This window comes from Heterodontus francisci, chromosome 9, assembly GCF_036365525.1.
Source record: "Heterodontus francisci isolate sHetFra1 chromosome 9, sHetFra1.hap1, whole genome shotgun sequence".
Lineage (NCBI taxonomy): Eukaryota > Metazoa > Chordata > Chondrichthyes > Heterodontiformes > Heterodontidae > Heterodontus > Heterodontus francisci.
The window spans coordinates 121,818,197-121,962,375 of NC_090379.1; the positions used below are offsets into that span (position 1 = coordinate 121,818,197).

Genomic DNA, 144,179 nt, shown 5'->3' on the forward strand with positions numbered 1-144,179 from the left:
TTGATGATGGACTCTGGAATTTTGCCCACTACCGACGTCAAGCTGACTGATCCAATGTAGATGTCGGATTGTCCTGCAGGGCACACGCCTTCTGGCTTGCTGGCAAACATGCTTCTGGATGTTGCTTCTATCTCTTTATCTCTGGTTCTCTCTCCTTAGGCCCTTTTTTAAGGTAATCTGGGTTACTTCTCACCTCCTGGTAGGAGACGTTCTGATATTTTCCCGATAGTGATCGCACAATGTCTCAGGCCGTGAGTCGGGCTTGTGAAGCAATTTTTTCCCTGTTATAAAAAGAACGTTCATCCAATTATGAACAAACTAAAACAGCAATTCTAAATGCATATGAACAGGTGCAGGAAGAATATAGACAGTGCTTCAGATACACCTGAAAAAGACCCACACAGGCCTACACTGAATTCAAAAGAATTAAACAGATAGCTTTTGATGGCTGGATGCCATCTCTCAAGCTGGAACATGAAAATCTGAGAGAAGTGATGTTGCTGGACGAGTTAAAAATCGCATCCCAAGTATAATTGAAGAACAAATAGTGACAAGCTTAAGGGAAGCAGCTAAAATGGCCGACAACTGAATTACTGCACAAATCCCTAATTCCAAATAAATTTGGGTCTTGTAACTTTTACGAGCGTGGGAAAGATAACAGGGATGCAGCGGAAGCAGAAATAGGCTTGAGAGAAAAGGAGGGTAGGGAAGGAAAGCCAGATTGAGGTCCAACTTTTAAAAGAAGGAAGCCAGGTGATAAACCAGTATAGTCCCATCCGACATGTTTCCAGTCTGGATGCCAAAAAAAAACAAGTGCTTTCAGCAATGATGTGTCTGAAGCACTGTCTATATTCTTCAAATCACTTGTGAAAATCATCACGTGCTGATTCACGAAATGCTGTTCACTGATCAACCAGACGGCAAGTTGACAACTGCCCTGGAATGCACGGTTCATCCAGACAATTCACTCCAGATGTTTGGAGGATATTGTCTGTCACGGACAGGCTGATGATGGCGTGTCTGGTTTCCACTGTTCGCCTCCCAACTGACCACAGTGTTTTTATGTTTAAATTATTGTTTCACACCTCGCGTTTCTTTTTGCCAAATAAACAGATAGTGATGGGTCTTCTCGTAGGTTTAAAACAGAAGGTTAAATACGTGTTGAACAATATTTAATAACCCAAAATGATCGCACACCAGCCATGCACACATTTACTCTCACAAGAGCATTCAAGAAGAGATACATAGAAGGTAAAGAGTAAGAGGTGTTAAGAGTTCCAGTGACCCAGGTTCAATGCTGGGTACTGCCTGTGTGGAGTTTGCAAGTTCTCCCTGTGTCTGTGTGGGTTTCCTCCGGGTGCTCCGGTTTCCTCCCACATGCCAAAGACTTGCAGGTTGATAGGTAAATTGGCCATTATAAATTGCCCCTAGTATAGGTAGGTGGTAGGGAAATATAGGGGACAGGTGGGGATGTGGTAGGAATATGGAATTAGTGTTGGATTAGTATAAATGGGTGGTTGATGTTCGGCACAGACTCGGTGGGCCGAAGGGCCTGTTTCAGTGCTGTATCTCTAAACTAAACTAAAGTTCAAGGTTTAAAAGTTGGTTCTTTCAGGGAAATCTGTGGGATCCTCTTGGATGGTGAGTTTTAAAGTTGCAGGCCTGTCTGCTTCTAGTCTTGTACTTGCTGGGTTGTTGAGTGTTTCTTGTGGTTCAGTTCAGTTTGAGGATGTTCTTGTTCTTCGTTCAGTTTACACAGTGGGAGGACTGGTTTTGAAAATGCATTCTCTTTTCTCTGCTACAGTTGGATTTCAACTTGTCTCAGCAGGTTTCAAATGTTAGCTGGAACTGGTCTCTCTCTATCTTGCACTTAAGAACGATTACCTTTAAAGGTAAACTCATTGTGTGTTAGTTTTGCCCATGTGACTTTGGGTCTCAGTTTTTGACGGGCTGGTACAATGGCTGTTGGGTCAGTACTGAGGGAGGGCGTCACTGCCAGAGGTGCCGCCTTTCAGGAACAGACTTTAAACACAAGCCCCTGTCTGCCTTCCTGTTGGATGTAAAAATCCCTATGACACTATTGGAAAAGAGCAGGGGAGGTGTTCTCCCCGATGACGTGGGTCCAATATCTACCTCTCAATCAACATCACTAAAACAGACCTTTTGGTCATTATCGCATTGATATCTGTGGGCTCTTGCTGTGCACAAATTGGCTTCACATTTTCTTAAACAGTGCTTCAATAGTACCTCATTAGCTGTAAAGCGCTTTGAAATGTCCTGATGTTGGTGAAAGGAACTGTATAAATGGGAGTTCTTTCTTTTAGGCACTTGACCAGGAAGCCCCCAGGATTTCCAAGAGTCAGGGACAATGGGATCACCGAACGAGAGGGTCAAGCGGTATTTGACCTTTGCCACCGGGCTATTCGAGTGTATCGGCTTCACAGGTGTGATATTTGGCTGGGCCTCACTCGTCTTTGTGCTGAAGAAGGGGGGATATTTCTCCGAATTATGTATCCCACTGAACAACACCAGCGACCCCGGAACGAGGAATGGCACCAGTAAGTGTATGGGGAGCGAGGGACTGGGAGTGTTGGGGAGAGGAATGAGGGGTAGGGAGAGGGAGAGGTGGGAGGATTTGGAGAGGGAGACAGAGGATGACAAAAGACATCAGTAAATCTCCTGGGGGGCAGAGATGAGAGGGAGAGGGGGTGGGGAATGGGTGGAGATGGATAGAGGAGAGATAGAGAGGGGAAGATGGAAGGTGTGAGAGCGAGTGGGAGACAGAGAGAGATGGAGAGGGAAGGATAGGAAGGGTTCAAAAGAGAGTGGGGAACAAAGAGAGATATGGAAAGGGAGTGAGAGGAACGGAAAGAAGGGGTAGTTAGAAAGGACAGGTCGAAAGAACGAAAATACAGACTTGCATTTATATAGCATCTTTAACGGTATGTCCCAAAGTGCTATAAAGCCAATTAAGTGCTTTTTTGAAGTGTAGTCAGTGTTGGAATGTCGGAAATGTGGCAATGAATTTGGGCACAGCAAGATCTCTCATACAGCAATATGATAATGACCAGATTAGCTGCTTTTATGATGCTGATTGAGCAATAAATATTGGTGAGGACACCTGGGATAACTCCTCTGCCCTTCTTCGAAATGGTGCCTTGGGATCTTTCAAATCTACCTGAGAGGATAGAAGGCCTCTCGTTTAATGTCTCATCTCAAAAACGGCACCTCAAACAATGCAGCACTCCTCCAGTACTGCCTGTCCAAAAGTGCTGTACTCTCTCAGTACTGTCCCTCCAACTGTACCGCACTCGCGAGGGAGAGAGACAGTTAGTGAGAGAGGGAGAGAGAGATTGAGTAAGGGAAGAAGAGTGAGCATGAGACAAGGCACTGAGTGGAAACCATTCTGCTGAGACGTGGTGGCTCTAACAAGTGCCAACGTTGAAATATCAGAGTGAAGACTCCATTGGCGTGACCTATGTTTAACAAACAGTCTTGATTTAGGGGGTCTCATTCCTCTCAATCCAGAAGTCGTGGGTTTGAATCCCACTCCAGAAGCTTGAGCCCATAATCCAGGGCGGGCATTCCCTGCTGCCAGTACTGAGGAACTGCTGCACAGTCAGAGGAGCAGTTCCAAGGGAGCACTGCACTGTTGGAGGGGCAGTGCTGTGGGAGTGCTGAATTATTGAAGGAGCAGTACTGAGGGAGAACTACACTATTGATGGGGCATTATTGAGGTAGTTCTACACCTTTGGAGTCATTGTCTTTTGGATGAGATGTTAATTTGAAGACCCATCAGCCCTCTCAGGTTGATGTAAATAATCCCACTGATACCATGAGAAGAAGCACTGGGGGGAGTTCTCGTTGGTGTACTGGGCCCCAGTATTTATCCTTCAAGGAACATCACTAAAGACAGGTTATCTGGTCATTTATCTCATTTGATTATTGTGGGTCAAATGGCTGCTGTATTTCTCATGTTACAACCAGTTTCTACTCTTCAGATAGTACTTCAATCATTGTGAAGCGCTTAGCTGTTCGGAGGTGTAGAAGTTGCTGTTCTTTCTCACTCCTCTTTTTCTCTCTCTCTCTCTTTCTGCTTCACTCACACACTTTCTCTTTTCCTCTCCCTCTCCCTGCCTTTCTCTCTTAGTGGATTGTGATCTGCAGGATGAACGATTTGCCCTCATCTTCACCGTCGCCTCCTTTATGAACAGCTTCATGATTCTCCCCAGCGGCTTCCTGTTCGACTACTTGGGTACCAGGATAACCCGACTTCTGGCCATGTAAGTCCTTGAACTTTTCTGGGTCATTGGGGTTAGATATCATTGGTGCAAGGGTGGTGGAAGGGCGGAAGGAGTAGGGGCTGGTGGAATAGGGTTGGTAAAGGGAAGGTCAGGACGGATGGAGTGCGAGGGGCGAAAGGGAGCTGGAATGTTGGGAGGGGAAGAACGTGACGGGTGAGGGAGGGACAGCAAGTCATGGGGTAGGAGGGGCAGTTGGAAGAAAGGCAGAGGCAGAAGAATGGGATGGGGAGGGGCAGGAGCTGGCAGGAGGGGTAGAGGCAGGAGGGGGCGTGAAGTGGAGTGTCGGGAGGAGACTGGATGAGAGGGGGCGGGGCAACAGAGGAATAGTCATTTATCAGCACCCCTGTGTAAGGGTGACTAGACTTTGGAGCACTCGTCTTAGCTACAGCCTGTGATCCCACTGTCATTATTCACCAGCTCGGGGCCATTTCATTCCAAATCTGAATGAGTGTTAATGCCTTGAAAATGGGGCAGGAATGAGAACAAAGCCATGCTGGCGACAATGAATTCAGGAGGGACAGGATTGAGAAAAAAAGCAACAAGGTTGTGGGTATCACATTTCAACAAAGGCATGATGCACTAGAGGGTTCTTATTTTATTTATTCATTGATAGGATGTGAGCATCACTGACATGACCAGTGTTTATTGCCAGTCACTAATTGCTGGTGGTGAGCCACATACTTGAAACACTGCAGTCCATCTGGTGTAGGTACACCCACAGTGCAGTGAGGCAGGGTGCTCTAGGATTTTGATCAAAGGTGATGAAGAAACGGCAATATATTTCCAAGTCAACATAGTGCATGACTCAGAGGAGAAATTGAAGGTGGTGGTATTCCAATCTGTCTACTGCCCTTGCCCTTCTAGGTGGTAGAAATCACGGGTTTGGAAAATACTGTTCAAGAAACCTTGGAGGGTAGCTGCAGCGCATTTTGTAGACAGTAAACACTGCTGCCTTTGTGCAGAAGTGGTGGAGGGAGTGAATTTTTAAGATGCTGGATCTGGTGCCAATCAAGTGGGCTGCTTTCTCCTGCAGAATCACTTGCAATGACTTATCTTTCTGCTCCCGCATTGTTACCTCTGATGTCCCCCAAGGATCTATCCTTGGCTCTCTCCTATTTCTCATCTACATGCTGCCCCGAGGTGACATCATCCCAAAGCACAATGTTAGTTTTCACAAGGCAGCTGAGGACACACAGCTCTATCTCATCGCCGCTTCTCTCGACTCCTCCCCTTTTGCTCAATTATCAGACTACTTATCTGACATCCAGTACTGTATAAGCAGAAAGTGTCCCCAATTAAATATTGGGGAGACTAAAATCATTACTTATGGCTCCAGCTCCAGATTCCGTTCGCTCACTTTTGACTCCGTCCCTCTCTCTGGCAGTAGTTTGAGATTAAGCCAGTCTGGTTGCAACCTTAGTGGCACATTTGATTACGACATGAGCTTCTGATTTCAGATTTGTATGGTGATTAAGACAGCCTTTTCACTCCTCCGCAACATCACCCAATTTTGCCACTTCCTCAGTTCATCGGCTGCTGAAACCCTCACTCATACCTTCGTTAACTCAAGACTTGATTAATCCAATTCGCTCCTGGCCACTATTCCATATCCTACCCTCCAGAATGCTGCTGCCCGTGTCTTAACTCACAGCAGGTCCCGTTCCCATATTACCCCTGTGCTTGCTGACTAACCTTGGCTCCCAGTCAAACAATTGATTATAAAATTCTCATCCTTGTTTTCAAATCCCTCCATGGCCTCGCCCTTCCCTATCTCTGTAATTTCTTCCAATCCACAATGCTCCGAAATATCTGTAATTGTATAATTCTGGTCTCTTGAGTATCCCCAATTTTAATTGCCCTACCTTTGTTGGACATGTCTTCAGTTACCTTGGCCCTAAGTGCTGGAATTCTCCCCCTACATCTCTCCGTCTTTCCACTTTGCTCCTTTAAGAAACTCCTGAAAGCCTTTCCCTTTTATCAAGCTTTTGGTCATCTGACCTAATGTCTCCTTATGTGACTCGCTGTCCTGTTTTGTTTTGAAGTGGTCCTGTGAAGTACCTTGTGTTTTATGATGTTCTAGGGCTCTATAAATATAAGTAGTGGTGGTAGTTGTTATTGGATGGTGTCGCGCTCCTTGAGTGTTGTTGGAGCTGCACCCATTTAAGCAAGTGAACTTCTGACTTGTGCCTGGAAGATGTTGGGCAAGCTTTGTGGAGTCAGGAGGTGAATTATTCACTGCATAATTCCCAGCCTCTGACCTGCTCACAATATTTATGTAGCTGATCCAGTTAAGTTTCTCGTCAATAGTGATGCCCAGCATCTTGCTTGAGAATACAGCAATGGCCATGCCGTTGAATGACAAGGGGCAATAGATACATTCCCTCTTCTTGGAGATGGTCATTGCCTGCCACTTGATGGTACGAACGTTACCTGCCACTTACCAGCATGAGACTCAGTCTTGTCGAGCTCTTGCTGCATGTGGTAATGGACTGCTTTGGTATGAGGATTTGCAAATAGAACTGGCACTGTGCAATCATCGTTGAACATTGGACTTCTGACCTTGTGTTCGAGGGAAGATCATTGATGAAGCAGTTGAAGATAATTAAGCCTAGAACTTCCTGTAGCAATGTCCCGGGGCTGAGCTGATTGGCCTCCAACAAGCAGAGCCATTTTCCTTTGTGCTAGGTGTGATTCCAACCAGTGGAGAATTTACCCTGATTCACTTCGACTTGATGTCACACTCTGTGAAATTCTGTCTTGAGGTCGAGGGTATCTCACATCACTTCTGGAATTCAGCTCTTTTGTCCATATTAGGACCAATTCTGTAATGAGGTCTGCAATCAAGTGTGTATATGGACTTTCGATGAAATATAACAGAATCACAGAATTGTTACAGCGCAGAAGAAATCCATTCGGCCCATCGTACCTGCACTGGCTCTCCGAAAGAGCAATTCACCTAGTGCCAGTCTCCCATCTTCTCCCTGTAACCTTGAACATTCTTCCTTTTCACGTAACAGTCTAATTTCCTCCTGAATGCTTCAATTGAACCTGCTTCCACCACACTCTCAGACAGCACATTCCAGACTGTAACCACTCGCTGTTTGAAAAAGATTTTCCTCATGTCACTATTGCTTCCCTTACCAATTACTTTAAATCAATTTCCTCAACTGAGGATTCCACCAGCCTCCACATCCAACAGATCATCCTCCACCATTTCCGCCACGTCCAGTGTGATGCCACTATCAAATGCATCTTCCCCTCCCCTCCCCTGTCAGCATTCCGAAGGGATCGTTCCCTCCGTGACACCCTGGTTCACTCCTCTATTAGCCCCAACACATTGTGCCCTTCCCACGCCATCTTCCCCTGCAATCACAGGAAGTGTCATACCTGCCCTTTTACCTCTTCTCTCCTCAGTATCCAAGGCCCCAAATACTCCTTTCAGGTGTAGCAGCAATTTACTTGCACTTCTTTAAATTTAGCATACTGTATTCTCTGCTCACAATGTGGTCTCCTCTACATTGAGAAAACCAAGCACCTCCGCTCAGTCGGAAAGCAGGACCCCGAGCTTCCTGTCACTTGCCATTACAACACTCCCCCCTGCTCTCAGACACACATATCTGTCCTGGGATTGCTGCAGTGTTCCAGTGAACAACAACGCAAGCTCGAGGAACAGCATCTCATTTACCGATTAGGCACACTACAGCCTGCCGGACTGAACATTGAGTTCAATAATTTCAGAACATGACTGGCCCCCCTTTTTTATTTATAATTTTGTTTTTTATTTTTATTTCATTTTATTTTAGTTTGTTTCATCATTTTTTTTACCATGTGCCTGCCCACTGTTTTTTTCTCATGTTTGTGCTTTTGGCTAGGGCTGTTCATTATTCTGTCATTTAACACCCTCTCTGCACTAACGCTTTGTCTTTCCGCACACCATGAACACAACCTTTGCTCCATAACCTTCTGGTCAGTTATTCTCCATGACCCTGTCCTATCCCTTATGTTATTTCTTGCCCAGGCCCCGCTTTATTTGCTTAAAACCTGTTACATTTCTAACCTTTGCCAGTTCCGATGAAAGGTCACTGACTTCAAGCATTAAAGCTGCTCTCTCTCCACAGATGCTGCCAGACCTGCTGAGTATTTCCAGAACTTTTGGTTTTTATGTCAGATTTCCAGCATCTGCAGTATTTTGTTTTCACTTTAAATCTGTGACCTCTCGTTCGCTATCCTTTCACGAGTCGGAACAAATTCTCCCTATCTACTCTGTCCAGATCCCCTTATGATTTTGAATGCTTCTATCAAATCACCTCTCAGCCTTCTCTTCTCCAGAAAAAACAGCCCTAACTTCTCCATAAAATATATATTTAGCAAAGGAAGCACATGTTAGTAAATGTGCAGTGGTAACATGTCGAAGAGATAGGAGTCAGAGGGTTGTGGTGAACTGACACTTTTCTGACTGGAGCTAAGGATGCAGCGTGGTTCCACAGGGATTGTTATTAGGAACATTGTTTTCCTTGTTAGATATGTGGTCTGCATGTAGGGAGGACACTTTTGAAGTTTGCGAATGATAGAAAACATACTTGGCAATGTAGGAAATTTTGAGCAGAAGAGGTGCAGACTTCATGGACACATAAACATACTGGTGAAATGGGAAGACTATGACAGTTGTAATTTAATGTGAATATGTGTGAAGTGATGCACTTTGAAAGGAATAACATGGAGAGGCAATATAACCTTATACAGACTATTTTGAAAAGGGCAACAACAGAGGGACCTGAGGGTGCACTTTCACAAATCTTTGAAGGTGACAGGGCAAGTTATAAGGCAGTTAAGCAACTGTATGGGATTCATGACTTTTTAAACAGGGGAATGGAAAACAATGATTCATGCTAAAGATTTAGAAAACACTGATTAATTCCCATCTGGAGCATTGTGTACTTTTAGTTGGAGGGCTGGATGCTGACACTGGCCATAAACTGAGGGACGCACTTTTAGGGTAATGCAGAGGGGGCTCTACCCTGGGAGAAGTCGATGTTGTCACTGGGTAGAAAGTTGGAACACACTGCAGGGTAATGTGAAGAGAGTTCAGAAATTTTCAGAGCAAAACCACATATTCTACAGGAAATTTGTCTTAATGGAAAAGCCTTCAAATCATAGAATCTTACAGCACGGGGGAGGCCATTGAACCCGTTGTACCTGGACAGCTTTTTTAAAGAGCTTTCTGACTTAGTCCCACTGCTGTGCTTTGCCCCATAATCCTGAAGATTTGTCCTCTTCAATACATGTCCAATTTCCTTTAGAGAGTCTCTATGGAATCTGCTTCCACTATCCTTTCTGGTCGTGTGTTCCAGATTACAACAACCCTCTGTGTGAAGACATTTCTCCTCATTTTCCCTCTAGTTGTTCTGCAAATTATTTTAAATTTTATAACCTCTGGTTACCAAGCCACTTGCCAGAGGAAACATTTTCTCCCGCCTGGATCTATCAAAATGTCAACAGTTTGAACAACTACATAATGTCGCCCCTTAAACTTCTCTGCTCTGAGGAGAACAATCCCAGTTTCTCCTGTCTCTCCACATAAACTGAAGGGCTTCATCTCTGGTATCATTGTGCTAAATATCCTCTCACATCCTCTCCAAGCCTTGACATCATTCCTTGAGTGTGGTGCGCAGAATTGAACGCAATTCACTACCTGAGGGCTAACCCAAAGCTCTATAAAGGGCTTATCAATAATTTCTTTGATTTTGCACTCTATGCTCCTGTTTAGAGTGACTTCAAGTGCCTTGCGACGTCCTGAGGTTGTGAAAGGCACTGGAAAACTGGGAGTTCATTCCTTTCAGGTAATGGGGAATGGTGGGAGGAGAATGTGGGGACAAGCAAGGCCAGGTTTTAAATAAGCTTTTGTTTCAATCTCCCCAGATTACTTTTCACCACAGCTACCCTGATGATCGCCTTCTCCACTGCTGGTAAGTCTAGCCCCCACTGCGATCTCCCATGATGCGACTGGGAGCAGGAGGGCAAATCCCATGCATCTGAGAGAGAGAGAGAGAGGGAGAGCATCGCTCCAGGTTGAAGAAATGAGTACCAATTGGAAAATGAACAGGGAACCCTTCCCTGCCTCACATATATAATATGCAGTGTAGAAACAGGCCATTCGGCCCAGCCAGTTCATTCTGGCATTTATGATCCAATCGAGCCTGCTCCCATCATTCCTCACCTCTCTCTCTGCCAGCACAATCCTCTGTTCCTTTTTCCTGCATGTGTTTATACAGCTTCCCCTTAAATGCATCAGCACTATTCACCTTAATCATAGCCCTTATGACAGCGAGTTCTACATTCTCACTACTTTCGGGGGGAAAAAGTTTCTCTGAATCTCCTCTGTGATTTCTTGGTGACTGTCTTCTTTGATGGCCTTTAGTTTTTCATAAATGGAATCAGTCTCTCTTCGTTTACTCTGTCAAAACATTCCATAATTTTAAAGGCTGTTTTAAGTTGCCTCTCAGCTTTCTCTTTTTTTCTGGAGAAAAAAGCTCCAGCCTATTCATCATTTCCTGATAGGTGTAATCTCGCAGTTCTGGTAAAGTGTTTTTTTTTAAACTCTCTCCAGCACCTCTATAATATAGTGACTAGAACTGTGCAAAGTTCTCCATGTATTGTCTAACCTAAGTTCAATATCATTTAGGATAACTTCTGTACGATTCAATTTTATCTCTTTAGAAATAAATCCCAGTGCTTGGCTTAGTTTTTATGACTTTGCTGAACTGTGTCCCTACTTTTAGTGAGTTGTGTATTTGTACTTAGATTCCTTTGCTCCTCTATTGCATTTAGCTTGTTATTTTCAAAGGATGTAAACTCCTTATAGTTCCTACCGAAATGTAGCACTTCACATTTGCCCATGTTGAAATTCATTTGTCAATTAAATACCAATTCTGAAGGCTTGCTAATGTCTTATAACCTGTTTCAGCCTCCTCAGTATTAACTATTCATTCCCAATTTCATGTCATATGCAAATTTAGAGGTCGCATTTTGTCTCTGCTCAGGTCAGCTGTCCCTATCCCCTGCCCCATCTCTCTCTCTCTCACACACGCACGCACACTAAATAATTCAATGAGATTGGGAAACCAAGGTTTTTCCTTTTGACATCCTTGCTGAGGATGCATTATTATATTTTTCATTTCTAGATGTTCTTCGATTCTCTCCTTCCTTGGGATTCTGCTATCTTTTTCTACCATGGAGTTAAGCTAACTGTCGATAGCTTCATGGACATGTTCTATCTCCCTTCCAAAATAGTTATCCATCTGCCTCCTGGGACTACACTTTTCTCTAATGAATTGTTAAAAATGTGGAGTAATTACGCTGCTATCTACTCCCTAGATTCCTTTAAAAAGCAGGAATGCAAATCACCCGAATCAGTGGTAATATCCGATTTGAGTTTGATTAAATTATTGAATAATAGGGTATCCAAAAGTCTCCTAAATGCATATGAATAGGAAAATTGGGTTAAAAGGAGGAGTGGGACTGATTAGGGACCAAAAGGAGATTTATGCTTGGAGATGGTGGGCACGGCTAAGGTGCTAAATGAGTACTTTGCATCTAACTTTACAAAGGAACAATATGCTGCCAAAGTCATAGTGAAAGAGAATGTAGTTGATAACCTGGATGGGATAAAGTTTGATAAAGAAGAATTAGTAGTAATGCTGAAATAACTCAAAAGTTCATAAATCACCAGGGCCGAATGGGATGCATCCGATAATACTGAGGGTAGTAAGGGTGGAATTACAGAGGCATGGGCCATAATCTTCCAATCCTCCATAGATGGTGCCAGAGAAAGAAAGCCTTTGATTTCTACAGCGCTTTTCCCGACCAGCAGACATCTCAAAGCTCTTTACAGCCACTGAAATACTATTGCAGTGTAATCCCTCTTGTAATGTAGGAACACAGCAGCCAATTTGCACGTAGCAAACGCAGACAAACAGCAATATGATACGGACCAGATGATCTGTTCTTGTGATGTTGACTGAGGGTTTTTAGGTCCATCTGGGAGGGTAGACAGGGCCTGTTCAGAAAAGGGTGTCAGGATAAACCCAGTCAATTTCATCTCAGTGGTGGGAAAGCTTTTAAGGACTGTAATCTAGGACAACATTAACAATCACTTGGACAAGTGGGATTTAACTCAGACAAGCCAGCAAATGTTTACTAAAGAGAAAATGTGTTTCACTAACTTGATTGAGCTTTTGGATGAAGTAATAGGGAGCGTTAATAGGACGGTGTAGTTGATGTGATAGACATGATCTTCCAAAAAGCCTTAGCTAAAATACCACGCAATCGACTCGAGAGCAAAGTTGAAGCTCATGGAATAAAAGTGACAATGGCAGTGTGGCTATGAAGTTGGCTAAGTGACAGAAAACAGAGCGAAGTAGCGAACACTTCTTTTATTTCAGAATTGAAGAAGGTATATAATGGGGATCCCCTGGGGCCACTGTTATGATAATTGTTCTTTTTGACATATATTAATGACCTGGACTTTGGTGTACAGGGTACAAATTCAAAATTTGCAGGTGACAAAACTTGGAAGTATGACGGTGAGGAGGAAAATGATAGACTTCAAGAGGGCATAGACAGGTTGATGGAATGGGCAAACACGCGGCGGCTGAAATTTATTGCAGATAAATGTGAGACGATGCATTTTGGTAGGAAGAACAAGGAGAGGCAAAATAAAACAAAATCCACATTTCTAAAGTGGGTGCAGGGGCAGAGGGACCTGCGAATATATGTGCACATATCATTGAAGGTGGCAGGGCAGGTTGCGAAATTGGTTAAAAAGGCAAATGGTCATATAGGCTTTGTGGACAGAGGCATAGAGTTCAAAATCAAGAAGTTACGGTCAACATTTATAAAACACTGGCCTCAACTGGCGTATTGTGTTCAATTCTAGGCATCACACTTTGGGAAGCATGTGAATGCTTTTGAGAGGGTGCAGAAAGTATTTACGAAAATAGTTCCAGGGAAGTTACGAAACTAATAATCCAAGGTAAAGTAATGAAGGATTTATGTTGCTGGACTAATAATCCAAGGAACAGTACTGGAGGATGCAGGCGTGTAGGGGGTCAGTTGCTGCACTAATAATCCAGAATACAGTAGTGTATGGGGTTATGTCACTAGACGAATAATCCAAGGCACAGTAGTGTAGTGGTTGTTACTGGATTGTTAATGCAAGGTACATTAGTGCAGTGGTTATGTTACTGGACTAATAAACCAGGGCTTGGTAGTGCAGGTGTTACTTTTTCTGGACTAATGCTGCAGGGTTCAGTAGAGTGAGGGTTATGTAACTGAGCGAATAATCCAAGGTTCAGTAGTGTAGAGGTTATGCTACTGGACTAATAATCCAGGCTAAGGTAGTGTAATGGTTACTTCACTGGATAAATAATCCAAGTACCGTCATGTTGTCGTTATGTTACTGAACTAATAATTGAGTGTACTGTCGTGTCGGGGTGATGTTTCTGGACTAATACACCAGGGCACAGAACTGTAGGGGTTATGTTACTAGACTAATAATCCAGGGTTCAGTAGAGTAGGTGTTATATTCCTTGGTTAATAGTAATGGTTAAGGTTGTGTAGGTGTTATGGTCCTGAACTAATAATTCAGGGTGTGTTAGTGTGGTGGTTATGTTACTGAATTAAGAATCCAGGCTACAGTACTGTAGTGGTTATTTTTCTGCACTAATAATACAGGGTACTGTATCAAGCCCCTAATTCAGGCAGGCACTCACTGGGCCAGTACCGAGGGAACACAGCACACTTGGAGGGCATTACTGGGGGAACCTGCACTGTCGGAGGGGCAGTACTGAGGGAGCGACTGCAGTGTCGAAGGGGTAGCATTGAAGGAGTGCTGCATTGTCAGATGGACAACATTGAGGGAGTTATGCACATTTAGAGGATCAGTACTGAGGGAGCACTGCACTGTTGGAGTGGCAGTGCCGAGGGAGCATTGTTCTGTCAGAGGATTGGTACTGAGTGAACGCTGCACTGTCAGAGAAACAGTACTGAGGGAAAGCTGCACTGTTCAAGGTGCTGTGCTTCAAAGGAGATGTTAAAACTAGACGACAATCTGCCCTCTCAGGTGGACATTGATATCACACAGCCCCTGCTGCAAGAAGAGCAAGGGAGTGTATTCCCCCCAGTTACCTGTCACCCCATATTTATCATTCAACTAATGCTGAAAATGGATTATCTGGTACTTTATTGGAGTAGGAGGTGGAGCAGGTGTTCCTCAGGGTAGTGTCCGAGCACCAACCATCCTCAGCTGCTTCATCAATGACTTTCCTTCATTCATAAGGTCAGAAGTGAGGATGTTCGCTGATGATTGCACAATGTTCAGCACCATTCACGACCCCTCAGATATTGAAGCAGTCCGTGTAGAAATGCAACAAGACCTGGACAATATGCTGGCCTGGGCTGAGAAGTGGCAAGTAACATACATACCACACAAGTGCCAGGCAATGACCATCTCAAACAAAAGAGAATCTAACCATCTCCCCTTGATATTCAATGGCATTACCATCGCTGAATCCCCCACTATCAACATCCTGGGACTTACCATTGACAAGAAACTGAACTGGATTAGTCCTATAAATACAGTGGCTACAAGGGCAGGTCAGAGGTTAGGAATCCTGTGGCGAGTAACTCACCTCCTGACTCACAAAGCCTGTCCACCATCTACAAGGCACAAGTCAGGAGTATGGTGGAATACTCTCCACTTGCCTGGATGGGTGCAGCTCCAACAACACTCAAGAAGCTTGACACCATCCGGGACAAAGCAGCCCGCTTGATTGGCACCCCATCCATAAACATTCATTCCCTCCTGCAGTGGCAGCAGTGTGTACCATCTGCAAGATGCACTGCAGCAACGCACCAATGCTTCTTAGACAGCACCTTCCAAACCCGTGCACTCTACCAACTAGAAGGACAAGGGGAGCAGATGCATGGGAACATCACCACCTGCATGTTCCCTTCCAAGCCACACACCATACTGTGTTGGAATTATTGCACCATTCTTTCACTTTCGCCGGGTCTAAATCCTGGAACTCCCTTCTTAACATCACTGTAGGTGTACCTATCCCACATAGACTGCAGCACTTCAAAAGGCAGCTCACCACCACAATTTCAAATAAGGGGGAAGTCATTTAGGACAGAGATGAGGAGAAATTTCTTTACTCAGAGCATTGTGAATCTTTGGAATTCTCTACCCCAGAGGGCTATGGAAGCTCAGTCATTAGATTGACAGATTTCTAAATACAAATGACATCAGGGATATGAGGATAGTGTGGGAAAAAGGCATTGAAGTGGATGATCAGCCATGGTTGCATTGAATGGCGGCAAAGGCTCGATGGGCTGAATGGCTTACTCCTGCTGCTATGTTCCTATGTTCTCAAGGGAATATTGGGATGGGCAATAAATGCTGGCCTAGCCAGCCAAGCCCACATCCCACGAACGAATAAAAAATATTTCCTCTTTTTGGGAGGTAACTGTGTGAAAGTTGGCTCCCTTGATTCCTACATTAATAACATGACTATGCTTCAAATAAAGTGTGCATTGGCTGTAAAGCGTTTTCTGATGACCTGTGGTGGCAAATTTTTCTGTCAACGTGCAAGTTCATTCTTTCTTTACCTCACTCATTCTCTCCCTGTATTGCAGCTTCAGCAGCACTGGTGTTCCCTGCAGCCTGCATGATTGCCGTAGGAGGAAGCATCCTTTCAACAACAAACGTACAGGTAATGCAAAATCATGTGTGATAAAGCAGGAAGTGGATTGGGCATGTGCTGCATTGTCAGAGGCTTAGTATTGAACCAGTGTCTCACTGTCAGAGGAGCAGTAATGAGGGAATGCTGCACTGTCAGAGTGGCTGCACTGAGGGGCCACTGCACTTTTGAAGGGACAGTACTGAAGGACTGTGAATTGTCAGAGTCTGTATTGAGGGACCACACTGGTTTTGATCTGGCTAACTCAGCACAGACTGGGATTGGCTCCTGGGCCTTTCCTGTTAGCAATTGATGGAGTGGTTTAGCAACATAGGATCTCAAGCACATAGGAGCAGAAGTAGGACATTCAGACAGAGGAGCCTGCTCTGCCATTCAGTTAGATTATGGCTGATCATCTACCTCAAAGCTACTTTCCCATGCTATCCCAATATCCCTTGATGTCATTGGTATCCAGATATCTATCGACTTCTGTCTTCAACGGGCTCAATAATTAAGCTTCCACTGCCTTCTCGGGTAGAGAATACCAAGTAATCATCACCCTCTGAGTAAATAAATTCCTCCTTTTCTTAGTTTTTAATGGCCTACCTATTATTCTGAGGATATGTCCCCTGTTTCTAGACTTACCAGTCAGGGGAAATATCCTATCTACATTCACCCTGTCACGTCCTGTAAGAATTCTGTAAGTTTCAATGAGATCACCTCTCATTCTTCGAAACTCTTGAGAATACAGGCCCAGTTTCCTCAATCTCTCCTCATAAAACAATCCCGCCATTCCCAGGGATTAGTCTGGTAAACATCCATTGTACTCCCTCTATGATAAGTATATCCTACCCTAGATGAGGAGACCAAAACTGTTCATAAAAGTCCAGGTGCGGTCTCACCAAGGCTGTATACAATTGCAGCAAGATTTCTTTACTCCTCTATTCAAATTCCCTTGTGATGAAGGTCAACATACCATTTGCCTTCCTTAGCGCTTGCTGCACCTGCATACTAGCTTTTAGTGACTCATGAACAAGGACACCCAGGTCCCTTTGGACATCAACACTTCCCAATCACTCACCATTTAACAAATACTGTGCCTTTCCGCTTTTTCTACCAAAGTGGATAACTTCACACTTAGTCACAATATATTCAATCTGCCATGTTCTTGCCCATTCACTTAGACTGTCCATGTCCCCTTGAAACCGCCTTACACCCTCCTCACAACTTACATTCCCACCTAGTTTTGTGTCATCAGCAAATGTGGAAATATTACATTTGGTCCCAACACTCAAATCATTTATTGAGATTGTGAACAGCTTTGACCCCATCACTTATCCTTGCGGTACCCCACCAATAACAGTCTGCCATCCTGAGAAGACCCATTTATTCCTACTCTTTGTTTTCTGTCTGTTCATCAATTCTTGATCCATACCAGTATATTATCCCCAAACCCTCTTTCTCTAATTTTGTTTAGTAACCTCCTGTGTGGGACCTTATTAAACACCTTCGGATAATGTAAATACACCACATCCACTAGTTTCCCTTTATGTATGCTACAAGTAACATCCTCAAACAACTCCAACAGGTTTGTCAAACATGATTTGCCTTTCATAAATCATATCATTATTGTCTAAGTGTCAAGTTATCATATACTTTATAATAGATTCTAACATTCTCCCTTCTACTGACATCAAACTAGCAGGTCTGCAGTGCCCCGTTCTCTCTCTTGCCCTCCTTTCCTAAATAGCGGGGTTACATTTGCTACTTTCCAGTCTGCAGGAACCTTTCCAGAGTCTATAGAATTTTGAAAGATGCATCCACTATGTCTATAACAACCTCTTTCAGCACTCTGGGAGCTCATCTGCTCCAGAGGATTTATAAACCTTCAATCCAGTTTTTTTTTGTGTACTAATTTCTTTAGATTAGATTAGAGATACAGCACTGAAACAGGCCCTTCAGCCCACCGAGTCTGTGCCGAACATCAACCACCCATTTATACTAATCCTACATTAATCCCATGTTCCTACCAAACATCCCCACCTATCCCTATATTTCCCTACCACCTACCTATACTAGTGACAATTTATAATGGCCAATTTACCTATCAACCTGCAAGTCTTTTGGCTTGTGGGAGGAAACCAGAGCACCCGGGGAAAACCCACGCAGACACAGGGAGAACTTGCAAACTCCACACAGGCAGTACCCGGAATCGAACCCGGGTCCCTGGAGCTGTGAGGCTGCGGTGCTAACCACTGCGCCACTGTGCCGCCCTTTCTGTTCCTCATTTTCACAACTCCCTTGGTTCGCTAGTATTTCTGGGAGATTTTCTGTATCTTCCTCCATGAAGATAGACACAAAGTAATTGTTTAGTTTCTGCACCATTTCTCTGTTCTCCATTATAAATGCTCCCATCCTCGGGCTGACCACTTTTTTGGCTACCTTATTTGCCATTTCTTTTGATTTAAATCAACCTTTAACTTCTTTCATTACCCACTTGTGATTCATCTTTCCGTTGTGGTTTTGCATCTTAGAGGAATGTATATTTACTGTGGACCATGTAATACATCTTGAAATACTAGCCATTGCCTGTCCACCGTTAGATCTTGTCGTCTATTTTCCCCATCCATCATAGCCAACATGCCCCTCAGACCTTCATAATTTCCTTTGCTCAGATTTAAAACCCAGCTTTCAGAATGAACTATATCACTTTCAGACTTAATGTAAAATTCTATGATATTATACTGACTATTTCTCAAATGATCGATTCCATTATGAATTAGCCCTTTCTCGTTACATAATACTAAATCTAAAATAACCTGACCCCGAGTTGGTTCTTCAATGTACTGCTGCAGAAACAATCCTGTACATATCCTCCACAGCATTAATGCCGATTAGGTTCACACAGTAAATATCCAATTTGAAGTCAACCATTCTTACTCTATTACTCATTTTACATGCACATCTAATTTCGTGATATATATTGCGCCCAGCATTACCACTACTGTTTGGTGGCCGAATTGTTGTTATTCAATCATGGGATGTGGGCGTCGCTGGCAAGGCCAGCATTTATTGCCCATCTCTAATTGCCCGAGAGAATGTGGTGGTGAGCTGCCTTACTGAACCATTGCAATCCATGTGGGGTAGGTACACCCACAGTGGTGTTTGGAAGGGAGTTCCAGGATTTTGACCCAGTGAGAGTGAAGGAATGGCGATATAGTTCCAAGTCAGGATGGTGTGTGACTTGGAGCGGAACGTGTGGGTGGTGGTGTTCCCATGCATTTGCTGCCCTTGTCATTCTAGACAGTAGAGGTCGTGGGTTTGGAAGGTGCTGTCCACGGAGCCTTGGTGCGTTGCTGCAGTGCATCTTGTAGATGGTACACACTGCTGCCACTGTGTTTTGGTGGTGGAGGGAGTGAATGCTTGTAGATGGGGTGCCAATCAAGTGGGCTGCTTTGTCCTGGATGATGTTGAGCTTCTTGAGTGTTGTTGGAGCTGCACCCATCCAGGCAAGTGGAGAGTATTCCATCACACTCCTGACTTGTGCCTTGTAGATGGTGGACAGGCTTTGGGGAGTCAGGAGGTGAGTTACTCGCCGCAGGATTCCTGGCCTCTGACCTGCTCTTGTAGCCACGGTATTGATATCCAGTTCAGTTTCTGGTCAATGCTAAGCTCCAGGATGTTGATAGCAGGGGATTCAGTGATGGTAATACCATTGAATGTCAAGGGGAGATGGTTAGATTCTCTCTTGTTGGAGATGGTCATTGCCTGGCAATTGTGTGGCGTGAATCTTACTTGCCACTTATCAGCTCAAGCCCGGATATTGTCCAGGTCTTGCTTCATTTCTACATGGACTGCTTCAGTATCTGATGAATTGCGAATGGTGCTGAACATTTTGTAATCATCAGTGAACAACCCCGCTTCTGACCTTATGATTGAAGGAAGGTCATTGATGAAGCAGCTGAAGATGGTTGGGCCTAGGACACTACCCTGAGGAACTCCTGCAGTGATGTCGTGCAGCTGAGGGGATTGACCTCCAACAACCACAACCATCTTCCTTTGCACTAGGTATGACTTCAAACAGCGGAGAATTTTCCCCCTGATTCCCATTGACTTCAGTTTTGCTCGGGCTCCTTGATGCCATACTTGGTCAAGTTCTGCCTTGATGTCAACTCTCACCTCACCTCTTGAGTTCAGCTCTTTTGTCTGTAATGAGGTCAGGAGCTGAGTGGCCCTGGCGGAACCCAAACTGAGCGTAACTGCGCAGGTTATTGCCAAGCAAGTGCCGCTTGATGACACTGTTGATGACACCTTCCATCACTTTACTGATGATTGAGAGTAGACTGGGGCGGTAATTGGCCAAGTTGGTTATGTCCTGCTTTTTGTATACAGGACATACCTGTCAATTTTCCACATTTCCAGGTAGATGCCAGTGATGTAGACGTACTGGAACAGCTTGACTAGGGGCATGGCAAGTTCTAGATCACAGGTCTTCAGTACCCTTTCGTAAATGTTGTCAAGGCCCATAGCCTTTGCAGTATCCAGTATCTTCAGTCATTTCTTTATATCACACGGAATGAATAAAAATTGGCTGAAAACTGGCATTGATGATGCTGGGGACTTCAGGAGGAGGCCGAGATGCATCATTCACTCGGCACTTTTGGCTGAAGTTATTGGCAATGCTTCTGCCTTATCTTTCGCACTGATGTGCTGGGCTCCCCCATCATTGAGGATGGGGATATTTGTGGAGCCACCTCCTCCTGTTAATTGTTTCGTTATTCACAACTGTTCACGACTTGCTGTGACAGGACTGCAGAGCTTAGACCTTCGTCGTGGGATCGCTTAGCTCTGTAGATCACATGCTGCTTACACCATTCGGCACCCAAGTAGTCCCGGATTGTAGCTTCACCAGGTTGACACCTCATTTTTAGGTATGCATGCTGTGGCTCCTGTCATGCCCTCCTGCACTCCTCATTGAACCAGGGTTGATGTCCTGGCTTGATGATAATGGTAGAGTGGGGGATATGCCTGGCCGCTGATGGCCTACAACGCCAAATGGATGTCCAGTTTTGCATTGCTCTCTGTTCGAAATCCATCCCATTTGGCACAATGGTAGTGCCACACAACACAAAGGAGGGTACCCTCAATGTGAGGATGGGACTTTGTCTCCACAAGGTCTGTGCGCTGGTCACTCCTACCAATACTCATAAAATTATAGAATCATCGAAAGCTTAATGCACAGAAAGAGGCCACTTGGCCCATTGTGTCTGTGCAGCCGAAAAACGATCCACCTTTTCCAATCCCACCTTCCAGCATTTGGTCCGTAGCCCTGCAGAATACAGAATATGAGGTGCATATCCAGACTCCTTTTGAATGAGTTGAGAATTTCTGCCTCAACTCCCCTTTCAGGCAGTGAATTCCAAACCATCACCACCCTCTGGGTGAAAAATAAACCTCAACTACCCTTTAACTTTTCTACCAATTACTTTAAATCGATGCCCCCTCGTCACTGACCTCTCTGCTAAGGTAAATAGGCCCTTCACCTCCACTCTATCCAGGCCCCTCAAAATATTGTACATTTCAATCAGATCTCCCCTCAGCCTGTTCCAAGGAGAACAACCCCAGCCTATCCAATCTTTCCTCAGAGCTGCATTTTTCCAGTCCTGGCAACATCCTCGTAAATCTCCTCTGTACCCTCTCTAGTGCAATTACCTCCTTTCTGTAATGAGGTGACCAGAACTGCACACAGTACTCAAGTTGTGGCCTAACCAATGAGTTATACAGTTCCAGCATAACCTCCCTGCTCTTATATTTTATATCTCGGCTAATAAAGGAAAGGATTCCATATGCCTTCTTAACTACCTTATTGACCTCTCCTGCTACCTTCAGGGATCTGTGGACATTCAGTCCAAGGTCCCTCACTTCCTCTACACGGCTCAGTATTTTCCCATTTATCGTGTATTCCTTTGCCTTGTTTGACCTCCCCAAATGCATCACCTCACACTAAAGCCTGGGTACCTGACCTGAGCCTGACAAGACCTGACTGTATGTGTCGGGTTTGAGCCGGGTCAGGTCTATACTCCGAGTTCAGCATTCAGGCTCTGGTCGGGTCGGGCCGGACAGTGCTGCTTCCGGGAAGTCACGGAATCAGGCTGACCCATGATTCCCACAACTCCATCTGCAGGAATGGCCTGCTGCTGGAATGGATGAACGATATTTGTGTCGGGTCAGGTCGGGTTGGGGACAAAAAAAATTAAAGGACTCGGGCCCGGGTTGGGTTCGGGTTGGCTGTGGTCCATTCAGGCCTGGGTCGGGTTTCAATTTTATACCCGAGCCAAGCTTTATCTCACACTTCCCTGGGTTGAATTACATTTTCCACTTTTCTGCCCATCTGACCAGACCATCAATATCTTCCTGCAGTCTACTGCTATCCTCCTCGCTATCTACCACATGGCCAATCTTTGTGTCATCTGCAAACTTCTTGATCATGCCTCCCTACATTTATGTCCAAATCGTTGATACATATCACAAAAAGCAGAGGACCCAGTGCTGAGCCCTGCAGAACGCCACTGGAAACAGCCCTGCAGTCGCTAAAACACCATCAACAATTACCCTTTGTTTCCTGCCACTGAGCCAATTTTGTATCCACCTTGCTGCATTCCCCTGGATCGCATGGGATTTTTTTTTAACCAGTCTGTCATGTGGGACCTTGTCAAAAGCCTTGCTAAGACCACATCGACTGCACTACCCTCATCTAACATCCTTGTTACCTCTTCAAAAAATTTGATCAAATTGGTGAGACTAGACCTTCCCTTAATAAATCCATGCTGACTATCCTTGATTAACCTGTGCCTTTCTAAGTGACACTTTATCCTGTCTCTCAGAATAGATTCCAATAATTTGCCCACTATTGAGGTTAGACTGACTGGCCTGTAATAATTCAGTCTATCCCTCTCTCCCTTTTTAAACAGAGGTACAACGTTAACAGTTCTCCAATCCTCCGGCACCACACCTGTATCCAGTGAGGACTGGAAAATGATGGTCCGACCTTCGGTATTTCCTCTCATGCTTCTTTTAACAGCCAAGGCTGCATTTCATCTGGCCCTGATAACTTACTAACTTTCAAGGATGCTAAATCCCATTATATCTCTCCATATAAACATCCAATATTTCACACCCCTCTTCCTTAACTACAATATCTGCATCATCCCCCTCTTTTGTGAGGGTAGATGCAAAGTACTCATTAAGAACCATACAAATATCTTCTGCCCCTATGCATAGGTTACCTTTTTGGTCTTTTATGGGCCCTACCATCTCCTTAGTTATCCTCTTACTCTTAATGTATTGATAAAACATCTTTGGATTCACCTTGATTTTACTTGGCAAATACTTTCATGCCCTGTCTTTGCTTTCCAAATTTTCTTTTTGATTTTGCCTTTCTACTTTCTATACTCCTCTTGGCTTTCTGTAGTATTGAGTTCTTGGTAATGGACATAAGCTTTCATTTTCTGCCTTATCTTACCCTGTAGGCTGTTTGACATCCATGGGGCTCTAGATTTGGCTGTCCCACTCTTTTTCTTTGTGGGAACATGTTTACTCTGAACCCCTTGAATCTTCACTTTGAATGCCTCCCACTGTTCGGACACTGATTTACCTTCAAGTAGCTGTTTCCAGTCCACTTTCGCGAAATCATTTCTCAGCTTAGTAAATTTGGCCTTGCCCCAATTGAGAACTCTAACTCTTGTTCTATCTCTGTCCTTTTCCATAATGATGTTAAAACAGACTGAATTATGGTCACAATCACCAAAATGCTCTCCCACTGCCACTCCTTCCACCTGCCCATCTTCATTTCCTAAAACTCAGTCTAAAACGTACTGTTATAGACAGATGCATCTGCGGCAGGCAGATTGGTGAGGACGAGCTCAAGTATATTTTTCCCTCTTGCTGTTTCCCTCACCACCTGCTGCAGACCCCAGTCTAGCAGCAATGTCCTTCAGGAGTTGGCCAGCTCGGTCAGTAGTGGTGCTACTGAGCCACTCTTGGTGATGGACATTGAACTCCCCCACCCAGAGTACGTTCTGCGCCCTTGCCACCCTCAGTGCTTCCTCCAAGTGGTGTTCAACATGGAGGAGTACTGATTCATCAGCAGCGGGGAGGTGGGAGGTTTTAATAAGCAGGAGATTTTCTTGCCTATGTTTGACCTGATGTTATGAGACTTCATGGCATCTGGAGTCACTGTTGATGACTCCCAGGCAACTCCCTCCAGACAGTACATCACTGTGCTGCCAATTGCTGAGTCTGTCCTGCCAATAGGACAGGACATAACCGGGATGGTGATGGCGGTGTCTGTGCCTGCACACCAATACCACCAATGTTTGCTGCCCCTTGCTGTTTCTTAGCTCCGCACAAATTGATTCTACAACTTGATCCTTCAATCTAAGATCCTCTCTCACTAATGTACTGATTTCATCCCTTGTTAAGATGGCTACCCCACCTCCTTTTCCTTTTTGCCTGTTCTTTATGAATGACTAATATCCTTAAATATTCAATTTCCCATCTTGGTCACCCTGTAACTACATCTCTGTACCAGCAATTAAGTCATACCTCTATTTGAAATTTCAAATCATCGACCTTGTCGTGAATGTTCCTTGCATTAGATAGATGGCCTGAACTTTGTCTTTTTAACAGGGGTCAGCATTGTCATCCTATTTGATGCTTGCCTTCACTTCATCTGTCTGTCAAAGCAACACTTCCTGTTTTTGTTGTATTTGATCCCCAGGTTGGAAACTTGTTTAGAAACAATCGGTCGACAGTAATCACGTTGTACCATGGAGCGTTTGGTTCTTCAGCAGCCGTCTTTCTGCTCATTAAGGTGAGCGATGCAGCAATGGACAACATCACAATGCTTCAAATAATTCCCACTGCTTAGCATACAATGCAGCTCAGTGTTTTTACACATCCCTGAGGATGAAAGGTTAGCATCCGGCCTACTGACCTCATCTGGTGTCACCCAATGAGACAGAGGAGCCCATCATTCCTCTGAATGGATGATTCGGGTATGGCTGAGGAGAGAGAGTGGTGGGTGTGGGCTGTGGGTGGTTATGGGCTGAGGAAGAACTCAGTGAGAGAGAGGGAGAGATGTAGGGGAGAGAGCATGGCAGGGCACAGTTTGAAGGAGAGGGGCAAGGTGAGAGAGAGGGATCAGAGCATGAGAGAGGTGGCAAAGCATGAGAGAAGTGGTAAAGAAGGAAGAAGGAGCAAAAAAGAGAGGGAGAGGGGAGTCAGGTGAGAACAATTGCTAACATCCACCTCTTGTTTTATTCCACCCTGGTCCATCTCCCTGTAGGTTTTATATGAAGCTTGTCTTTCCCTGAAGTTCATGTTCCTGCTCTTCAGCTGCCTCAGTTCCATTCTCATTCTGCGCACCTACCTCCTGCTCCCACGGACACATATTCCGTACCCTCTACCAGAGGGGTACACATACGGGTAAGGAGGAGTGCGAATCAGGCCAGCAATCTAACGGAGAGCTTCTAGTGTTTTTTTTTGTGTAATAACAGGTGCATATTGTGAGTTACACAATCGAATCGAGGGCTCCAGATATGTTACACACACAATAACAGATACCGGGGACTGGGGTACATGCTGGAATCTAAAGGAGGAGTCTGGTGGTTTATATATTGAATAGTAGGCCCCTCTGAGTTAATTACTGACTGGAACTGAATTGAGGGTTTCAGTGGGGTTTGTATATATAATGGCAGATACTCGAAAGTGAGTTATGGGCTGGAATATAATCAAGGGATTGGAGATTTTGTAGCAAAAGTAACAGACACCTGGGAATAATTTCCTGGCTGGAATCTAATCGAGGGGTTTGTGTGATTTATAGATGGAATAACATAGAATTGGCTTTGAGTTACAGACTGCATACTAATCAAAGAGTTTGGGAGAATTATATATAAAATAACAGGTACTGGGACGTGAAAATCGAGGGTTTTGATGTTTTATTGATAAAGATTAATAGGTACACGGGAATAAGTTACAGGCTGGAATCTAATCGAGTGAACAGATGGTATATCTATGGAATAACTGCTATGAGTTGCAGACTGCAGGTAGATCTAATTTTGGTGGTTTATATACAGAAAACAACTACCTTGGAGTAAATTACAAGTTGGAAGCGAATCACATATTCTGGGTGGTCCTCTACAGAATAACAGGTACCTGGGAGTAAGTTACATGCTGAAATCAAATGGAGGAAGTTAAGCGCTTTATATCTTAAAGACAAAATACCCGCGAGTGAATTGTAGGCTTGTATCTAATTGACGAGTCAAGTGATTTATAAATAGAATATCAGATACTGGGGAGTGAGTTACTGGCAGGAGTCCAAACGTTGAATTTGAGGTTGTTTATAGATACAATAACAGATACCTAAGAATGGGTTTACGACTGGAATCTAATGGCAGGTCAGATAACAGATCTGATTGGAGAAACCAGCAGGGAGGTGGCAGAGGAGAAAAGTGGGAGAGCAGTGCAGACATGATCAGAAATACCAGGAGTGGTTGCAGGAAGGAAATGAGAACGAGAGAGGGGTAAAAACACGGACCTGATCAGTACATTCCCAAAAATAGCAAGGGTTGATGTCAGAGGACAGCAGGTAGATGATCAGTTGATGAGTATTAGGGTTTTTATTTTAAAACTCGGGCAGTGGTTTAAACTGGGACCGGGAAACTATAAAGCACCATATCAAATCTACAGCTTAACAAGTTAAAATAATAAACACTCCCATCAGGTTAACTATAAGAGGAAGCGAGTTTGATATTGAGGGCCTGAGCAAAGAGCAGCTTTCGAGCTATTAATTACAATTCATAGTTTAAGCAAGGTAATAACGAGATTCGAAAAGATGGAATCGAATGTTTTTAGGTCAGGAATGGGCAGGTGAGACCTGTTGCTTGCACTTCCTGCGCCATGTAGGAAATTCAAGACACTTTATATGTCTTGTGGGGGGTGGGGGGGGGGCACATTTGCAGGAAGTGTCTCCAGCTGCTTGATCTCAAGCTCACGATTGCTGAGCATGACGGTCAGCTGGAGTCACTGCGGAGCATTTTTAAAAATTCATTCATGGGATGTGGGCGTCACTGACTATGCCAGCATTTATTGCCCATCCCTAATTGCTATTGAGAAGGTGGTGGTGAGCTGCCTTCTTGAACCGCTGCAGTCCATGTGAGGTAGGTACATCCACAGTGCTGTTAGGAAGGGAGTTCCAGGATTTTGACCCAGCGACAGTGAAGGAACGGCAATATAGTTCCAAGTCAGGATGGTGTGTGACTTGGAGGGGAACTTGCAGGAGATAATGTTCCCATGCATCTGCTGCCCTTGTCCTTCTAGGTGGTAGAGGTCGCGGGTTTGGAAGGTTCTGTCTGAGGAGCCTTGGTGCATTGCTGCAGTGCATCTTGTAGATGGTACACACTGCTGCCACTGTGCGTTAGTGGTGGAGGGAGTGAATGTTTGTGGATGATGTGCAAATCAAGAGGGCTGCTTTGCCCTGGATGGTGTCGAGCTTCTTGCGTGTTGTTGGAGCTGCACCCATCCAGGCAAGTGGAGAATATTCCATCACACTCCTGACTTGTGCCTTGTAGATGGTGGACAGGCTTTGGGGAGTCAGGAGGTGAGTTACTCGCCTCAGGATTCCTAGCCTCTGACCTGCTCTTGTAGCCACGGTATTTATATGGCTATTTCAGTTCAGTTTCTAGTCAATTGGTAGCCCCTAGGATGTTGATCGTGGTGGATTCAGCGATGGTAATGCCATTGAATGTCAAGGGGAGATGGTTAGATTCTCTTTTGTTGGAGATGGTAATTGCCTGGCACTTGTGTGGCGCAAATGTTACTTGCCACTTATCAGCCCAAGCCTGGATATTGTCCAGGCCTTGCTGCATTTCCACACGGACTGCTTCAGTATCTGAGGAATCGCGAATGGTGCTGAGCATTGTGCAATCATCAGCGAACATCCCCCCTTCTGACCTTATGATTGAAGGAAGGTCATTGATGAAGCAGCTGAAGATGGTTGGTCCGAGGAAACTACCCTGAGGAACTCCTGCAGTGATGTCCTGGAGCTCAGATGATTGACCTCCAACAACCACAACCATCTTCCTTTGCGCTAGGTATGACTCAAACCAGCAGAGGGTTTCCCCCCTGATTCCCATTGACTCCAGTTTTGCTAGGGCTCCTTGATGCCATACTCGGTCAAATGCTGCCTTAATGTCAAGGGTAGTCACTCTCACCTCACCTCTTGAGTTCAGTTCTTTTGTCCATGTTTGAACCAAGGCTGTAATGAGGTCAGGAGCTGAGTGGCCCTGGTGGAACCCAAACTGGGTATCACTGAGCAGGTTATAGCTAAGCAAGTGCTGCTTGATGGCACTGTTGATGACTCCTTCCATCACTTTACTGATGATTGAGAGTAGGCTGATGGGGCAGTTGTTAGCCGGGTTGGACTTGTCCTGCTTTTTGTGTACAGGACAGACCTGGGCAATTTTCCACATTGCAGGGTAGATGCCAGTGTTGTAGCTATACTGGAACAGCTTGGCTAGGGGTGCGGCAAGTTCTGGAGCACAGGTCTTCAGTACTATTGCCGGAATGTTGTCAAACCCATAGCCTTTGCAGTATCCAGTGCCTTCAGTCGTTTCATGATATCACGCGGTGTGAATCAAATTGGTTGAAGACTGACATTTGCGAAGCTGGGGACTTCAGGAGGGGGCCGAGATGGATCATCAACTTGGCACTTCTGGCTGAAGATTGGTGCAAATGCTTCTGCCTTATTCTTTCGCACTGACGTGCTGGGCTCCCCCATCATTGAGGATGGGAATAATTGTGGAGCCACCTCCTCCAGTTAGTTGTTTAATTGTCCACCACCATTCACGGCTGGATGTGGCAGGACTGCAGAGCTTAGATCTGATCCGTTGGTTATGGGATCATTAGCTCTGTCTATTACATGATGCAGTTTGGCATGCAATTAGTCCTGGGTTGTAGCTTCACCAGGTTGATACCTCATTTTGAGGTATGCCTGGTGCTGCTCCTGGCATGCCCTCCTGCACTCTTCATTAAACCGGGGTTCATCCCCCGGCTTGATAGTAATGGTAGAGTGGGGGATATGCCGGGCCATGAGGTTACACATTGTGGTTGAGTACGATTCTGCTGCTGCTGATGGTCCACAGTGCCTCATGGATGTCCAGTTTTGCAATGCTAGATCTGTTCGAAATCTAGCACAGTGATAGTTCCACACAACACGATGGACGGTATCCTCAATGTGAAGGTGGGACTTCGTCTCCACAAGGACTGTGTGGCGGTCACTCCTACCAAAACAGTCATGGACAGATGCATCTGCGGCAGGCAGATTGGTGAGGACAAGGTCAAGTATGTTGTTCCCTCGTGTTGGTTCCCCCACCAGCTGCTGCAGACCCAGTTTAGCAGCTATGTCCTTTAGTACTCGGCCAGCTTGATCAGTAGTGGTGCTACCGAGCCACTCTTGGTGATGGGCATTGAAGACCCCCACCCAGAATACATTTTGTGCCCTTGCCACCCTCAGTGCTTCCTCCAAGTGGTGTTCAACATGGGGAGTACTGACTCATCAGCTGAGGGAGAGCAGTAGGTGGTAATCAGTAGGAGGTTTCCTTGCCCATGTTTGACCTGATGCCATGAGACTTCATGAGGTCCGGAGTCGATGTTGAGGAATCCCAGGGCAACTCCCTCCCTACTGTAGACAACTTGTCCCGCCACCTCTGCTGGGTCTGTCCTGCCGGTGGGACAGGACATACCCAGGGATAGTGATTGCAGTGTCTGGGACATTGTCTGTAAGGTATGATTCCGTGAGTACGACTATGTCAGGCTGTTGCTTGACTAGTCTGTGGGACAGCTCTCCCAACTTTGACACAAGCCCCAGATGTTAGTAAGGAGGACTTTGCAGGGTTGACAGGGCTGGGTTTGCCGTTGTCGTTTCCGGTGCCTAGGTCGATGTCAGGTGGTCCGTCCGGTTTCATTCCTTTTTATTGACTTCGTAGCGGTTATGTACAACTGCTAGGCCATTTCAGAGGGCATGTAAGAGGTAACAACATTGCTGTGGGTCTGGAGTCACATGTAGGCCAGACCAGGTAAGGACGGCAGATTTTCTTCCCTAAAGGACATTAGTGGGTTTTTACAACAATCGACAATGGTTTCATGGCCATCATTAGACTAGCTTTTAATTCCAGAGGTCTATGTGGGACTACGAGGAAGATATATTATCAGCCGCAAAGGACAAGATTAAAATACATAATGAACACTTTGTTTTGGTGTTTATTTAGGAAGAAGATGCTGACAATATATCGGTTGTAGCGGAGGTGGTGGAGGTAATGGATGAGGTGAAAAATGATAGAAAGGAAAGGTTGGCCATGCTTAGAGTGGATAAGTTGCCTAGTCCGGATGGCTTACATTCCAGGTTGCTAAAATAAAAGTGGGGGTGAAGATAGTGGAAGGGCTTTTCATAATCTTCTAATCTTCACTAGGTACGGAGAGATGCCAGATGATTGGAGAGTGACAAGTGTGGCACCTTTATTCAAGAAAGTGTGTAAGGAATTCTTAGTAACGACAGGCCAGTCAGTTTAACATCAGTGGTGGGTAAGGTTTTAGAAATAATAATCAAGGCCACAAAAAATCAACAGGCACTTGCAGAGGTTTAAATTAATTAGGGAGAGCCAGCACAGATTTGCAAAAAGAAATTGCTGCTTTACTAATCTAGTTGAATGTTGTGATGAAGCAACAGAGAAGGTTTCTATATAGGCTTTAGGTAAGCCTTTGAAAAAGTACCTCAATAAAGTTTGTTTAACAAAATTGAGACTTAAAGGTGAGCTTGAATAGAAAATTTGCTCAAGGCAGAAAACAGCAATTCATGGTAAATGGTTGTTTTGCAGACAGGAGGATAGTGGACAGTCGTGTTCCTTAAGGGTCAGTGCCAGGACGACTATTTTTTTGGTATCTATAAATGACTTGGATACTTGAATACGAAGTAAAATTTCAAACTTTACAGAAGATAACAAACTTAGGCGTATGGCTGACAGTGGGGATAATACGAATCGACTGCAATAGGCTAGTAGGATGTAAGATGGAATTTGATACAGGGAAGTGTGACGTGATGCATTTTGGGTGAAGGGATGGAGAGAGGCAAGATAGACTTAATGGGACATTTCTAAAGAGTGTACAGGACTAGAAGGACCTGGGGGTTAATGTGCATAGATCTTTGAACGTGGCAGGAAATATTAAAAGTGTAGTTGACAAAGCATACGGGATCCTGGCTTCATAAATAAAGTCAAAGAGTCATAGAGTTATACAGCACAGAAGCAGACCCTTCGGCCCATCGTGTCTGTGCTGGCCATACAGCACCCAACTATTCCAATCCCATATTTCTGCACTTGGCCTGTAGCCTTGTATGCTATGGCGTTTCAAGTGCTCATCTGAATACTTCTTAAATGTTGTGAGGGTTCCTGCCTCTACCTCCCCTTCAGGCAGTGCGTTTCAGATTCCAACCACCCTCTGGGTGAAAACATGCTTCCTCAAATTCCCGATAAACCTCCTGCCCCTTACCCTAAATCTATGCCCCCGGTTCTTGACCCCTCCGCTAAGGGAAAAAGTTTCTTCCTATCTAACCTATCAATGCCCTTCATAATCTTGTACACCTCAATCATGTCCCCCCTCAGCCTTCTCTGCTCTAAGGAAAACAACCCTAGCCTTTTCAGTCTCTCTTCATAGCTGAAATGCTCCAGCCCAGGCAATATCCTGGTGAATCTCCTCTGCACCCTCTCCATTGCAATCACATCCTTCTTATAGTGTGGTGCCCAGAACTGTACACAGTACTCCAGCTGTGGCCTAACTAGCGTTTTATACAGCTCCATCATAACCTCCCTGCTCTTATATTCTATGCCTCGGCTAATAAAGGCAAGTATCCCATATGCCTTCCAAACCACTGCCTTAAGTGATCTATGGACAAGTACACCAAGGTTCTTCTGACTTTTTGGACTTCCTAGGGTCCTACTATCCATTGTATATTCTCTTGTTTTGTTAGTCCTCCCAAAATCCATCACCTCACACTTCTCAGGATTAAATTCCATTTGCCACAGCTCTGCCCATCTTACCAGCCCATCTATATTGTCCTGTAATCTAAGGCTTTCCTCCTCACTATTTACGACACCACCAATTTTTGTGCCATCTGCGAACTTATTGATCATACCTCCTATATTCACATCGAAATCATTAATGTACACTACAAACAGCAAGGGTCCCAGCACCGATCCCTGTGGTACACCACTGGTCACAGGCTCTCACTCACAAAAACAACCCTCGACCATTACCCTCTGCCTCCTGTCACGAAGCCAATTTTGGATCCAATTTGCCAAATTGCCCTGGATCCCATGGGCTCTTACCTTCTTAACCAATCTCCCATGTAGGACCTATCAAAAGCCTTACTGAAATCCATGTATACTACATCTACTGCCTTACCCTCAACTACACATCTAGTCGCCTCCTCGAAAAATTCAATCAAGTTAGTTAGACACGATCTCCCCCTGACAAAGCCATGCTGACTATCCCTGATTACTCCCTGCCTCTCCAAATGGACATATATAGATATATAAATAGACATATAAAAAAAAAAGGGAATAATGCTGAACATGTATAAATCTCTGGTGAGAGCACAACTAGAGTGTTGCATCCATTTCTGGTCACCACACTTTAGGAAGGATTTGAGGGATCTTGAGAAGGTCCAGAGCAGATTTCCTGGAACGGTTCCATGGGTGTAAGATTTTATCTGCAAGTTTTGATTGGGAATGCTTGGATTGTTCTTTTGGGGGCAAAGGTGATGGCAGCAGAATTAATAGAGGTGTACAAGATAATGATAGGTTTAGATAACGTAGATTGTGAACAATTGTTTCCATTAGCTGAAGATACAAGAATAAGGGGATGCAGATTGAAGGCTTTGGGCAAGAGGTGTAAGGGGGATGTGAGGAAGAACGGTTTGATGCAGTGAGCGGTAATGACCTGGAAGTCGCTGCCGACAAGAGTTGTGGAAGTGGAGATGATCAGTGATTTCATAAAGAAATTGGAAGGGCACCTGTTGGATAAAAACATATAGAGCTTTGGGGATAAAGTGGGAGAATTAGACTGGATGAATTGCTCTGGAGAGAGCTGGCACGAACCCAATGGGCCAAACATCCTCCTTATGTGCCATATTGACACTAGGGGCTGCATTTAGTTCTTCCCCAGGTGTTGGGTTCTGCAGCGGGGGTGAGGGAGAGGATTGAAGATGACTTTGGAAGATGGCTGCCAAAGCGAGGGCCTGGCCCAAATTTCCCGTCAGTGACGAGGCCTCGAGGCTGTCAGCCAAATGCAATGAATGAATTAATGAAACTCACATCACTGCCTGATATCCCGCTGTGATCTTTGGCCGGGTGGCCAACACTCCAGCGCCTTCGGATCCCCATCCAGGGAAATGAGGAGCTGCATTGGTGGGGAAGGGTCAGGAGGTAAGTTTACCGTGCAGGAGGAGGGGGAACAGGGTCAAATTAAGGCCATGGGTGTAAGAGATGGTGGGAAGGGTTGGAGTTGAAAGTTTGTGCCGTCTGGGGCGGAAGGTCAGATGGTGACGGTAAGTGTTTTGCGGGGAAAAAGACAAATAATTAATTTAACTGTCATTGAGCGGTGGGAGAGGGCAAAAGAAATGTATTTATTTTTATTCACTTCACCCTTAAATATTTAAATTTCCCGCTAGCGGCCTTTAAAAATGATGTCAGCACCTGCGAACAGGTGGCTGATGCCATTGTCGGGGGTGTCCAGCCTGCCCCTTCCACGTGACAGGGTCAGCCTCACCCTGGCTATTTAAATGAGCCATGGAAGATTGTGGTGTCCCCACAACATCCGTGGCCAGGCTACTGCTTTTTATTTTTAGCCCGCTGCCAAAATCGGTGGCAGGCACATCAAATTCATTCTTAGGACTCTGAAAGCTGGAAAGTAATTGAGTCATTGTTGTTTTTTGTATAAAAGAGAACTGGGAGGCATCTAAACACTGAAATCTAATCAACATGTTCAGTGGGACTCAAATATGGATTAACAGATGCACGGGAATGAGTTACAGGCTAGAAGCCAATTGAGTGGTCAACATACACAATACAATAACGGATACCTGGGAATGAGTTACAGGCTGGAGTCACATGGAATTAGAAAGAAGTCACATATAGATTATTCTACATTTTTTAATTTTGGGGAAAAAATCAATTTTTCTCTGTTGTCTCCATTCCTGTAATATTTGTAAATGCCTCATCAGTTCTTGCAAAATAGATTGTTTTGATTGTTCAAATTAGACGTTGTATTTCAGAAGTAAATTTTTGCCTTGTTCACACAGGATTTATTCTGAGGAATGCAGATTGAAATCATTCTCCCATGGGGAGTTGACTGCGAGACAGCGAAAGCTTCTACAAGGAAGAGACGGGATGGAGAGAGGGGAGGATGAGCGACAGGAAGAGACTGAAGGGAACAGGCGAGAGACACAGGATGAGATGGAAACAGAGAGGGGAATGGAACACAATGCGATAGAGGTGATTGATGGTGTGAATTCCCAGTCCAATGGGCCAGAAGGTGAGAACGACTTACATGTGTCTGCTTCCCATCCCTCGACACGCTCCTTTACCTCTGCTCTGCCCCTCCTCTTCCCTTCATCTTCCCTCTCCTCTCAGTTTCCTTCTCCTGTCACTGCCCTCTCATCCACTGTTTTCTAATCTCCTCTCCCTCTCCCCTCCCTCTCCCCTCCCGTCTCTCCTCTCCACTCCACTTCACTCTTCTCTCCTCTCCCCCTTCTGTACTCATCGCTCTTTTGTTTCTTTACCCTCTCCTTACCCCTTTCTGCCCTCTCTCTTCTCCCATTCCCTCTTTTTCCAGTATTTCCCCTACCCTTTCCCTCCCCCCTCCCCCACTGCCCCTCCTCCTTCCTTCCCTCTCCTCTCCCTTTGCCTTCTCACCCCACCCTCTCCAGCTTCACTCTACTTCCATCGCTCTCCCTCTCCCCATGCTCCTCTCTCTCCTATCCCTCTCTCTCATCTCACTCCAGACTCTACCTCCCTCATCCTTCTCTTCCCCAGCTCTCTCTCTCCGCTCTTCCCTCCCTCTCTACTTCCCATCTCTGTCCTTTCCCCTCTCCTCTTCCCCTTCATTCTCCTCTCCGCTCCCTCTCCTCTTCCTCTGTCCCTATCATGTCACTCCTCATCCCTCCTTCTGTATTTTCCTCTACCCTCTATCTGCTCTCTCTTACTTTTTACTTTTACTTTCACTACCCCTCCTTCTCCCTGTCTGATCTCTCCTCTCTCCTCCCTCTCCCCTTCCTTCTGCCCTTCCTCCTTCTTTCATCCCTCTCTCCTCCCATTCCCTTCCCCTCTCCCCCCCTTCCCTCTTCATCTCCCTCTCTCCTCCCTGTCGCCTTTCGTCTCCTCTCCCATCACACCGTGCTCTCTCCTGCACTTCCCTCTCCCCTCCTCTCTCATCAGTCTCCCCTCTCTCCTCCCTCCTTTCATCTTCCCCACCTCTTCCCTTCCTCTCTTTTTTTAAATTCATTCATGGGATGTGGGCGACGCTGGCCAGGCCAGCATTTATTGCCCATCCCTAATTGCCCTTGAGAAGGTGGTGGTGAGCTGCCTTCTTGAACCGCTGCGGTCCATTTGGGTTAGGTACACCCACAGTGCTGTTAGGAAGGGAGTTCCAGGATTTTGACCCAGAGACAGTGAAGGAACGGCAATATAGTTCCAAGTCAGGATGATGTGTGACTTGGCGGGGAACTTGCAGGTGGTGGTGTTCCCATGTATTTGCTGCCCTTGTCCTTCTAGGTGGTAGAGGTCGCGGGTTTGGAAGGTGCTGTCTAAGGAGCCTTGGTGCATTGCTGCAGTGCATCTTGTAGATGGTACACACTGTTGCCACTGTGCGTCGGTGGTGGAGGGAGTGAATGTTTGTAGATGGGGTGCCAATCAAGCGGGCTGCTTTGTCCTGGATGGTGTCAAGCTTCTTGAGTGTTGTTGGAGCTGTACCCATCCAGGCAAGTGGAGAGTATTCCATCACACTCCTGACTTGTGCCTTTGTAGATTGTGGACAGGCTTTGGGGAGTCAGGAGGTGAGTTACTCGCCTCAGGATTCCTAGCCTCTGATCTGCTCTTGTAGCCACGGTATTTATATGCCTACTCCAGTTCAGTTTCTGGTCAATGGTAACCCCTAAGATGTTGATGGTGGGGGATTCAGCGATGGTAATGCCATTGAATATCAAGGGGAGATGGTTAGATTCTCTCTTGTTTGAGCTGGTCATTCCCTGGCACTTGTGTGGCATGAATGTTACTTTCCAGTTATCAGCCCAAGCCTGGATATTGTCCAGGTTTTGCTGCATTTCTACACGGACTGCTTCAGTATCTGAGGAGTCACGAATGGTGCTGAACATTGTGCAATCATCCGCGAACATCCCCACTTCTGACCTTATGACTGAAGGAAGGTCATTGATGAAGCAGCTGAAGATGGTTGGGCCTAGGACACTACCCTGAGGAACTCCTGCAGTGATGTCCTGGAGCTCAGATGATTGACCTCCAACAACCACAACCATCTTCCTTTGCGCTAGGTATGACTCCAGCCAGCGGACGGTTTTCCCCCTGATTCCCATTGACCTCAGTTTTGCTCGGGCTCCTTGATGCCAGACTCGGTCAAATGTTGCCTTGATGTCAAGGGCAGTCGCTCTCACCTCACCTCACCTCTTGAGTTCAGCCCTTTTGTCCATGTTTGAACCAAGGCTGTAATGAGATCAGGAGCTGAGTGGCCCTGGCAGAACCCAAACTGAGTGTCACTGAGTAGGTTATTGCTAAGCAAGTGCTGTTTGATAGCACTGTTGATGACACCTTCCATCACTTTACTGATGATAGTGAGTAGGCTGATGGGGCGGTAATTGAACAGGTTTGATTTGTCCTGCTTTTTGTGTACAGGACAGACCTGGGCAATTTTCCATATTGCAGGGTAGATGCCAGTGTTGTAGCTGCACTGGAACCAGCTTGGCTAGGGGTGCGGCAAGTTCTGGAGCACAAGTCTTCAGTACTATTGCCGGAATATTGTCAGGACCCATAGCTTTTGCTGTATCCAGTGCCTTCAGTCGTTTCTTGATATCATGTGGAGTGAATCGAATTGGCTGAAGTTTGGCATCTGTAATGCTGGGGACTTCAGGAGGAGGCCGAGATGAATCATCAACTCTGCACTTCTGGCTGAAGATTGTTGCAAATGCTTCAGCCTTATCTTTCGCACTGATGTGCTGGGCTCCCCCATCATTGAGGATGGGGATATTTGTGGAGCCACCTCCTCCAGTTAGTTGTTTAATTTTCTACCACCATTCACGGCTGGATGTGGCAGGACTGCAGAGCTTAGATCTGATCCATTGGTTATGGGATCGCTTAGCTCTGTCTATCGCACGCTGCTTACGCAGTTTGGCATGCAAGTAGTCCTGGGTTGTAGCTTCACCAGGTTGACACCTCATTTTGAGGTATGCCTGATGCTGCTCCTGGCATGCCCTCCTGCACTCTTCATTGAACCAGGGTTGGTCTCCTGGCTTGATGGTAATAGTAGAGTGGGGGATATGCCGGGCCATGAGGTTACAGATTGTGGTTGAGTACAATTCTGCTGCTGCTGATGGCCCACAACGCCTCATGGATGCCCAGTTTTGCATTGCTAGATCCGTTCAAAATCTATCCCATTCAGCACGGTGATAGTGCCACACAACACGATGAACGGTATCCTCAATGTGAAGGCGGGACTTCGTCTCCACAAGGACTGTGCGGTGGTCACTCCTACCAATAGAGTCATGGACAGAAGCATCTGCAGCAGGCAGATTGGTGAGGACAAGGTCAAGTATGTTTTTCCCTCGTGTTGGTTCCCCCACCACCTGCCGCAGACCCAGTCTAGCAGCTATGTCCTTTTGGACTCGGCCAGCTCGGTCAGTAGTGGTGCTACCGAGCCACTCTTGGTGATGGACATTGAAGTCCCCCACCCCGAGTACATTTTGTGCCCTTGCCACCCTCAGTGCTTCCTCCAAGTGGTGTTCAACATGGGTGATTACTGACTCATCAGCTGAGGGAGAGCGGTAGGTGGTAATCAGTAGGAGGTTACCTTGTCCATGTTTGACCTGATGCCATGAGACTTCATGAGGTCCAGAGTAGATGTTGAGGACTCCCAGGGCAACTCCCTCCCTACTGTGCACCACTGTGCCACCACCTCTGCTGGGACTGTCCTGCCGGTGGGACAGGACATACCCAGGGATAGTGATTGCCATGTCTGGGATTGCAGTGTCCTCTCCCTATGCTTCATTTCTTCTTCCACCATACTCTATAACTTCCCATTTATCCTTTCCCTTCTTCCCCTACCCATTCCTCTTCCCGACCCTTCCCTTCCCCCTTTCTCCTCTCTTCCCTTACCCACTTGCCCCTCCCCTTCTCCCTTTCTTCCTCTTTCCCTTTACATTTTCCCCTTTTCTTCCTTTACTCTTGTCCCTCCATCAGTAAATAGGAACAGGGAGCGACCTCTTAGCCCATCAAACCTGTTCTGCCATTGAATGAGATCATGGCCGATCTGTGACCTACCCCCATATAACTACCATTGTAATACACCCCTTTATACATTGCGATAACAAATATCTATCATTCACAGATTTTAAAATGAACGATTGTAACGGCATTAATTGCTGCTTGTGGAAGTGAATTCTAAATTTCTGCCACCCTTTGTATGGAGAGGTTCTTCCAAACTTCTCTCCTGAAACATCTAGTGTTAAGGTTATAAGATCATAAGAAATATGAGTAGGAGCAGGTCATTCAAACCTCCTCGGCAGTTCAATAAGACCTGACTGTGGCCTTACCTTCACTTTCCTGCCTGTCCACTAACCCCTCCATCACCACCAACCCCCACCCCACAGCATAACCCTTGACTCCTTTTTAACTCAACAATCGGTCTAACTCTGCCTTGCATACTTTCAATGGCCCAGCCTCCACTGCTCACCAGGGAAGAGAATTCCAAAGATGAACAACCCTCTTAAAAAGGAGACCCCTAGTTCTAGATTAGCTCACGAAAGCAAACATCCTCTCAGTATCTACCCTGTGAAGCCCCCTCAGAGTCTTATACGTTTCAATAAGATCAACTCTCCTTTTGCGAAACTCCAATGAGTATAGGCTCAAGTTGCTTAACCTTTCCTCATAAGACAACCCCTTAATTCCAGGAATCATACAAGTGAACATTCCCTGAGCTGCCTGCAATGCAAGTATATCCGTCCTCATTTTTCGACTATGCCCCCTCGTCCTAGACTTCCAAGCCAGTGGAAACAGTTTTTGTCTATCTACCTGATGAATTATCCTTAATATCTTCAAAGCTTTGATCAAAACACCTCCTTAACCTTCTAAATTTCAGGGAATATAACGCTACTTGGTGTAATTTCTTGTTGTATGTTAACCTTTGGAGATATGTTAGCATCCTCGTCAATCTACACTGCAGCCCCTTCAAAGCCAAGATATCCTTCCTAAGGTGTGGGGCTCAGAACTCTTCAGAGTACTCCAGGTATGGTCTAACTGGGGCTTTGAAGATCTGAAATAAAAACAAGAAATGCTGGAAATACTCAGCAGGTCTGGCAGCATCTGTGGAGAGAGAAGCAGAGTTAACGTTTCAGGTCAGTGACCCTTCTTCAGAACCAGTATTTTGCTTTTATTTGAAGATCTGAAGCATGACCTTTACTCCCTTGTCTTCTTGTCTGGTAGGTACTAAGGATGACGTTCCATTAGCCTTTTTGATTATTTTCTGTATTTGTTCCGTTAATGAACAATGTAACTGCAGCCACCAGTTTCTTTGGACGTCAACTGTTTCTAGTCTTTTCACCATTTAGAAAATACTCTATTCTATCCACTTAGGTCAATGATGATGACCTTAAATTTACTTCTATTGCAATCCTTTTGCCATAGTTTTTCCCATTCATTTAATGTATGGATATAGGGTCATAGAACACTAGAGTCGTTACAGCACAGATGGAGACCATTCGAGCCATGAAGTCCATGCTGCACCTCTGAAGACGCATCCAGTCAGTCCCATTCCCCCACTTTATCCCGAGAGCCCTGCATCTTTTTCCTTTAGCTGTCCATCCAATTACCTTTAGAAATCATTGTCTCCATTACTCACTGCATAAAAAAGTTCTTCCTCACATCCTCCTGCATCTCTTGCCCAAAACGTTTAATCTATGTCCCCTCGTCTTTATACCTTACCTAATGGGAACCATTTTTCCTTGTCTACCTGACATAAACCTGCCATAACCTTGCACATCTCTAACAATCTTCACCTCAAACTCGTTTACACCAGGAAGAACAACCCTAGCTTATCCGACATGACCTTATAGCCAAAATCGCTCATCCCCAGAACCATTCCGGTAAATCATTGACTGTACTCGTTGAAGCAGAGATCAAAAGAAAGGATGTTATTTTCCAACTCTTTGGAAACCAAGGAGGAATGTTTCTGGTGGTAGGAAGGTCAGTATGAGAGGACACAGATTTAAGATAATCAAAAAAGAACTGGAGGAGGAGATGAGGAGTATTTGAGGGGATAACAAAGAACAAAGAACAGTACAGCACAGGAACAGGCCATTCGGCCCTCCAAGCCTGCGCCAATCATGATGCCTGTCTAAACTAAAACTTTCTGCACTTCCGGGGCCCATATCCCTCTATTCCCTTCCTATTCATGTATTTGTCAAGATGTCTCTTAAACGTCGCTATCGTATCTGCTTCCACCACCTCCCCTGGCAGCAAGTTCCAGGCACTCACCACCCTATGTGTAAAAAACTTGAGTCGCACATCCCCTCTAAACTTTGCCCCTCGCACCTTAAACCTATGTCCCCTAGTAACTGACTCTTCCACCCTGGGAAAAAGCTTCTGACTATCCACCCTGTCCATGCCGCTCATAACTTTGTAAACTTCTGTCATGTCGCCCCTCCACTTTCGTCGTTCCAGTGAAAACAATCTGAGTTTTTCCAACCTCTCCTCATAGCTAATGCCCTCCAGACCAGGCAACATCCTGGTAAACCTCCTCTGTACCCTCTCCAAAGCCTCCACGTCCTTCTGGTAGTGTGGTGACCAGAATTGCATGCAATATTCTAAGTGTGGCCTAACTAAGGTTCTGTGCAGCTGCAACATGACTTGCCAATTTTTATACTCTACGCTCCAACCGATGAAGGCAAGCATGTCGTCTGCCTTCTTGACTACCTTATCCACCTGCGTTGCCACTTTCAGTGACCTGTGGACCTGTACGCCCCGATCTCATTGCCTGTCAACACTCCTGAGGGTTCTGCCATTTACTGTATACCTCCCACCTGCGTTAGACCTTCCAAAATGCATTACCTCACATTTGTCCGGATTAAACTCCATCTGCCATTTCTACGCCCAAGTCTCCAACCGATCTATATCTTGCTGCATCCTCTGACAATCCTCAACACTATCCGCAACTCCACCAACCTTTGTGTCGTCCGCAAACTTACTAATCAGACCAGCTACATTTTCCTCCAAATCATTTATATATACTACAAACAGCAAAGGTCCCAGCACTGATCCCTGTGGAACACCACTAGTCACAGCCCTCCATTCAGAAAAACACCCATCCACTGATACCCTCTGTCTTCTATGACCGAGCCAGTTCTGTATCCATCTTGCCAGCACACCTCTGATCCCGTGTGACTTCACCTTTTGTACCAGTCTGCCATGCGGGACCTTGTCAAAGGCTTTACTAAAGTCCATATAGATAACATCCACTGCCCTTCCTTCATCAATTATCTTCGTCACTTCCTCAAAAAACTCAATCAAATTAGTAAGACACGACCTCCCCTTCACAAAACCGTGCTGTCTCTCACTAATAAGTTTGTTTGTTTCCAAATGGGAGTAAATCCTGTCCCGAAGAATCCTCTCTAATAATTTCCCTACCACTGACGTAAGGCTCACCAGCCTATAATTTCCTGGATTATCCTTGCTACCCTTCTTAAACAAAGGAACAACATTGGCTATTCTCCAGTCCTCTGGGACCTCACCTGTCGCCAATGAGGATCCAAAGATTTATGTCAAGGCCCCAGCAATTTCTTCCCTTGCCTCCCTCAGTATTCTAGGGTAGATCCCATCAGGCCCTGGGGACTCATCTACCTCAATGCTTTGCAAGACACCCAACACCTCCTCCTTTTTGATAATGAGATGACTGAGACTGAGACTGAGAAGAGGAGTATTTGAGGAGATGAGGAGTATTTCTTTTACACAGAGAGTTACTGTGATCTCGCCAAAATGGTACTGGGAAGGAGATTCAATAGTAAATTTCAAAAGAGGAATTTATTAAATACTTGAAGGGGAAATCATTTTCGGGGTTATTGCTGTAATTCTAGGAGAATGGGATGAATTGAATAGAATCTTGCAAACCACTGTGCACCAAATCTCCTCTTGCTGTATTGTAAAGTGAAGCTATGAAAGGGCAAGGATTTCAATGTCTACTCTCATTGAAATTGTTTTTTAAACTGTCCAAGTACCTTGGCCATTTCCTCCTCCTTTTAACTGTATTTCTCCTCTTCTCCTGCTTCAGACTCAGAAACGAACAATGAAGATATTCCCTCCTTCATTAGCTGCATCTCCTCCAAGCTCTTCCTCACCCACCTACTCTGGCTCTCCATCATCCAGCTCCGAAACTTCCTGTTCATCGGCACCCTGAACCCCATGCTTACGATGCTCGCCAATGGTGACTCCAAACAAGGTAAGGGGATGCTGCAGAGTCACTGAATATAAAGGTGGGAAGAAGGGGAAGAAGGTAAAGAAGGGGGGGCAGTGGTATAGTGGTATTGTCACTGGACTAGTAACCCAGACATCCAGGGTATTGCTCCAGGGTCATGGGTTTGAATCCCACCAGAACAGAAGGTGGAATTTGAGTTCAATGAATAAGTCTGGAATTAAAAACTAGTCTAATAGTCGCCATGAATCGATTGTCGAAAAAAGATATCTGGTTCACTAATGTCCTTTAGGGAAGGAAATCTGCTGTCCTTACCTGGTCTGGCCTACATGTGACTCCAGACCCACTAACTCTTAAATACCCTCTGAAATGGCCGAGCAAGCCACTCAGTTGTATCTAACTGCTACAAAGCTGATAAGGAATGAAACCAGACGGGCAACCCGGCATCGCTATTGGCACCAAAAGTGGCCACGGCAAACCCAGCCCTGTCGACCCTACAAAGTCCTCCTTACTAACATCTGAGGGCTTGTGCCAAAGTTGGGAGAGCTGTCCCACAGACTAGTCAAGCAACAGCCTGACATAGTCATACTCACGGAATCATACCTTACAGACAATGTCCCAGACACTGTCATCGCCATTCCTGCGTAAGTCCTGTCCAATTGGCAGGACAGATCCAGCAAAGGTGACAGTACAGTGGTATACAGTCGGGAGGGAGTTGCCCTTGGAGTCCTCAAAATCGACTCCAGATCCCATGAAGTCTCATGGTCAGCATCAAGCCAAATAAGGCAAGGAAACCTCCTGCTGATTACCACCTACCACCCTCCCTCAGCTGATGAGTCAGTACTCCTCCATGTTGAAAAACATTTGGAGAAAGCACTGAGTGTGGAAAAGGCACAGAATATACTCTGGGTGGGGGACTTCAATGTCCATCACCAAGAGTGGCTTGGTAGCACCACTACTGACTGAACTGGCCGAGTCCTAAAGTACATAGCTGCTAGACTGGGTCTGCAGCAGGTCATGAAGGAACCAACAAGAGGGGAAAAACATACTTGACCTTGTCCTCGGCAATCTGCGTGCCGCCGATGCATCTATCTATGACTGTATTGGTAGGTGTGACCACCGCACAGTCCTTGTAGAGACGAAGTCCCGCCTTTACATTGAGGATACCATCCATCGTGTTGTGTGGCACTACCACCATGCTAAATGGGATAGATTTCGAAGAGATCCTGTAATGCACAACTGGGCATCTATGAGGCGCTGTGGGGCAGCAGCAGAATCGTACTCTACCACAATCTGTAACCTCATGGCCCGGCATATCCTCCACTCTACCATTACCAAGCCAGGAGACCAACCAGGGTTCAATGAAAAGTGCAGGATGGCTAGCCAGGAGCAGCACCAGGCATACCTCAAAATGAGGTATCAACCTGGTGAAGCGACAGCACATGACTGTTCACATGGAAAACAGCGGAAGCAGCATGCAATAAACAAGACTAAGCAATCCCACAAGCAACGGATCAGATCTAAGCTCTGCAGTCCTGCCGCATCCAGCCGTGAATGATGGTGGACAATTAAACAACTAACTGGAGGAGGTGGCTCCATAAATATCCCCATCCTCAATGATGGGTGAACCCAGCACATCAGTGTGAAAGATAAGGCTGAAGCATTTGCAACAATCTTTTGCCAAAAGTACTGTGTGGATGATCCATCTTGACCTCCTCCTCAGGTCCCCAGCATCACAGATGCCAGACTTCAGCCAATTCAATTCACTCCGCGTGATATCAAGAAACGACTGAAGGCACTGGATACTGCAAAGGCTGTGGACCCTGACAATATTCCGGGAATAGGACTGAAGACCTGTGCTCCAGAACTTGCTGCACCCCTAGCCAAGTTGTTCCAGTACAGCTACAACACTGCCATCTACCCTGCAATGAGGAAAATTGCCCAGAAATGTCCTGTACACAAAAAGCAGGACATGTCCAACCCAGTCAATTACTGCCCATTATCCACTCTCAATCATCAGTAAAGTGATGGAAGGTGTCATTGACAGTACTGTCTAGCGGCATTTGCTTAGCAATAATCTGCTCAGTGATGCTCAGTTTGGGTTCTGCCAGGGCCACTCAGCTCCAGGTCTCATTACAGCCTTGGTTCAAACATGTACAAAAGAGCTGAATCCAAGAGGTGAGGTGAGAGTGACTGCCCTTGACATCAAGGCAACATTTGGTCCTGTATGGCATCAAGGAGCCCTAGCAAAACTGAGGTCAATGGGAATCAGGGGGAAAACTCTCCGCTGGCTGGAATCATACTGAACGCAAAGGTAGATGATTGTGGTTGTTGGAGGTCAACCATCTGAACTCCAGTACATCACTGCAGGAGTTCCTCAGGGTAGTGTCCTAGGCCCAACCATCTTCAGCTGCTTCATCGATGACCTTCCTTCAATCATAAGGTCAGAAGTGGGGATGTTCGCTGATGATTGCACAATGTTCAGCACCATTCACGACTCCTCAGATACTGAAGCAGCCCGTGTAGAAATGCAGCAAGACCTGGACAATATCCAGGCTTGGGTGATAAGTGGCAAGTAATATTCGCGCCACACTAGTGCCAGGCAATGAGCATTTCCAATAAGAGAGAATCGAACCATTTCCACTTGACCATTCAATGGTATAACAATCGCTGAATCCCCCACTATACTTACATTAGGGGCTACCATTGACCATAAACTGAAGTGGAGTAGCCATATAAATACCGTGGCTACAAGAGCAGGACAGAGGCTAGGAATCCTGCGGTGAGTAACTCACCTTCCCAAAGCCTGTCCACCATCTACTAGGTACAAGTCTGAAGTATGATGGAATACTCTCCACTTGCCTGGATGGGTGCAGCTCCAACAACACTCAAGAAACTCCACACCATCTAGGACAAAGCAGCCCACTTAATTAGCACCCTATCCACAAGCATTCATTCCCTCCACCATGATACCCAGTGGCAGCACTGTGTACCGAATACAAGATGCACTGCAGCAACGCGCCAAGGCTCCTTAGACAGCACCTCCCAAACCCGCAACGTCTATCACTTAGAAGGACAATGGCAGCAGATGCATGGGAACTCCACCACCTGCAAGTTCCCCTCCAAGCCACACAGCATCCTGATTTGGAACTATATTGCCGTTCCTTCATTGTCACTGGGTGAAAATCTTGGAACTCCCTTCCTAACAGCACTGTGGGTGTACCTACCCCACATGGACTGCAGCGGTTCAAGAAGGCAGCTCACCACCACCTTCTCAAGGGCAATTACGGATGGGCAATCAATGCTGTCCTAGCCAGCGATGCCTACATCCCAGGAACGAATAAAAAAAATTGGGGACTGGAATCGGCAGGGTGAGAGGAGGTGGGAGTTGGGGAACGGGAGAGCTGGGGAATGGGAGAGCGGGAGAGGGGAAGCAGGAGCTGAGAGAGGGAGACTAAGGAAGAAGGGAAGAACGGGAAGAGAGAGGGAGCAATTGAGTGGAGGTTGAATGTGGGTATGGAGATTGAGGGATGGATGAGAATTAAGGGTAACTAAAGAGAAACAGCCAGATAGTGAAAGAGAAAGAGGTGAAGTTCATCCTCGGCTTTTGTTCTGTTTCAGCCTGAAGACACCTCACTGGGTGAGCTGTCACTGGGGAGGTTATGTTCTGAGGATCTGGGCCCCCTTCTTCTCTTCTCTGCTGTTCTCTCGCTCCCTTTCTTTGATGCGCAGAGTAGGAAAGGTCTCGGCTTCATCCCAGACCTGTGCTGCAAGCAGGGAATGGTAGCAAAGTGGCTAGGATTGTGAACTAGTAATCCAGCGACATGTGTTTAAATCCCTCAATGGTTGGTACGGAATTTGAATTTCAGTAAATAAATCTGGATTTTTTTGAAAGGCTGATAATGCTGACCATGAAATAATCTGATTTTCATAACAATGCATCTGGGTCGCTAATGTCTATTTGCACAGGAAATCTGCTGTCCTTACCCAGTCTGGCCTGCATTGTGACTCCAGGCCCACAGTAATGTAGTTGACTCTTATCTGCCTTCTGAAGACTTAACAAGACACTGAGCTTGCCATTTTCCAACATGGCTATTGAGATGGTATTTCTCTAACTGTTTTTTTTAAATTTACTACCTTCACTTTTAGGCAACAATTGTCTGCTTCCAGAAATATTCCAGAAAGCCAGTTGGCAAAGGATATAACTGAAGCCAAACTTTGCACACTTTCACAAGCATTTATTTACACAGTTGCATGTTGGAAAGGCAGCTCAGCACCATCTTCTCAAGAGGAGTAAATGCTGATCTTACATGTTACACCAATGAATAATCTAGAAAAAAAAATCACTGTTCTCACACTGAATCTGCTACTGAGCCCAAGCACATAGAGCATGACAGGACCAGGTTCCATGCCTGTTATGTATTCAGTGTGGCTTTTAATTGTATCTTAATTGTGTTTAATTGTAGGCAGATGATGGGCATTAACTGGAGATTCACTTGTGCCCTTATGAGTATAGAGACCGACAATGTAGTGTTGAGTTAGGAAGTGCTTGCTTGTAATCTGTTAGTGTAAATGAATGCCTCTAAAAATATGTAAAGATTGGCTCCACATATTCCAGCTGCCGTTCTGGAATATAACATCATAGAAGTGAGTGGTTGTTAGAAGGGGAAGGTTTGAAACTAAAGAAAAGACAGAAAACTATTAAAGTAGTAGCCATTGTGGAAAATGGAAGAACACTGCTCTAAATTGTTGGGGTACGTTTATCTTCCAATGTTTTTGGAATTTGAGTCATGTGACCAATGGAAGAATGAAGTGGATATGTGGAAACAGGTTATGTCCTTACCAAAGGGGAAATGATGGATGTCCTTGATACTGTTGCTTCCTACAAGAAGTAAACTACTTTGTGAGCTGAATTCCCAACAGTGGGATAGTAATGAAGGTTTGGACCTGCTATTCGAGCTCTTGGTGAAAATTTGCAACAGGGACAATCCATTAAATGCCTATGAGGCATGATCAGGATTTGATACATTTCAGAAAATATATGGTCATTCCATGGAGGAATTATACAATTGACTTCAACAGAGAATTGATCGACAAATTCAATATGACATTCCTTGAATCAGTGCTGGCATTGAAATGGCTAGATTGTGCCAAGATGTCACACATGGGCAGGCTACTGGTCCTAACTGGTGTTCAGCTTTTGGAGAGGAAAACCCTATTTGATCAGATTTCTGCTGCTTTGAAAAAGAACGTGAGGAAACAGTCAATTTCTTCAGCCTTCGTGGAACAAATAGGACATTGCACGGTGAAACAAAGAATATATTGCCAGATATCAAAACAGTCCAGATACTGGGCACAGGCATCAATGCAATGGATGGATTGATGACAGACAGATTGAGGATGAAAACACCTTTGGCAGAAGAGAGAATTGGAACAGCAATAATCAGCGAATGAAATCAAGGAATGCCCAAGGAACAGTTAGCAGGTACTTCACTTGCAAATCAAGATATTATTATTGTAATAAACTGCCCAAAGTGAAGAGACAGAGTCCTCTAAATGACACACGATGCAGAGAATTCTGATAAGAGCTTGAAGATAATGATGAATTTGAATGTATCTTACTGGTCACGGGGGTTTTAGTCCTGTGGCGAAGGTGTTAGTCGCAGACCCCTTTAACTCTGCCATGTTGGATAGTGTTTGCACTTCAAAATTATGTGGAACAGATTGGTTAAAGTTTTATGATGAAAGATTATCGACCTGAAACGTTAACTCTGTTTCTCTCTACACAGATGCTGCCAGAACTGTTTAGTATTACCAACACTTACTGTTTTTATTTCAGATTTCCAGCACCCATAGTATTTCACTTTTATTTTAATGGTTAAAATGTTATCTTGCTTTAAGAAGCAGTGAGAATCGAAACTTGGTTAGGGAATGTAAAAGAGCTACTTGTTTTAGGTTTGTTGATAATAACACATGAGGTCATGAAAGGGAGCTGTAAATCCAAGTAACATAGTTTGAGTAAGACTTTTTATAAGTACCAATGTAGTCTCCAGTGATATATCTGTTATTTACGAAACTATCTAAGAAAAAGGCATGAACAATAATTAACTTGATAAGGCAGTTATTTTTGTTTTGTCAGTGAATCTGAAGTTTACCCAGTCAGGGTCTTGCTGTATGCACTTAAAAGCTTTTGTTTCTCATCAAAATGTTAGGTAAGTATCTGGTAATATGAATAAGGGAGGATAAAAGCAATATGTCTTAAAGTTACATAGGCAATTTGCTCATGTTACTTATCAAAGGTTACATTTCCTGTTAAAGTATGTGGGTCTGGTTGATGAAGATTATACAAGGCTAAGAGATTAGCAAGAAAAGGGAAATCTGTAAAAGTTATCAGAGCACATCACAATTGTAAGCTATCCATTGGTATGTGACTTTAAGGAGGTAGCTGTCATCGATATAAAGTTATCTAAAAAGACAGTAATGCTTTCATTCTACATTTTTCAGATGTGGCGACCATATTTAGTCATTCGACAATATTATTTTGTAAGGGCAACAGGGTTACTATAGACAATATAAGGGAGAAATGGATAGGAACCGGTCTCAGGGAACCAGCAAAGATTCCAACTGATAATGGAGGGGAAATTGGCAATGATGAGTTCAGAGACATGAATGAAAACATGACCATCATAATCATGAATACCACAGATGAAAGTAATTTCAGCAATGGCTCTGTGAAAGGAATCATGCGGTGATAAATGTAATGCTGCACAAAATTTTAGCTGATCAAGTAGACTGCAAGTTAATAACTGCCCTGTCATGGGCGGTGTATGCAAATAATTCACGCTAGATGTTTGGTGGATATTGTCCCTTTTATTTGGTCTATAGGGGAAATCGCAATATCCTTTTGTGCTGTGTGATTGTCCTCCTGATCCAGAAAGAATTACAATTAGAGACATATTTGATGCATATTTAAATGCTTTACATGTAGGGAGATGTGTTTTCATTAAGGCTCAGGTCTTGGAGAAAGTTCAGAAATTTTTGAGACAGTATGTAAGGCCCTCTGAGGTAGAATTTAATTCAGAAGATTTGGTGTCTGGTGAAAGAGAGGGTCATAGGGAATAGAACAGCACTGTCAAGGTAATAGGTTGTGATGGTAACAAAGTATTTATCACACTTGGCAATCAAACTGTTAAGGTCCATTTCTCATGATTAATCAGAATTATTTGTAAATGCTTGGACTATGAGCTGCTGCTAGAAGTAAAAGTGCTCCCTTGTATCTCAAATGCTCATGGTTTTGTGATGAAGTTCCTGCAGAAAAAATACAGTAAATCAAGGTCTACATAGAGACAAAGTGAGTGATCATGATATACATGATAGAACTAACAAATCGAAAGGCAAATTGTACAGACTGGGTACCCGATTGAAATAGATTCCAGAGCGGTCTATTACTTGGAGGGATGTGATAATTGTGAGGTGTGCAAGAAAGGTTACTGACAGGTTTAAATTTTGGTTGAATTTTCAGGATGACTGCAAGAATGAGGTTCTTGCGCTGCCAGAATGGGGTAAAAAAATGGAGAGTATGAAAGTGCAGTCTAAGTACTTATATTGGATTTGAAAGTGACTCTTGCATCAGAAAATGATCATGCACCAGAGTAACTCATCTCATCGGTTGGAGACTTGGGTGGAGAAATGGCAGATGGAGTTTAATCCAGACAAATGTGAGGTAATGCATTTTGGAAGGTCTAATGCAGGTGGGAGGTATACAGTAAATGGCAGAACCCTTAGGAGTATTGACAGGCAGAGAGATCTGGGCGTACAGGTCCACAGGTCACAGAAAGTGGCAACGCAGGTGGATAAGGTAGTCAAGAAGGCATACGGCATGCTTGCCTTCATCGGTCGGGGCATAGAGTATAAAAATTGGCAAGTCATGTTGCAGCTGTACAGGACCTTGGTTAGGCCACACTTAGAATATTGCGTGCAATTCTGGTCGCCACACTACCAGAAGGACGTGGAGGCTTTGGAGAGGGTACAGGGGAGGTTTACCAGGATGTTGCCTGGTCTGAAGGGCATTAGCTATGAGGAGAGGTTGGAAAAACTCGGATTGTTTTCACTGGAACGACGGAGGTGGAGGGGCGACATGACAGAGGTTTACAAAGTTATGAGCGGCATGGACAGAGTGGATAGTCAGAAGCTTTTTCCAAGGGTGGAAAAGTCAGTTACTAGGGGACATAGGTTTAAGGTGCGAGGGGCAAAGTTTAGAGGGGATGTGCGAGGCAAGTTTTTTTACACAGAGGGTGGTGAGTGCCTGGAACTTGCTGCCGGGGGAGGTGGTGGAAGCAGATACGTTAGCGACATTTAAGAGACATCTTGACAAATACATGAATAGGAAGGGAATAGAGGGATATGGGCCCCGGAAGTGCAGAAGGTGTTAGTTTAGGCAGGCATCAAGATCAGAGCAGGCTTGGAGGGCCGAATGGCCTGTTCCTGTGCTGTACTGTTCTTTGTTCTTTGTTCCTGACTCCATCACCTGTCCACCATCTACAAGGCAGAAGTCAGGAGTGTGATGGAATACTCTCCACTTGCCTGGATGGGTGCAGCTCCAACAACACTCAAGAAGCTTGACACCATCTAGGGCAAAGCAGCCCGCTTGATTGGCACCCCATCTACAAACATTCACTCCCTCCACCACCGACGCACAGTGGCAGCAGTGTGTACCATCTACAAGATGCACTGCAGCAATGCACCAAGGCTCCCTAGACAGCACCTTCCAAACCCGCGACCTCTACCAACTAGAAGGACAAGAGCAGCAAATACATGGGAACACCACCCCCCAGCAACCCCTTCCCCAACTCTGTATGGCATAAATCCCGTTATGTAAAGTTTGTTGCAGAGGTCTGTCACTTTCCCAGTGCTTACATCATTGAGGGCTTTCAGACCTTCTCATCGATTCCAGGTGCTTTCTTTGCTTTCACCTTTTTGATCGCTGCACTGACTTCTGCCTTTACCATCTCTGGTCCTTCTCTTCCCTCTGCTGGTACCAATTCACTTCTGTTTTCATCGTCATACCGCTCAGTAAAGTACTGCACCAATTGTTTCTCTACCCTTTCCTTTTTGAAGAGAAATTCACCTTCTTGCTCCTTATGGAGCCATTATTTGTGGCTATTTTCTTCTTGTCAGTGCTTTAACTTTCTCATGTGATGCTCTTATATTATCCCTTTTCCCCAGTTCTTCCTTTTCCTTGCAACAGTCTTTATACCACCTTTCCTTGACCGGTCTACATGATTTTCTTATCTGTCATTCTATTTTGTCATTTTTCTTTCTTTGTTCTTCTTATTCTGTCTCCTTTTCTCCATCATATCTAGTATTTCATCAGTCATGCACTCTTGATGTTTCCTCATCTCTTTTTTTTAGGGACCGCCTCAGTTACTGTGTATTTCATGCTTTGTTTCAACCTTTCCCAATGCCTTTCTGTTGTTTCCTCCTCACTAAGATCTTGCACTGGCTCTTACTGAAGTAAAGCTTCCTACTTGATGGTAACCGCTGCTGCATACTTCTTCCTCACACCTTCCTCCCTCAGTCTGTCTCAGTTGACTTGATCTTTCAAGGGATTCCTTTTTGGGATTTTCGGCCTAATCTTCATCTACACTACAAACAAGTAGTGATCTAAATTGATGTCTGAACCTACGTAATTGAAGGTATTCTTGATGCTGTTCCTGTATCTTTCAATGACTATCAGAGAATCTATTTGATTTCTGTTAACATCTCCTGAACTCTTCCAGGTGTACAGTCTTCTTGGGTGTTGTTTGAAGAGTGTGTTCAAAATGACCAAAGTAGTTTTCCTCACAGAACTGTATCAGGCATTCACCTCTGCTGTTCTTGGTTCCTAGTCCATGAGCTCCTATAACATTTCCATGCCTCTCGCTGTCAACCTTTGCATTCAGTTCGTCCATGACGATCAAGATGTCTCCACTCTTTACATGTGTCAATGCTTTTTACACCTCATACAGTTGTAAAAACACAATGTTCATTGGTTTCCCTTTAGCTTTTACCATGATCACCCTCTCTGATATTGGCCAATACCCCTGGATTGTTCTTGATACCTTCTTGGCCATCATTATACCAACTGCATTTGTATGTTCTCTGCCACCTGAGACGACCATCGCCTGCTTATCTTTCTCTATTTTTCCAGATTCTGTCCATCTAACTTCTCCCAATCCTATAATGCTGGTGGTCAGTCTTACCATCTCTTTCATGCAGTTGTCTATTTCACCACTCTGGTAGAGTGTCCTCACATTCCATGTTCTGATTTTCGGGAGTTCTTGTCTGAGTTTGAGAGTAGCATCATCTGATGACAGCCTTTCTTCCAATTGTGGACTGCCTCATCATTCACCTGACTATTCCAACTTCCTAGCAAGTCCGCGTCTTCCCTCTTCCTATTCACAGTAGACATCTCTGCAGGGGCCCCAGGTCTGCCTACAACACTATCACTGCTTAAACTAGATTTCATGACCAAATATGAGTAAATACTTGGTGAGTACCCCAACTCTTTCAAGGTGTCTGGCCATTTGTCCTTAAGCCTCATGACTCTGCCCTCGATGTGTCACACATTTTGCTGTTCTGTCTGCGGAGCCATTGACTCTGAATATTGTGTTTTTCTGCCTCAGCCACCAGTTCAAGCTTCCTGCACTTTGTAGAGCTGTGTCGAGTTCTGTCTATGTCTTCTTGAAGTTCATCGCTATCCTCCTCACAGTTTACAATATTTCCATGTTGTGTGTCACCCACAAATGTTGTAACTGTTCTCCATATACCCAAGTGTAGCTCATTAATATATATTAAAAAAAGCTTGGGTCCAAACACCGATCCCTGGGGGGAACCTCACAATATAAATTCATCCAGTCTGAAAAAAATAACCTTTCAACACCAATGTCTGTTCTCTGGCACTGAGCCAATTTCAGATCCATGCTGCTACTGTCCCTTTTATTCCATGGGCGCTAACTTTGCTGACAAGCCTGTTAAGTGGCTCTTCATCAAGTGCTTTTTGGCAGTCCATATACACCACATCAACTGCATTATCTTCAACACCCTTTCAGTTATCTCATCAAAAATTGAAGCAAGTCAGTTAAACATGATTTATTCTTAACAAATCCGTGTTAGCTTTCCTTAATAAATGTATATTTCTTCAAGTGACTGTTAATTTCATCCTGAGCTATCGTTTCTAAATCTTTCCCACCACCGATGTTAAGCTGATTGCTTGTAATTGATGGGCTTACCCTTAGACAGTTTTTTAAGCAAGGCAGTGACGTTTGCAATTTTCCAGTACTCTGGTAGCTTCTCTGTATCTAAGGAGGATTGCAAGATTATAGCCAGTGCCTCTGCAATTTCTTCCCTTACTTTCCTCAGTATCCTTGGATTCATATCATCTGGTCCTGGTAACTTATCGACTTTAAATACAGCCTCCCTATCTAATTCTCCCTATCCATTCTTTCAATTTCTAGCTTATCCAATGTTTCAGATATCCCTTCTTTCGATATGACTTGGGCAGCATTTTCTTCCTTACTAAATACAGACGCAATGTATTCATTTAGTACCTTACCCTTGCCCATACCTCCATCAGTAAATCCGCATTTAGGTACCTAATCAGCTTCACTCCTCCTTTTACCACTCTTTCACAAATTACCTGCCTATAGAAAACTTTTGGATTTCCTTTCATGTTAGCTGACAGTCTTTTCTCATACTCTCTCTTTGCTTCTCTTGCCTTTGTTTTCACTTCTCTTCTGAACCTTCGATGTTCAGCCTAGTTCTCAATTGTATTATGAACCTGGCATCTGTCATGTGCACACTTTTCTGATTTATCTTACTCTCTATCTATTTTGTCATTCTGGGAGCTCTGGATTTTTTCAATGCAGCCATTCCCACTTGTGGGAATGTAATTTGACTGTACCCGAACTATCACCTCTTAAATGGCAGCCCATTTTTCAGTTACAGTTTTGCCTGACAATCTTTGACTCAATTTACCTGGGTCAGATCCATTTTCACTATATTGAATTTGCCCCTCCCCCAATTAACGATGTATACTCTGGAGTGCTTCTTGTCCTTTTCCATAGCTAATCTAAACTTTATGATGCTACGGGTAGTGCCGCTAAATTTTCTCTGACTCTTAATTAACTTGACTCACCTCATTCACAGAGACATCAGCAGAATAGGCAGACATGCGGCAGTAAATGGAACTCCAGGATGGTGTGTTGCCTTCCTGGTGCCAGGGTCAAGGATGCCACAGAGTGGCTGCAGGACATTCTTCTGGGGGAGGGTGAATAGCCAGAGGTCGTGGTCCACATTGGTACCAATGACGTAGGTAGGACGAGGGATGAGGTCCTGAAAGCAGATTTTAGCGAGCTAGGAGGAGATTATAAAGCAGGACCTCAAAAGCAGTAATCTCAGGATTACTCCCAGTCCCCTGTACAAGTGAACATGAGAATAGGAGAACTGAGCATTGAACACGTGGCTGGAGAATAGGTGTAGGAGGGAGGGCATCAGATTTCTGAGACATTGGGACCAGTTCTGGGACAGGTGGGACCTGTACAATATGGATGGGAAAGAAGGGCAGGACTGGGTGTTAAATATTCCTGGATACAAGGTGTTCAGGAAAGATAGGGAAGGGAAAAAGGAGGGAAGGGTGGCGGTATTGATTAAGGAGAACATTGCAGTGCTGGAGAAAAAGGATGTCCCAGAGGGGTCGAGGACAGAATCAATTTGACTAGAACTAAGGAACAAAAAAGATGCAGTTACATTGCTCGGTGTTGCCTACAGGCCACGAGCTAGTGGGAAGGGCATGGAGGAACAAATTTGCAAGGAAATTATAGAGAGGTGCAAAAATTATAGGATAGTTATAACGGGGGAGTTTAATTATCCAAACATAGACTGGGATAACAGTCGTGTAAAACAGTGAGGGGCAAGAATTCCTGGATGGTGTTCAGGAAAATTTTCCAGAACAGAATGTTGCTAGTCCAACAAGAAAGGAGGCACTGCTAGACCTGGTTCTTGGGAATGAGGTGGGCCAAGTGGATCAAGTATCAATAGGAGAGCATTGAGGGGACAGTGATCATTGTGTCACAAGGTTTAGGCTGATAATGGAAAAGGACAAAGAGCAATCCAGGGTAAGAATAATTAACTGGGGGAAGGCCAACGTCAATGGGGTATGAATGGGGCTCCCTGGTTGACAAATGAGGTAGAGAATAAGATAAAGAAGAAAAAGTGTGCTTATGACAGATGCCAGGTAGAAAATACTATTGAGAGCCAGCCTGAATATAGAAGATCCAGAGGGGAAGTGAAAAAGCAAATAAGAGAAGCAGAGAGCATGAAAAGAGACCGGCAGCAAGCATTAAAGGAAATCCCAAAGTTTTCTAGAGGCATATAAATAGTAAAAGGGTGGTAGAAGGAGGGCTGGGGCTGATTAGAGATCAGAAAGTGGATTTACACATGGAGGCAGAGGACATAGCTGAGATACTAAATTAACTCTGGTGAGACCGCACCTGGAGTATTGCGTGCAGTTCTGGTCACCGCATTCTAGGAAGGATGTGGAAGCTATGGAAAGGGTGCAGAGGAGATTTACTAGGATGTTGCCTGGTATGGAGGGAAGGTCTTACGAGGAAAGGCTGAGGGACTTGAGGTTGTTTTCGTTGGAGAGAAGGAGGAGGAGAGGTGACTTAATAGAGACATATAAGATAATCAGAGGGTTAGATAGGGTGGATAGTGAGAGTCTTTTTCCTCGGATGGTGACGGCAAACACGAGGGGACATAGCTTTAAGTTGAGGGGTGATAGATATAGGACAGATGTCAGAGGTAGTTTCTTTACTCAGAGAGTAGTAGGGGCGTGGAATGCCCTGCCTGCAGCAGTAGTAGACTCGCCAACTTTAAGGGCATTTAAGTGGTCATTGGATAGACATATGGATGAAAATGGAATAGTGTAGGTCAGATGGTTTCACAGGTCGGCGCAACATCGAGGGCCGAAGGGCCTGTACTGCGCTGTAATGTTCTAATTCTAATTCTAATTCTAATACTTTGCAATTGTCTTCATCAAGGGAGAAGATGCACCCCAGGCAATGTTTAAAGAGGAGGCAAGTCAGACACTAGAGGGATTTAAAATTGATAATGAAGAAATATTAGATAGGCTGTCTGTACTTCAAGTGGATAAAGCACCAGGGCCGGATGAGATGCATCCAAGGATACTGAGGGAAGTGAGGGTGGAAATCGCAGAGGCACTGGTCATAACTTTTCAGTCTTCCTTCAACTCGGGGGTTGTGCCAGTGGACTGGAGAATTAGAAATGTTGCACCCTTGTTCAAAATAGGGTTTAAATATAAGCCCAGCAACTACAGGCCAGTCAGTTTAACTTCTGTGGTGGGGAAACTTCTGGAAAAAATAATTAGGGACAAAATCAATAGTCACATGGACAAATGTGAGTTAATTAAGGAAAATCAGCATGGATTTTGTAAGGGAAAGTCATGTTAACTAACTTGCTGGAGTTTGTTTTAAGGAGGTAACAGAGAGAGTTGATGAGATCAATGCTGTTGATGTGGTGTACATGGAATTTCATAAAGGCATTGATACAGTGCCACACAACAGACTTGTGATCAAAACAGTAGCTCATGTAATAAAAGGGACAGTAGCAACATGGATGCAAAATTGGCTGAGTGACAAGAAACAAAGAATCGTAGTTAACGCATATTTTTTGGGCTGGAGGAAGGATTGTAGTGGAATTCTCCTGGGATCATTGTTGGGACCCTTGCTTTTCCTGATATATATTAATGACCTAGACCTTGGTGTATAGGGCACAATTTCAAAGTTTGCAGATGATACGGAACTTGGAAGCACTGAGAACTGTGAGGAGGATAGTGTAGAACTTCAAAAGGATGCCGACAAGTGGTGGAATGGGCAGATAGGTGGTAGATGAAGTTCAATGTGTAGAAATGTGAAGTACTCATTTTTGTGGGAAGAACGTGGAGAGACAATATAGAATAAAGGGTACAATTCTAAAGGAACAGAGGGACCTGGTTGTATATGTGCATAAGTCAGGCCACCTTAGGAAGGATATATTGGCCTTGGAGGGAGTGCAACGTATGTTTACAAGAATGATACCTGGACTACAGGTGCAGGAAGTGTATCCATCTGCAGCTACTGCCTACCCGCATTACAGAGCTGGAGCTGTGGGTGGATTCACTGTGGAGCATCCGCGATGCTGAAGAAGTCATGGATAGCACGTTTAGTGAGGGGGTCACGCCGCAGGTAATGGCTGCACAGGCAGAAAAGAGATGGGTGACCACCAGACGCAGTTGTAGGTGCAGGCAGGAAGTGCAGAAGTACCCTGTGGCCATCCCCCTCTAAAACAGATATACCAATTTGGATACTGTTGGGGGAGATGACCTCCCAGGGGAAAGCAGCAACAGCCAAGTTCGTGGCACCACGGAGGGCTCTGCTGCACACAAGGGGAGGAAAAAGGTTGAAAGAGCTATAGCGATAGGGGATTCGATCGTAAGGGGTGCAGATAGGCGTTTCTGTCGCCACAAACGAGACTCCAGGATGGTATGTTGCCTCCCTGGTGCTAGGGTCAAGGATGTCTCAGAGCGGCTGCAGGACATTCTGAAAGGGGAGGGTGAGCAGCCAGAGGTCGTGGTCCATATTGGTACTAACGACATAGGCAGGAAGAGAGATGAGGTCCTGCAAAGTGAATATAGGGAGTTTGGCAGAAGGTTAAAAAGCAGGACTTCTAGGGTTGTAATCTCAGGATTACTCCCTGTGCCACGTGCTAGTGAGGGTAGGAATAGGAGGATTAGGCAAATGAATGTGTGGCTGAAGAGCTGGTGCAGGCAGGAGGGCTTCAGCTATTGGATCATTGGGATCTCTTCAGGTGCAGAGGTGACCTGGACAAGAAGGACGGGTTGCATCTAAACTGGAGGGGAACCAATATCCTGGCGGGGAGCTTTGCTAGCTTTACTCGGAAGGGTTTAAACTAGTCTTGCAGGGGGGTGGGACCCCAAGTAGTAGTCTCTCTGATGAGATAGTTGAGGCAAATGTCGAGGATAAAGCAAGCAAGTCCAGTAGGCAGGCGGGGCAGGGGCAGGACATGGAGCGTGGAAGGTCTGGTAGGCTAAACTGCATTTACTTTAATGTAAGAAGCCTTACAGGTAAGGCAGATGAACTCAGAGCATGGATCGGTACATGGGATTGTGATATTATAGCTATTACGGAAACGTGGTTGAGGGATGGGCAGGACTGGCAGCTCAATGTTCCGGGGTACCGATCCTTCCGGCGTAACAGAGGTGGAGGTAAGAGAGGAGGGGAGTTGCACTATTGATTAGGGGGGACATCCCGGCAGTACTTAGAGAGGATATCCCGGGTGGAATGTCCAACGAGGCCATATGGGTAGAACTTAGAAATAAGAAAGGGGTGATCACTTTGATGGGATGATACTATAGGCCCTCCAATAGTCAGAGGGAATTGGAGGAGCATATATGTAGGGAAATCACAGATAGGTGTAGGAATTATAGGGTTGTAATACTAGGTGATTTTGACTTCCCTAATATTGACTGGGATTGCCTTAGTGCTAAGGGATCGGATGGGGAAGAATTTGTTAAGTGTGTCCAGGATAGTTTTTCTGAAGCAGTATGTGGATGGCCCTACTAGAGAAGGGGCTACACTCGACCTCCTCTTCGGAAATGAGGATGGGCAGGTGGTTGATGTGTCAGTGGGGGAGCACTTTGGGACCAGTGAGCATAACTCTATTAGCTTCAAGATAGTTATGGAAAAGGATAGGACTGGTCCTCAGGTTGAAGCCCTAAATTGGGGGAAGGCTAATTTTGATGGCATCAGACAGGAACTCTCAAAAGTTGAATGGGAGAGGCTGTTTACAGGTAAAGGGACATCTGGCAAGTGAGAGGCTGTTAAAAGTGAGATAGGAAGAGTTCAGGGCCGGCATGTTCCTGTTAGATGGAAGGGCAAGGCTGGCAAGTTTAGGGAACCTTGGTTGACGAGGGATATTGAGGGTCTGGTCAGGACAAAGAAGGAGGCATATGTCAGGTATAGGCAGCTGTGATCAAGCGAGTCCCTCGAGGAGTATAGGGGATGTAGGACTACACTCAAGAAGGAAATTAGGTGGGCGAAAAGGGGCCATGAGATTTCCCTGGCAGATAAGATAAAGGAGAATCCTAAAAGATTCTATAAGTATATTAAGAGTAAAAGGGTAGCTAGGGAGAGAGTAGGTCCCCTTAAGGATCAGTGTGGCAATCTATGAATGGAGCCACGGGAAATGGGCGAGGTCTTAAATGAATATTTCTCGTCTGTATTTACCGTGGGGAAGGTCATGGAAGCTAATGAGTTCAAGGGAGGGAACAGCGATATCCTGGAGCATATCAACATTACAAAGGAGGAGGTGTTGGAGGTCTTGAAGCGCATTAAGGTGGATAAATCCCCAGGGCCTGACCAGGTGTATCTTAGGATGCTCTGGGAAGCAAGGGAGGAGATTGCTGGGGCCCTGGCAGAGATTTGTATCATCGTTAGCCACGGGTGAGGTACCAGAAGACTGGAGGATAGCTAATGTTGTGCCTTTATTTAAGAAGGGCAGCAGGGAGAAGCCAGGGAACTACAGGCCGGTGAGCCTTACATCAGTGGTGGGAAAGTTATTGGAAAGGATTCTGAGAGACAGGATTTATATGCATTTGGAAAGGCAAGGTCTGATTAGGGATAGTCAGCATGGCTTTGTGCTTGGCAAATCATATCTCACGAATTTGATTGAGTTTTTCGAGGAGGTGACCAAGAGGATTGACGAGGGCAGGGTGATGGACGTTGTCTACATGGACTTTAGCAAGGCCTTTGACAAGGTCCTGCATGGTCGGCTGGTCCAGAAGGTTTGAACACGTGGGATCCAGCGTGAGCTGGCAAATTGAATACAAAATTGGCTTGGTGATAGGAGGCAGAGGGTGGTAGTGGAGGGTTGTTTTTCAGATTGGAGGCCGGTGACCAGTGGTGTGCCGCAGGGATCGGTGCTGGGCCCTCTGTTGTTTGTCATATATATTAGTGACTTGGATGTGAATGTAAGGGGCATGATTAGTAATTTTGCAGATGACATCAAAATTGGTGGTGTAGTGGACAGTGAAGAAGGTTGTCTAAGTTTACAACAGGATATAGATCAACTGGGAAAGTGGGCAAGGGATTGGCAAATGGAATTTAATGCAGACAAGTGTGAAGTGATGCATTTTGGGAAGTTAAACCCGTGCAGGATATATACAGTGAATTGCAGGGCCCTGGGGAGTGTTGTTGAGCAGAGAGACCTTGGGGGGCAAGTACATAGTTCCCTGAAAGTGGCAACACAGGTTGACAGGGTGGTGAAGAAGGCATATGGCATGCTTGCCTTCATCAGCCGAGGCATTGAGTACAAGAGTTGGGATGTCATGTTACCGTTGTACATAACGTTAGTTAGGCCGTATTTGGAGTACTGTGTGCAGTTCTGGTCACCGCACTACAGGAAAGATGTGATTAAGCTAGAGAGGGTGCAGAAACGATTCACAAGGATGTTGCCTGATTTGGAGGGCTTGAGTTATAAAGAGAGATTGGATAGACTGGGTCTGTTTTCCCTGGAGCGAAGGAGGCTGAGAGGAGACATGATAGAGGCATATAAAATTATGAGAGGTTTAGATAGGGTAGATAGCCAGAGTCTGTTTCCCATGGTAGGGGTGCCTAAAACTAGAGGGCATATATTTAAGGTGAGAGGGAGGAGATTTAAAGGGGATCAAAGGGGTAAATTTTTCACACAAAGAATAGTGGGTATCTGGAATGAGCTGCCAGAGGAGGTGGTGGAGGCAGGAACAGTCGCAACATTTAAGAGGCATCTGGACAGATGCTTGAATGAGCAAGGCATAGAGGGATATGGAATTAATGCAGGCAGGTGGGATTAGTATAGATAGGCATTACGGTCGGCATGGACGCGGTGGGCCGAAGTGCCTGTTTCTATGCTGTACGACTCTATGACTCTACAGGGGTTAAGTTACGAGGAGAGATTACAGAAATTAGGCCTGTTTTCTCTAGAATTTAGAAGGTTAAGGGGTTCCAGGGACCCTGGTTCGATTCTGGGTACTGCCTGTGCGGAGTTTGCAAGTTCTTCCTGTGTCTGCGTGGGTTTCCTCCGGGTGCTCCGGTTTCCTCCCACATGCCAAAGACTTGCAGGTTGATAGGGAAATTGGCCATTATAAATTGCCCCTAGTATAGGTAGGTGGTAGGGAAATATATAGGGACAGGTGGGGATGTGGTAGGAATATGGGATCAGTGTAGGATTAGTATAAATGGGTGGTTGATGGTCGGCACAGACTCGGTGGGCCGAAGGGCCTGTTTCAGTGCTGTATCTCTAAAACTAAAAAACATAAAGATAAACTGTTTCCACTAGTTGGAGATTCTAAAACTCGGGGGCATAGTCTAAAAATTAGGACCAGACAATTCAGGAGAGATGTTAGGAAGCACTTCTTCACACAAAGGGTGGTAGAGGTTTGGAACTCTCTCCCACAAATAGCAGTTGAAGCTAGAACAGTTGTTAATTTTAAATCTGAGATAGATTTTTGTTAAGGAAAGATATTAAGGGATATGGGCCAAAGGCAGGTATATGGAGTTAGGCCGCAGATCAGCCATGATCTCATTGAATGGCAGGATAGGCTCGAGGAGCTGAATGGCCTACTCCTGTTCCTATGTTCCTATATTCCTATGTCCTATGACAGGTTGAGAGAGTAGTTAATACAGCATACAGTCTCCTGTGCTTTACTAATAGGGGTATAGAGTACAAGAGCAAGGAAGTTATGTTGAACTCGTATAAGACACTTGTTCGGCCTCAGCTGGAGTATTGTGTCCCGTTCTGGGCGCTGCATTTGAGGAAAGAGGTGAGGGCATTGGAGAGAGTACAGAAAAGATTCAGGAGAATTGTTCCAGGAATGAAGAATTTCAGTGATCAAGATAGATTGGAGAAGTTAGGACTGTTTTCCTTGGAGAAGAGAAGGTTGAGAGGTGATTTGATGGAGATATTCAAAATCATGAGGGGTCTGGACAGAGTAGATAGAAAGAAATGGTTCCCACTCATGAAAGGATCAAGAATGAGAGATTTAAAGTATTTGGTAAGAGAAGCAAAAGCAACATGAGGAAAACCTTTTTTACACAGCGAGTGTTTAAGGTCTGGAATGCGCTGCCTGAGATTGTGGTGGAGGCAGGTTCAATTGAAACATTCAAAAGGGAATTAGACAGCTGTATGAAAAGGAAGAATGTGCAGGGTTACGGGGTGAGGCAGAGGAATGGAACTGAGGGAGTTTCTCTTTCACAGAGCCAGTGCAGACACGATGGGCCGCATCGCCTCCTTTGGTGCTGCAACAATTTTGTGATATGTAATTCTGTGATAATACACACCAATGCTTGACATCAGGTAGCAGGACCATATCTCCAACACAGAAGTCCTCGAGGCGGCCAACATCCCCAGCATATACAGCCTACTGAGCCAGCAGTGCTTGAGATGGCTTGGCCATGTGAGCCACATGGAAGATGGCAGGATCCCCAAGGACACATTGTACATCGAGCTCGTCACTGGTATCAGACCCACCGGCCGTCCATGTCTCCGCTTTAAAGACGTCTGCAAACGCGACATGAAGTCCTGTGACATTGATCACAAGTTGTGGGAGTCAGTTGCCAGCGATCGCCAGAGCTGGCGGGCAGCCATAAAGGTGGGGCTAAAGTGTGGAGAGTCGAAGAGACTTAGCAGTTGGCAGGAAAAAAGACAGAAGCGCAAGGGGAGAGCCAACTGTGTAACAGCCCCGACAACCAATTTTATCTGCAGCACCTGTGGAAGAGTCTGTCACTCTAGAATTGGCCTTTGTAGCCACTCCAGGCGCTGCTCCACAAACCACTGATCACCTCCAGGCGTTTACCCATTGTCTCTCGAGACAAGGAGGCCAAAGAAGAAGAAGAAGATAATACACAGACGTGATGCATTTGGAAGAAGGGATAGGGAGTGGCAATATAGACTTAATGGCGCAGTTCTGAACTGTATGTTAGGACAGATTGATCAGGAGGCTCATGTGCATATATGTCTGAAGGTGGCAAGACATATCGAGAAAGTAGTCAGCAAGACAGATGGAATTCTGGGCTTCATAAATAGCGGTATTGATTTCAAAAGCAAGGACGTTATGCTAAACGTGTTCGGCCATAACTGAGAATTGCATCCAGATCTGGTCACCACACTTCAGGAAGGATGTGAGGATCCTTAAAAGGTTGAAGAGGAGATTTATCAGAATGGTTCCAAGGTGGAGGGTTCAAACCTACAAGGTTGAGTTGAAGAAACTGGCGTTGTTCTCCTTGAAGCAAAAGAGATTCAGGGGGAGATTTGTTAGAGATGTTCAAGAATATGACAGGTTTAGATAAGGTAGACAAACAAAAGCATTTCTGCTTAGCTGATGGTGCAAGGACTAGGGGAACACAGATTTAAGGTTTTGGGCAAGATGAACTCGCCACCTATGAGGCAGGTGGAAGCAGAGATGATGAATGATTTCAAGAGGAAATTTGATGTGCACTTGAATGAACTAAACTTACAGGGCTATAGATATAAAACAGGAGAATGTATTGCTCTACAGAGAGCCGCTATGACTCCATGGGCCAAAAGGCACCTTCTGTGCATTAATGGCTCTGAGACTCTATGTTCCAAAAATGCTTCTCAATGTATGTATAGATTGGATGCTGTTATATTCATCAGCAACTGGCATTCCAGAATATAATATGCCTCGTTGGAGAGAATAGAATTGAGCTTGCACACTCTAAATTCCATGCCCTCTGACAACCAAACCCCTTGTGTGGTATAAGTATGCCAGTCTACACCAAGACCCATATTCTAATGTACACTGAGACTCATATCCCAATCCCCACATCCAGACCCGTATCCCAATCCACACTATAGCATGTATCCCAATCCACATTGAGATGCATCTCATAATGTACACCAAGACGACCTGTGTGCCAAAGCACACAGAGACTCCTATTCCAATCCCCACCAATACATGCATCCTAATCTGCACTGAGATTAATATCATATTATAATAAAAACAAAAAATGCTGGAAATATTCAGCAGGTCTGGCAGCATCTGTGGAGAGAGAAGCAGAGTTAACATTTCAGGTCAGTGACCCTTCACCAGAACTGGTAAAGGTTATAAATGTAATAGGTTTTCAGCAAATAAAGCGAGGGTGGGGCAAAAGATAACAAAAGGGAAGGCATTGATAGGACAGAGGGCCACAGAAAATAACTGACCAGAAGGTCATGGAGCAAAGGCAAACGGTATGTTGATGGTGTGGTGAAAGACAAAGCGTCAGTGCAGAGAGGGTGTCAATTGACAGAAAAACGAACAGCCCTGGCCCAAAACACAAACATGAAAAAAAACAGTGGGCAGGCACATGGTAAAAAAAAAATGATGAAACAAACTAAAATAAAATAAACAAATAAAAAAGAAAAAATAACAAAATAAATCGGGGGGCCCTTCATGCTTTGAAATGATTGAACTCCATGTTCAGTCCGGCAGACTGCAGTGCACCTAATCGATAAATGAGATGCTGTTCCTCGAGCTTGCTTTGATGTTCACTGGAACACTGCAGCAATCCCAGGACAGAGATGTTGGCATGAGAGCAAGGGGGGAAGTGTTGAAATGGCAAGCAACCGGAAGCTCAGGTCCTGCTTGCGGACTGAGCGGAGGAGTTCTGCAAAACAGTCACCCAGTCTGCGTTTGGTCTCCCCAGTGTAGAGGAGACCACATTGTGAGCAGCGAATACAGTATACTACATTGAAACAAGTACAAGTAAATGGCTGCTTCACCTGAAAGGAGTGTTTGGAGCCTTGGATAGTGAGGAGAGAGGAGGTTAATGGGCGGGAATTACACCTCCTGCAATTGCAGGGGAAGGTGCCGTGGGAAGGGGACAAGGTGTTGGGGGTAATGGAGGAGTGGACCAGGGTGTCACGGAGGGAATGATCCTTTCAGAATGCTGACAGGGGAGAGGAGGGGAAGATGTGTTTGGTATTGGCATCATGCTGGATGTGCCGAAATGGCGGAAAAAATTTTAATTCTGATTCTCTCTCCACAGATGCTGCCAGACCTGCTGAGTATTTCCAGCATTTCTTGTTTTTATTTCAGATTTCCAGTATCTGCAGTATTTTACTTTTATTCATATCCTATTGTTCACCCAGACTTGCATCCCAATCCATACTAAGACTCCTATCCAATCCACAGTGAGACTCATATCACAATCTGCTCTGAGCATTGTACCCCAATCCGCACAGAGGCATGAATCCTGATCTGCAGTGAGAAGGGTATCCTTATGTACACCGAGATCCATATATCAATGTATCTGGAAACATGTATCCTCATCTGTACTGAAACTCGAAACATAATTTGAACCAAAGCTTGTATGCAATCCGCAGGGAGATTCGTATCCCAATCCACACTGAGGTTCATAATGCCAATGCACATTGAGACTTTTAAGCCAATCCACGCCAAGACCCGCATTGCAATCCACACCAAGGCCCAGTAGCCAATCACACAAAGACATATACCCCAGTCCGCACTGAGACACAGATGTCAATGTACACCACGATCCATAGCAGAATCCACACTGATGCTCTTATTCCAACCCACACCAAGAACCATATTCCAATTTATACTGAGGCACATATTGAAATTCGCACTGAGGCATGTATCCCTAACCACACCGAAACCCATATCCCAATCCACACTGAGTCCTGTATCCCAATCTGAACTGATACCTGTATCCCAATTCACACCAAGACACATATCCCAATCTCTACCATGACTCATATACGAATCTGCACTGAGTCGTGCATCCCAATTGAACATCAGCAAGATAGCTATAGAATAAGTGAAGAAAGTCGCAAAATATTTCATGTTATCTCACACTCTGTTTTTGCTTCTCCATCGCTCTCTCTCCTTCTCACCATCCCCACCTCCTTTCTCTCACTCAGTCAGCAGGTTTACAAACGCCTTCGCCTTCATACAGTTGTGTGGTGTTTTCTGCGCTCCTTGGAACGGGCTGATCATGGACTGGCACAAACACAAAGACACAGCATCAGACATTGTCTCAGGTAAAACAGATGTGAACGCTCAGCTCCCTCCGAATTTCAGATATTTCAGGTGTGTGCATTCAGCTTCCTCCCATCTCAAGTAATCCGGGTGTGAACACTCAGCTCCCTCCCAGTCTCAGGTAATCTAGATGTGAGCACTATGCTTGTTTCACTCTCAGGTAATTCAGCTGTGATCACGTACCTCCATCCCAGGAACAACAAGCTCTGACCTCTGGGTACAGGACTCAAATCTAGCTCCAGATAGAGAGACATAAAGGGCTCTCTGTTTCTCACTCTCTCTGGGAGAGTTGGATTATGGGGGATTTGGAGGGGGAACCACTTTATTCACTCTGGTATGAGGCATGGGCAGAATTGGGGGAGACCTCTCACTCTCTCTCTGGTGTATGGTATTGGTGGATTTTTGGGAACCTCTCTTCCTCTCGGTCTGGGATGCTTGGGTACAGAGTGTTTGGGGAGCTCACCTCTCTCTCTGTCTCTCTAGGATGGGTTTTGGAGGGATTTTGGGCAAGCCTCTCTCTCTCTTTCTGGGATGGGCTATGGTTGGGAATTGAGTGACATCTCTCTCTCTCTCTCTCTCTCTCACTGGAATGGGTTAAGAGGGATTCGAGGAAGCCTTTCTCTCTCTCTCTGGGATGGTTCGGGAATGTGGGGTATTCGGGGGACTCTCTCTCCCTCTCTCGGATCATTGAGGTATGGGGGAGAGGTATTTGACAGTTCCTCTCTCGGACTGGATTGGGCTCTGGGTAGTTGATTTTTGGGGGGAGGGCTGTGCCCTGATTAAGTGTACTTTTTAAACTCTTCCTCTTTCTTGTTTCCACTCAGATTCTACCACCTCACAAAGACAGACTGACATGAAGCCAGTTGTTCTCTCTCTTGCCATCACTGTGACACAGGCCGTCCTGTTCTCGATCTGCATCACCATTCCAATACTACAGGTTCAGTACCTAACCTTCATCCTGCAGGTGATCACTCGTGCATTCCTATATGGGGGAGATGCCACATTCATCACCATGATGTAAGTCAATCACAATATCTGGGGAGGGAAATCTCATTTCGGAGGCCAAAACTCTAACTGTTAGAGCTGGAACTTTGAGAGCAAGAGTCCATTCGGACTCCTGTTATACCATTAGAACTGTGATTCAGAAACCTGAATTCCATTCAGATTCCCGTTGCACCATTAGAACTGTGATTCAGAAACCTGAATTCCATTCAGATTCCCGTTACACCATTAGATCTGTGATTCAGAAACCTGAATTCCATTCAGACTCCTGTTGCAGAGTTAAATCTGGTATTCTGAGACCAGGAACCCTTTCAGACACCTGTTATACAGCTAGATCTGGGATTCGAAGACCAAGAGTCCGTTCAGACTCCTGTTAGACTAGACGCCTGCTACACCATTAGATCTGTACTCTGAAAGCAGTAGTCCATTCAGACTCCTATTACACTGTTAGATCTGTTATTCTGAGAGCAGTAGTCCATTCAGACTCCCATTACGTTGTTCAATTTGGGTTTCGGACACCAGGAATCCATTCAGTTACCCGATTAAATCTGGGTTTTTGAAACCAGAAGTCCAGTGAGACTCTCGGTTCACCGGTTTGATATGGGATTTTGAGATCAGGCTCCATTCAGAGTCCTACACACTGTGACATAGACAAGAAGTTTTCGCTTGCAGGATAGAGCAAAACTGGGGGCCATAAATATAAGCTGGGTACGAATAAACCCAAAAAGGAATTCTGGAGAATCTTCGTTATCAAGAGAGTGATGAGAATGTGGAACTCGCTATCACAAGAAGTGGCTGAGTTGAATATTATCAATGTATTTAAGAGGAAGCTGGATACATACAAGAGGGAGAAAAGCGTTGAATGATATGTTGATGGGGTGGGGAGGATAAAGAAGGATGGGAAATGTGTCATGTGGAGTATAAACACCAGCATGGACCTCTTGGGCTGAATGGCCTGCTTCTGTGTGCTAGACTCAATGTGATTCTCTAAATCTCCTCCTCCTGTCTTGTCTTGTTTTCTGCAGGTTCCCTCCCCGTCACTTTGGGAAGATCTATGGGCTAGCACAGGCTCTTTCAGCTGTTATCGCTCTGCTACAGTACCCTTGCTTCGCTCTTGTCCAGGGACCTTTGCAAGATGACCCCCTCTATGTGAGTATCAGGAAGTATCTGGAAGTCTGGTGTTCCGTGTTATCTGGGCCAGAGAGTCAGGGATCCAGGGAGTGGCATCATGTGGGGATTTTATACAATAGAGAGAGAGAGAGAGAAAGGGAGAGAAAGAGAGAAAGAGGGGGAAAGAAAGAGGAGCTCTTGAAGCCTTGCTTTGGTGCTGGGGTTAAACCCTGAAATTACCCCCCATGTCACCCGAGGTTGAAAAGTCAATGTGTGGGGTTGGATTTGCTCTCGCACCACCAGGTCCCTTATGGAAAGCATGAATTTTATCAATAGAGGCAAAGAGTAAAAATGTCATGAGGTTACTGTGAAAACTTAATAAAACATTTGTTTGCCCACAGCTGGAGTTTTGTGTTCAATTCTGGGCCTCATGATAGGCAAAATGTGATAGTTATGGCGAACATACAGAAGAGATTTACATGAATAGTTCCAGGGATGAGGAATGAGAGTTACTTCGAGATACTCGGGAAGCTGGTGCTCCTCTCCTTCGAGCAGATACAGTTAAGAGGAAATTTAATGGAAGTGTCCAAAATGTTGAAGGGTTTCGGTAGAGAAAATAAAGAGAAAGTATTGTCAATGGTGGACGGGTCAATAAGACAAGGACATAGATTTAAGATTGCTGGCAAAACAATCAGCGGTGGCATGAGCAAAATCTTTTTTTAATACAATGAGTGTTTAGGATTTGGATCGATCTGCCTAATGGGCGGTGGATGCAGATTCAATTGGAGCGTTCAAAAGGGAATTGGATGAATACTTAAAGGAAACATTTCAGAAAGAGCTGGATAGTGGGACTAATTGGATGGCTCTTTGAAAGAGCCAGTACCGGCATGATGGGTGGAATGGCCCATTTCTGTGCAGTACTATTCTATAATTCTATAAGAAGGGTTCAAGATTGCACTTGCCAGAATAGTAACTGTCTCTGTCCATTTCTCACCCTTTTTGACACAGATGAACATCGGATTCATCGTCCTGGTAATGCTGGCCTATGCACATCCTATAAATGTCTACTTGCACTGCCGACGGGAAACAGGCCAGAGAGGCGCAGTGAAGGACCCCCGAGTTGAAGAGGAGGAGGAGGAAGATTGACGGGCAAAAGATAGCTCAGCTGGACACTTATTGGGGAGGGCGTGTGCCGGGTCAGTGTGTATAGTGTGGCAGTGTGCAGGGTCAGTGTTAACAGGGTAGGAGTGTACAGGGTCAATGTGTATAGGTGGGACTGTGTAGGGTCAGTATGTATAGAGGGAGTGTGTAGTGTCAGTGTGAAGAGGGTCGGAGTGTGCAGGGTCAGTGTTTATAGGGTGGGAGTGTGTAGGGTCAGTGTGTATAGGGTGGAAGTGTACAGGGTTAGTGTGTATAGGGTGAGAGTGTGTAGGGTCAGTGTGTATAGAGTGGGAGGGTACAGGGTCAGTGTGTATTGGGTGGAAGTGTACAGGGTCAGTGTGTATAGGTTGGGAGTGTGTAGGGTCAGTGTGTATAGGGTGGGAGTGTGTAGGGTCAGCGTGTATAGGGTGGGAGAATACAGGGTCAGTGTCTATAGAGTGGGAGTGTACAGGGTCAGTGCGTATTGGGTGGTAGTGTGCAGGGTCATTGTGTATAGGGTGGATAGTGTAAGGTCAGTGTGCATAGGGGGCGTCTGTAGTGTCAGTCTGTATAGTGTGGGGATGTCTAGGGTCATTGTGTATAGGGTGGGAGTGTGTAGGGTCAGTGTGTATAGGGTGGGAGTGTGCAGGGTCAGTGTCTATAGGTGGGAGTGTGCAGGGTCAGTGTATATAGGGTGGACGTGTACAGGGTCAGTTTGTATTGGGTGTAAGTGTACAGGGTCAGTGTGTATTAGAGTGGGAGTGTACAGGGTCAGTGTGTATAGGGTGCAGGTGTACAGGATCAGTATGTATAGTTGGGAGTGTACAGGGTTAGTGTGTATTGGGTGGGAGTGTGTATGATCAATGCGCATCGGGTGGATGTGTGCAGTGTCAGTATATAGGGTGGGAGTGTACAGGGTCATTGTGAATAGGGTGGAAGTGTACAGGGTCAGTGTGTAGAGGGTGGGAGAGTGTAGTGTCAGTGTGTATAGTGTGGGAGTGTACAGGGTCAGTGTGCATAGGGTGAGAATGTGTAGGGTCAGAGCGTATAGGGTGAAAGTGTGCATTGTCAGTGTGTATAGGATGGGAGTGTACAGGGTCAGAGTGTATAGGGTTGAAGTGTACAGGGTCAGTGTGTATTGTGTGGAAGGGTACAGGGTCAGTGTGTATAGTTTGGAAGTGTACAGGGTCAGAGTGTATAGGGTTGAAGTGTACAGGGTCAGTGTGTATTGTGTGGAAGTGTACAGGGTCAGTGTGTATTGGGTGAGAATGTGTAGGGTCAGAGCGTATAGGGTGAAAGTGTGCATTGTCAGTGTGTATAGGATGGGAGTGTACAGGGTCAGAGTGTATAGGGTTGAAGTGTACAGGGTCAGTGTGTATTGGGTGGAAGTGTACAGGGTCAGTGTGTATAGGATGGGAGTGTGTAGGGTCAGTGTGTATAGGGTGGGAGTGTGTAGGGTCAGTGTGTATAGGGTGGGAGTGTGCAGGGTCAGTGTCTATAGGTGGGAGTGTGCAGGGTCAGTGTATATAGGGTGGACGTGTACAGGGTCAGTTTGTATTGGGTGTAAGTGTACAGGGTCAGTGTGTATTAGAGTGGGAGTGTGCAGGGTCAGTGTGTATAGGGTGCAGGTGTACAGGATCAGTATGTATAGTTGGGAGTGTACAGGGTTAGTGTGTATTGGGTGGGAGTGTGTATGATCAATGCGCATCGGGTGGATGTGTGCAGTGTCAGTATATAGGGTGGGAGTGTACAGGGTCATTGTGAATAGGGTGGAAGTGTACAGGGTCAGTGTGTAGAGGGTGGGAGAGTGTAGTGTCAGTGTGTATAGTGTGGGAGTGTACAGGGTCAGTGTGCATAGGGTGAGAATGTGTAGGGTCAGAGCGTATAGGGTGAAAGTGTGCATTGTCAGTGTGTATAGGATGGGAGTGTACAGGGTCAGAGTGTATAGGGTTGAAGTGTACAGGGTCAGTGTGTATTGTGTGGAAGGGTACAGGGTCAGTGTGTATAGTTTGGAAGTGTACAGGGTCAGAGTGTATAGGGTTGAAGTGTACAGGGTCAGTGTGTATTGTGTGGAAGTGTACAGGGTCAGTGTGTATTGGGTGAGAATGTGTAGGGTCAGAGCGTATAGGGTGAAAGTGTGCATTGTCAGTGTGTATAGGATGGGAGTGTACAGGGTCAGAGTGTATAGGGTTGAAGTGTACAGGGTCAGTGTGTATTGTGTGGAAGTGTACAGGGTCAGTGTGTATTGGGTGGGAGTGTATAGGGTCAGTGTGTATTGGGTGGAAGTGTACAGGGTCATTGTCTATAGAGTGAGGATGCACAAGTTCAGTGTGTATTGGGTGGGAGTGTACAGGGTCAGTGTCTATAGATTCAGAGTGTACAGTGTGTATACGGTGGAAGTGTACAGTGTCAGTGTATATAGAGTGGAAGTGTAAAGGGTCACTGTGTATTGGGTGGATGTGTCCAGAGTCAGTGTGTATAGGCTGGAAGTGTACAGGGTCAGTGTGTATAGAGTGGAAGTGTACAGAGTCAGTGTGTATAGGCTGGAAGTATACAGGGTCCGTGTGTATAGGGTGGAATTGTACAGGATCGGTGTGTATGTGCTGGAAGTGTACAGGGTCTGTGTGTATAGGGTGGAAATGTGCAGGGTCAGTGTGTATAGTTGGGAGTGTACAGGGTCAGTGTGTGTAGGGTGGGAGTGTGGATGATCAGTGTATATAGGGTGGATGTGTGCAGGGTCAGTGTGTATAGTTTGGAAGTGTACAGGGTCTGTGTGTATACGTTGGAAGGGTGCATGATCAGTGTATATAGGGTGGATGTGTACAGGGTCAGTGTGTGTAGTTGGGAGTGTACAGGGTCAGTCTGTACTGGGTGGAAGTGTACCGGGGCATTGTGTATAGGGTGGGAGGGTGTATGATCAGTGTGTATAGGGTGGATGTGTGCAGGGTCAGTGTGTATAGGGTGGGAGTGTACAGGGTCATTGTGAATAGGGTGGAACTGTACAGGGTCAGTGTGTATAGGGTGGAGGTGCACAGGATCAGTGTGTCGAGGGTGGGAGAGTGTATGGTCAGTGTGTATAGGGTGGAAGTGTGCATCATCAGTGTGTATAGGCCTGGACAACGTATGCCAGCCAAGAGCGACGTCTCAATTCATTCCATCTTCGCTGCCTTCGGAGAATACTTGGCATCAGGTGGCAGGACTATATCTCCAACACAGAAGTCCTTGAAGCGGCCAACACCCCCAGCTTATACACACTACTGAGTCAGCGGCGCTTGAGATGGCTTGGCCATGTGAGCCGCATGGAAGATGGCAGGATCCCCAAAGACACATTGTACAGCGAGCTCGCCACTGGTATCAGACCCACCGGCCGTCCATGTCTCCGTTATAAAGACGTCTGCAAACGCGACATGAAATCGTGTGACATTGATCACAAGTCGTGGGAGTCAGTTGCCAGCATTCGCCAGAGCTGGCGGGCAGCCATAAAGACAGGGCTAAATTGTGGCGAGTCGAAGAGACTTAGTAGTTGGCAGGAAAAAAGACAGAGGCGCAAGGGGAGAGCCAACTGTGCAACAGCCCCAACAAACAAATTTCTCTGCAGCACCTGTGGAAGAGCCTGTCACTCCAGAATTGGCCTTTATAGCCACTCCAGGCGCTGCTTCACAAACCACTGACCACCTCCAGGCGCGTATCCATTGTCTCTCGAGATAAGGAGGCCCAAAAGAAAAGAAAGAAGGGTGGGAGTGTAGAGGGTCAGTGTGTATAGTTTGGAAGTGTACAGGGTCAGTGTGTAGAGGGTGGGAGTTTGTAGTGTCAGTATGTTTAGGTGGGAGAGTGCACAGCCAGTGTGTATAGTGTGGGAGTGTGTAGGGTCAGACTGTATAGACTGGATGTGTGCATTGTGACTGTGTATAGGGTGGGAGTGTACAGGGTCAATGTATAGAGGGTGTATGTGTACAGGGTCAGTGTGTATAGTTTGGAAGTATGCAGGGTCCGTGTATGTAGGGTGGACGCGTACCGGGTCAGTGTCTATTAGAGTGGGAGTGTACAAGGTCAGTGTGTATATGGTGGAAGTATAGAGGGTCCGTGTGTATTGGGTGGAAGTGTACAGGGTCTGTGTGTGGAGGGTGGGAGTTTGTATTGTCATTGTGCATAGTGCGGGAGTGTACAGGGTCAGTGTGTGCAGGGTTGGAGTGTGGAGGGTCAGAGTGTATAGGGTGGAAGGGTACAGGGTCAGTGTGTATAGTTTGGAAGTATGCAGTGTCCGTGTATGTAGGGTGGAATTGTACAGGGTCAGTGTCTATTAGAGTGGGAGTGTACAAGGTCAGTGTGTATATGGTGGAAGTGTAGAGGTTCCGTGTGTATTGGGTGGAAGAATACAGGGTCAGTGTATATAGGGTGGATGTGTACATGGACAGTGTGTATAGTTTGGAAGTGTACAGGGTCAATGTGTATAGGGTGGGAGTGTACAAGGTCAATGTGTACAGTGTGGGACTGTAGATGATCAGTGTGTATAGCGTGGACGTGTACAGGGTGAGTGTGTGTAGTTTGGAAGTGTGCAGGTTCAGTGTCTCTTGAGTGGGAGTGTACAGGGCCAGTGTGCATTGTGTGGAAGTGTACAGGGTCAGTTTCTATAGATTCAGAGTGTACAGGGCCAATGTCTGTGGAGTGAGATTGTACAGGCTCAGTGTATATAGAGTTGGAGTGTACAGGGTCAGTGTGTACTGGGTGGGAGCGTACAGGGTCAGTGTGTATTGGGTGGAAGTGAACAGGGTCAGTGTGTAGTGGGTGGAAGAGTACAGGGTCTGTGTGTATTGGGTGGAAGAGTACAGGGTCTGTGTGTATTGGGTGGAAGTGAACAGGGTCAGTGTGTATTGGGTGGAAGTGAACAGGGTCAGTGTGTATTGGGTGGAAGTGTACAGGGTCAGTGTGTATTGGGTGGAAGTGAACAGGGTCAGTGTGTATTGGGTGGAAGTGTACAGGGTCAGTGTGTATTGGGTGGAAGTGTACAGGGTCTGTGTGTATTGGGTGGAAGTGAACAGGGTCAGTGTGTATTGGGTGGAAGTGAACAGGGTCAGTGTGTATTGGGTGGAAGTGTACAGGGTCAGTGTGTATTGGGTGGAAGTGTACAGGGTCTGTGTGTATTGGGTGGAAATGTACAGGGCCAGTGTCTGTGGAGTGAGATTGTACAGGCTCAGTGTATATAGAGTTGGAGTGTACAGGGTCAGTGTGTACTGGGTGGGAGCGTACAGGGTCAGTGTGTATTGGGTGGAAGTGTACAGGGTCAGTGTGTATTGGGTGGGAGCGTACAGGGTCAGTGTCTATTTCCTGGGAGTGTACAGGGTCAGTGTGTATTGGGTGGGAGTGAACAGGGTCAGTGTGTATTTCCTGGGAGTGTACAGGGTCAGTGTGTATTGGGTGGAAGTGTACAGGGTTAGTGTGTATACGGTGGAAGTGTACAGGGCCAGTGTCTCTTGAGTGGGGGTGTACAGGATCAGTGTGCATTGGGTGGAAGTGTAGAAGGTCAGTGTATATAAAGTGAGAGTGTACAGGGTGCGTGTGTATGCGGTGGAAGTGTACAGGTCTGTGTATATGCAGCGGAAGTGTCCAGGATTAGTGTGTTTTAGGTGGAAGTGTACGAGGTCTGTGTGTATTGGGTGGAGGTGTACAGGGTCAGTGTCTGTGGAGGGAGATTGTACAGGCTCAGTGTATATAGTGTGGGAGTGTACAGGGTCAGTGTGTATTGGGTGGAAGTGTACATGGCAAGTGTATATAGGGCGGCAGTGTACAGGGTCAGTGTCTATAGGGTGGGAGTGTACAGTGTCAGTATCTATAGAGTGAGAGTGTACAGGGTCCGTGTGTATGCGGTGGAAGGGTACAGGGTCAGTGTGTAGACGGCAGAAGTGTACAGGGTCAGTGACTGTGGAGTGAGATTGTACAGGCTCAGTGTATATGGTGTGGGGGTGTACAGTGTCAGTGTGTATTGGGTGGAAGTGTACAGGGTCAGCATGCATAGTGTGAGAGTGTACAGGATCAGTGTGTATAGGGTGGAAGTGTACAGGGTCAGCGTGCATAGAGTGAGAGTGTACAGGCTCAGTGTATATGGTGTGGGAGTGTACAGTGTCAGTGTGTATAGGGTGGAAGTGTACAGGGTCAGCGTGCATAGAGTGAGAGTGTACAGGATCAGTGTGTATTTGGTGGAGATGTACAGGTTCAGTGTCTATTAGAGTGACAGTGTACAGGGTCTGTATGTATAGGGTGCAGTTGTACATGGTCAGTGTGTATAGGATGGGAGTGTACATAGTGTGTATAGGGTGGAAGTGTATATGGCCAGTGTTTATATGATTTAGATTTAGAGATACAGCACCGAAACATGCCCTTCGGCCCACCGAGTCTGTGCTGACCATTTACCCATCCATTTATACTAATCCTACACTAATCCCATATTCCTTCCACATCCTCACCTGTCCTTATATTCCCCTACCACCTACCTATACTAGGGGCAGTTTATAATGGCCAATTTACCGATCAACCTGCAAGTCTTTTGGCTGTGGGAGGAAACCGGAACACCCGAAGGAAACCCACGCAGACACAGGGAGAACTTGCAAACTCCACACAGGCAGTATCCAGAATTGAACCCGGGTCGCTGGAGCTGTGAGGCTGCAGTGCTAACCACTGCACCACTGTGCCGGGTCAGTGTAAATAGGGTGCCATTGTACATGGTCAGTGTGTATTGGGTGGAAGTGTACAGGCTCAGTGTCCATAGAGTGAGAGTGTACAGGGTCAGTGTGTATAGGTGGGAGTGTGCAGGGTCAGTGTCTATTTCCTGGGAGTTTACATGGGCAGTGTGTATACGGTGGAAGTGCACATGGTCAGTGTGTATAGGTGGGAGTGTGTAGGGTCAGTGTGTACAGGCTGGTAGTGTGTAGGGTCACTGTGTACAGGGTGGGATTCTATAGGGTCAGTGTGTATAGGGTGGAAGTGTGTTGGGTCAGTGTGTATAGCCTGGGAGTGTGTAGGGTCACTGTGTACAGGGTGGGATTCTATAGGGTCAGTGTGTATAGGGTGGAAGTGTACAGAGCCAGTGTGTATAGTTTGGAAGTGTACAGGGTCCGTGTGTATAGGGTGGAAGTGTACAGGGTCCGTGTGTATAGGGTGGAAGTGTACAGGGTCAGTGTGTATAGAGTGGAAGTGTACAGGATCAGTGTCTATTCGGTGGACGTGTACAGGGTCAGTGTCTATTAGAGTGGGAGTGTACAGGGTCAGTGTCCATAGGGTGGGAGTGTACAGGGTCAGTGTGTATAGGGTGGAGGTGTACATGCCAGTGTGTATAGGGTGGAAGTGTACAGGTTCAGTATTTATAGCATGTAAGTGTACAGGGTCAGTGTGTATGGTTTGGAACTGTACAGGGTCAGTGTGTGTTCTTTGGAACTGTACAGGGTCAGTATGTATTGTTTGGAAGTGTACAGGGTCAGTGTCTATTAGAGTGGGAGTGTACAGGGTCAGTGTGTATCGAGTGGAAGTGTACAGGGTCAGTGTCTATTAGAGTGGGAGTGTACAGGGTCAGTGTGTATCGAGTGGAAGTGTACAGGGTCAGTGTCTATTAGAGTGGGAGTGTACAGGGTCAGTGTGTATCGAGTGGAAGTGTACAGGGTCAGTGTCTATTAGAGTGGGAGTGTACAGGGTCAGTGTGTATCGAGTGGAAGTGTACAGGGTCAGTGTCTATCAGAAGGGGAGTGTACAGGGTCAGTTTCCATAGGGTGAGAGTGTACAGGGTCAGTGTGTATCGGGTGAGAGTGTACATGGTCAGTTTGTATAGAGTGGGAGTGTACATGGTCAGTGTCTATAGGGTGGGAGTGTACATGGTCAGTGTGTATAGGGTGGAAGTGTACAGGGTCAGTTTGTATAGAGTGGAAGTGTACAGGGTCTGTGTTTATCTGGTGGAAGTGTACAGGGTCAGTGTGTATAGGGTGGGAGTGTACATGGTCAGTGTCTATAGGGTGGGAGTGTACATGGTCAGTGTGTATAGGGTGGAAGTGTACAGGGTCTGTTTGTATAGAGTGGAAGTGTACAGGGTCTGTGTTTATCTGGTGGAAGTGTACAGGGTCAGTGTGTATAGGGTGGGAGTGTACAGGGTCAGTGTCTATTGGGTGGGAGTGTACAGTGTCAGTGTGTATAGACTGGAAGTGTACAGGGTCAGTGTGTATAGTCTGAAAATGTGCAGGGTGAGTGTGTATCGAGTGGAAGTGTACAGGGTCAGTGTGTATAGGCTGGAAGTGTACAGCATCGGTGTGTATAGGGTGGAAATATGTAAGGTCAGTGTGTATAGAGTGGAAGTGTACAGCGTCAGTGTGTATAGGGTGGAAGTGTACAGGATCGGTGTGTATAGGCTGGAAGTGTACAGGGTCCATGTGTATAGGGTGGAAATATGCAGGGTCAGTGTGTACAGAGTGGAAGTGTACAGCGTCAGTGTGTATAGGCTGGAAGTGTACAGGGTCCGTGTGTATAGGGTGGAAATGTGCAGGGTCAGTGTGTATAGAGTGCAAGTGTACAGGTTCAGTGTGTATAGTTGGGAGTGTACATGGTCAGTGTGTACTGGGTGAAAGTGTACATGGTCATTGTGTATAGAGTAAAACTGTACAGGATCAGTGTGTATTGGGTAGAAGTGTACAGGGTCAGTGTCTATTAGAGTGGGCATGTGCATCGCCTGTGTGTATAGGGTGCAAGTGTACAGGGTCAGTGTGTTTTGAGGGTGCAAGTGTACAGGGTCAGTGTGTATAGGGTGAGAGTGTACAGGGTCAGTGTGTATAGTGTGGAAGTGTACTTGGTCAGTGTGTATAGGGTAGGAGTGTACAGGGTCAGTTTGTATAGGGTGGGAGTGTACATCTTCAGTGTGTATAGGGTGAAAGTGTACAGGGTCAGTTTGTGTAGAGTGGATGTGTATAGGATCCGTGTGCATTGGGTGGAAGTGTACTGGGTCAGTGTTTATAGGGTGGGAGTGTACAGGGTCAGTGTGGATAGGGTGGAATTTTACAGGGTCAGTGTGTGTTGAATGGAAGTGTACAGGGTTAGTGTCTATACAGTGGGAGTGTTCAGGGTCAGTGTGTATTGGGTGGGAATATTTACAGGGTCAGTGTGTATATGCTGGGAGAGTGTAGGATCACGTTGTATAGTGTGGGAGTATAAAGAGTCAGTGTGTACTGGGTCCGAGTGTACAGGGTCAATGTGTACGGGTGAGGGTGTACAGAGTGGGAGTGTCCATGATGGGGATGTACGGGATGGGGATATACAAGGTGAGGTTTTGAATGTTGTGGCTATACAGGGTGGGGAGTGTACAGGGTGGGGAGTGTACAGGGTGGGGAGTGTACAAGGTGGGGAGTGTACAGGGTGGGGAGTGTACAGGGTGGGGAGTGTACAGGGTGGGGAGTGTACAGGGTGGGAATGTACCGGGTGGGGATGCACAGGATGGGGATTTGAAGGGTGGGGATGTACAGGGTGGGAGTGTGCAGGTTGGGAGTGCACAGTTTTGGGATATGAAAGGTGGGTGTGTGCAGGGTGAGAGTGTGCAGGGTAGGGATGTACAGTGCAGAGATGTACAGGGTGGGGATGTATCGGGTGGAGATGTACAGGGTGGGGAGGTGCAGTTTGGTGATGTGCAGGGTGGGAGTGTACAGTGTAGGGATGTACAGTGTGGAGATGTATCGGGTGGGAATGTATCGGGTGGAGATGTACAGGGTGGGGAGGTGCAGTTTGGAGAATGTGCAGGATGGGAGTGTACAGTGTAGGGGTGTACAGTGTGGAGATGTATCGGGTGGGAATGTATCGGGTGGAGATGTACGGTGTGGGGAGGTGCAGTTTGGAGAATGTGCAGGATGGGAGTGTACAGGTTTGGGATTTGAAAGGTGAACGTATGCATGGTGCGAGTTTGCAGTGTGGGGATCTGCAAAGCCGGTGTGTGGATCTTTTGTGATATGCAGGGTGACATTCTCCAGTGTGAGTATGTACAATGTGAGGGTGTGTGGTTTGTGTTTGTGGATGGTTGGGTTTGGGTCGGCGTGTTCCAGGATAATTGGAGGTGTGATAGTATTTAGTTCAAGCCCGAAGCAAATCAGTTTTTTACATTCTGACCAATTTTGAAAGGTTGCTGTCTCTCAGGAAACCGGTGACTGTCCAGTCTTGGATGTTTCGTTCAGAAGGCCAGGTCAACGAGAGATTAGCGAATAGTGTTAATTCCTTTGAAGCAATTTTGTTCTTTAATCCACTGGATCACCCAGCACAAATAGTCCACTTCCTCATCTTTCTCCTTCCCCTTCCCTCTCTCATTCTCCTCTTTCCTCATCCCTTGCCTCTCTCTTTCTGCCTATTGTCTTTACATTTCTTTCCTTCACTCTCTCCTTCCTTGTCTCCTTCATTTCCCCTTCGTATCTTCTCGACATCCCTTTTTATTCCTTCACCTCTTCCATCACCCTTCTCTCTCTTTCATCTTATTGTCTCTCTCCTTCTCCCCTTTCATCCCTATCCGACTTCCCATCCCCTTCTTTCAGTTTTTCCCTCTCTCCTTTCTCTTCTCTTCCCTTCACTACTGTCCTTCCCTCCCTCGTTTCCCGTCTTCTCTCCTTTCTCTTCTTTTCTATCCCCTCCTCTCTCTCCTCACTGTCCTACACTCCCTCTCCTTCCCTCTCTCTCCATCTATCCTCCCCTTACCCCCTCCACCTTCCCACACTCCCCATTCCATGTCTCCTCACCATTGCCTCACTTCCCTTCTCCTGATTCCCTCTCATCCTCATCCCTCTGTCTCGATTTCTCCCCTTCATCCTCTGGCTACTCTTCTTTACAGCTCCTCTTTCTCCTTTTCCTCCTTTTCCTCCTCCTGCCAACCTCCTGCTCAGTCCCGATAGATCTCTTAAAGCTGCCTGATCAGCATCCCCACATTTTACAGGTGTGTTGTACTTTTCTTATTTAAATATTTCCCTGTCAAGGCTGGTGGAAGTGGAGCTCACATCAGTGTTGACGTGTTTTGCAAGAGCACATTTCCCTGTTACCATTGCTGGAGTGGTACTGTTGCAGGAAGGAGTGCCACACTTGGTTCCAATGGAATTCATTTTCTCTGAAAGGATGTCAGCCTGGGCCCCACAAAAGCAGCATTGATCTCCACGAAGAATGCCTGTACGCAACATGCAGAGAGTAAGGGTCCCTGTAGAGAACACACAATTCACTTTTGGTGTTTAAGGTGATTAATTGCAGAGGAAATCCTTCTGGAGTCCCAGTGAACCTTCCAATCGGCCAGAGGATCAACTAACATGATCTTCACAGCACGCCAACTTCAGGAACAAGTGCAAAGAGCAGAACATTCATTTCACATGGATTTCTGCAAGCTATAAAAGCTTTTGACTCAGTGAATCAAACTGGCTTTTGAAGGTACTACAATGATATGGATGACCAGCTAATTTGCAGACATCATCCATCTCCTTCATAAAATATACAAATAGCAGTACTGTGTAATGGCTCCACCACAGACCCCCTTTCCTATAGTAAAACAGTGGTGTGCCTCAATCTTTCTCGCACCAACACCAAGACTTACTACTAACAGGCTCCCCCAGTTTGTTAATAACTTATGGCAATGATGGTGCACTCATAGACCTCAACTGGCTGAAGGCCAAATCCAGGACAACAAGCACTTTTGTGATAGAATTACAGTATGCTGACCTCACACTAGCTAGTGCTCATTCTGAAGAAGACCTGCAGCAGATAGTTGCTGTAGTTGACGAAGCCTATGAGAGCATGGAACATGCCCTGAACACCAGCTTGGGCAACTTATAGTCGCCATATCAAGGCACCAAAACAACATAATTAATGCTGTTTTAGAAGGATTTTGCGAATCAAATGGGATGACAAAGGAACAAACATGAACATCCTCCAAGCAAAAGACATGCCAAGAAGAGGCCATGATAATCGCGCATCAGCTGAGGTGGATGAGACATGTCGTCAGAAGGCCCAGCTCAAGACTGGCCAAAAAAGTGCTCAACTCAAAGCTACAACAGGGAACCTGCTCACAGGGGAGGCAAAGGGATGGTTTCAAAGACAATCTCAAAGCCTCTAGAAGGTCTGCTCTATTTACATCAACATATTGGAAGCAGATTCCCAGCCACAACCAAAATGGCAGTCCATCATCAAAACTGGTGTCAAGATCTTCTAGTGAACAAGATCAGTCATGGATACAGAATGGCAAGACAGAAGGAAAGAGAGGGCAGCTGCTCGAGCCAACAATTCACCACCACCTCTATCGGCCAACAACTAATGTCCTCACTGTGGGAGAGCTTGAAGGCTAAGATAGGGATCATAAGCCATTTGTGCAGCCATAGCTAACACTTTCGCCTAGCTATCCCCAAGGAAATATCATCCAGGACTCCAGTAACTACCAATGTGCTAACATTAGTATTTGGTTGGCCAGGGTGTTAAAGAATATGCTTTAAAAAAAAATGGATAATTAAGATTAATATTTGTTTGGTGGGCTGATTAAGATTTCTGTTTAATAAAAGCAAAATACTGCTGATGCTGAAAATCTGAAATAAAAGCAAGAAATGCTGGAAATACTCAGCATCTGTGGAGAGAGAAGCAGAGTTAACATTTCAGGTCAGTGACACTTCATCAGTTCAAGAGGCTGTTGGATATCTGGAACTCACTGCCTGAAAGGATGGTAGAGGCGGAAACCGTCATTTCATTAAAAAAGAAAAACTTTGATATGCACTTGAGGTGTCACAATGTACAGGGCTACAGAAAAAGAGGTGGAAAGCAAAATTACGCTCATTAGACCCTTTTGACTAACATCGGCACGATGGGTCACATGGCTTCCCTCGGTATGAGAAATTTCAATGATTCTATATTTCTAAGCTGGTGTACTGTAGTTGGAGGACCTGTATCGGTTGGAGGGTCTGTATCAACTGAAGGGGAGTGGAATCTAGAATGAGGGGACACAATTTCAAAATAAGGGGGAAGCCACTTAGGACAGAGATGAGAAGAAATTTCTTTACTCAGAGTTGTGAATCTTTGGAATTCTCTACCCCAGAGGGCTGTGAAAGCTCAGTCATTGAGTATGTTTAAAGTAGAGATTGACAGATTTCTAAATACCAATGACATAAGAGGATATGGGGATAGTGTGGGAAAAAGGCATTGAAATAGATGATCAGCCATGATCATATTGAATGGCGGAGCATGCTGGATGGGCCGAATAGCCTGCTACTTCTCCTATGTTCCTATGTCAATGTAGAACTGTACTGAGAGTGGGTCACTAATTCGAATGAAACGTCTGCTTCTATTTTGAATTCATTTTGAGGTGCCAGATCTCTCCTTTCAATGGAGTTGTCTCTGTGTTTTATGGGATGTAGTCATTTGCAAAGGGCTAGAGTTTTTCTGATGTTTGCTTTAAATGTATAAGGTGAAAAGCATTGAATTCTGTATCCTATTGAACTGCTCAACAGAACTAGAACTTTACTATTTACTGACAGGCAAACAGGACAGCAATGTTACAGTATTCAAATCCTCTGTGTAATGACTTATTCTTACTCCAAGTATAGTTACGATAAAGAGATTCTTGCAGTATTTTGAATCTCGTTCCCCCAATGTGGTTGTGAGAATCTGTGGGTCCGGCGTGTTGCGTTTTATTATCTTGCCAGTATACAAGATAAATATTGGGTTGTGTTTATTTAAACGTCGACTTCCATAACTGATGAAAGTTTGACCGATCATTTCTTATCTATGATTCTGAGTCTCTAAACATGTAATGTGCTGTGATCTCTGACCATAGATCAGTGAGGTGTGTCCCTTTGAGGAGAGACACCTATAACCGTGAAAATACAAAGCGGGCTTTCATAATACAGAAATCATACCGAGGTCAATAAATAACAGCATCAATAAGTTATTGATAACTGCTCTATGTTCTGGTATCATCCTATTTAAAATAATTGCACATTCTCCACTGTATTAATATGATTTTTGTATTATGGAGACCAGATCTGTACAAAATAAGCTAATTGCTGTATAATCATGGTTCTATGCGAGTTCAATATCGGTTCTTTATTTCCTTTTAATTCCACTCCTCTAGAAATGAACTCCTGTGCCTTGTTTGCATTTTTATGGCCCTGTCAACCTGTTTTGCTACATTAAGTGAATTGTGAATCTGAAACCCTGAATTCTATTTCATCTCTACCCAATTCAAATGCTTATTTTCCAGTGAGTATTTGGGAAGTTTATTCTTCGAACCAAAATTCAGCAGCTCACACTTAACTGGATTGAAATTAATTTGCCACCTAAATGTCCACTGTGCAAGCTTATTAATTATTGTTACTAATGTATTAAGGTATTTCCCCACTGTATTAACTACACTCTCCATATGGCTTTGTCTGGAAATTTTGAAATTACGTTTCTGCTTCCCGTTTCCATATTGCTTATGTAAATAGTGAACAACAGCTTTTCCAGAGCTGATCCTTGTGGAACAGCACATCCCACATTCCATCAGTCTGAGTAAATACCTTAAAACCCCACTCCCTGTTTTCTGTTTCTGTAGCCAGCTTGCCATCCATTCTGCTGCTGTCCCCTAACTCCACCTGCACTGAGATTAGTCATGAGTTGTCTGTGAGGTATCTTATCAAAGGCCTTTAGAAGATCAAAGAATATTACATTCTATTCGTCCTAGCTACCCCTAGAATGTCAAAATTTGCCGAAAGATACCAAACGTGGAGGAGTGGCAAACAGTGAGAACATATGAATTGTCTGCAATAGGATATTGATTGGCTCACAGAATGGGCAGAAAAGTGGCAGATGGAATTTAATATAGAGAAGTTTGAGGGAATTAATTTTACAGAAGGAATAGGATGAGGCAATATCCTGATCACACAGAGGTATGTGGGAGGCATGATTGGGAAATTTGCTGGTGACACAAACATTGGCCATGTATTCGATAGTGAAGAGGATAGCTGCAGACTCCAGAATGATATCAATGGTTTGGTTAAGTGGGCGGAAAAGCGGCAAATGGAATTCAATCCAGAGAAGTGTAAGGTAATGCATTTGGGGAGGGGGAGGGCAAATAAAGCAAGGGAATACACAATAAACTGGAGGGTATTGAGAGGGGTAGAAGAAGTGAGAGATCTTGGAGTGCATGTCCACAGGTTTCTGAAGGTGGCAGCACAGTTACACAAAGTGGTGAAGAAGGCTAATGGAATCCTTTACTTTGTTGGCCAAGGTGTAGAATATAAAAGCAGGGATGTAATGCTGGAACTGTATAAAACAGTTCATTAGGCCATAGCTGGAGTATTGCATACAGTTCAGTACCTGGTGTGTGATCCTGTGTGTGTGTGTGTGTGGCTTCCAGTGCAGCTGCAAGTGCATGGCTAGCACCTTGTTAAAGCATCCATCAGAGATAAGTAGAGCACCTAACTGAACTTGAGGGTCACTGGTGATCTACATATCCTGTGTGCTCCTCAGTAAGTATTGCACTCAAACTTCTTGCTTCTCATTCTAATTTCTGGTGCCCTGTAAAATTACATTTACACCCTTACTCCCTCAAAGTGATGGAAGAGGAGCACTAAGCTGCTTTCAATCAGGTCCTCTGCCTTGTCACTGTGTGCTGTGCCCCTGGGCACTGGCTGATCAATAGCAAGATGATGGAGGCGACAACAGGACCATTATTAGAATCTTTATGAAAGGACACAAGGGTCACAGGAAACACTTATTTATTAGGGCGCCAGAACCACCCTTGCATGTACCACATTGAGCCTTCCCTGTGGTCCAAAGTTTTCCTCATCATACCAAACTGGAGTCAGTGGGAATCGGAGGTAAAGCACTCTACTGGTTGGAGTTGTAGCTAGTGCAAAGGAAGATGGTTTTGGTTGGTGGAGGTCAATCATCTCAGCTCTGGGACATCACTGCAGGAGTTCTTCAGGGCAGTGTCTTAGGCCCAACCATCTTCAGCTGCTTCATCAATGACCTTCCTTCAATTATAAGGTCAGAAGTGGGGATGTTCGCTGATGATTGCACAATGTTCAGCACCATTGGCAACTCAGATACTGAAGCAGTCCGTGTAGAAATGCAACAAGACCTGGACAATATCCAGACATGGGCTGATAAGTGGGAAGTAACATCCATGCCTAACAATTACCAGGCAATGACTATCTTAAACGAGAGGGAATCTAACCATCTCCCCTTGACATTCAATGGCATTACCATCGCTGAAACCCCCACTATCAATATCCTGGGGGTTACCACTGATCAGAAACTGAACTGGATCAGCCATATAAATACTATGGCAACAAGAGCAGGTCAGAGGCTAGGAATCCTGCGGCAAGTAACTCACCTCCTGACTCCCCAAAGCCTGTCCACAATCTATAAGGCACAAGCCAGGAGTGTGATGGAATACTCTTCATTCACCTGGATGGGTGCAGCTCCAAAAAACACTCAAGAAGCTCGACACCATCCAGGGCAAAGCAACCCACTTGATTGGCATCCCATCCACAAACATTCACTCCCTCCACCACCTGCGCATCGTAGCAGCAGTGTGTACCATCTACAAGATGCACTGCAGCAACGCACTAAGGCTCTTTAAACAGCACCTTCCAAACCAGAGAGCTCTGCCACCAAGAAGGCCAAGGGCAGTAGATGCATGGGAACACCACCACCTGCAAGTTCCCCTCTAAGCCACACACCTCCTGACTTGGAACTTTATGACCATTCCTTCACTGTTGCTGGGTCAAAATCCAGGAAATGCCCTTCTGAACAGCATCGTGGGTGTACCTACCCCACATGGACTGCCGCAGTTCAAGAAGGCAGCTCACCACCATCTTCTCAAAGGCAATTAGGGATGAGCAATAAAATGTTGGCCCAGCCACCGCCACCCACATCCCATGAATAAATAAAAGAAAAACCCAGACTGTCCTGTTTGCCCCCATACCTCCTGAGCACCCTTAAATTCTTTGATTATTCTTCAGCTCATTTTCTTTCCTAACACACTGATATGTCTTTGATATCCTCTGGCGCTCTCATGAGTCCCACAATCTCTTTGGTAGACCTTTCTCGTCTTTACAACTTCTTAATAACAAACTAACAACTTCTATTCCCTGACAACCCTTGTGATCCCCTTACCCTTGCAAATTCATTAAGAAACCCTGATACCGTCAACACAGTGTCCTTTGAAAGCCATGGCCCAAGGTGATGTATTCAGAAATGACTGACGTTACTGTGTGTGTGTGTAGGAAGGTAAAGAGTGAACATCTCTGTGAGAAGAACAGAGAAAAGGCATGTCTAGAGCTTTGCACTTGAGGGAAGTTTTGTATTGTCAGGAAAACTGGTATTGTGAAAACACAAAATTAAAAGAAAAATCAGTGGAAACTGCTTGAAAAATTCTGTGGAGAGATGTTACTTTTATCAGGACATCGTTGACCACTTTGAATGAGATTTCTAGCAGCTCACATCTAACACTCTCAACGCCTGCCTACAAGAAACAGTTTGGCTGGATATTACAGGTTTCTTGATTTGAAAAAACAATGTAAGATGGCAATGTAACATTCCATCCATTGCAGCTTGAGGAAGGCTGGGATTCAGATGCAGGACTCTTGGATGCGTTAAAGAAAGTAAAACACATCTGGCCTGCAATGCAATAATGATGAGGATGCAATTGAAAACCATGCATGCAGAGCACATTGAAGACATTCAGCAGGTGAAGCAGCTTTTGTAGAAAGATACTGTTTACCTAAAAAATCTTCCTCTAAGCAGCATTGCGGTGTTCTGTGGAAGACTACCACAGCTGAATTTCTGTCGTTGTGATCATATAATTGTCAATACTCTGCATTGTGATTGCTGTAATATTGTTTCAAATTCAAATCAAGGTACATCTTGCTTTCTATCACATCTGGTAATGGAACACAACAAAGGCCCAATCTTTATTGCAAGAAAAGATATTTGTTCTTGATGGCGTAAACCTATTGACTGTTTTTACACTTTATCATGCATATGCTTCATGCTTCAACATTCAAAGCCACCTTTGCTCTCAGATTCTTCCTTCCACTATCAATACTGACATGCTACCATTTTGTTTTACTCTGGGATCGCCTACTCTAATATTCTCTTTTGGGATTTTAGGCCTTTAGGTTTGTTCTGTTTTGGCTGCTGGTTATTCTGTGGTGCATCTTCCATTCGCATCAAGATTTATTTGTGCCCTCAGTCCAAACATTTAGTTCTGAGTAACTGCACAAATACAAGGGATAGAAAAGTAGGTCCGTCCTTCGGAAGCAAAACAACTGGATTGTTTACAAAAGGTTCTTGGAAAATCTTCTGATTCGTGGGAAGTTAACTGAAGAACTGGGTTTTATATTCATGGATATTAGTTTTTTACTGTAAGCAGTTGGTGTACTTGACTGATAGATAGCGCTACCCAGCTGCCAATGAGGGGACAATTTTGTAATAAAAGTTCACGGCTGAATAAAGAGTGCATCTGGTGATTGAAAGGTGACTTTCTTGCTGAATGTCCTCTCAGTCCAGGGCTTTGCATTAAATAAATAAGTAAAAGAACTTTCCAAGAAACTTACATGCATGTGACTCAGAAGTTAAATTGTTTGACTGCTGATCAATTGTGTTCTGCATGGATGAGAACTCCAAACCTGTTGTTAATACATCAAAGGCTTGATATGTTATATGTTTCTAGCATTGCCAGGTTACCTCTGATCAAAATGTGCAATGGTGATCTGGCAAAGCTACTATCTCTCCGCAGATGCTGCCTGACCTGCTGAGTGTTTCCGGTAGTTTCTGTTTTTAGCTTTTTGCTTTCACTATTGTCACGACGGAGGCGAGCGTAATGCACTGTCAATTCAGTCCCAATACCCCACAGGTCGCAACATATTAGTAAAGATTTCCCATCTACCAGAAATTAGCCAAGTTAAACACTTTAGTAACCCCCAGAATAAAACAGACCAAAACAGATATCTTTACACAGCAACAATTTTTACTTTTTATTAATATACTAAATCTTAAACACTATTAAGATAAATTTATGTATAAAGATTTTATAATTTCTTATTTTCTCATTCAAAAATCAATGGTTAACTGGCTTAAAAAATATTGTTTCTTTGGAATAAAGTAAGTAGCTGGGTTGTAAGTCCTGGTGAGTTACATTCCTGGTTGGTGTGGTGTCCCAGATTAGAACAATCAGATGCCACTCGAAGCCTCCAAGCTAATTTGATGGTCTATAATGGATAGGGATTCAAAGCACTTTGGTTGCAGCAGGTATCACACAGTTACTTTAACAAGGAATATAGCCACAGGGCTGTTTGGATTCTAAAATTGGTATTTTTTCAGTAGAAACTTTACTGAGAATTCCAGCAATCACAAAATAATGACAGAGAGTCCCTCTTTAGGCAATACAGAGCCTGAAGATAAATGTAGCTTTTCCTGCTAAAAGAGATAGACAGCATCTTCCTTCAGAGCACACTTTGCTAGATTCCAGTTTAGAACTGTTGAAACCAGTCTTTATCCATAGTTAAAAATTGCAGTGCACCATGTGACCCCCTCTTGCTCCTGCTGTGGCCTAGGAAACAGGTGCAGCTGCTGGCACACTCTCGTCAGTCTTAAAGGCACACACTGTTTTTAAACAAAGTCTTAAAGGCACACTGTTTTAAACAGATGAGAAAAAACAGTTCTGGGACACCTCTGCCCTTGGTGAAATGAAATTCCATTCTTAAAATGTATTTCATTACAATGCAAAAAATAGAAACTGGAAATAAAAACACTCCATGCATTTTTTTTCACATTCATGACCCCATTCACTCTACTGATAACTTACAAAAATTTTCTATGTACCATTCATGAAACTTAACATGGTTAAATTTGTGGCAAAGTATTGGCCACATTGTTTTCCCCAAAATATATACAATTTTCAAATGATAAGACTATAACAACAAACTCCATCTAAATATTCCAGCATTTTTGGTCTTATATTTTCCACAAACGTTAATGGGTTATGGTCAGTGTATATTAGTGTTTCTTTATAGTCTTGGTGGACATATAATTGGAAATGTTTGACAGCCATCAAAAGTCCCAATGTTTCTTTTTCCACAGTGGATTACTTTTTTGATGGCAATTTAGTTTTCTTGAAAAGTACCCTATTGGCTTCTCTATGGCCGATTTGTCATCCTGCAATAGGACTGCACCAACCCCCAGGTCACTAGCATAGATCTGGCTTTTTGCCAGATTTATCACTAAGTCCACTGCTTGCAACATTTTTAAACAGAATTTCTAGATTGTTTAAGTGTGCTTGTCAAGTGTTACTGTATATTAGTACATCATTGAGATACACTACAAAGTTGGGAACACTGGTTACCACCTGATTCCTTAATGTTTGAAAAGTGGCTGGGGGCAGTTTTTACCTTGAATGGCATCACCCAGCACCGATAAAGACCGTCATGTGTTATTAGCTTTTTCTTCCTCTTTTTCCAATTCCAGATCTTGAGTTATTATGTCAAATATCACTGCCTTTTTGGCACCTGATTTCAGTCTAACCCCAATTTTGCTGCCACTTCTTTTAGTTTATTCTTATTTAAAGTTGTCAGGTCACTGAGGGACACATTCTCCTTTCCCAGAAACTCTGCTGCAATGGCTAATGCCACTCTGATGATGCAGTCTTTACCGTTATATTCAAGAAACCTGGTTCCTTTTATTTTTTCTCTTTCAAATTATTAGTCCTCTTATAATTAACATAATTGGCATTGGATTTGGATTGGATCCCAGACAATCGAATATTTAGAACAAAGAACAAAGAACAAAGAAAATTACAGCACAGGAACAGGCCCTTCGGCCCTCCAAGCCTGCGCCGATCCAGATCCTCTATCTAAACATGTCGCCTATTTTCTAAGGGTCTGTATCTCTTTTCTTCCTCCCATTCATGTATCTGTCTAGATACATCTTAAAAGACGCCATCGTGCCCGCATCTACCACCTCCGCTGGCAACGTGTTCCAGGCACCCACCACCCTCTGCGTAAAGAACGTTCCACGCATATCCCCCCTAAACTTTTCCCCTTTCACTTTGAACTCGTGTCCTCTAGTAATTGAATCCCCCACTCTGGGAAAAAGCCATCATAGACGTGAGGGCAATAAATATGATCCCAAACGCAAGAGCAATTAATATGATACGACCAGGAGCAATACACTGTCAATTCAGTCCCAATACTCCACAGGTCGCAGCATATTATTAAAGTTTTCCCACCTACTACAAATTAGCCAAATTAAACACTTTTCAAACCCCCAGAATAAAACAGACCAAACCAGGTATCTTTAAACAACAACAAATTAACATTTATTATTAATCTAAATCTTAAACGCTATTAAGTTAAATTTATGTCTAAAGACTTTATAACTTTATAACTTTTCTCTTAACCCTAATGCAAACACAGATACATTCAAAAATCAATGGTTAACCAGTTTTAAAAATCGTAATTTTTAGGAATAAAGTAAGTAGTTGGGTTTTAAATCTTGGTGCATGCATTCCTTGTTGATGAGGTGTCCCAGATTAGAACAATAAGATGCCATTCAAAGTCCCCAGGTGAATTTCACAGTCTATAACAGCTAGGCATTCAAAGCACTTCAGTTGCAGCAGGCATCACACAGTTCTTTTAACAAGGAGTATAGCCACAGGCCTATTTGGATGCCAAAACTGGTAGTTTTTCAATAGAAACCTTACTGACAATTCTGGCAAACAGAAACAAACGAAAGAGAGGACCTCTTGAAGGCAAATGTTCTTTTTTCCCAGTTTTTTCTCTCTCCTTAGGCAATACAGAGCCTGAAGATAAATGCAGAATTTCCTGCTAAGAGGGATAGCTTCTACCTTCAGAGCAGGCTTCGCTGGACTCCAGTTCAAAGCGGTTGAAATCAGTCTTTAGCCACAGTTAAAAGTTACAGTACACAATGTGACCTCTGTCTTCTGCAGTGGCCTAGAAAACAGGTGCAGCTGCTGGCACACTGTGGTCAGTCTTAAAGGCACACTGTTTTTAAGCAGCGTCTTAAAGGCACACTGTTTTAAACAGAGAACAAAAACAGTTCTGTGGCACTGTAGCAGGAGAATTGCAAGAGCCAAGACCAGCTTTGTTAGAATAAAGTACTTGTTAACATCAAAGAAACTAATCCTGAATCTTAGGAAAGGTATACTGAAGTACTACAGTTTGTCATCTATGTTATATGCCTCGGCGACATGGACAACAAACAGACTATTGATAAGCTGAGCGCAGTCGAGATCCAAAAGTTGTTTGCTGCAGTATAACATAAAAAGTTTGTAAGCAAATTTAGAGGTCATGGAATAAAAGGGGTAGTAGCAGCATTAATAGAAAATTTCCTGAGTGGCAGGAAAAGAGGAGCTGTGAAAGTTTGTTTTTTGGACTGGAGGAAGAAATATAGTGGGGTTCCCCGGAGGTCGGTGTTGGGACCCCTTTCTTTTCTGATATACATCTAAACACCAAGACTTGAGTTTAGAGGGCACCATTCCAAAATTGCAGATGTTACACTGCTTGGAAGGATTGTAAACTTTGAGGAGAATAGTGCTAAACTTCAAGAGGAAGGTTGGTGGAATGGATGGAAAACTGGCAAATGAAAATTAATGCAGAAATGTGCGAAGGGATTCATAGGAACATAGCAACATAGGAGCAGGGGTAAGCCATTCAGCCCATAGAGACTGCCCCGCCATTCAATATGATTGTGGCTAATCATACACTTCAATGCTTTTTTCCCATACTATCCTTATATCCCCTTACATCATTTTTATTTAGAAATCTGTCAATCTCTGCTTTAAACATACTCAATGACTGAGCTTCCACAGCCCTCAGGGGTAGAGAATTCGAAAGATTCACAACCCTCTGAGTAAAGAAATTCTCCTCATCTCTGTCCGAAGTGGCTTCCCTCTTATTTTGAAATTGTGTCCCCTGGTTCTAGACCCCCCAACCAGGGGAAACATCTTAGCTGCATCTACCTTGTCTTTCCTTTAAGTATTTTGTAAGTTTCAATGAGATCACCTCTCATTCTTTGAAACTCTAGAGAATACAGGCCCTGTTTCTCCAATCTCTGTTCATAGGACAGACCACTCATCCCTGGAACAAGTCTGTTGAACCTTCGTTGCACTCTCTCTATGGCAATAATATCCTTCCTAAGGTAAGGGGACCAAAACTGCACACAGTACTCCAAGTGTTGTCTAACCAAGGTTCTATACAATTGAAGCAAGACTTCACTACTCCTGTACTCAAATCCCATTGTGATAAAGGCTAACATACCATTAGCCTTCCTAATTGGTTGCTACACCTGCATGTTAGTTTTCAGTGACTTATTGACAAGGGCACCCAGGTCCCTTTGTACATCTGCACTTTCTAATCGTTTACCATTTAAGAAATACTCTGCACATCTGTTCCTCCTACCAAAGTGGATAACCTCACATTTTCCCACATTGTATTCCATCTGCCACGTTCTTGCCCACTCACTAAGTCTGTCTAAATTCCCTTGAAGCCGCTTTGCATCTTCCTCACAATATCCATTCCCACCTAGTTTTGTGTTATCTTTGAACTTGGAAATACTAAATTTGGTCCCCATATCCAAATCATTGATATAGATTGTGTACAGCTGGGGCCCAAGCACTGATCCCTGTGGTACCCCACTAGCCATAACCTGCCAATGCAAGAATGATTTGTTTATTCCTACTATCTGTTTTCTGCCTGTTTAACAATCCACAATCCATGCCAGTATATTACCGCCTATCCCATTTTGCTAACCAACCTCCAGTGGGCGACTTTATCAAAAGCCTTCTGAAAATCTAAGTATATCATGTACACTGACGCCCCTTTATCAATTTTGTGAGTAACGTCCTCAAAAAACTCCAAAAAGTTCGTCAAACATGATTTCCCATTCATAAATGCATGATGACTATGTGCAATCAGATCATTATTAACCAAGTGTCCATTTATCACTTCCTTTAGATTAGATTCTAACATTTTCCCAACGACTGATGTAAGTCTAACAGGTCTGTAATTCCCTGTTTTCCCTCTCCCTCACTTCTTAAATAGTGGGGTGACATTTACGACCTTCCAATCTGCAGGAACTGCTCCAGAATCCATAGAATTTTGGAAGATGATCATCAATGCACCCACTATCTCTAGAGCTACCGCTTGCAACACTCAAGCATGTAGAATACCAGGTACTGGGGACTTATCAACCTTCAGTCCCATTAATTTATCCAAAGCAACCTTCTTACTAATACTAATTTCCTTCAATTCCTCATTCCCCCTAATCCCTTGGATCTCTAATTCTGAGAGTTTTCTTGTATCTTCCTCAGTGAAGACAGACACAAAGTAATCATCTAGTTTCTCTGCCATTTCTCTATTCCCCATTATAAATTCTCCTGACTCTGCCTATAATGGACCCACATTTGTCTATGCCAAACGTTTCTTTTTTACATACCCTTAGAAGCTTTACAGTCCATTTTTATATTTTTGCCAGCTTACATTCATATTCCATTCTCCTTTTCTTTATCAGTTTCTTGGTCCTCCTTTGCTGTATTCTAAAATACTCCCAATTTTCAGTTTTACTATTATTTCTGGCAACTTCATCGGTCTTTTCTTTTAATCTTATACAATCCTAAACTTCCTTTGTTATTCACGGTTGACTGCCTTTACCTTTGGAGTTTTTGTGCCTTGAAGGAATGTATAGTTGCTGTAAACTGTGTGATATTTCTTAAAAGACTATCCATTGCCTATGTACTGTCATACCTTTTAATTTATTTTCCAAATCCACCACAGTCAATTTTCCCCTCATACCTTCATAATTTCCTTTGTTCAAGTTTAACACCCTGGCTTCAGATTGAACTACCTCACTCTCAAAAATAACTTAAAATTCTATCATATTGTGGTCACTCATGCCGAAAAGTTCTTTTACAACAAGATTATTAATTCACCCTTTCGCATTCTCTAGTCGGTTCCTCAGCATACTGCTTGAGAAAACCATCCCCAACACACTCAAGCTACTCGTCTTCAACAGTATTAGTGCTCATTAGGGTTACCCAGTCTATAGGCAGATTGAAATCACCCATGATTACTGCAATACCCATGCTTCTATAATCTCCTGATCAATACCATGCCCTACTCTACCAATACTGTTTGGTGGCCCATAATCAACTCTTACTAATGTTTGCTGCCCCTTGCTGTTTCTTAGCTCCTCCCAAACAGATTCCACAGTTTGATCTTTTGATTTGAGATCCTCCCTTACTAATGTACTGATCCCACATCCCTTATGATCAGCACAACACAACCTCCTTTTCCTTTTTGCCTGTCCTTCCTAAATGTCAAATATCCTTGAATATTCAGTTCTTAGTCTTGGTCACCCTCTCGCCATATTTCTGTTATGTCAATTAGATCATATACATTTACCTCTATTTGGGCCTTTAAATCATCTACCTTGTTCTTTTTGGTAGGAAGAACGAGGAGAGGCAATATAAATTAAAGGATACAATTCTAAAGGAGCAGGAGCAGAGGGACCTGGGTGTATATGTGCACAAGTCATTGAACATTTTGAAAAGGCGGTTAATAATGTATTTGGAATCCAGGACTTTATATATAGTACAAAATCAAGGAAATTATGATAAACCTGTACAAAACAATAGTTCGGCCTCAACTGGAAACCTGTGTCAAATTCTTGGCACCACACTATCGGAAGGACATCAGTTCAATAGACAGGGTTTAGAAAGCAATCCTGAAAATGGCACCAGGGATGAGCAATGACAGTTACATACATATGTTGAAGAAGCTGAGGACATTCTCCTTAGAGAAGAAAAGATTACGAGGACATTCGATAGAGGTGTTCAAAATCACGAGGGATTTGGATGGAGTAAACAGGGAGAAACTGTGACCATTGGCAGAAGAATCGAGAACCAGAGGAGACCGATTTAAGGTGATTGGCAAAACAAGGAATGGCAACATCAGGAAAACGTTTTTTATTATTATTATGCAGCTAATGTTTAGTATCTCGATTGCACTATCCGAGAGTGTGGTGGAGGCAGATTCAATTGAGGCCTTCAAAATAGATTTGGATAATTATCTGAAGAAATAATATTTGCAGGGCCACGGGGCAAAGGTGAGGGAGTGGGACCAGATGAGTTGCTCTTGCAGAATGTCAGTACAAGCATGATTGGTCAAATGACCTCCTGCTGGGCTATAACCATTCTATGATTCTCACAAACAAGAAATGCTGAAAATACTCAGCAGTATTGGCAACCTTCATGGAGAAAGAAGTAGAGGTAACATTTCAGGTCAGCGACCTTTCATCAGAACTAGCAAAGGTTCAGTATATGATAGGATTTAAGCAAATGAAGTGAGGTGGTGCAGGGACAAGAGAACAAAAGGGAACGTGCTTGATAGGGCAGAAGGCAGGAGAGATTAAATGACAAAGATGTCATGGGGCAAAGACAAAGGGAGTGCTGAAGGTATGGTGAAAGACAAAGCATTAGTCCAGTGAGAGTCTTAATGACAGAATGATGAACAACTCTGCCGAAAAACACAAAAACCAAACACAAAAAACAATTTTAAGGCAGGTACATGCTTAAAAAAAAGCAAAATAAAATAAAATAAGAATAAAAAAGATGATGCTCTGAAATCATTGAACACAATATTGAGTCTGGAAGGAATCAAAGGACTCAGTTTTATCCCCTTGCGCCCCCACCTCAGTGAATTTCACACTCAGCATTACGTGCAGCTCTTCTTCCTTTGCCTTCATCTGCAGGCTCACTTCTTTGACCAGGAGTCCTCCGCCCACCAGTAGACTCATTCACTCGCTTCCAGTATTCTCCCTCCACCTGGACCCCTCCCTCTGGCTTCTTACCCACACTTGATCTTTTCATTGAGAGCTGTTAGCAGGATATCGGCCATGTCAATTTTTCTGCTCCCTCATTCACTCTAACCTCTCTCCATCTGAACTTGCTGCATTCCGATCTCACAGGTCTAACCCTGCCATTGTGATCAAACCAGCTGACAAGCGTGTTGCTGTTATTGGATGGTGTACTGATCTCTACCTTGCAGAAGCTGTGAGCCAACTCACAGCCACTTCTTCCTACCTACTCCTGGACCATGATCTCACCACCGACCATCAAGTAATCTCCACTGGCCTCATCTGCTCCAGAGATCTTCGCACTTCAGCTTCCAACATCATAGTCCCGCAATCCCAGAAAGCCCGCTTCTAAATCCTTTCCAAAATCCACAGACAGGAGGACTGTCCTGGTAGACCCATCTTTTCAACCTGTTGCTGCTCCACTGAACTTATTTCTTCCTATCTCGACTCTATCATTTCTTCCCCAATCTAGTCTCTTCTCATCTATGTAAATGACTCTTCTGTCACCCAACTTCATTTTAAAATGTTCAGTTTCCTGGCCCTAATAGCCCCTTCTTCACTATGGATGACAAATCTCTCTGCACCTTCATCCCCACAAGTGCCATCTGAGGGCTCTCCATTTCTTCTTGAACAGAGGCCCAACCAGTCCTCATCCACCACCACCCTCCTCTGCCTGGCTGAACTTGTTCTCACATTGAACTACTTCTCCTTCAACTCCACTCATTTATTTCAAGTAAAAGGTGTTGCCATGGGTACCCACATGGGGCCTAGTTATGCCTGTCTTTTTGTGGGGTATGTCAAACATTCCTTATTCCAGTTCTAGGCAGGCCCTCTACCCCAAATCTTTTTTCCCCAGTACGTTGATGACTGTATCAATATTGTTTCCTGCTCTTTCCCCAAACTGGGAAACGTCACCAACTTTGCTTCCAATTTCCACCCTTCTCTCACCTTTACATGGACCATCTCTGATACATTCCTTACCTTTCTCGATTTCTCTGTCTCCATCTCTGGGGACAGATTATCCACTGAAATTCATGTATGACCATCCACTTGCACTGCTACCTTGACTGCACTTCCTCACACCCTGCTTGCTGGAAGGACTCCATTGCATTCTCCCAGATTCTCCATCTCTGAAGCATCAGTCCTGATCATGTAACCTTCCAGAACAGCACTTCTGATATGTCTTACTTTTTTCTCAACTGAGGATTCCCCCACACTGTGGTTGACAGGACCCTCAACAATGTTCGAACTATTTCCTGCAATTCTGCCCTCATACCTTCCCCACCCTCTGAGAACCCACCGGTTCCCCTTGTCCTCAATTTCCACCCCACCAGCCTCCACATCCAAAGGATCATCTGCCATTTCCACCACCTCCAGCCTGATGCCACCACCAAATGCTTCTTCCCCTCCCCTTCCCTGCCAGCGTTCAAAAGGGATTGTTTCCTCCACAACACCCTGATCCATAACCCCCAACACCTCATCCCTTCCGAAGGCACCTTTCTATGCAATCACAGGAGGTGTAATACCTGCCCTTTTACCTCCTCTCCTCACTATCCAAGGCCTCAAACACTCCTTCCAGGTGAAGCAGATATTTACTTGTTCTTCTTTCAATTGACTAACTGTATTCGATGCTCACATCTCTACACTGGGGAGACCAAATACAGATTGACTACTTTGCAGAACGACTCCACTCAGTCTGCTAGCATGATCCAGTGCTTTTGGTTGCTTGCCATTTCAATTCACTACGCTTTTCCCATGCTCACATCTCTGTCTTTAGTCTGCTGCACTGTTCCAGTGAACATCAATGCAAGCTCGAGGAACAGCACCTCATTTTCTGATTAGGCACTCTACAGCCTTCTGGACTCAACATGAGGCAATAATTTCAGAGCATGACTGGCTTTTTAAATTATTATTGTATTTTATTTTGCTATTTTTTAACAATGAAGCCACCTTTAACTTGCTTTTGCATTTTTGTGCTTTTGTACAGAGCTGTTCATCATTCTGTCATTAATACTGTCTTTGGACAAATGTTTTGTCTTTCACCAGACCATTAGCACTCCCATTGCCTTTGTCCAATGACATCTTTGTCATTTAATCTCTTCTGCCCTCTGAAATTAGTATTTGGTTCCCACTCTGGTCACCCTGCAACCACGTCTCCGTAATGGCAATTAAATCCTATCCATTTACCTCTCGTTGTGCCTTCAAATCATCTACCTTGTTACAAATGCCATGTAAATTAAGATAGAGTGCCCATAATTAGATTGCAAGTCGATAGGTCCCCTGGACCAGATGACTAACATCCCAGAGTATTGAAGGTGGTGGCTACAGAAATAATGTATGCATTGGTGGTTATCTTTCAAAATTCTATAGATTTTGGAAGCGTTCCTGCAGACTGAAACATATCAAATGTAATCCCACTATTTAAGAAGGGGTAAACGAGAAAATGGAGAACTACAGATCTGATAGTTTGATGTCGGTAGTAGGGAAAATGTTAGAATCTATTATCAAGGATGTGATAACTGGATACTTGGCAAATAATGGTATGATTGGGCAGAATCAACATGGAATTATGAGAGGGAAATCATGTTTGGCAAATCTGTTGGAGATTTTGAGGATGTTACTTGTAGCATAAATAAAGGAGAAAGAGTGGATGTGGTGTATTTGGATTTTCAGAAGGCTTTGATAAGGTCCCACGCAGCTGGTTAGTGAACAAATTTAGAGTACATGGGATCGGGGGCAATATACTGCTGTGGATTGAGAATTGGTTAACAGACAGAAAGCAGAGAGTAGAAATAAACAGGATGGCAGGCTCTTACTAGTGGCGTACTGCAAGGATCAGTGCATGTTCACAGTTGTTCACAGTCTATATAAATAATTTGGATATGAGGACCAAATGCAATATTTCCAAATTTTCTGCTGACACAAACCTTGGTGGGAATGTAAGTTGTGAGGAGGATGTAAGGGGGCTTCAAGTGGATTTGGAAAGGCTAAGTGAAAGAGCAAGAACATGGCAAATGGAATATAATGTGAAACGTGTAAAGTGATCCACTTTGGTAGAAAAACAGAAAGACAGAGTACTTTTTTTTTAAATGGTAAGAGGTTTAGAATTGTTGATGTCCAAAGAGACCTGGGTGTTCTCGTTCATGGGTCAGTAAAAGCTGAGGTGGATTGGGAAAATTCATTAAAGGGTATGGCAGTGCATTGACAATGGATAGCATTCAAAGAATTATTACATAGTTTGCAGCAACTATACATTTCTTCAAGGCACAAAAACCCCAAAAGTAAAGGCAATCAACCGTGGCTAACAAAGTAAGGTAAAGATTGTATAAGAATAAAAGAAAAGGCCTATGAAGTTGCCAGAAATAGTGGTAAACCTGAGATTTGGGAGGAATTTAGAATACAGCAAAGGAGGACCAAGAAACTGATAAAGAAAGGGAGAATAGAATATGAATGTAAACTAGCATAAAACATAAAAACAGACTGTAAAAGCTTCCATAGGTAAGTAAAAAGGAAACGTTTGGCTAAGACAAATGTGGATCTATTACAGGCAGAGTCAGGAGAATTTATAATGGGGAACAGATAAATGGCAGAGATGCTAAATGATTATTTTGTGTCTGTCTTCACTGAGGAAGATACAAGAAATATCCCAGAGTTAGAGATCCAAGGGACTAGGGAGAATGAGGAATTGAAGGAAATTAGTACTAGTAAGATGGTTTTATTGGATAAATTAATGGGGCTGAAGGTTAATAAGTCCCCGGGACCTGATATTCTACATCCTAGAGTGCTGCAAGAGGTAGCTATTGAGATAATGGATGCATTGGTGATCATCTTCCAAAATTCCATAGATTGCAGATTGGTTCCTGCAGTTCCTGCAGATTGGAAGGTCGCAAATGTCACCCCACTATTTAAGAAAGGAGGGAGAGATAAAACAGGGAATTATAGACCTGTTAGCCTTACATCAGTAGTAGGGAAAATGTTAGAATCTATTCTAAAGGATGTGATAAATGAACTTGGGTAATAATGATCTGATTGTGCATAGTCAACATGGATTTATGAATTGGAAATGATGTTTGATGAACCTGTAGGAGTTTATTGAGGATGTTGCTAACAGATTTGATAAAGGGGCGTCAGTGGACGTAGTATACTAGGATTTTCAGGAGGCTTTTGATAAATTCCCCCACAGGAGGTTGGTTAGCAAAATTAAAGCACATGGTATTGGAGGTAATATACTGGCAAGGATTAAGGATCAGTTAACATGCAGAAAACAGCGAGTGGGAATCAACGCATCATTCTCACATTGTCAGGCTGCGACTCGTGAGGTACCACAGGGATCAGTGTTTGGGCCCCAGCTGTTCACAATATATATCAATGATTTGGATGCAGGGACAAAATGTATTATTTCAAAGTTCACAGATAACACAAAAATAGGTGGGAATGTGTGTTGTGAGGAAGATGTAGAGCGGCTTCAAGGGGATTTGGACAGATATAGTGAGTGGGCAAGAACCAAGGTTATCCATTTTGGTAGGAGAAACAGAGGTGCAGAGTAGTTTTTAAATGGTAAGAGATTAGAAATTGTAGATGTACAAAGGATGTCCTTGTCAATAAGTCACTGAAAGCTAACATACAGGTGCATCAAGCAATTAGGAAGGCGAGTGGTATGTTCACCTTTATTACAAGATGGTTTGAGTACAGATGTAGAGAAGTCTTGCTTCAATTTTATAGAACAATGGTTAGACTGCACCTGGAGTACTGTTTGCAGTCTTGGTCCCCTTACCTTAGGAAGGATATTATTGTCATAGAGAGAGTGCAGCAAAGATTCAATGGACTTGTTCCCGGGATGGTGGGACTGTCCTATGAAGAGAAATTTGGAAAACTGGGCCTGTATTCTTTAGAGTTTCGAAGAACTAGAGGTGATCTCATTGAAACCTACAAAATACTTAAACGGATAGACAGCGTAGAAGTAGGTAAGATGTTACCCCGGAGAGCCAGAATGAAATCCATGGACTGAATGGCCTCCTTCTGTGATGCAACTATCCCTCACAATAGTCAGGCATTTAGCCAGTTTGAGCCCAATCTTGATGTCACATTTGAGCCACAGTCATCAAAGATATCTGTGCTCCAATAATTTTGGCCTCTTGTGCTTCCTGGATTTTCAGCTCATCATCATTGGTGGCCTCACCTTCAGTTTCCTCGGTCCCAAGCTCTGGAATACCCATTCTGCACCTCTTTGCCTCCTCACCTCACTTTCCGCCTTTAGCACCCTCCTTACAACCTACTTCTTCGACACAGCTTCCGAACTCATATTCATGATATCATTAATATTGCATCTTTCCACTTCCATAACATTGGTGGAATTTGCCCTTGTCCCACCTCATCTGCTGCTGAAAACTTCATTCCTGCCTAGTTATCTCTACACTTTACTATTCCAATGCACTTCTGGCTGTTCACCAACATTGTACTCTTTGTAAACTTGAGGGCATCAAAAATCTGCTGCTCATGTGTTAACGCACACCAAGTCCCGCTCCACTATCGCCCCTAAGCTGGCTGAACTAAACTGGTTCCCGCTCGAGCAACATCTTGATTTTAAAGTTCACATTCTTGTTTTCAATTCCCTCCATAGCCTCGCCCTTGCCTATTTCTGTGATCTCTTCCAGCCCCACCATCCTCCAAGAAACTGTACTCCTGAAATTTTAACCTCTTGTGCATCCTCGATTTTCATCTCTCCAGCATTGGTGACTTCATTTTCAGTTGCCTGGGCCCCAAGCACTATATCCATTGATGAACCTTCTACAGATCATGCCAGTCTACACCTCTCCGCCTCTCCTCCTCACTTTCCTCCTTTAGCACACTCCTTGAAAAGCTACCTCTTCGACCACATTTTTACTCATCTGATGCAATACCTCCTTTTGTGGTTAAAGAACAAAGAACAAAGAACAGTACAGCACAGGAACAGGCAATTTGGCCCTCCAAGTCTGCGCCAATCTTGATGCCTACCTAAACTGAAACTTTCTGCACTTCCGAGATCCATATCCCTCTATTCCCATCCTAGTCATGTATTTGTCAAGATGCCTTTTAAACGTCTCTATGGTACCTGCTTCCACCACCTCCCCCGGCAACAAGTTCCAGGCACTCACCACCCTCTGTGTAAAGAACTTGCCTTGCACATCCCCTCTAAACTTTGCCCCTCTCACCTGAAACCTATGTCCCCTAGTAACTGACTCTTCCACCCTGGTAAAAAAGCTTCTGACTATCCACTCTGTCCATGCCGCTCATAACTTTGTAAATCTCTATCATGTCGCCCCTCCACCTCCGTCGTTCCAGTGAAAACAATCCGAGTTTATCCAACCTCTCCTCACAGCTAATGCCCTCCAGACCAGGCAACATCCTGGTAAACCTCTTCTGTATCCTCTCCAAAGCCTCCACATCCTTCTGGTAGTGTGGCGACCAGAATTGCACGCAATATTCTAAGTGTGACCTAACTAAGGTTCTGTACAGCTGCAGCATGACTTGCCTACTTTTATACTCTATGCCCCGACCGATGAAGGCAAGCATGCTGTATGCCTTCTTGACTACCTTATCCACCTGCGTTGCCACTTTCAGTGACCTGTGGACTTGTACGCCCAGATCTCTCTGCCTGTCAATACTCCTAAGCGTTCTGCCGTTTACGGTATACTTCCCACCTGTATTAGATCTTCCAAAATGCATTGCCTCACATTTGTTCAGATTAAACTCCTTCTACCATTTCTCCGCCCAAGTCTCCAACCGATCTATATCCTGCTGTACCCTCTGAGAATCCTCATCACTATCCGCAACTCCACCAACCTTTGTGTCATTCGCAAACTTACTAATCAGACTAGCTACATTTTCCTCCAAATCATTTCTATATAATATAAACAGCAAAGGTCCCAGCACTGATCCCTGCGGAACACCACTAGCCACATCCCTCCATTCAGAAAAGCACCCTTCCACTGCTACCCTCTGTCTTCTATGACCGAGCCAGTTCTGTATCCATCTTGCCAGCTCCCCTCATGCTTTGTTTTATAATGCTCCTGTGACACGCCTTGGGATGTTTTATTATGTTAAAGGCGCTATATAAATGTAACTTTTTTCTGCTGTCGTTGTCATAAGGTAAGGAGCAAGAACATTAACTTAATAGGACAGAGAACTAGAGACCGATAAACACAGGGCAGAGATACCAACGTTAAATCTTACCCTGGTTGACACCATCCTAACAACACATTGAATTCACAATTTATATTTTTAATTGCACTCGAAATTCCAGTAGCTTTCGCTCTCCCTTTCGTTCTCAATCTTCCTTCCGTTTGACTTCTCCCTGTTTCTTTCTCTATTGGTCTTCGCTGTGTCTTTCCAATTTCTATTTTTGCCATCTGATACTATCGGAATATATAGTGCCAGCATTCTGTTCACCATCCCTGTTTTCAACGGCCCTATTCTCAGAGTCACTATATCCATTGATGAATCTTCTGCCGATCATGCCTGTTTCCACCTGTTCACCGACAATGTTCACTTCACTTGCAATACATTCATTCAACAAAATCGAATGTCTGTTCCAGAAAGGCCTTACAATAATTATAGTCACATCACTACTAATTATAAGAAGCATTGTGGGAAAGTGCCTTTTTCAATTAACAAAACTGCAGCATGGCAGCTGATGTTTATGTCCAGATAAATAGAATGACTAACGATTTCCATAGAGTGCAAGCAGATACATTACATCAGAACATTTTGTTTTATAATGACATTCATTGACCATCAGTGAATTCATGCTCAGTGAAGCAGAGACGGCGATATGAAAGAGTCAGCAACAATCTTTGAACTGTAGTCACACCTCTGGAGTTATGCCAGATACACATAGAATGGAATATAATTTCATAACCATGATGAGCAAGAAATACATTGAAGTCCCAGTTAAATTGAACCATTTTATTGGGAAGGGAGAATGCTATGCTTCTTCCTTGTAATAATGAGATGGTGAGCTTTTCTGTTATCAGTCACTGGAAACACATTCGTGAATAAATATTTCAGAACAGGTCAGTTCTATATCATTAAATTGTTAGAAGCTCCTTATAGCCTGACATCCTCTCTTAGACCGCACACCAGCTTTCTGTGAATTCAATAGAGAGAATAACATAATCATATTCTCAGGGCTGCATGCACAAAAATCAATAAAAAGACAATGCAGCCATTACAACACTGTCAGACCAGACCCTTTAAGCATGTTCTCATTGAACTGATAGAACAGAACTGTAGGCTGTGCAAAAACAAATCCAGTGAAAAAAATTACTGCCATGTACAACAGCACTTGTTAACACTGCAATTTACCATTAACTAATAAGATAATGGCTTTCTGGAAACTCTAACAACTGCTGGAACGCGATGACAAATGCGTTCTATCGGAAATATTACAGAATTTCTCATTTGTATGAGAAGCAGTGACGTCTGTTGGTATAGAAACGAGAGCACTGGCACGCACTCTGAGCTGATGCATTCAAAGGGACCCTGATTTATACAGGGATAAGTCTCCACTGATTCCCTAGCCAGCGGAAAAGCCCCTGGGAAGGACAGCATTACCCCTGAAATAATCAAGAGTGCCAAGCCTGCTATACTCTCAGCACTACATGAACTGCTATGCCTGTGCTGGGACGAGGGAGCAGTACCCCAGGACATGCGCGATGCCAACATCATCACCCTCTATAAAAACAAAGGTGACCGCGGTGACTGCAACAACTACCGTGGAATCTCCCTGCTCAGCATAGTGGGGAAAGTCTTTGCTCGAGTCGCTCTGAACAGGCTCCAGAAGCTGGCCGAGCGCGTCTACCCTGAGGCACAGTGTGGCTTTCGTGCAGAGAGATCGACTATTGACATGCTGTTCTCCCTTCGTCAGATACAGGAGAAATGCCGTGAACAACAGATGCCCCTCTACATTGCTTTCATTGATCTCACCAAAGCCTTTGACCTCGTCAGCAGACGTGGTCTCTTCAGACTACTAGAAAAGATCGGATGTCCACCAAAGCTACTAAGTATCATCACCTCATTCCATGACAATATGAAAGGCACAATTCAACATGGTGGCTCCTCATCAGAGCCCTTTCCTATCCTGAGTGGTGTGAAACAGGGCTGTGTTCTCGCACCCACACTTTTTGGGATTTTCTTCTCCCTGCTGCTTTCACATGCGTTCAAATCCTCTGAAGAAGGAATTTTCCTCCACACAAGATCAGGGGGCAGGTTGTTCAACCTTGCCCGTCTAAGAGCGAAGTCCAAAGTACGGAAAGTCCTCATCAGAGAACTCCTCTTTGCTGACGATGCTGCTTTAACATCTCACACTGAAGAATGCCTGCAGAGTCTCATCGACAGGTTTGTGTCTGCTTGCAATGAATTTGGCCTAACCATCAGCCTCAAGAAAACGAACATCATGGGGCAGGATGTCAGAAATGCTCCATCCATCAATATTGGCGACCACGCTCTGGAAGTGGTTCAAGAGTTCACCTACCTAGGCTCAACTATCACCAGTAACCTGTCTCTAGATGCAGAAATCAACAAGCGCATGGGTAAGGCTTCCACTGCTATGTTCAGACTGGCCAAGAGAGTGTGGGAAAATGGCGCACTGACACGGAACACAAAAGTCCGAGTGTATCAGGCCTGTGTCCTCAGTACCTTGCTCTACGGCAGCGAGGCCTGGACAACGTATGCCAGCCAAGAGCGACGTCTCAATTCATTCCATCTTCGCTGCCTTCGGAGAATACTTGGCATCAGGTGGCAGGACTATATCTCCAACACAGAAGTCCTTGAAGCGGCCAACATCCCCAGCTTATACACACTACTGAGTCAGCGGCGCTTGAGATGGCTTGGCCATGTGAGCCGCATGGAAGATGGCAGGATCCCCAAAGACACATTGTACAGCGAGCTCGCCACTGGTATCAGACCCACCGGCCGTCCATGTCTCCGTTATAAAGACGTCTGCAAACGCGACATGAAATCGTGTGACATTGATCACAAGTCGTGGGAGTCAGTTGCCAGCATTCGCCAGAGCTGGCGGGCAGCCATAAAGACAGGGCTAAATTGTGGCGAGTCGAAGAGACTTAGTAGTTGGCAGGAAAAAAGACAGAGGCGCAAGGGGAGAGCCAACTGTGCAACAGCCCCAACAAACAAATTTCTCTGCAGCACCTGTGGAAGAGCCTGTCACTCCAGAATTGGCCTTTATAGCCACTCCAGGCGCTGCTTCACAAACCACTGACCACCTCCAGGCGCGTATCCATTGTCTCTCGAGATAAGGAGGCCCAAAAGAAGTCTCCACTGACACAGTTATAACTCTGACCTTTGCTATTAGTTACAGTCACTTTACCAAACCCATTACATCAGAAGCTTTAACTCCAATGCAAATAATGTGGTTGACAAAATACAAAGCTCTCAAATTACAGGACATTATCTGAATCAGGCTTCTTTGAGAGATGAGGCAGAAAGCTATACTCACACAGAGCTAATTGAACAGTCATGACAGCCTTAATTTACAATTTTCATAGAGTTACATTGACCATGTGCATTCCTGCTGAATCATTTGCAAATTTTACCCTTTTCAAGCGATCCGAAGCTCTGCTGTCCATATTTTCTTATTCATTCATGGCCTGCGGACGTCACAGGCAAGTCCATCACTAATTACCATTTGACAATTCAGAGGCTTTCTAGGCCATTTCAAAGGGTAGTTAAGAGTCAACAACAGTGCTGTAGGTCTGGAGCTACATATAGGACAGACCAGGTAAGGATATCAGATTTCATTCCCTGAAGAACATTAGTCAAGCTCATCGGTTTTTATTATGATCAATGATAGCTTCATGGCTCCTCTACTGAGACTGGCCTTCAGTTCCTTAGCTTTTATAAATTAATTCAATTTATTAATTAATTGATTTTAAATTACAGCAAGTGCCACAGTCGGATTTGAACTCGAATGCATCAGGCTGGTCCTCTGGACTAACAGTGCAGTGACATTACTATTATGCCACTGTCTCTTAAGTTGGTGCACCCATACCTCACCATGTCCAGTTGACCTATCTCTCTCGTCCTCACTCAGCCTCACTAGCTGTCAATCACCCAATGAATTTGAAATTCGTATCCTTGAGGTTTAAGTATTCCGTGGCCTTACTCCTCCCTATCTCCACCCTCTTTTCCAAATCTGCAGCGAACCCACCCGCGATTTCTGCATGCCTCTGCCATTGGCCTCTTTCAGGAGCCCTTTGCTTGCATGGTTCTAGTCTTACCAATCTGATCATAGCCATAGTGTCCCCAGCAATATCTTCTCTTCCCACACCAGCAGCGTTACCTTTGCAGTATGTTACAAAAGGTTCTATTTTTGTACTAAAATCCTAGACTTCTGTGTGTTTGAAAAACTGAAAAAAGGATTTCCAGTGGACATGAACACCTGCAAGTAGCTGGATTATTTGGATGTTGACTTTGTGTGCAAGTATAGGAGAAGCAAACAGTTTCAAGGAAGCCAGCCGGGGGTTTGACCTCCTAAGGGCAACACTTTGAAAGGCAGGGGAGACGCTTTGTCTGGTCACGTGATCAGCACAGGAAGGCTTTTTGCTTTCACTTTGGACATTTAAAAAAGTGAGTTCGACAAAAAGCAAGTTTTTTGAAACTTGGACCTGACCTGCCTGGAGACCCAAAAAAGACCTCTCTCTGTAAAGGAGAATTGCATCTCCTGAAAAGAAATCCTGCATTTTGAAAGGTGGCAGGTTCCTATTGTCTCCTGTCTCTGAAGAATTCCTGTATGCAGTGAGATTCCTGTTGCCTCCTGTGCTTTGGTAACTCCTGGAACCTGAGCAAAGTTTCTTCTCCTGTGTTTCTGCTCTGAGTCCTGAACAGACCAATTGCTGCAACCGTGCTGAAAGACCAATGTGACATCTGCTGTAGTCAAATTGCCTTGAATGCCGACCCATAAAAGGTTGTTCATCAACCTGGCCTGGAGAAACTGTGAGTCGCCTCCGACTATTCGACTCTGGGACACCTCACACAACCAAAGATTTCCTACCAGAATGCGAGGAACTGATTTATTTTATTATTCCTTCTATTCCTAAGAAGCAGCTGTAAACCAAAATCCTTTTTCCCAGGCTAACCACTTTTTGAATCCATGTGTGTGTGCATGAGGGCTAAGAAACTGCACATTTCATATATATAGATTTATCTCAGTAATAGTTCAGACTTATTATTTCTTTTCGATTAAATAGTAAATGCTGTCATTGGTTAAAGAAACCTGGTTTGATGTACTTTATTCTGGGGGACAAATCCAGAATCTAATTCCTTGGTAGGTGGGAACATTTATTGATAGGCTGTGACCCGTGGAGAAATGGGAATGAATTAACAGCGCATTTCACTCACCTTGGCCGTAACAAGGTCCTGAACTTTCCTTTCTTGTTTCTTCCTCTTCCTCATCCAGAACTTTGCACTGGGGTCCTCATTTACTGACATGACGTCAACTTCGACATGTATGCTGACACCATTCAACCCCAGTGCGCCATCATACCTTAATTGCCTCAGTGTTGCAAGAATGCAGCATTCCGGTTTGCATAAGCTGTAATTTCCAACATGTAAATATAGGGAAGATTAGGGCCCCACCACAAACTCCATACCATTGCCACCAATTCTATCTCCCTTCATGGCTGTTGTCTCAGGCTGAATATGATTTCTTTTAATCCCTGATTCCTATTCATCCCTCATCTGAGCATCTGACCTGATATCTTCTCTCAATAGCAAACTACATGAAATTCTACATCTTTAACAATGATGCCTATGCCCTTGCCATAATGTTTGGATACAGAAGCCCTTAATCATATGTTTATCAGCTGCAGTCTTTCCACTCCCTCCTCCAAAAATGTAATTTCTTCATTCATGTTTTACGGACCTCTTAGTGGGTCTCCATTATTTGTTTCCACGTTTACCTATGTGACCAGAGCCAGAAAATCACCAGAAATAGCTTTTGCTTCCCTCACCGCGGCTGCACTGTTACTTTGATGACTTCCAAGGGTCTAACGTAATCTTCCCTTCTTCTTCATATGCATGCTTCCCACAGGAGTATTCATGCATTGAACAAAGAACAAAGAACAGTACAGCACAGGAACAGGCCATTTGGCCCTCCAAGCCTGCACCGATCTTGATACCTGTCTAAACTAAAACCTTCTGCACTTCCAGGGACTGTATCCCTCTATTTCCATCCTATTCATGTATTTGTCAAGATGCCGCTTAAACGTCGCTATCATACCTGCTTCCACCACCACCCCCGGCAGCAAGTTCCAGGCACTCACCACCCTCTGTGTAAAATACTTGCCTCGCACATCCCCTCTCAACTTTGCCCCTCGCACCTTAAACCTATGTCCCCTAGTAACTGACTCTTCCACCCTGGGAAAAAGCTTCTGACAATCCACTCTGTCCATGCCACTCATAAGTTTGTAAACCTCTATCATGTCGCCCCTCCACCTTCGTCATTCCAGTGAAAACAATCCGAGTTTACCCAACCTCTCCTCATAGCTAATACCCTCCAGACCAAGCAACATCCTGGTAAACCTCTTCTGTACACTCTCCAAAGCCTCCACATCCTTCTGGTAGTGTGGCGACCAGAATTGCACGCAATATTCCAAGTGTGGCCTAACTAAGGTTCTGTACAGCTGCAGCATGACCTGTCAATTTTTATATTTTATTCCCCGACCAATTGAACGCAAGCATGCCGTATGCCTTCTTGACTACCTTATCCACCTGCGTTGCCACTTTCAGTGACCTGTGGACCTGTACGCCCAGATCTCTCCACCTGTCAATACTCCTAAGGGTTCTGCCATTTATTGTATATTTCCCACCTGTATTAGATCTTCCAAAATGCATTACCTCACATTTGTCCAAATTAATCTCCATCTGCCATTTCTCTGCCCAAGTCTCCAAACGATCTATATCCTGCTGTATCCTCTGACAATCCTCATCACTATCCGCAACTCCACCAACCTTTGTGTCATCCGCAAACTTACTAATCAGACCAGCTACATTTTCCTCCAAATCATTTATATATACTACAAACAGCAAAGGTCCCAGCACACATCCCTGCGGAACACCACTAGTCACCGCCCTCCATTCAGAAAAGCACCCATCCACTGATACCCTCTGTCTTCTATGATCAAGCCAGTTCTGTATCCATCTTGCCAGCTCACCTCTGATCCCGTGTGACTTCACCTTTTGTACCAGTCTGCCATGAGGGACCTTGTCAAAGGCTTTACTGAAGTCCATGTAGACAACATCCACTGCCCTTCCTTCATCAATCATCTTCGTCACTTCCTCAAAAAACTCAATCAAGTTAGTAAGACACGACCTCCACACTGATATGGAATCAACTATTACAGATACACTGATGACATTAATTTTGAATCTCCTTCCCCTCTCTCAACTCTGCCCCCGCCCCCACCCCACTCCACTATTCCTTTGTTGCCAGAATAATTTGCAACATCCGGTTTTGGATGAATTTCAATTTTCTCTAAATAAGCATTGGCATCATTGAAGCCATCATAGAGTCATTGAGTCATTTACGGTACAGAAGGGGGCCATTCGGCCCATCAGGTCCATGCCGGCTCTCCACGGGGCTATGCAGTCAATCCCACTCCCCTGCTTGACCTCCATAGCCCTGCACATCTATTTCCCTCAGGTGGCATCCACCTTCCTCTTGAAGTCATTGATCGTCTCCGTTTCCACCACCCTTGTGGGCAGTGAGTTCTAGGTCATTACCATCCATTGTGTAAAAAGAAAAAAATGCTTCCTTATATTCAGCCTGCATCTTTTGCTCAGAACGTTCAATCTTTGTCCCATAATGCGAGTACTATTTGTTAATGGGAACAGTTTTCACCTGATGTCTGCAATACACACAATTTTTCCTCTTCATTTTAATCTGGATCTCTTTTCTCATCCAGGGAGCTCTGGATTTGTTTGCCCCACCTTTCCACTTCAAGGGAATACACACTGATTGTGCTTGAACTATCATTTCCATGGAGGGAGCCCATTGTTCAGCTACTGTTCTAACTGTCTGCCTTTGATGCCAATTTCTTGGGCCCAGATCCATTCCTATTCCTTTGAAGTTGGCTTGGCCCCAGTCAATTGGTTCATATTCTAGATCGTTCTTCATTCTTGTCAATAGCCAGCCTAAAGCTTATCATACAGTGATCACTGCCCCTTAAACGTTCTCCTAATGATACTTGATCCACCTGGTTTACGTCATTACCAAGAACCAGATCCCTATCAGTGGAATGGAAACATACTACTGTAGAAATTTTTCCTGAACACACTATAGGAACTCATGTCCATTTTTGCCTTTGACAGTACTACTATCCAACTCTATATTCAAATAATTAAAGTCCCCCATTATAACAACTCTGTAATTCTTGCACCTCTCTGTAATTTCCTTGTAAATTTGTTCCTCTCCATCCTTTCCACTGTTTCAAGCATCCTATAGACTGCACCGAGCAATGTAATTGCACCTTTTTGTTCCTTACCTCTAGCCAAATGGATTCTGTCCTTGACCCCTCTGGGGCATGCTCTCCCCTGCACTGTAATGCTCTCCTTAATCAATAATGCCACTCCTCTCCCTTTTCTCCCTTTCCTATCTTTCTTGAGTACCTTGTATCCAGGAATATTCAACACCCATTCCTGTCCTTCTTTAAGCCAGCTCTTCATTATAACCACAATATCACATTTCCACGTCAGTCTGCAGCTTTGACTCACCAATCTTATTAACCGCACTCTGTGCATTCACATACATGCACATTAACCCGAATTTAGACATCATTACCTCCTCCCGTACTCGCTCCCAGCTAATAACTTACTATTCCCTACTCTGGTGCAATCTATCTCTGCCAGTAGTCTGTGCACCTAGGTAGTACTGTCTAACACTCTCACCGTATGCACCTTATTCTTTTTTTCTACTTCTGTATGCTTGTGCCTATCCCCCTTCCCATTAGCTTAAACCCTCCACAATCACACCAGGCAACCTTCCTATGAGGGTATTGGTCCCAGTCCTATTGAGGTGCAGCCCAGCCCTTTTGAATAGGTGCCTCCTGCCCCAGAACTAGTCCTAATGCCCCAAGAATTTGAAGCTCTACCTCCTGCAGCATGCCTCAGGACACGCATAGATCCTCCCTACCTTCCTATTTCTTCTCTCGCTAGCATGTGGCACTGGGAGCAATCCAGAGGTTACTACCTTCGAGGTCCTATTCTTTATCCCTAGCTCCTGAAAATCTGACAGTAGCACCTCAATAACTGCCCATCCTATGTCATTGTTACAAGCAAGCACCACAATTTCTGGCTCACTCCATTCCCGCTGCATAATATCCTGCATCCTATCCGTGACGTCCTTTACACTGGCACCAACGAGGCAACACCCTATGTGAGGCATATGATAGCGGTTACAGAAATGCCTATCTGTCCTCCTGAGTATGGAATCACCTAAAACAACTGCATTTCTACACTTTTCAGCTCCCTGCAGTCCCATTCCCATTGGTGTCATGGTTTGCACTGCACTCCTTCAAGGTTTCAGTACTCTCAACTATCTTCAAACAGAACCCATCCACCTAATATTCCAGTCTCCAGTTTTGTATCCTAGCCACCAATTCCAGTCCACATCCTGGCTATTAGCTCAGGATGACGGCCAGCACATAATTTGGGACTGGGTTATGCTTCATATCCAGTAGTCACTGCATCACAAAAATCACCTACTTCCACCTCAGTTTCATCTCTGGCAAAACTGCTGCCTCAGCCCATTGGATATTGAACCTCTCACATGTATTTATCACATCCAGACTCGACTACATCAATGGGTAACTGGCGGACCTCCCATTCCCCACCATCCATACGTTGGTTAATCTTAAACTCTGCAGTAAGTATGCTATCTCACGCCAAATCCCTGTCACCAATCACCCTTCCGCTTGTTGATAACCAATATATGATATGGGGAAATGCTACCGCAGTGAAAATCTTTAACACTTTGTGATGCTGTTGGCTAAATCCCAAAGGACATAGCTGCTAGACTGGGTCTGCGGCAGGTGGTGAGGGAACCGATAACAGGGAAAAACCTATTTGACTCGTCCTCACCAATCTACCTGTCACAGATGCAAATGTCCATGACAGTATTGGTAGGAGTGATCACCACAGAGTCCTTGTGGAGACGATGTCCCTTCTTCATATTGAGGGTACCCATCATCGTGTTGTGTGGCACTATCACTGTACGAAATGGGATAGATTTAGAACAGATCTAGCAATGCAAAACTGGGCATCTATGAGGTGCTATGGGCCATCAACAGCAGCAGAATTGTATTCAATGACAATCTGTAATGTTATGGCCTGGCATATCCCCCACTCTACTACTACTATCAAGCCGGGGACTAAACCTGGTTCAATGAAGATTGCAGGAGTACATGCCAGGAGCAGCTCCAGGCATGCCTAAAAATGAGGTGTCTGCCTGGTGAGGCTACGATATAGGACTATTTGCATGCCAAATAGCGGAATCAGCATGCAATAGACCGGGCTAGACGACCCCACAACCAACGGACCAGATCTTAGCTCTGCAGTCCTGCCACATCCAGTCCTGAATGGTGGTGGACAATTAAACAACTGACAGGACGAGGAGGATCTACAAATATCCCCATCCTCAATGATGGAGGAGCCCAGCACATTCGTGCAAAAGACAAGGCTGAAGCTTTTGCATCTATCTTCAGCCAGAAGTGTCGAGTTGATGATCTATCTCGGCCTCCTCATGAGGTCCCCAGCATTACAAATGCGAGTCTTCAGCCAATTCGATTCACTCAACGGGATATCAAGAAACGGCTGTAGGCACTGGATACTGCAAAGGCAATGGTCCCTGAAAACATTCCAGCAATAGTCCTGAAGACTTGTGCTCAAGAACTAGATACAGCTTTAGCCAAGCTCCAAGTTGTTCTAGTACAACTACAAATATGGCATCTACCCAGCAATGTGGAAAATTGCCCGGGTATGTATTGTGCAGAAAGAGCAGAAAAAATCCGACTAGCCAATTACCACCAGCTCAGTCTACTGCCAATCATCAGCATTGTGATGAAAGGAGCCGTCAAGAGTGTTATCAAGCAGCACTTGCTTAGCAATAACCTGCTCAGTGACCCTCAGATTGGGTTCTGCCAGGGTGATGCAGCTCACGACCTCATTGCAGCCTTTGGCCAAACATGGGAAAAAGAGTTGAACTCCAGAGGTGAGGTGAGAGCAACTGCCCCTGACATCAAGACAGCATTTGACCAGGTATGGCATCAAGGAGTCCTAGCAAAACTGGAGTCAATGGGAATCGGGGAGAAACCCTCCACTGGTTGGAGTCATACTTAACACAAAGGGAGATGGTTATGGTTGTTGGAGGTCAATCATCTCAGGCTTTGGGCATCACTGCAGGAGTTTCTCAGGTTAGTGTCCTCGGCCTAACCATCTTCAGCTGCTTCATCAATGACCTTCCCTCCATCACATGCTTGAAAAATCTCATAGAATACTTTGAAGTGTTAACAGACGTAACGGGTGGGAAAATGCAATGGATCTATTGTAGATAGACTTCAGACACGGTTTGACAAGTTAACAGACGCATGATTACAAGTGTAGACTAAGCATTATGGAATAATGCATTGAAAAGCATACTGCATTAAAATGTTTAAAATGAAGAAAAACAGAGTTGATGTTTAGGACCATTATTTTTAGTTGTTGGAAGTGAGTATTATGGCCCAAAGGTTTTATTTTACGGCCAGTCCATTCATTGTGTCCATCAATGATGTGTATATAGGCTTAGAGGGATTGGGTCGAAATATGCAGATCATGCTAAAATAGGAGTTAATGTTAATTCTTTAGAAGAGCAATAGAAGGTGTAAAGGGATAGAGAATCTGTGGTGGACTGACCTAAAACAATAGGCAGAAGTAATTTAATGTTAATACGCTTGAGGTATATTTCAAATCAAAAGGCATAAATATACTGTGTGTGTAAAATGGTTCAGCAATATGGAAGAAGAGAGAGATTTGGGGGCGCTAGGTCACTGGATGCCAAGGTCTGTATCTGTGCTTGAATAACAATAGTAATACTTGCTGGTCTTCCAGCGCAAAGAGTTGTCCACCACCGAATGTTGCAGAGTGGCACATTCCAAGGTCCAGGACTACGTGCTGAGGGACGCACTAAAGCTTGGGGCAGCCGCAGCAAAGGCTCAATGGGGAAAGACCACAGTGTAAGGTTCCCCCACCAAGCTGGACTGAGGGGCTGGATCCATGGGAAACCCCTCGAACTGTATCGTTAATATTCTCAATTGCTGTAAATGTAAAACTGTAATTGACATGACAATTGTGAAACGGAAGGGTTGGGAAGAAACTCATGACGGTATTGAAGGAAACTGATCTCCCTTGCAATGTTTGTATTTTTTGGTGCTGTTTGGAAACTGTTTGGCAATGTAATTTTTACAGATTTTTATGAATAAAGTATATTTTGGAAATAAAAAAAAACAATAGTAATGCGAGCAGGGACGGGACGCACACCGAGACAAACATCAACTGCTGCTGGAGGACTATCAATTCGGTGAAAGACGCCCTTTGGTCTGCCCGAAACTTGCTGGTCTTCCAGCGCAAAGAGTTGTCCACCACCAAATGTTGCAGACTGGCACATTCCAAGGTCCAGGACTACGTGCTGAGGGACGCACTAAAGCTTGGGGCAGCCGCAGCAAAGGCTCAATGGGGAAAGACCACAGTGTAAGGTTCCCCCACCAAGCTGGACTGAGGGGCTGGATCCATGGGAAACCCCTCGAACTGTATCGTTAATATTCTCAATTGCTGTAAATGTAAAACTGTAATTGACATGACAATTGTGTAACGGAAGGGTTGGGAAGAAACTCATGACAGTATTGAAGGAAACTGATCTCCCTTGCAATGTTTGTATTTTTTGGTGCTGTTTGGAAACTGTTTGGCAATGTAATTTTTACAGATTTTTATGAATAAAGTATATTTTGGAAATAAAAAAAAAACAATAGTAATGCTAGCAGAATTCTAGATTTTCCCACGAGAGGAAGGGAATAGAAAAGTCAAGTAATAACGATGGGTCTAGGCAAAATCTTGTACTACGTCATGACATATTCATCAATGTCGTGCCCGACAAGGTTTTGACTTTCCAAATCAGTTTGGGTTCCTTCCTAAACTTAGTAGTTTTTGTGCATTCGGGGTTCAGCTATGATTTATAGTACTGGGCTATTTTAATATTCCTGCTTTATGTTACGTTACAATGTTCGTTTTTCGGCAATAGATCTTTGTAGTGTTCCTTGTAAATCAACGTTTCTCCGTCAATTCGAGGGTTTGGACTCGTGCTCAGTTTGTGATAATGGTTTGGTATTCAGTTGTGGGTTAATTTGGGGATCACGGTCAGTTTAGTGTTCAGTTTGAGGTAATGGTTTATCATTCATTTGCGGGTTAGGTTGGGAATCACGGTCAGTTTGGAGTTCATGCTCACATGGGATTAATATGTTATGGTCGTCGTGAGTTTAGGATCCTATCTCAGTTGTGGTCAGTGCTGATTCAAATTCTACGATTATTTGAGGTTTTATTCAGTTTAGGTTCAGGGAAGGTTTGGGGTTTCTTCTGTTTTGGGCTCAGGACCAGTTTGGCACGCAGTGTCAATTTGAATTATTGGCTGGAATTCTCTCTAAGTCTGGATTGCTCTCTGTGCTCTGAGTTCTCCCTAGTGTCCGCGATCTCTCTGTGGCACGAATTCTCCTTGTGGTCCCAATTTGCCATGTAACCCGAGTTCTCCCTCTGACCCGAAATCTCACTGTATCCCAAGTTCTTTCTGTATCCTAAGTTTCCCTATATCCCACCTTGTCCCTGTACCCAGAGTTTTCCCTGTGGACCGAGTTTCCGTTGTGGCCAGAGCTCTCTCTGTGGCTTGGGGTCGCCCCGATGGCTCGGGTTATACGTGAGGCTCATGTTCTTCCTAAGTCCCAGTATTTCGCTGCTGCTACATTGTGTTTCAGATGCCTCCTGTTGCATTGTTTACTTGTTATTGTGCAGCTGTATTTCTGGCGTGCTCTCTGCCTAAAAATCCGTGATAACCCTCTTGATGTGCGCTCAAAGATTGTTTCTGTTCTACTCCTCTAGTTAGGTGCCGTTCTAACTCATAAAAATGGGCGAAGATCTGGCAACAGTCGACTGCACAATGCTATGATAGGTAAATCAGTGCAGAGGACAAATGGATTGTAAATTAAATCATTTTAAAATAAAACGAAACAATGCATATCTCGATGGCTAAAAGGAATAGCAAAACAACGCCATTATGGTTGACAAAGCATTTGCAGTTGTAATAAAAGCAAAATACTGCGGATGCTGGAAATCTGAAATAAAAACAAGAAACACTGGAAGTGAGTTCAGCAGCTTTTTCAGCAAAGTCTGAGGTCAGAAGTTCATTGGCACCACTAAGCTATCTGTTTGGCAGATTCAAACAGATTCTCAGATTGGAGCAGAGCTGTTAAGGACAACCTTACATCAACACTCGTAATTTATGCGTATGAACCTGTTGGAAAATGCCTTACATTGAGTTGCATTATTAATATTAAAATAGATAGCAGTGTAATCTTGGATTGAATAGGATAGCATAAAACTCATAGGGCTCCAGGACCGGGTAACACGCATTCAAGGCTCAATGTAAAGCGGACAGCTATGGTAGCGAGCAATTGTGTATAGTGTTCAGCAGAGCTGCTTTCCAAGTATTCGACACACACCCATTTTCTGGCCATCACAGTCGAAATTTATAATCATGGCTTGTACAATGGAATTGAATAACCACCTGGAAGGTCCGTCACAGGAGGTTAGTAAGCAAAATTAGAGCACATGGGATTGGGGGCAATATACTGGTATGGATTGAGAATTGGTTAACATAGAGGAAACAGAGATTAGGAAAAAGTGGGTCATTCTCAGGATGGCTGTGGTGTGCAACAAGGATCAGTGCTCGGGCCACAGCTGTTCATAATCTATATAAACGATTTGAATGTGCAGACCTAAATTCCAAATATGCTGATGGCACAAAACTAGGTGGGATTGTAAATTGTGAGGAGGTGCCAAGAAGCTTCAAGGGGATATCGACAGGCTAAGTGAATGGGCAAGAATATGGCAGATGGAATATAATGTTCACAAGTATGAAATTATTGACTCTGATAGAAAAAAAAAACAGAAAACAGAAAATTTCATAAATTGTGAGTTTGGGAAGTGTTGATGTCTAAAGGGACCTGGAGCCACTGAAAGCTAACATGCAGGTGCAGCAGGAATTAGGAAGGCAAATGTTATGTTGGCCTTCATCGCAAGAGGTTTTGAATGCAGGAGTAAAGACGTCTTGCTGCAATTGTTTAGAACCTTGGTGAGACTGCACCTGTTGCATTGTGTACAGTTTTGGTCTCCTCATCTCAGGAAGGATATACTTGTCATACAGTTAATGCAAAGGAGGATCACCAGGCTAATCTCTTGGGTGGCAGGTTTGTTTTATGTGAAGAGATTGAGGAAACTGGGCCTGTATTCTCTAGAGTTTCAAAGAGTGGGAGGTGATCTCATTGAAACAAGCACAATTCTTACAGGGTGTGACTGTGTGGATGTAGATACAATTTATTTCCCCAGGCTGGTGAGGCTACGACCAGGGGACATAGTCTCAAAATAAGGAGCAGGCCATTTAGGACTGAGATGAAGAGGAATTCCTTCACTCAGAGGGCGGTGAATATTTGGAGTTTTCTAACCAGAGGGCTGCGGAAGCTCAATCAATTCAGGGCACCACAATTTAGGAAGAATACCAGGACCTTGGAGAGGGTACAGAGGAGACTTACTAGGACGGTAGCAGGAATGAGGGTCATCATGTATATGATGAGATTGGTCAAGCTTGTATTGTTGTCCTTCGAACTGAAGAGATTAAGGAGAAACCCAAAAGAGCTATTCAAAATTACGCTGGAATTGAAAACATCAAGCAGGAAGAAATACTTTCTCTATCAAGTGGTTTGATAACCAGAGGCCATAGAGTTTTAGAATTAGAACATTACAGCGCAGTACAGGCCCTTCGGCCCTTGATGTTGCGCCGCCCTGTGAAACCATCTGACCTACACTATTCCATTTTCATCCATATGTCTATCCAATGACCACTTATTTGCCCTTAAAGTTGGCGAGTCTACTACTGTTGCAGGCAGGGCGTTCCACGCCCCTACTACTCTCTGAGTAAAGAAATTACCTCTGACATCTGTCCTATATCTATCACCCCTCAACTTAAAGCTATGTCCCCTCGTGTTTGCCATCACCATCCGAGGAAAAAGACTCTCACTATCCACCCTATCTAACCCTCTGATTATCTTATATGTCTCTATTAAGTCACCTCTCCTCCTCCTTCTCTCCAATGAAAACAACCTCAAGTCCCTCAGCCTTTCCTCGTAAGGCCTTCCCTCCATACCAGGCAACATCCTAGTAAATCTCCTCTGCACCCTTTCCATAGCTTCCACATCCTTCTTATAATGCGGTGACCAGAACTGCATGCAATACTCCAGGTGCGGTCTCACCAGTGTTTTGTACAGCTGCAGCATGACATCGTGGCTCCGAAAATCGATCCCCCTACTAATAAAAGCTAACACACCATATGCCTTCTTAACAGCCCTATTAACCTGGGTAGCAACCTTCAGGGATTTATGCACCTGGACACCAAGATCTCTCTGTTCATCTACACTACCAAGAATCTTCCCATTAGTCCAGTACTCTACATTCCTGTTACTCCTTCCAAAGTGAATCACCTCGCACTTTTCCGCATTAAACTCCATTTGCCATCTCTCAGCCCAGCTCTGCAGCCTATCTGTGTCCCTCTGTACCCTACAACATCCTTCGGCACTATCCACAACTCCACCAACCTTAGTGTCATCCGCAAATTTACTAACCCACCCTTCTACACCCTCTTCCAGGTCATTTATAAAAATGGCAAACAGCAGTGGTCCCAAAGCAGATCCTTGCGGTACACCACTAGTAACTAAACTCCAGGATGAACATTTGCCATCAACCACCACCCTCTGTCTTCTTTCAGCTAGCCAATTTCTGATCCAAAGCTCTAAATCACCTTCAACCCCATACTTCCGTATTTTCTGCAATAGCCTACCATGGGGAACCTTATCAAACGCCTTACTGAAATCCATATACACCACATCCACTGCTTTACCCTCATCCACCTGTTTGGTCACCTTCTCGAAAAACTCACTAAGGTTTGTGAGGCATGACCTACCCGTCACAAAACCGTGCTGACTATCGCTAATGAACTTATTCTTTTCAAGATGATTATACATCCTGTCTCTTATAACGTTTTCCAACATTTTACCCACAACCGAAGTAAGGCTCACAGGTCTATAATTACCAGGGCTGTCTCTACTCCCCTTCTTGAACAAGGGGATAACATTTGCTATCCTCCAGTCTTCCGACACTATTCCTGTCGACAATGACTGCATGAAGATCAAGGACAACGGCTCTGCAATCTCCTCCCTGGCTTCCCAGAGAATCCTAGGATAAATCCCATCTGGCCCAGGGGAATTATCTATTTTCACACTTTCCAAAATTGATAACACCTCCTCCTTGTGAACCTGAATCCCATCTAGCCTAGTAGTCTGAATCTCAGTATTCTCCTCGACAACATTTTCTTTCTCTGCTGTAAATACTGACGCAAAATATTCATTTAACACTTCCCCTATCTCCTTTGATTCCACACACAACTTCCCACTACTATCCTTGATTGGCCCTAATCTAACTCTAGTCATTCTTTTATTCCTGATATACCTATAGAAAGCCTTAGGGTTTTCCCTGATCCTATCCATCAATGACCTCTCGTGTCCTCTCCTTGCTCTTCTTAGCTCTCCCTTTAGATCCTTCCTGGCTAGCTTGTAACTCTCAAGCGCCCTAACTGAGCCTTCACATCTCATCCTAACATAAGCCTTCTTCTTCCTTTTGACAAGCGCTTCAACTTCTTTAGTAAACCACGGCTTCCTCGCTCGACAACTTCCTCCCTGCCTCACAGGTACATACTTATCAAGGACACGCAGTAGCTGCTCTTTGAATAAGCTCCACATTTCGATTGTTCCCATCCCCTGCAGTTTCCTTCCCCATCCTACGCATCCTAAATCTTGCCTAATCGCATCATAATTTCCTTTCCCCCAGCTATAATTCTTGCCCTGCGGAATATACCTGTCCCTGCCCATCGCTAAGGTAAACCTAACCAAATTGTGATCACTATCACCAAAGTGCTCACCTACATCTAAATCTAACACCTGGCCGGGTTCATTACGCAGTACCAAATCCAATGTGGCATCGCCCCTGGTTGGCCTGTCTACATACTGTGTTAGAAAACCCTCCTGCACACACTGGACAAAAACTGACCCATCTAAAGTACTCGAACTATAGTATTTCCAGTCGATATTTGGAAAGTTGAAGTCCCCCATAACAACTACCCTGTTACTCTCGCCCCTGTCGAGAATCATCTTCGCTATCCTTTCCTCTATATCTCTGGAACTATTTGGAGGTCTATAAAAGACTCCCAACAGGGTGACCTCGGCCCATACTACCTCAGTAGACGAGTCCTCAAACGTCCTTTCTGTCGCTGTAATACTCTCCTTGATTAACAATGCCCCCCCCCCCCCCCCCCCCTTTTACCATCTTCTCTGTTCTTACTGAAACATCTAAATCCCGGAACCTGCAACATCCATTCCTGCCCCTGCTCTACCCATGTTTCCAAAATGGCCACTACATCGAGATCCCAGGTACCAACCCATGCTGCAAGCTCAACCACCTTATTCCGGATGCTCCTGGTGTTGAAGTAGACACACTTTAAACCAGGTTCTTGCTTGCCAGTGCCCTCTTGCGTCCTTATAACTTTATCCCTGACCTCACTACTCTCAGCATCCTGTACACTGGAACTACAATTTAGGTTCCCATCCCCCTGCTGAATTAGTTTAAACCCCCCCGAAGATCTGAAACAATGTGTAAAGGAACTAGAAGGGAAATGAAGAGAGCTTTCTTCATATAGTGGGTTGTTAAGATCTGGACCATGGTTACAAAAAGTGTGTTGGAATTAGATTCCATTGAAACATTTAAAGTACAATTGGACATGAAATTGAGGATTTTGCAGGGCTATTGAAAAAAAAAACTAGAGTGCAGGATCAAACTGACAGCTCTGTCAAAATGTCTGTGAATGACCTCCTTCTTTGCTGTAAGACTTTCATTATTCTATGTAACTAGTACTTTTTGTGGTTTGATACAATGGGTCAGCATGTGGGCAACTCCAGCCATTTTATCATTGGATGGTGAGCGCTCACTTCCTCACACTTCCTACGTTATAAAACTGTTCAATAAGGCGGGGGGTCCTATGCTCTGCCAGTGGCTCTGCCAGTTCAGGCTTTCATGAGTCCCAGTAAATGTTTGTGAGCATGAAGGGAACTTAATCACTTTGATAATATTTCAGTGGGTGAGTGGGGAGACGGTGGGTGCAGCGTGAACTGATTCATTCAACTGAAAATTAAATAGAATTTTCTTGCAGCAAATAATATTTTAAGATATAAATATAAGACATAGAATTTGGTAAGTTTAGCATTTTTGTGTACAAAAACTAAATTTGAATTTGAAATTTGTATCACAATCTCTCCATCAACATTGTTTCCCCTTCACCTCATACGTGGGTCTGCACTGGACTGATGACGAGAGCTTGATAGTTCTGATTAGTCGATACCTCCATCATCAGTGCATGATGCGACCTCCAGAATGGCAGAGGGCGAATTAGATTGATCTTGGAGGCAAAAAGAGAACTAACAGAAATATGTGCCAGACCTGTCAGCATCTGCAGAGTGAGAAACAGAGTTAATGGGCTGTAGTTTTTTACGACCAGTGGGGGCCTCGGTGCCAGGCTGTAAATGTGAGAGAAACCCTGCCTCGGCCTTTTGGAGACCCCTATATGTAATAATGGGCCTCTGGGTGGGTAGGCCATTGTCGGACTATCCTACACCCGGCTAAATTCCGGTGCGACGGGAAGGTAATGGGCCCTCCACTTTCGATTGCAAATAGATGGGCCCTTGTCTCCGAACCCGTCTCCAGCGGGGGTAAATGAAATTCAACCCAAAGTTTCAGACTTTTTTAATTCATTCATGGGATGTGGGCATCGCTGGCCAGGCCAGCATTTGTTGCCTATTCCTAATTGCCCTTGAGAAGGTGGTGATGAGCTGCCTTCTTGGACTGTGGCAGTCCATGTGGGGTAGGTATACCCACAGTGCTGTTAGGAAGGGAGTTCCAGGATTTTGACCCAGAGACAGTGAAGGAACGGCGATATAGTTCCAAGCCAGGATGGTGTGTGACTTGGAGGGGAACTTGCAGGTGGTGGTGTTCTGATGCATCTGCTGCCCTTTTCCTTCTAGTTGGTAGAGGTCGCGGGTTTGGAAGGTGCTGTCTGAGGAGTTTTGGTTTATTGCTCCAGTGCATCTTGTAGATGGTATACACCTGCCACTGTGCGTCGGTGGTAGAGGGAGTGAATGTTTGTAGATGGGGTGCCAATCAAGCTGGCTGCTTTGTCCAGGATGATGTTGAGCTTCTTGAGTGTTGTTGCAGCTGCACCCATCCAGGCAAGTGGAGAGTATTCCATCACACTCCTGACTTGTGCCTTGTAGATGGTGGACAGGCTTTGGGGAGTCAGGAGGTGAGTTACTCGCTGCAGGATTCCTAGCCTCTGACCTGCTCTTGTAGCCACGGTACTGATATGACTGATCCAGTTCAGTTTCTTGTCAATGGTAGCCCCTGGGATGTTGATAGTGGGGGTTTCAGTGTTGGTAATGCCGTTGAATGTCAAGGGGAGATGGTAAGATTCTCTCTTATTGGAGATGGTCATTGCCTGGCACTTGTGTGGCGCGAATGTTACTTGCCACTTATCAGCCCAAACCTGGATATTGTCCAGGTCTTGCTGCATTTCTACACAGACTGCTTCAGTATCTGAGGAATCGTGAATAGAGCTGAACATTGTGCAATCATCCGCGAACATCCCCACTTCTGACCTTATGACTGAAGGAAGGTCATTGATGAAGCAGCTGAAGATGGTTGGGCCTAGGACACTACCCTGAGGAACTCCTGCAGTGATGTCCTGGAGCTCAGATGATTGACCAACAACCACAACCATCTTCCTTTGTGCTAGGTATGACTCCATCCAGCGGAGGGTTTTGACCCCAATTCCCATTGACGTCAGTTTTGCTAGGGCTCCTTGATGCCATACTCGGTCAAATGCTGCCTTGATGTCAAGGGCAGTCACTCTCACCTCACCTCTTGAGTTCAGCTCTTTTGTCCATGTTTGACCCAAGGCTGTAATGAGGTCAGGAGCTGAAAGGCCCTGGTGGAACCCAAACTGAGCGTCACTGAGCAGTTGATTGCTTGACGGCACTGTTGATGACACCTTCCATCACTTTACTGATGATTGAGAGTAGGCTGATGGGGTGGTAGTTGACCGGGTTGGACTTGTCCTGCTATTTGTGCAGGACATACCTGGGCAATTGTCCACATTGCAGGGTAGATGCCAGTGTTGTAGCTGTACTGGAACAGGTTGGCTAGGGGCGCAGCAAGTTCTGGAACACAGGTCTTCAGTACTATTCCGGAATATTGTCAGGGCTCATAGCTTTTGCAGTATCCAGTGCCTTCAGTTGTTTCTTGATATCATGCAGAGTGAATCAAATTGGCTGAAGTCTGGCATCTGTGATGCTGGGGACTCCAGGAGGAGGCCGAGATGTATCAACAACTCGACACTTCTGGCTGAAGATTGTTTCAAATGCTTCAGCCTTATTTTTTCTCACTGACGTGCTGGGCTCCCCCATCATTGAGGATGGGGATATTTATGGAGCCACTTCCTCCAGTTAGTTGTTTAATTGTCCACCACCATTCTCGGCTGGATGTGACAGGACTGCAGAACTTAGATCTGATCCATTGGTTATGGGATCGCTTAGCTCTGTCTATCACATGCTGCTTCTGCAGTTTCACATGCAAGTAGTCCTGGGTTGTAGCTTCGCCAGGTTGACACCTCATTTTGAGGTATGCCTGGTGCTGCTCCTGGCATGCCCTCCTGCACTCTTCATTGAACCAGGGTTGGTCTCCCAGCTTTTTGGTAATGGTAGAGTGGTGGATATGCCGGGCCATGAGGTTACAGATTGCGGTTGAGTACGATTCAGCTGCTGCTGATGGCCCACAGTGCCCCGTGGATGCCCAGTTTTGCATTGCTAGATCTGTTCAAAATCTATCCCATTTAGCACGGTGATAGTGCCACACAACACGATGGATGGTATCCTCAATGTGAAGGACTGTGCGGTGGTCACTCCTACTAATGCTGTCATGGACAGATGCATCTGTGGCAGGCAGATTGGTGAGGACGAGGTCAGGTCTGTTCTTCCCTCGTGTTGGTTCCCCCACCACCTGCTGCAGGCCCAGTCTAGCAGCTATGTCCTTTAGTATTCGGCCAGTTCGGTCATTAGTGGTGCTACTGAGCCACTCTTGGTGATGGACATTGAAGTCCTCCACCCAGAGTACATTTTGTGCCCTTGCCACCCTCAGTGCTTCCTCCAAGTGGTGTTCAACATGGAGGAGTACTGAGTCATCAGCTGAGGGAGGGCGGTTGGTGGTAATCAGTAGGACGTTACCTTGTCCATGTTTGACCTGATGCCATGAGACTCCATGGGGTCCGGAGTCGATGTTGGGGACTCCCAGGGCAACTCCCTCCCTACTGTGCCACCACCTCTGGTGGGTGTGTCCTGCCGGTGGGACAGGACATACCCGGGGATGGTGATGGCAGTGTCTGGGACATTGTCTGTAAGGTATGATTCCGTGAGTATGACTATATCAGGCTTGACTAGTCTGTGGGACAGCTCTCCCAACTTTGGCACCTGTCCCCAGATGTTAGTAAGGAGGACTTTTCGACAGGGCTGGGTTTACTGTTGTTGTTTCCGGTGCCTAGGTTGATGCCAGGTGGTCCGTCTGGTTTCCTTCCTTTTTATTGACTTTGTAGCGGTTAGGTGCAACTGAGTGGCTTGCAAGAGTTAACCACATTGCTGTGGGGCTGGAGTTATATGTAGGCCAGACCAGGTAAGGACAGCAGATTTCCTTCCCTAAAGGACATTAGTGAAACCAGATGGGTTTTTACAACAATTGACAATGGTTTCATGGCCATCATTACATGAGCTTTTAATTCCCGATTTATTAATTAAATTCAAATTCCACCTTCTGCTGTGGTGGGATTCGAACCCATGTCCCCGGAGGAATACCCTGGGTCTCTGGGTTACTCATCCAGTGATAATACCACTACGCCACCGCCTACCCTACATGACCTTTCATCTGAATTAAAAAGCCCAGGATCTCCTATCTTTCCAGTTCCAATGAAAAGTCACCTACTTGAAATGTTAACACTGATTCTGTCTCCACAGATGCTGCCAGCCCTGTTGAGCATTTCCAACATTTTCTGCCTTATTTTATATTTTCCGAATCTGCAGCATTTTTGTGTTAACTGGACCTTGCTCCCTTTTACTTCTAACAATTCCCATGTTCCAACAATAAGCCAGTGGGAGCATAATGCCTGTTTGGTAGGGCAATCCACGTTCCAGTGATCGATTATCATTCGCAAAGTGAAAACCTTATCGGAACACTGGCGTATTTACCTCCTAACCAGATCCTAATTATTTTCCTGTCCATGGCGTGCCGGCTATCCCAGGAGGTACCGCAAACTGCACAGGAAGACACCTCTTTTAGGCAAATAATCTCTCCCCAGGAGTCTGGAAGGAGTCAATGATGAGCCAGGCAGAGAGCTTGAAGTTCCATATCGTCTGATCTCCGGCAGCTAATTAAGCTTCGAGGCCCTGAGGCATCACAAATTCGAGGACAAGACTCAGGACATGTCATATCTCCAAAATTATCGGCACATTTAAGGAATCTGCCAAGTGGAAATTGCCTCTTATCTGAACGAAAACTTCGCAGTAACACGTGGTTAAGTTTTTCCTGTCATCCAATCCGCTTTATAATATGCAATCGTTAAGATATACATTACTTGATACAGGAGTATAGGATCAAAATTCCGATCTGTGCAAGCCGGTCCAGCCTCCTATGGCATTAAACCTCCTGCAGGAATAAAAATTAGTGCTGAGGAGCTCAGGGAAGATTGATCCTAGAAGTTTGAATGTGTTCATATTTATCTGGTATGTATTGATGGCCCATTATTACTCTGCTCTGACCAAAATACATATTCCAGTGAAACGACAGTGTCTGAGTCTGGCAGCTCAACCACAGTCCATTACACAGATGTGTGGCAGGAAACCACCAATGACAACAAAAGACGATTTGAATTTTTAAACTTTCATTTGGAACAACAAAAAGACATTTCATAGCTTGAATCATATGTTGGATTATTGCACAACACTGAATTTCTTATTTAAAGTGCAATTTCTGTCTGGCAAGTTTTGGATTGATATTAGTTACATTACACAATTCAATGGACAGTGAGACCTGCTGGAGTTTATAACTTTTTATTTTCATTTATTTATTTATTTAGAGACACAGCACTGAAACAGGCCCTTCGGCCCACCGAGTCTGTGCCGACCATCAACCACCCATTTATACTAATCCTACATTTGGAGGACAACAAGCCGACAACAAGCTATTTAATGCTACCGCAAAGAGTGAAAGTCGACTCGAACATACTCTGTATAAGGTCGAATGAAAAGTCTACAGCTGTTTCTATGATTTAACTAATTTCGCTATTAGATTCAGTGGGTATTTCACTCCGTTCTTCAACTCCTGTCTGAACTTAGTTTGAGTTACAGCATAAATACACGTGTTTGTGCAGCAACTGAGAAGCTGAAGCATGATACCGACTGTCTCAATTTCACTGATCATATGGTAATGGATGTTTGATACACGGAGAGATACAGTGCACACAACTCCTGTGCTCCATAAACTACCTGATATACTGAAGAGTAAAATGATGCATGTCTTTCGATTCTCCATCTCTGGATCCTTGTGATGCTCTCCATTGGCCCCGGAATACCCGACGGACTCTACTGGCCACTAAAATACGCCTGACCATTAGAGAATTGAACAACAGCATCATAAAGAACGGCACACAAGGGATTCAAGTAAGATCAAACAAGTCAAACGCAGCCCATGATCGGGAATTAATAAAGGCCGGTTTTGAGTCACAACCCCAGGGTACATTGTCCATTATATTCTCAGGTTCAAATACAAAGTACCTGTGCTTATTAAACAGCACAGAGCGCTTAACACCCCGATAACAACAGCTGCCGTTTCCTCAGTGCAATATTTTGTTTTCAGCTTCTGACATCAAATTGCTACAAATCGAGAACGACACAGAGGCCGCCGTGGCTGCATGAAATAGGACAGTATCAAGCGAGCACACGGTGGTAATGGTAAAGAATGAAAATGGGAAATAAATATCAACAATCAGCCTTAATATGACGTCAGTGACAACAACCAGCAGGTCGGCAGCTGCCATGGCCACAAGGTAACGAGTTATACTGCACTTTCCTCGGGACAGGATCACAATCGCCACCAAGTTAACTGTAAGAGAGAGAAAAACAAAGAGACTTACATGAGACAAAAACATGAGACTTACACAAAACTTTGTTTTAAAAAAAAAATGATATTCTGTGTTTGTTGGCCAGAATAATGTGGATTCCTTTATGCAGCGTTTTTGATTAGAAGTGTGTGTAGGTATTTATTTAGTAAGAGTAAATCAGATAATAAGCAAGGCAATGTAATTACCGGAGCTGAGGGCAACGAACACAATGCAACCCCAAGCAAGAAGACGGAAGGGAAATTTAAAGGCAAAAAGTGAATTGCAAATCCAAGAATCGAGATAAGACGTTAATCTGAAATGCGCACAGTGCGGTCAAACAATCAGCAATAAGACTGAAACTGCAATGCACACTGAGCATTTTCATTGAGGGTGGGATGGGGTGGAAGTTCAATAGGGACTGGGCGGGATGCAGATACATTGGGGATTGGACGGGGTGAAGGTTGATAAACCTGCAGAAAAGCGCACTGTGTTGGAGTAATGAGAACGATTTATAAAGGTGCTGATAACGCTAGTTATAGATAGACGCCATAAAAGAACAATAAAATAAAAACAAAATAGTGCAGATGCTGGAAATCTGAAATGAGGAAATAAAAAGTGCTGGAAATACTCAGCAGGTCTGGCTGCATCTGTGGAGAGAGAAGCAGAGTTAACATTTCAGGTCAGTCACCCTTCATCAGAGTCAATGTTAAAAGTCTGTGACCTTTCAACAGAACTAATAAAACTAAAAATGTAATAGGTTTTGAGCAAGTGAAGGGAGTGGGGGAAGGAGAGCAAAAGGGAAGGTGTGTGATAGACCAGAGGGCAGGAGAGATTAAATGACAAAGATGTCATGGAGGAAAGGTAAAGTGAGTGCTGATAGCTGTAGTGAAAAATTAGGCATTCGTCCAGAGAGAGGGTTGATGGCAGAAAAACGAACAGCTTTGTCCAAAAGCACAAACATGAAAAACTATGTTTAAGCCAGACATGTGGTTAAAATTAATAAAATAAAACAACAAAAAGCCATGCTCTTAAATTTATGAACTCAATGTTGAGTCCAGAAGGCTGTAGAGTGCCTAATGGGAAGATGAGGCGCTGTTCCTCGAGCTTGTGTTGATGTTCGTTGGAAAGCTTCAGCAGGCCAAGGACAGAAATGTGGGCATGAGAGCAGGATGATGAATTGAAATGGCAAGCAACCGGAAGCTCGGGGTCATGCTTGGAGACTGAGCGGACGTGTTCCACCAAGTGTTCACCCGATCTGTGTTTGGGCTCCCCAAATGTAGAGGCAACCACATTGTGAGAAGTGAATACCATATACTTAATTAAAGGAAGTACAGATAAATCACTTCTTCATCTAGAAGGTGTGTCTTGAGGCCTTGGATGGTGATGAAGGAGGAGGTAAAAGGGTAGGTATTACACATCCTGCAACTGCATGGGAAGGTGCTCTAGGAAGGGAACGAGGTGTCAGAGTGATGGAGGAGGGATCAGGGCATCACAGAGGGAATGATCCCTTCAGAATGCTGACAGGGATGGAGAGGACAAGATGTGCCTGGTAGTGGCATCACGCTGGAGGTGGCAGTTTTTAACCTAGTGCCTGGCTTAAACCTTTTTTTCTATGTTTGTGCTTTTGTATGGTTTCATTATTCTGCCATTAACACTCTGTCTGAACTAATGCTTTGCCTTTCACTACAACTATTAGCACTCCCTTTGACATTTTTCAGTGACTTCTTTGTCGCTTGATCTCTCCTTCCCTCTGCCCCATCACACACCTTTCTTGTTTTCTCGTCCCCCCACCCCCAACACCATTTCACTTGCTCAAAACCTATTACATTTCTAACCTTTGCCAGTTCTGATGAAAGGTCACAGACCTGAAACGTTAACTTTTGTTTCTCTCCACAGTTGATACCAGACCGGCTGAGTACTTGTTGCACTTTCTGTTTTTATCCCATATGAGACAGACTGGTGCTCGGTGACCTCAACTGTTTCTCCTGGACCTAAGCCTTGCAGCAGAAAGAGCATGTTCCAGAGACTGGGTGTGTTCCCAGAACGGAGTCGCCAGTGGCACTGAAGTTGAGAAATGGTCTCCATTCACTTGCGTAGTCATTGAATATTTTGTGCTTTTGGTTCTCTACTGCTGTCTGTCTAATACTAGTTACATTTCTGCTATTAGCCATAGGGGATTAAAACATCAAATCGTTGTGATTTCCAATGTAATTCAAATATATTTCGAAGAATGATTTACAGTAAAACATACCAGAACGAAGTGGACAACAGAGTTCAACTGAACTGAACAATGAGATCCATAGAAAAGCTCAAGATGACTGAATATCGCTTCCAAAATTAAATAAAGACAGGCATCAAAATTCATTTAACTTATTTAACTTTATGCTTCAGCTGCAGACCTGCTGTGCTCAGTGTAGACCATTCAACGTGCAATTCAACTGAATTAAAAAGAAAGAAAATGATTGAATAGTGTGTCAGTTCCTTCTAATGCTCTATCATATGGGAGAATTAGTGAAAATAGTGGAGACCCGCACAACGGTTGCGATCAATATAGTACCAATATTGCAGCAATACCTATTTAAATGCGGGATACTTCACATTCTGGAAACCACAACTCCTCTACTTTCATCTCCATACGATGCCATTCCATCCTTTCCATGTCATTCCTATCATGTCATCCTCATCACATTCCTTCCATCCCTCCTTTGCCATTCCCATCCGGCTCTTGCCATCCCCGTCCCTCCCATCAATCCATCCCATCCCTCACGGGAACAATCTCTCCAGCTACATAACTTTGTCTTTGGGCTCCCCTTATGTTCTGCACCAACCCACACACCCACCGCTGCCACCACAACACCAACCATTGCTTCCATAAATACCCCATTTTAAAAAGTAAAAATCTTTGCAAAATTCTTGTAACACTACCACTCCTTCTTTTCCTTGTCTTTGCTTTTTAATTACGGAAATACAGAATTTTTAGTGCACAGAAGGAGGCCATTCAGCCCGCCATATTTATGCTGGCTGTCGGAAGGGGCACCTTACCTCATGCCACCCCCCTGTCTTCTCCCATAGCCCTCATCCTTTTTCCTTTACAGATAACAATCCGAGTCTCTCTTGAATGAATTGATTGAACCTACCTCCAACAGCCTCTCAGGCAATGGATTCCAGATCCGAAAACTGAGTGAAAAAGTTGTTTCCTTATGTCACATTGCTTCTTTTAACAATTATCTAACAATCATTCCACCAATGGGAAACAGTTTTTTCTCTATCTACTCTATTAGGGCGGCACAGTGGCGCAGTGGTTAGCACCGCAGCCTCACAGCTCCAGGGACCCGGGTTCGATTCTGGGTACTGCCTGTGTGGAGTTTGCAAGTTCTCCCTGTGTCTGCGTGGGTTTTCTCCGGGTGCTCCGGTTTCCTCCCACAAGCCAAAAGACTTGCAGGTTGACAGGTAAATTGGCCATTATAAATTGTCACCAGTATAGGTAGGTGGTAGGGAAATATAGGGACAGGTGGGGATGTTTGTTGGGAATATGGGATTAGTCTAGGATTAGTATAAATGGGTGGTTGATGTTCGGCACAGACTCGGTGGGCTGAAGGGCCTGTTTCAGTGCTGTATCTCTAATCTACTCTGCCCAGACCCCTCACGATTTTGAGCACCTCTTACAAGTCTCCACTCAATCTTCTGTTCTCCAAGAAAAGCAGTCCCATGTTCTGCAATCTATCTAGGTAATTGATATTTCTCATCTCTGGAACTATGTCGTGAATATTTTCTGAACAGTCTCTAATGCCTTCACATCTTTCCTATAGTATGGCACCCAGAATTAGATGCACTAAAACAAGTTGAGGCAGAAGCAGTGTTCTATACAAGTTTAACATAACTTCCTTGCTTTTGCACGCTATGCCCCTATTAAAAAAGCTTAGAAGGTCGTATGCTTTATGAACCGTTCTCTCATCTCAACCTATCCTGTCACTTCAATGATTTACACCCAGCTCCCTCTGATCTTGACTCCCTTTCCAATTCTACCTTCCATTTTATATTGTCTCTCCGCATTCTTCCCACCACAATGAATCACTTCACACTTCTCTGTGTTAAATTGAATTTGCCATTTATCTGCCTTTTCCACCAACCTATTCGAAACTATCTCCTCACAGTTCACAATGCTTCCAAGTTTTGTATCATCTACAAATTCTGAAACTGTGCCCTGTACACCAAAATCTAGGTCATTAATATATATCAGGAAGAGCAAGGGTCCTAACACCGACCCCTGGGGAGCTTCAGTCCAAAACTTCCTCCAATCCAAATAAACATCCATTAACCACTACTCTCTGTTTCTTGTTACGCAGCCAACTTCATATCTGTGTTGCCATTGTCCCTTTTGTTCCATGAGCTGTAACTTTGCTTGCAAATCCATTGTGCAGCACTTGATCAAGTGCCTTGTGGAAGTCCATGTACACCACATCAACAGCATCACCCTCATCAACACTCTGTGTTACCTCATCAAAAAAACAGACAAGTCAGTTAAACACGATTTGCCCTTCAGAAATCCGTGCTGACTTGACTTATCTAACCCGCATTTGCCAGTTGACTATTAATTTTACCCCAAATTAACGTTTCTCAAAGCTTCCACACCAGGAAGGTTAAACTGACTGGCCTGTAGTTTTTGGCCTTATCTTTACACCTTTTTTTTGCACAAGGGTGTAGCATTTGCAATTCTCCCATCTTCTGGTACCTCCCATGAGTAGCCAGTGGCTCTGCAATTTCCACTCTTACTTCCCTTAGTATCCTTGGATGCATCTCATCCAGTCCTGGTGCATCATCAACTTTAAGTACAGACAACTTATCCGATATATCTACCTTATTAATTTTAAACCCCTCAAGTGTCTGAATTACATCCTCTTCTACCATGACCTGCGCAGCATCTTTTTCCTTGGTAAAGAAAGATGCAAAATATTCATTTAATACCTCAGCCATTCCCCCTGCCTCCATGCGTAAATCCCCTTTTTGTCCATAATCCGTTCCACTGAAATTTTGACACACTTTTACTCTTCATATGCCTATAGAAGCCTTTTGTATTTCCTTTTATGTTAGTTAACAGAGTCTGTTCAGATTCACCCTTTGCTTTTTTCTTATTTGCTGCTGCATTTCCCCTCTGAACATTCTATATTCTGCCTGGTTATCGGTTGTATTACCCACCTGTCATTTGTCATAAGCAAACGTTTTCTTCTTCTTCTTATTCTCTGTCTCTTTCGTTATCCATGGAGCTCTGGATTTGTTTGCCCTACATTTCCCCTTCTTGGAAAATACCTTGACTGTGCCTGAACTATCTTTTCTTTAAAGGCAGTTACCCCATTTTGCCTGCCAACGTTTGATTCCAAATTACCTGGGTCAGATCCATTTTTACCCCATCTAGATTGTACCTTGTCCTTTTCCACAACCAACCTAAACCTTATGATACAATTATTGTTGTCCCCTAAATGCCTCCTCATGATTCACTTGGCCCACCTCATTCCTAAGAACCAGGTCTAGCAGTGACTCCTTTCTCGGTGGACTGGAAACATACTGCTGTAGAAATCTTTCCCGATCACACTCTCAGAAGTCTTTCCACTCTCTGCCCTTTACTCTACTACTATTCCAGTATATATTAGGATAATTAAAGCCGCCCATTATAATTATTCGATAATTCTTGAAGCTCAGTATAATTTCTTTGTAAATGTGTTCATCTCCATCTTTCCCACTACTTGGTGGCCTGTACACTACACTAAGCAATGCAATTGCAGCCTTTTGGTTCCTTAGCTCTACCCAAATAGATTCTGTCCTTAACCCCTCTGGAACAATCTTTCCCTCCAGCACTGCAATGTTATCCTTCATCAATACTACTACCACTCTCCCTTTCCTATCTTCCCTGAACACCTTGTATCCCGGAATATTTAATAGCCTGTGCTGCCATTTTTGTGCCAGCATCATATTTCCCCATGTCCACCCATTCAAATGGAAGTTGCTTGACCAGTAATGCTGGAACTGTTACTCCTACTTTTCTGCTCCATTGTCCTTTCCCTTTTATTTTGATGTTTGCTGCTGTGCCTTCAACAATAGTTTTGTTCTTTAAATTCTGCTCGGTGAAACGTCTCTTATTGCAATCTCTCTCCAAATATTTCCAGTGCAAATCACCAAAAATAATTTTCACCACCACCACCACCCTCTCATGTCGTACTCATCCTATTCCTCTATCCTTCTGATGAGGTTTCTGGTCCTTCAGTAGAGAGGCAGCGCCAAAGCTCTCTGTGCATTTTCTCTGGAGCTTTTCCTCTGTTGTTTTCACGCTTTTCTGCCCGCTTTCTTTGGCCAATCCGTCCTGGTTGGGCTGCAACTACAGGAGCCCTTGGCTCGACCGTGACTTTCACCGCAGTTTCCCAGAACTGGGGCCAAATGTTTTAGCCCAGATTGGGGCACTGGATATCTGGTACATCCCCCGCAGTACAGCGTGGTGATAGGCTATGACTGCATGCCCAAACTGTGGCTGGGATCGGGGCCATCATGTGGGTGTTCAGGGCTCCCCGTAGCTGCCATGGTGCTCTGAGCCAGGAGATGCATGATTCTTCCAGGATGTTCCAGGGGGCAGGGGAAAGCCGCAGCCATGGAACCATGGAAACATTACAACACAGAAGGAGCCCATTCAGCTTATCATGTCTGTGCTGGCCGAAAAAGCTAGCCGCCTAATCTGATCTCACCTACCAGCACCTGGTCTGTAGCCTTGCAGGTTACAGCACTTCAGGTGCAGGTCCAGGTACCTTTTAAATGAGTTGAGAGTTTTTGCCTCCACCACCGTTCCTAGCAGTGAATTCCAGACACCCACCACCCTCTGGGTGAGAACGTTTTTCCTCATGTCCCCTCTAATCCTTCTATCAATCACCTTAAATCTGTGCCCGCTAAGTGAAACAGATCCTTCCTGTCTACTCTATCTTGGCTCCTCATAATTTTGTACAACTCAACTAAGTTACCCCTCAGCCTACTCTGTTTTAAGGAAAAACACTAGCCGATCCAATCTTTCCTCATAGCTGCAACCTTCAAGCCCTGGCAACATTCTTGTAAATCTCCTCTGTACTCTCTCCAGAGCAATTATGCCCTTCCTGTAATGTGGTGACCAGAGCTGTAGGCAATACTCCAGCTATGACCTAACCAGCGTTTAGTACAGTTCCATCATTACATCCCTGCTTCGGCCATCGGATGGTGGGGGGTGAATGTCTGCACAGATGCAATTTTTCACCAACCTCCCCTGCTTTTGCCCCTGTTTGTTTCCAAACCTCCAGTAGCAGTGGCGTGATCAATGGCTAGTTTGGGACTGACTCCATGGAGACCTCGCCGCCCCGCATCCTCTGCAACCCCCCCCCCCCCCCCCCCCCACCACCACCTTCCTGAACATTTTATGCAGCACCTTCATCCTCACACGCTCCAGCTGCAAGAATTCCTCTTTGAAATCTTTCCTGCTGATACTGGTGAAGGAAAACTTCAGCGCTGTCTCATCGAAGATCAGCTAAATAATCGAGGGGAAAAAATATTTGCCAGGATCAGTGCACCTATATATTTGCAAACGCTTTCTTGTTCAATTGAAAGCTGCTTATAACTCTATGACTCCATGACTCTATGACACAGGAGGGGAAGTTGTTATTGGCACCTTCAACACAGCAGCCTTTGACCGGAAGCATTCACAATCCCGAGTGAGTATTTTTTAAATTTCCTTTTCGAAAGTCACATGATCACATACAGGCAACATATTCAAGTTCTATTTTGAAGAATATTTTGAAGGTAAATTTTTGTGAAAATCCTGTATTTGATGATAACCGTGAAATTCGTAAGTTTGTGAATTGGCTAGCCCCCTGAATTGTGACGATTTGTTACTTTAAGATTTCTTTGATTTATGGAGTAATATCTGAAGCAACTGTACTCCATGAATTTAAAATGTCACAATCCTTGAGAAAAAAAAAACTATTATTGTTAGAGATGATTTGATGCTGCAAGCATTATTACTCTTAGTGCACATGGCATAATTGTTTTGCAGGAATATTTAACAATCGCCAAATTACATCGCACACATATAAAACCTCACTGAATCAACAACCGACCATCTAAAACAGCATAGAGAAGAACTGCCTATTATTGTCATAGATGCATGTTTTATTATTTCAAAGGGTATTTTGGAGAAAGTGGGGAGCATGGCATGCTTCAGATCTCTGTATTTATAAACAAGTTATAGGGATTAGGTTAGGTGACCATACTTCTTATTTGGTAATGGCGTTTGATCATCAGAATGTATTGCACGTCATTCAGTTCAGAAATAAAAGACTACGCTAACTCCAGTAGAGGCTAGAGTGTAACAAAGGAATCACATATCTTAACTGGGAACATTAAGGTGAGCTCACGCCACAGCTTCCCAAACTATGAAACAGCGGGATGAAAAAAAACAGCTACTTTTTGAGACATGCAGCATTGGAAACCATGTTGTATCAAAGGTTGTATGATTAGTATCTGTTTACAGCCACATACTAGGAAGACCAACAGCTGCGAGAATAGGGTAGTAAATGGCAGCTATCTGATCAAGTGCTGGAACTCCCAGTTATTGTGACAAGCGATAATTCCTGTTATGATGATTACATCAGGTCTTGTCGAACCTCTGATGTGATATATTCAAAGGAGCCCTTATTTCTGGGGAAGGGAATTTTCCAGCGCACAGTTCTGCCCCATGGCCATTGATGTTAGTTACAGTCATTTGAACAAACTGTTGCGTCAGCTGCTTTACTCCCAGGTTACTGCTGTTATGGGAATACATGTTTCAAAGTGACACGTCAAATAATGGAATATTATCCTTTTAAGCAAATGAATAACAAAGAGGCCGCATGGTAGAAAACAGCGGGTAAATGTTACAGCAGTTATGCCAGTGTGATAAAGGCACTGACTGCGGTCCCAGAACTCGTGTTGGTCTCGGTTTTGCTACTAATTTACCTCTATAATAAAGCCAAGGAACCGTAATGTCAATTGGTCAAAATTATAGATATTGTTAAATAAGGAATTTTTAGCGCTGCAGTAAAATGTTACAATATCTATAGGTGCAATATTTCACTAGATCAACAATCAACCAATCAAAACAATCCAGATAGGAGCTGCCTATTCTTTTCTTACAGATGCATTTTTTAATTATTTAAAATCATATTTTGGCGAAAGTGAGGAGCTCTATGTGGAGAACTCATATCAGAAACAACACAACGTTTGGGGAACGGGGACCATAATGATAACACATTAATGTGAGCCACTGTAAAGCACTACACAGTCGAAAATTGGACGTCAATGTCACCCTTGTTTTTGTAGAGCTACAAGAAAAGTAGAATGGGCAAACGACTCAAGTAGAATGGATAATGAACCACTGCAATCAAGGCAAATCAGCTAATTAACAACATACTTATCTACATATCCAACACAATAGAATAGAAGTCAAGGGATAGCACTATGAAACTATATAATGCTTGGCTCAGTTCTCCTTTCATCAGTGGCAAACAAGGAGATATTCAAGTACTCGGGGCAATGGCAACGCGGGTAAGTGGATCTGAGTCCACGAAAAATCAGCCATGATCTTATTGAATGGCGGAGCAGGCTCGAGGGGCCGGACGGCCTACTCCTGCTCCTACTTCTTATGATCTTATGATCTTAATGCAGAAAACAGCCTGATCCTCAATCCCAATTTTCTGGTTTATGTGGAAGTCGAGAGGAAATTGGACTTTTCAACGTTGAAAAGAAGTATCCGGCCTGATTCTGAGATAACTAACTTAGAAAGGGCAATTAAAAAACAACTAATTTAATCTAAATTTTAACAGTTCGACAGTGAACTTGAATTCAAAAGGCAAATGGACGATTTATGAATATATCAGGAAGTTTCAATTTTACATGACGAGTCATCAACATAGAATGGACTCTCAGATAGAATGACGGAATTGAAGGATTGTCGTCATTCAGAATTTTATTCGTATTTTTTTGCTTTGAAAGTGAAGTTAAAAGTCAGTAAACACGTTTATAATCTGTCAAGAGGTGAGACAGCACATGGGCAGCACAGTGGCGCAGTGGTTAGCACTGCAGCCTCACAGCTCCAGTGACCTGGGTTCAATTCTGGGTACTGCCTGTGTGGAGTTTGCAAGTTCTCCCTGTGTCTGCATGGGTTTCCTCCCGGTGCTCCGGTTTCCTCCCACATGCCAAAAGACTTGCAGGTTGATAGGTTAATTGGCCATTATAAATTGCCCCTAGTAGGTAGGTGGTAGGGAAATATGAAGACAGGTGGGGATGTGGCAGGAATATGGAATTAGTGTAGGATTAGTACAAATGGGTGGTTGATGGTCGGCACAGACTCGGTGGGCTGAAGGGCCTGTTTCAGTATCTCTAAAAAAAATGCAACAAAGGTCGTGTAACTAAAAGCCACCAACTAAATAGGAAATATGCATTTCTGGAACGCAGAAGGTTGATTTATCCCTGCTTTTGTTACATAATTATACTCTGTAGAAATAAAATCAGACTCATAAAATTGCAAAAACAGTTTCACACAGGGTCATTATAACTTTTTATCTAGAGTTATAGAGCACAGAAACAGACCATTCCGTGATGCCCATCAAGCACCTAACTATTTTAATCCCATTTTCTAGCTCTTAGCCCGTAGCCTTGTATACAATGGCGCTTCAAGTGCTCATCTAAATACTTCTTAAATGTTGTGCAGGTTCCTGCCTCTAGTACCTCTTCAGGCAGAGCGCTCCAGATTCCAACAACCCTCTGGGTGATTTTTTTCCCTCAAATCCCCTCTGCACCTCCTGCCCCTTACCTTAAGTCTATGCCCCCTGGTTACTGACCCCTCCACAAGGAAAAGTGTTTCTTCCTATCTCATCAATGCCCCTCATAATTTTGTATACCTCAATTATGTCCCCCCCCCTTCCCCCCCTCAGCCTTCTCTGCTCTAAGGAAATCAACCCAAGCCTTTTCAGTCGCTCTTCATAGCTGAAATGATCCAGCCCAGGCAGCATCCTGGTGAATCTCCTCTGCACCGTCTCCAGTGAAATCACACCCTTCCTATAGTGTGATGCCCAGAACTATACACAGTACTCCAGCTGTGGCCTAACTAGCGTTTTATACAGCTGATAAATGAAATGCTGCAAATGATAATAGATGACTCGTGCGTATCTTCCTGTTGCTGCTTGGTTTAGATATATGTAGGAAATTAAAACAATCTCACTACTATATTTAAGCAGCACATTTAGAGACATGCAAGGGACTGCACTGCAGTAGCTATACGTTAGGCATATCTTTCCAAGTTAATTTTCCCATTTTCTCATGGAAAATTGGTGTTTCATTTTGTGTCCGTGTTCTAACTTCAATGCCTAGTGCCAAAATATCTTGAAATAATCAGGAAATGATCTGCAGGGAATGATTTCCCATCACAGCATAGCGGATGTTAACAATGATCCTGGACCAGTTGCAACAGTGTGAAATAGACTAGACATAATCAACCCAACTCCCGATTACCATGTGGGCCCCGGTTTCTGATGAATCTTATTGTGCTCACTGTGATGAAACTTTCAGAGTGGACCGGTGTCCTATTCACATGATCTGCTATGTTTCACGCTAAAGGTAAGTATGCAGGTGCAACAGGCGGCAAAAAATGCAAATGGTATGTTCGCCATCATAGTGAGAGGATTCGAGTACAGAAGCAGGGATGTCTTGCTGCAATTATACAGGGTCTTGGTGAGGCCACACCTGGAATATTGTGTGCAGTTTTGGTCTCCTTATCTGAGGAAGGATGTTCTTGCTATAGAGGGAGTGCAGTGAAGGTTTACCAGACTGATTTCTAGGATGGTGGGACTGGCGTATGAGGAGAGATTGAGTCAGTTAGGATTATATTCGCTGGAGTTCAGAAGAGTGAGGGGGGAATCTCAGAAACCTATAAAATTAAAACAGCACTTGACAGGGTAGATGCAGGAAGGATGTTCCCGATGGTAGGGGAGGGGGGGGGGGGTCAAAAACCAGGGGGCATAGTCTAAGGATGCAGGGTAAACCATTCAGGACTGAGATGAGGAGAAATTTCTTCACCTAGAGAGTGGTGAACTTGTGGAATTTTCTACCACGGAAAGCAATTGAGGCCAAAACATTGTATGTTTTCAAGAAAGAGTTAGATCTAGCTCTTGGGTGTAAAGGGATCAAAGGATATGGGGCGAAAGTGGGAACAGGTTACTGAGTTGGATGATCAGCCATGATCATAATGAATGGCGAACAAGGTTCGAAGGGCCGAATGGCCTACTCCTGCTCCTATTTTCTATTATCTATGTTTCTATGAAAGCATAAAGCATTGAAATAACAACTTGAATCCTGCCTGGGTCCCCTGCTATTTTGTCTCGGATGGGCAAGGCCGAGGATAGCCTTCCTACCAATTGAGGTCTTTATGTGGCGAAATAGTGGCGAAGGGGCCCATCGCCGCTGGGAGACGCCGCCAGGTAAAGTTCGTGACCTCCTAGTGGCATTGGGATGGTCCCTCTTTTGGGAGCAATCCATGGTCCGTGAAGGGCCAGCCCAGTGGCGATGGCCACCCCCTCTGGAAGATCCCCCAACCTTACCAACACCCCTTACACTGTCGCCGGGACCTGCCTGAATGGCTCCAGTGACTCCTCACCCATTTACCTTTTCCATGGTCTTCTCCACTCCTCTGCTCTACAGGGACTCCTGCAGTGCTGGCAATGGCCACTGCTGCCGGTGGTGCTACCGGTACTGTAGAGCTGCTAACCCTCAAATTGAGCAACAGCTCTGAAGGTGGGATGTCGTCTCTTTAAGGGGCGCCGTCATCGACGGCGGGCAGTCAATTGTCTTCCCGCCATGAGATAGCGACATGGGTCTGAAACAGGACCGATGTGGGGTCTCCCCCAGCCTTCTAGACCACCGATGGGATCGCCATTGCTGGAATAAAATCCGGCCCAGGAATTCAGAGAGAGATTGGTGAGTGTGGAGTAATTGAGACAAGATGATGGAGAACAACTCTGTCCCGAGGAAATTGGGAATGGCAGCCACCTGGTCATTATCACCATTCGGATATTCAGGTAGATTGCTCTGATTTCTTTCCTATTTTCCTTCCTGCTCATTTCTACCGTGTGCAGTTTTGCAACCACGATGATTTCTGTCTGGCTCAAAGTTGCTTTCAGCCTTAGTCAATTTGTGGGCATCTGTTGTGAGAAGCTGAAAACTAAATATTGCAATGAGAAAACGGCTGCTCTGATTTTTTAGGAACAGTGAGTGCTGAGAGTCTATCGCTTGGCACTTCACAGATCTAACTTACCTTATCACTGATAATTTCGCTTGTATGTTTAAACAGAGCTTCTATACTTCCTCCCGATGAGCCGCATTGGAGTTGTTTCATCACACCCCTTGTGTCCTGTTATTTCTGACTTTGTGGCTCAATGTTCTGACAGTCAGACATATTTTAGCAGACAGGCCAGTGTTCAGAAGATATCCGGGCCGCAGCAGTGGAGAGCATCACAAGGATTTAGAGAGGGAGCACATGAATGATCCATCACATCACTCTTCAGCATATCAGGCTGTTTTATGTTGTGGGTTACTTAGGTGCGTTTTACATCTATCAGCGAATTTCAAACATTTACTACTACTCCATCTCCGACTCGTAATAGCATTGAATACACAACAGAAATGCCAAATGCTCTCAGTTCTTGCAGAAACACATGCATTTACGATGTAAATTCAGAATGGAGCTGAGGAAAGCGGCGAGATGCACATTGAATCTAATTGTCACTTTATTTAAATCATAGAAAGAGATAAAGTGTTTCAAGAACTAAAGCTAAAGCCCATTCCATATTCCATGCACTACATTCTTCACTGGATGGAATGTAGAGTTTATATTAGCAGCACAGAGATCTAAAACGATGTTAAATCGGATTTTGATATCTTGTGTTTATAACTTGACCTATTGAGGTGGGGCTTGCTATGCAGATGACAGGTTAATCATTTCTAACAAAGTCAGCACGAATGAGTTCAGCTGAACTTCAAATAAATGGTCCTCCAGGAAAATAGGAAAACCTGCAAATCACAGTCACTGTTTTGGGACTGTTCAGACTGAGTGAACTCCACATAAATGGAGACAGAGAGGGATTGAGTGATCGACAGACAGGCAGAAAGATAGAAGACACAATGGAAGCCCCCAGAGCCTGATTGAAACTCAGACCTTAATGTCTTGGCAGACGTGTGGGAACCAGAAGGAAACATTATAGAGGAATACCAAGGTGCACAGAATACTGGGAAAAATATAGAACAATCAAATAAAGAATAGTAAGTTATTAGGGAGGAAACAGTAAAGTCTAAATCAGGGTTCATGTGCG

At 44.6% G+C, this 144,179-nt stretch overlaps 1 pseudogene; it reads left to right on the forward strand.

The window, feature by feature from the left end:
* Positions 1-2,368: 2,368 nt before the first annotated feature.
* On the forward strand, positions 2,369-82,061 carry LOC137373410 (equilibrative nucleobase transporter 1-like; annotated as a pseudogene).
* The last annotated feature ends 62,118 nt before the right edge of the window (positions 82,062-144,179 follow it).